The sequence below is a fragment of the Thamnophis sirtalis genome, unplaced genomic scaffold (genome assembly GCF_051295495.1).
Source record: "Thamnophis sirtalis isolate CommonGarterSnake01/CBP01778 unplaced genomic scaffold, rThaSir2_p1.2 scaffold_8, whole genome shotgun sequence".
Classification (NCBI taxonomy): Eukaryota; Metazoa; Chordata; class Lepidosauria; order Squamata; family Natricidae; genus Thamnophis; species Thamnophis sirtalis.
Genome location: NW_028261388.1, coordinates 18,710,874 through 18,828,401, shown reverse-complemented (window position 1 = coordinate 18,828,401; position 117,528 = coordinate 18,710,874). Strand labels below are relative to the sequence as shown.

The window sequence follows — 117,528 nt, the reverse complement described above, 5'->3', positions numbered from 1 at the left end:
TTCGCCCGAGATGTGCTCCGCCCGAATCGATGAGAGTCTGGGCTCCGCCCAATGGAACAACCTTTCCGCTTCCAGCATCAGAGCTCTGGACTGCGTTCCCCCTTGGCGGTTGATGTGAGCCTTGGAGGCCACATTGTCGGTCAAGATTAACACATGGTGATGAGATACAATGTCCCGAAACTCCAGGAGAGCCAGACGGATGGCCCGCAACTCCAGCCAGTTTATGCTGTTCGCCAGCTCCTGATCCGACCATCGACCTTGGGCAACCTTGTCCAGGGCATGGGCCCCCCATCCGAATAAGCTGGCGTCCGTTGTAACTTGAACGCGGTCCGGCTCCTTGAATGGACATCCCCTGAGGAGCCTGGACGACATCCACCAATGCAGGGACCGCCTGGCCTTGCCCGGGAGCTGCACCTTGATGTGGGAATGACTGGTATGCGCTCTTTGGAAGGGCAGCAGGAACCACTGGAGAGGACGCGCATGGAACCTGGCCCAGGGCACCACGCTGATGCAGGAGATCATCTTCCCTAGCAATTTGGACAGCGACAGCAGCGGTACTCGCCGATGGGATAGCGCATGATGCGCCAGGTGGTATATGCTCTGCCTTCTTTCCGGGGACAGGAAAACCTCGCACGACATCGAGTTGATGGTGGTTCCCAGATGAAGGAGGGACGTGGTTGGGCGCAGGTGGCTCTTGGGCAGATTGAGGACAAATCCATGGTCCCGCAATGCGTCCATCGTGACCCGTAGGTCTCGGAGGGCCTGATCTCGAGAGGACGACAGCACCAACACGTCGTCCAAATAACAATTGATGCGTATTGGAATTGAACGAAGGGAGGCTGCCAATACTGCCAGAAGTTTGGTGAACGCGCGCGGGGCCGAGGAGAGGCCGAATGGCAAGGCCCGGTATTGATAATGACGGCCGTTGAAGTGAAACCGCAGGAACTTCCGATGTGCCGGATGAATGGGCACATGGAGGTACGCTTCTTTGATGTCTATGGAAGTCATCATGTCGCCTTGGCGGATGGAAGCCAATATGCTCTTTAGAGAGTGCATTTTGAATTTTTGGTATTTGATATACTGATTGAGCTGTTTCAAATCTAGGATTGCCCTCCATCCCCCGGAGTTCTTTGGTACTAGGAACAAGATGGAATAAAACCCTAGGCCTCCCTGCCCTTTGGGAACTTGCTCTATGGCCCTGATGGTGAGAAGATGAGATATCTCGGTGTCCATAAGGCGCCGCTTCGACGGGCACCTGGGCACAGGGCACCTGATGAACCTTCTCGGGGGGATGGATAGAAATTCTAGCGTGAGACCCAAACTCACTACTTGAAGGGCCCAGGCGTCTGACGTGAGCTCCGCCCACCGGTGGGCGAAGGCCAAGAGACGTCCTCCTATGGGCCCTGCCTCCTGCGAGTCAGCGGTATCTGCGAAAGGAACGGTTGCCCGCTCCTCGGAATGACCGTCTACTCTGCGCCTGACTCTGCTGGCGCCCCCTGTCTCTGGCCCCGGCTCGGTCCTGGCCACGGTCCTGTGCCTGGGAGAACCCCCTGGTATAGTTGGGGACATAGGGGGCAGAGGTAAACCCCGAGTCCCCAGACCGAAAGGGCTGCCGTCTACCATAAGGCTGTGGCCTTCTGGCCACACGGGCACTTGTGGAGGGAAGCACCCTACGTCTGTCCCGAGTCTCAATGAGAATGGGATCCAGCACTGAACCAAACAAGGCCCCGCCCTTAAAGGGCGTGGATGCTAGACGCCACTTGGATTTGATATCAGCTTGCCAGTGGCGGAGCCAGAGCAAACGGCGAGAAGCCACATTGGAAGCCACGGCTCGGGATGCAAACTTTGCCGCGCTAAGGGTGGCATCGGCAGAAAACTCTAGGGCCGCTATCAGTTTGGTGACATCCTGATGGAGGCGCAGTTCCTCCGGATCCAGCCTTTCCTGTAGTTGTCTCAGCCAAACTAAAGAAGTCCTATTAAAGAAGGAAGCTGCAGTGGCTGATCGCAAGGCCCATGCTGCTGCCTGATGAGTCTTGCGAAGGACCGATTCGGCCTTGCGGTCCTCGGCCTTCAATCCTTCCGAAATTTCAGAAGGAATTAACGCCGGTGAAGCAAGAGCAGCGATGGGAGCATCCACTGTGGGAAACTGCAGGAGGGCCTCCAACTCTGGAGAAGATGTGAAAAGCTTCCTATCACCAGACCCAGGGGGCTTAACTGCGGTCGGCTCATCCCACTGCTTTTGGATTAAATCAAGAAAAAGCTTGGGAGATGGAATAAAATCTTGCAGAGCCACCTGCTCAGCAAAGAGCCGCTCGGTGGCATCCAGGCCCACAGCAGCACTTTCTGCAGAAATTGCCTCCCCCATGTGGGTGGTAGTCTTGGCCTTATATAGCAGGGATTTGAAAAGAGTGTGCCTGAAAAGCCCAGGGGGTGGAGGCTGGTCCACAGGAAGGCCCTCGTCACCAGAGAGTTCCCTATCCTGGATTTCACCTTCTTCCACTAAGGGAGATTGTGCGCTAAACACAGAGTGTAAAGGGGAAGGAGGATCAGTTTGCAGAATGGAAGAATCCCCTTGTACTGCTTGGGGAGCCAGGCCTGAGTAGGCCAGAGTAGGCCTGGAGACCTGGGATCTACGCGCTAATTCCGCATCCACCCCTCTGGAAATAGCCTCTGAGATCATGCTGTAGAATTCAGCAGAAAGGCCCAAATCCTGGCCCTCCAGAGGCCTGAGGCCTGCAGCTGTGGGGGTGAACGTGGCAGAGGGCCCAGCGCGTGGAGGTGAACGAAGAGAAGCCCCACTAGCCTCCGAAATAATTGGGGGGGAACGAGGCCCGAAAGCCCCTACCTCAGGAATAGGGCCCTGGGGAAGCTGAATATCAGGAGACCAACCCTGCTCAACGACCCTCACCGGAGACCCAGGTTGCTGAATCAGAACCGGAGGGGAAGAAATAGGAGCCCCAGATGCCTTGGGGGGAACCTTGGCCTTGTCTTTGCGCTTGTGCGACTTATCCCGAACAGTAGATGAGGCTCGAGGCCTGCTAGTAGAGGCCCTGGTCGCGGCCCTACTAGGCCCAGGGCTGGCCCCTCCCTCGCCAGGGGAGCGGGGCTCAGAAACTGGCCGGACAGTACCTTGCAATACCGATTGATCAGCCATGATATGAATTTGAAAGAGCTCAATCAGCGAAACAAAGGAATGCAATTGAAAGCACTCGCCAAGAACGCCACGTGGAAGCAGAGACCAAGAGAAGCGACCTCCTCCCTGAGTCAGCAAACTCGAGTGAGGGAAAAGGGAGGGCAGAAGCAGTGCGCAAACTCAAGCGCGCGGGCAAAATCTGCCTTCTCATCCCAGGCATTACTGCGCATGTGTGAAAAGCGCTACCAAATAAGGTCACCGGCATCAAAGGCGCGAAATTCAAAGGAACCGCAGGGGAAATTCCCAAACAGCCGATTCATGTAATCCTCCGGCAGCCGCTCCAGCGAGGGCACAAAGGAGGGAGGCGGGGAGGGGGGGAGACCCGCTCCGACAAGCCAAAGCCTCGGATCTGACCGCGCTCGCGGGCGGGTGCTATCCGGCGTGGAGAGCAGCGCTGGGAGACTCAGCTTCCTTGCGCGCTGATGTTAAGGGAGGGCAGGCGGAGAACGCCCCACTCCAGCTGTAGCGATCCGATATCCCTTTAAGGGAAACAGCGAGGGAGGAATCGGCTGGCAGCAATCTGCCGCTTTACCTCCAATCCAGCAAGAAATCCACAGTGAAAACCAAGTAAATTCATCCTTAATCTTGAAATATTAGCAATTAATCAAGAGAGCGTTGAAAATAAGTCTCGTAGGCTTGACTGAGTAATAAGAACTGGAGAGGAAACGGAAGTCCAGTCAGAGGAGGCGTAACTTTGATATTTGCATACTCAGTCTCAAGGCTAGAAGGCTAAGTTAACCCATGATTGGATTCCCGGAGCAGCACACAGGAGAACAGACAAAATTCTTCCATTCTTTTTATAGCTCACTATGGCTTTATGCACAAATGAATATGCAAGAGAAATGCATGTTCAAAAGAATTTGGCTTTATTGTATATTTTAAAAGGCACTTTTTAGGACCTCTGCATTTTCAACCATATCAATACACAAACAGCAAAGCAAATAAAAAAATACTTCCACATGAATAGTTTCTCAAGAAAAAAAGCATGTGCTTACAACAGTGTTTACAATATAGTTTAAGTTTCTTCAGTAACTTCCTCCAGGTTCCAAAGTGCACATACAAATTACAACAAAAAAGATTAGCTTATTACTGAACTAAATTGAATCAATAATGAAATGTAAAATAAGTCTATCTTTTCCATGATATAGAACAAGACTACTGTACTATTTGGATATAGGAATTTCTTGCTAGTATAAACTAAAACTGTTACTGGAATTATTCTGTTTGTAAGAAATCTATATTCACATTCACGTGTAAAAAAAGGGGGGGGGTAATTCTCCCCTCCCCTCATTATTATAGCATAAAGTAGGATAGATTATGCCACTTTGTCAAGCCAAAGAACTACACTCTTTAGTAATAATGAAAAGTAGTGCGCTAGGTAGCACTATGCAATTATTTCTGATTGTACGCGTTATTGTGAATTCCTACTTTTTTTGAAATGTCTTCAGAACCACATACATTATATATATTGTATAAACCGTATTTTTTGGAGTATAAGATGCACCTTCCCCCCCCCCCAAGAGTGTGGAAATATTGTGTCTTATACACCGAATATAGCCATTTTTGACCTCCCGAAGCACTGCCTGCATCCCATTTTTGTGAACAATGGGCCATTTTTCGCATAAATTGATGCGTTTTTGCCTTCTTCCAGCCCCTAGCAACACTCTGCAAGCTTCAGCAGGGCTAGGAGAAGGCAAAAATGCTCCTGTTTTTGCGAAAAATGGGCAAAAAATGAGTCATTTTTCAAAAAAAAAAAAAGAGGCGTTTTTGCCTTCCCCCAGCAGCATTCTGCAGGCTTCAGTAGGGCTGAAGGAAGGCAAAAATGCCTCTGTTTTTGGGAAAAGCAGCCCATTTTCTGCCTGATTTTCACAAAAATTGAGGCATTTTTGCTTTACCCCAGCCCTCCTAAAGCCTGCAGAGTACTCCTGGGGTCAGGGAGGACAAAAGCTGTTTTCTCTTACCTCTTCGAAATCTTGATGCATATTATACACCAGTGCATCTTATACTCCGAAAAATACGGTATATACAAATTGTATATAAATACAATTTCCTGTTATCCATTTTTTAGAAAACCTACAACTTTATATATAATATAAATGAGAAATCCCTAAATATTTATATAGCAGGATGCACAGCATCATCTTTAACATGCATGGATGATGCACGTTTTCATCTTGAGTACATTCTCTCGTCGGAGAAAGGAAACTGGCCGTTTTGCAGGCAGGCTTGATGTCAGTTTGATCATTTTAAAAGTAGTAGAAAATAAGAACTACTATGCTCCAGTAACATTCTTAAACCAAACAAGGAGTGGGGCTTATGAAAAATATTTTTCTTTTGTTAAAGCAAATTGTAATATTGTTAATTTCCTGAAATTCTTGTCTGAGGGTGAAGATCAGGAAGACATATTCCTAGTTATACCAATGCAAGCAAAAGACAAATCCTCCTGGGACATCCAGAGGATCTTACTGCTTTCATTTTATCTATCTATCTATCTATCTATCTATCTATCTATCTATCTATCTATCTATCTATCTATCTATCTATCTATCTATCTAACAGGGACAGGGCTTAGAGTGCAACACTAATATTGCTTTCATCACATTGGAATAATTGCAATGGAGTAACGCTTTTCGATTCAACGTTTTCCATGTAATATTTTTAATATAATATTAATTCTACCTTCCTCGGGAACCATTAAAATGTTTGTAACCACTTCTGGAGGTCATGTCTTATTTCCTTATAGTATATATTTATACCCATGATTTCCATCCCGGGAAGAGGCGGCTAAGATTTTTGGGGTCCATGGCTTGCTGTATGAGGAAGTTCACCTGGCCGGCCACGCTGAGCACTGTACCTTCTTCCATTCCTTTAAGTTTCTCCTGAAGTCGGATCAAAACACGCTCTGCCACTTTATTAAATAACTGGTTTTCATTACTGAGAAGAGAACAAGGGTTTTAGGAGGCATACGGATACTAATTCATAAATACAAAAAATACAAAGTAATAATAAAATTTCTCCTTACTTTGCTTTTTTGCTACATCCTTGATTAGCACTACTGAAGTTGGAGCTGACATCAGCTTCATCTTCTGACCTTTGCTGCAGAGATAGAGCTTTCAGAGGATTCATGGTCCAGTCAAAAAGAGGGTCATATAGAAGCACCTAAATATCAAAGGAGACACAATTATGTTTCTAAACAGAGCATTCCACTGCCCATCTCTTATAGCAAAGTATTAGTTTTATCTGCGTAGCGTAATTTTTAAATTAACATTTTAGGGGGAAATTCCGAATTGTTCAACCCATAAATTCAGCTATTGAACTCTGGTTCCATCAAATAACGAAATCAAATAAGTAAATAGAGGTAAGGTTTCCTCAATTTGCAATCCCAAGTGTTATATTTTGTTACTGGCTCTTATTCTCTGTTGACTGAGAGGAAGAATGCTCATTCAAGGATTCTACGGCTGTAAAGTATATGGATTTTTTATTTATTTGGGGAGTATAGCAACTGGAAAGGAGATTGCAGTTCCTTCCCAAACCAACACTTGATAAATGTTACTACACAATATGTAATTCAATTTGAGAAGTTGCTACCATGAAATGTGGTGCTGGCTACCAGCATAGCTGGCTTCAAAAAAGGGTTGGACCAATTTATGAAAGTCATGGTGATTGAGGGCTGTCAGCTTTGATGGCAGTGTGACTGCCTCTGAAGACCATTTCCTGGGTGACTTTGTTGTGCATTTGGATGGCTACAGTTGAGAACAAGCTGTTGGACTAGATGGGCAGAGGTCCGATCTAGCAGGCCATTATTTAGGTTCTTATATCCCTTCAAGAGCCTTCAAATAGCAATTTAGATGGAAAGATTCTCTTAGCACTTAATTCAAAGTTCCAACATGATTCATGGTAAACTATTGTCCGTTTTCTGGAATCTGTGCCTGCTGTTTGCCATATCTTTGTATCATCAGGTCCAAAGCAATACAACACGAAAATCTTTCTGAATGCCTTCCCAGGTTGGCCTACTGCTTTATTTTTTTACTTGGTGTTAAAATGATTGAATGTCAGTCTAATATTTCTTGTACTATAAGTCTGCTTTATTGGAACATGAATTCAGAATGACATTAACAAGTTTCAATTAGGATGCACTATTTGTATTATATTACCTCCATTCCAATATTCACTGAGATAGGAGAGGAATCAGAATTTTAAAGCTAGATACCAACTAAATTGTCTTTTGGGATGCAAAATATTAAATATGGAGTATAGTAGTCCAACACACCAAAGTATATTTAATATAAGTATTACTTTCAATGTTATATTTAAGCCAAAAAACACTTACTTCTACAATAGTTAGCAGGGCTTCTTGAGAATTTCTCATAACATTCATAGTTTTTTCACAGCATCTAAATGATTTCCAAACAGATTTTTAATGTCAAAACCAGTTTCTATTTTAACTTTTATAGAAAATCTTACAATGTATTTTTTCTAGGTAAATAAAAATTTACAATCAGCTCACATGGGCCACATTTTTATAACTGGAAACAGTTCTTACCAACTCAATTTCCCAAACTGTAAAAACTGAAATCCTGGCATACATAATGCTAAAATGCTTTGAAAGGAGTAACATACCTCCTGAAGACCCCCTCAACACCAGCAATGCCCATGCCATCGACTATGTCTCTTGTTAGCCTAAAAGGTACAGTCTCTGGAGTAGGAAGGATTTTGCCCTGCTCGAAGGCAACACCTAATGGAGAAAAGAAAGCAGAAGTCGAAGGCTTTTTTAAAAGCACTTTCCCCAGCCTTCATGTACCAATACAGCATTAAAATATATATTTTAAATGTCAGAAAATGCAATTGGTAATTGCAGCAATGAGGTAACAGTACATATTTTAATGATTATTAAATCACAGGTGGTCCTCCATTTACGACCATTCATTTAGCAAACATTCAAAGTAATGACGTCGCTGGTTATAACTGGGCTTTGCGTTCCAGTGTCCCAGCTTTTCTGTGAACGTGTGATTGAAATATGGGTGCTTGGCAAAAGGCTTGCAATTACAACTGACTGCATTGCCCCATGATCATGTGATCTCTATTGGCGACCTTTCCCACTAGCTTCTCCAGAAAGCCAATGGGGAGGTTGGCAGGGAAGGTCAAGTCATAGGAATAAAGCTCCCATATTCATGCACCATCTCCTAACCACTCTGGATTCACACTCCCAGATCCTTGCTGCACCTCCCTGTTACCTGTGCACCTTCCCCTACCCTCACGGCAACTGCCTGGCCTCTTTGGGTCATTTTGCACCTGGGCAGCCACTTACCTTCCCTGCCATCCTGCTTGTGAGCACCTGGGTCTTGCAACTTTCTGTCAGCTTCCCCATTGATTTGGTTGTGAGAAGCTGGTAGGAAGTTGCCTCACCTAATGACTACGAGATTCAACGGACAACAGCAACCAAGAGTGCAAGGATTGCTGTCACCAAGCAATTGTGCTTTATAACTGCTGCTTAGGGATGGAAATTCTGGCCCCAATTGGCATTATAAATTGAGGTCTACTTGTTGTGTCTTTTCAAAAACAGGGGCAAGAAGAAATATAATCAATCTTGTCAATGTTTTTGGAGTTCATGGTATAACTTCTGCATTTTTTTTACTTCATTCTTTTTTCATGTTACACTGTTCCTTCCTTTATGACTCAACAAATGGTAAAGCCCTATGCTGATGTTTAGAAACTTGAGACGTCCCCTCTTACATCAATATTGTTCGTGGGATAGCTTTATCCTAAGGCAAAAAGCCTTAGCGCAAGCAATGATGCACCATTTCATACCTGTGAGGCTTTTCTTCGTCAGACAACAATGCAATACGCAGGAGAAAGAGCAGAGTTAATTAGAATGGTGAACCTGCTTATTTTTATAATGCTTGAATGGGATTCGCATCAAAATTTAAACACTTGATTCTTTACTTGGTACATACCTAGATCAATATGTACAAGTTCTGCACTTTCTTCATCTAACAGAATATTCTGTACATGCCTGTCTCCGAGACCAAGTATGTAGCCAACTGAAATGGAAAGATCCAAAATTAATCCAGAAGTACTTGTATCCAGTCTTTATTTTTTTAAAGCCTACTGCAAATATGAAGAGTGGATTCTTCCATTTCCCCACTATAATCTAGCAAGACAATCCAATGCACCAATAATGCCCTGATTTCAGAAACATCCTTTCAAGGGGAATAAAAAACTGCAGACAGCCAATAGCTAATATACTGTATGGAGCTCTGGTACAGAGCTAATAGTTTCATATAATTATATTTTTGTATTGATAATACACACAACATATATATTTTAAACTCTAATTAACAAAGTACAACATAGTTTATTTTTCATTAGCTATCCAAATAAAACACCTCAATAAAAATAGAAAGATAATAAAAGTAACTATTTACACAATCTATTAAAATTTAAGTTACCAAAAATGAGTTCATCATTTTAAAAAACACAAAGTGGTTAAAAGTTAAGACTCTGCAAACCCATTTTGGAGTTTCTGGAATCCTATCTGAAAAATCAGCAGTGTAATTTCCTGCCTTTTGAAAGGGAAAGACACAAATAGTACCTCAATAAAGGAAGGATGGAGCTACGTGGAGTGTTGTGCCTTTCTTAGTCTGGCAGCCAGAAACTTTTCCAATCACAACTGTCAATTATTAGTGGAATGATATCCATGATTTTGAGATATAAAAATGACAGTGTATTTCCAAAGTACACTTTATATATGTTAAAAGAGTTTTCTGTTGAGATGGGTGGCTATAGGCATCAATCCACTAATCAAATATATAAGCAAGCCAGCCAGCCCAGATGCAAACAACTGGTGGGGGGTGGGGTGGAACGTGGCTGACAACATCTGTGTGATGCTTCCCTGTGCCCTTTACATTATCCATCCTACAATTGTGGCTCTTGTCCTCCTGATAAATATTGGAGCACTTCTGACCATCTAAAAGATGCCACCTGCTAGTTTAAAATAATACTAACCCTCCCCTTCCATTCCAAAGGACAAAAAGAAACAATTTGCCTTTACCCAGATCTCCAAAGAACCAGCTTACTGTTAGATTTTGCCCATTCCCAAAAGTTAAATCATCAAAAGTTTGTCTCCATTTATAGCTACTATTGCCTCCAGATTGCCCACTCTTTCTCTGCAGCAACTCCGCTGGCAAAGAACTCTTCATAGAAAATTAATAAAATTCCTTCATTTAATAGTAAATATGATAAGAAGCTTCATAAAACAGTTTATTATATTTTATAATACCTATAGATGAAGTGGCAACACTTCGAGTGTATGCCAACCTTTTCTCAAACCATACCGCTGGATCCAAAAATCTTTCCATACAGAAATAGCGAAACACAGGTTGAAAATGCTGGCATATATCCATGAAAAGAGTATATTTTTCTTCAAAATCTTTCTTTTGTGCATCCTTTGAAGGAAACCACAAATAGTTTAGAGATATTTCTTTCTTTTCTCCTGTTTATTCTGAGTGTAGTTTCTTTTGTATATGAATAGAGATGGTATGAAAAATGCTTTCAAATACAACTATCCTTGCAATTACACAAGAAAATAAATCTCTTTCCTACAAAGTATGAATGCATATGAAAATGAGCACAAGATAGTCTGATAACATTGTAAAGAAACACCATAATGTGGTGAATAAAGTACTGAATTTGGTAGGGCTCCCTCATCTGGATAGCAAGAGAACCTTTAAAATAGATAAATAAACAAACAAACAAATAAAAAAATACCCAGATGGATTTAAAGAGAGATTTTCTTTTTTCTGCCATTGATTGATCTTCTAGAGTTCTGCAATTAAAATAGAATAGCCATAGAATCTGGTAATGCTGTCTGGATTATTGCAGAGACTACATGTAGTGCTAACTTTGAAAACTGTACAGAAATTTCACAGCAACTGGAACTAATTAGTAGGATCCTATTGGCACTGCCAGGGAGCCATTTCTGGGTCAACGCAAAATGCTTATTTTAGCTTTAATTGGCAAACACCTTGGGATGAGATACTAAAAGAAATGATCATCTGCCAAAAATGGCTTCCAAATTCATCGGAGCATCATATCACAAAGTGAGGGAAGGCAGACAGCTACAAAAGGAAATATTTTTTTCCAGGGGTGGTATCGCATCTGAAGACATTCTCCTCGCAATTAGGGTTTCAAATATGCTATGTCCTTCTTCTTCTTGATTTCATATTGGTTTCACTGTGCCAATGTGTCATTATGTCAATATACTTGACAGTTTGACCCATCTGTACCATTGCTTAACTAAATTTGATTTGAAGACCAAATTCCTATTACATGATAAAAGTCTCTGAGGTCATATTACTTTTCTTAGTGAATCCTGGACCACTGTTTGACAACATGATTGTCTCTCATGTGGACAACTGTATTTCTGTTACTCCATCTATTTTCTTACGTCCAGTTTCTACAAATGAAGAAGCATTAATTGACTTGATTTAATGTAGCAGACTTACCATCATTTTCTTTTGGCACTCTAAGCTACTGTAGTCTTGTGGTCTATAGCGTTTGTGAGCACTGCTGTCAGTATTGATGAGGAATTCACCCAAAGGAATTGTGCCAGTGCACCACTCTAAGACGCCACTTCTCTGAGAAAGGGGAACAACCTAAAGAGGTAGACAAAGCAGATCCATTCTGAATTATATGATCTCTAGTTAATCAAGAAAGTGCTAGAGAACGCATTACCATTGGAAAGATAGAAGAAAACGCTCAAGATAAAAAGGAAAGAAAGGGGACATGTACAAGTTGATTGTTTTAAAGCTAGTCTGCAACAAGAGGAAAGATTCAGCAGTTGTGAACAAACTGTAATACATTTCAGTAGTGGATTTGCTATTTTAGATAGAAGAAATATATTGCTATATGTTATTTATATTTTCTGGGCTCACCCAGGTAGTCCTTGTCTTACAAGGGCAATTGGGACTGGAATTTTGATCACTAAGAAATGCAGTCATAAAGCATTGCCCCATTACTTAGTGATGTTGTTAACTGAATCCCGTCGTTGTTAAGTGAGGTGAATCTCCTGCTGGCTTCCCATAGCCTAAGCCAGTGGGGAAACAGGAAGAAAGTTGCAAGTCCCAGGTCCATGGGCAGATAAGCAAAGAGCAATGCGGTATGCAAGGTACGGCCTGGGTGTGAGAGAGATTGATGAAGGTGCACAAGGGCGGGAAAGGATGTTCAACATGCACACCACGGAATGTGCACAAGGGTGTGTGTGAAAGGTGCTGTGTAGGTCAGGTAGTGTGTGCAAGAAGCACCACATGTGTGGGTGGGGTTGTGTGAGAAGCATGGCATGAGTCCAGGAGGTGGATGGGGGTTCACAAGGGAGAAGACTTCCCCAGCATCTTGTGATCTTTCCTGATGGCTTCCCTAAAGATTTTCAGAGGAAGCCAGTAGGGAAGGCTAGAAATGGCAATCAAACACCACGGGGCGCTTGGCAACCAGTTAAGTGGGAATGGATTGCCAAGCACTCAAGATTCCAACCTTGTTCAGGGATGAACTTTGTAACCACTATTTGTTCAGCGTCATTGTAACTCTGAACAGTCACTGGACAAAATGGATATCAGTCAAGCACTATATCAATTTAAATTGCATGAATATGATTTAAAATCACTTAAAACATATTATAATCTGTCTAGAGTGTTTTGGTTGTTGCTCCAAAAAGAAATAGAATAAATAAAGAAGGGCCCCAGGCTATATCCTCAGCAGACTCCCAAGCATCAAGTGCTGGGCAAGGTCTGTGTCAGGCTCTGGAAAGTTGCTATTATCCTGCGGAAATCATTCCAAACTAGGCAAACACTTACTCTGTTGGAGGAAAAAGGTTGGCAACCTATTTGACTGGGGGTCAGATTCTGCAATCATCAGTTATTCTAGATGTTATTAATGAGAAACAGCAGATGAACTAATGGTCTTGTACCAGGCAGTTCCTCCTGCATTCAGGGCACCAACATTATATCTACAGCAGGCCATTTTTATGCAAAACTTGCCTTGTATCTGCGGATGGTCAGTTTTCTTTTTCTGGTGTCAGCATCTTGCTGTAGCAGAGTATTGCACATCTGGAAAACCTGTTGCATAACAGCATCCTGTCTCAGATCGTCACGTCCCTTTAAGAGAGTTTAAAAAAAGACAATAGGAATAGCATTGTCCCCAGAATAAATGTAAATGCAGAATTATATAACCTGATCCTATGTACATTCAGAGAAGCAAATAGAAATTACATCCATATAAATGTGTTAGGGACAGCAATGATCACAACAAAAGGTCTCCACACAACTTTTCATTCTAAATGAGAGTGAGACTGAAACTGCAATTTCAGATGAACCTTCTTTTTCTTTGGAATTGCTCAAAAGTGTGGAAAAACTTTGGTTAGCCTTGCAGAAAAAACACAACTCATTACCAATATCATATTCAAATTGTTACTATCCAAATTTTCATACAGTAAAATAAAAATATAAAGAGGCCCCCTTGGTAGGGTCCTGACCCAACAGTGCAAATTCAGAATGGTACCGGAGGAAGAAACAGACGTTTCTATGTATGCACTCCCATACCAAAATGTTCCTGAGAAATAAACTTAATAGTATGTATATTTGTGACTGAATATTTTATACCTTATTCTGATGTGAAGAACTTGGCAGTATACAAAAGTGCCACATCTATAATCCTGTTCATATTTTATAATGAAACAGAGAACTCACCTTCACAAGCTGCCTTCTCTGTTGTCCATCTGATCCAACACAATCTATTATTTTGGGTAGATTGACCCCGCCTGCTAGGCGAAATTCTGGTTTGAATGATCTTATTGTAATCAAATTTTCATATTTGCCACTAGGATCCACCTAAAACCACATAGAATTTTAGATGAAATGTAGATATTTCTTGAATTTTGTCTCTCCCCTAATTGAAATGTTCAACTGAACAATAAAGAATGTTTCATTTCTCTGCTGCTCACAACACAACAGGACTAAAATGTTTACTGAGACTTAAATGTAACTTAAATTGATTTACCTTTATTTCCATGGTAGGTACAGCAACATCCTCTAGATTTTTTAACTTAATTAGAGGTTGATCGGAAGGAATATTTATGGCTCCTGGATAAACAATACAAATCTCATATTAATAAATATTTGCTATTCATTGAGTAATATAACTTTTAAGGCAAGCACCCTTTGTCATAGTATAGTCAATGTTTTGGGAATAGTCACTGAAGAAGTTCAGAATACATTTCTGATATTATCGAAAGTTATTTCAGAGGTTCTACTTAGCCACTATCAATCAATTTATTTTAATTAACAATTATTTTTGGGATTTATACCCTGCCAAATAAATCAACTCTCATCAGCTAGACATAGCAGATTGGAAAAAATATTTACAACATACAGCATTCATATACAATATAGGTAATCCAAGTAAAATACATTGTTGGCAGAATACAGTCCCCTTTACTATGGGGTTCGAACTAAGAATGAATTAATTCAAAGCACCCAATTCCCCCAATACATACTTCTGTGGGTTTTCCAGGGAGTTGCATCCATGTTTGCCAAAGTAATATAAGCATCACAAAGGGCTTCAACCTTTAACACCATATCAGGTCTTTTGCGTTTTACAATGTTAATTATACTGCTAGCAGCCTCCATTCGATCCTGCAAGATAAGGTGTTTTTTTTTTTTAAGGAAGTCAAAAATAAAATTCAAATGTGAAGTTTAAATTAATCAAAGACATAAAATAAATCTGATATGAGGAAATAGAAAACATTGCAGAAGAAAAAATATTGTATCCTCATCTTCAAAGCTGATAACATGCTCTATGATTCCTTTAACAAAGCTTACTATTTTTTACAACCCGAAATAATGCAAAGTCAGTTAAATTAAGTACCATGTCAAGAGAAGATGTTTCTTTTGGCACATTTTTTATTAGTCCACTTCTTCTAGTCACGTCTGGCTTGGTCAGGAGTTCATCTTTGTTGGCATTAGCCAATGCCAAAATTATAAACAAAGTGTGATGTGGATGGTCAAGAGAAATTCTTGCTATAAGCTATTCAAGTAAAATATTTAAAAAGTTGATTATTTAAAATAAAATATGAACTGAACATTAAACAAGCATCAAAGCTTTAACAATAATGTTCAATATGCTTTAACTCAGAAGTACACATGGACCCGGAAAGCCTTACGTATGGCTCTTCCCTAAAGATTTATATTAGCTGTAGTTAATTAATTTACTTTCAGTTTCACTATATTTACATTAAATGAAAGTTAGTTTTTATCCCACTTACAAGTGGTCTGCAGGAGACAACAATGGGGATTGGGATTGCCACTGCCAAGTGATGCAGTCAAAAATTATGACATGACATGACCACATGTCTTAGCAAAGGCAATGTCAGGAGTCCCGGGTGCTGTGTAAATGCAGGATGCATGGGTCATTAAGCAGGAAGAGCTGGGAATCCTAGGCAAAGAATGCAGGAAGTACAGTTGCCACAGTGGGTCTGGGTACCATATATAGTTTTTTGGCGTCAAGGAAGTATCGGAGTGGGGGCGCAAGGCAGCACTGGAAGCTACAGATGAGCTAGCAGAGGCCACAAGGGGAGGGGAGTGCTCCAAACAAGTGTGTACTACAGAGAGCAGGGGGGATGATTGGCAGTACAAGATCTTTGGGATACATCATCACATGGACACAATGACAGAGACAGAACTTCAAGGACCTACTATCTCAAGGACAGTCCATTTCGCTAGTGCCACTGTAACTTTGAACTGTGGACTACTTATTTTTTTTGGAACACCCCATCAAAAACATTTAACTAATATAACATATGTCACAGTGAGTATTTATGGACAAGTTGTTTGACCCTTAAGGCAGGCCCTGCTAAATCCTTTAGCATTTTCAAAATATCTAAAGCAAGCTAGAAAGGATTCTACTAGCTCAACTGTCCACATACTTTCTAAGAAAAAAAAATTGTGCCGCTCTCCTACCATACCTATTTAAAATTCAAACAAAAACTCTATAATATGAGGAAGAAACATGACAATTGAAGATCAATTACATTATTCAAAATCTCATGAAATTTATTCATCCTGGTTCCCATTCGAGCAGCCAGCTGGTACATCAGTGGCAAGAATTTGTAGGATGGGATTTTCTGGGCCTCCTTCTGTTGTGCAGCAGAAGAGCATGTAAAATAGAGACAAAATAGGAAAGTGCATTTAATATTTAAACACTGTCAGACTTCTTTACAGAGTAAGATGCTTATTTAAGTTTTATGAATGCCAGACCGAATGGCTATAATCCATTACTATTAATATGTCTCATCAATTAAATGTGGAAATATCATCTTTTCAGTAAAATGATTATACTAATCTGATCTTGGGATCTAATAACCCTTAACAACCATTCCTTTAGTGACTGTTCAAAGTTACGACAGCACTGAAAACAATTATTTGTGACTTGTGTTCACTTTATAACTATTGCAGTGTCCTGTGCTCATATGACTGCAATTCAGGTGCATGGCAATCCTCATGCATTTATGATGGTTGCAGCATCCTGTGGTCCTGTGATCACTACATTCAACCTTTTCTTTTGAGAAGCAAAGTCAATACTCCTGTACTCACTTAACAATCACAACCAGGACTGCTGGAACTGCTGTCATAAGTTGGTGCAGTCATGAACTGTTTTGCTTAACAACTGCTTCATTGAGCAATGGAATTGGTAATTAAGGTCATTAAGCAAGGACTACTTGTCTTCCCAAGAAAGCCATGCAAACATAATACTGGTTGCTAACTAGACTAGCAGATCTCTTTTATATCTAAACCCCTTTGGATGTTTTCTTCCCCTTTGCTATAGAGGCAACCATAGATTACCAGATTTATAGACCAGACTGAAAAATAAAACAAAGACGCACCAAATAAAGCTACAAAAGATTAAGGTATGCTTCGTATATATGAATCAATGTGGAACACAATTAGGTGTTTATGCAAGGTGGATACTTTCTTATACTAGCCTGAAAAAGTAACAATTGAAAATGCTATTAAGATGGCAAGCTGATGCTAATTAATTCAGATAACCATATCACATATCCCAAGAACAAAGGCTAATGAAGTGAGGCAGGCATAATGAGAGTGAGAGAGAAGAAACGAGGAGTGTGCCAAATGCAATGCTTTAGTTCTAATCATTTCTCTATGTAGGAGAAAAACAAGATAGTATCTTTCAAACTAATCAACTATATTAATCTAGTAAACACCAACAACAATAATGAAATAATACAATGAAAATCTTGTTCTGATTTTTGATAAACTGTAGATGTAGCATAAAGATGCACAAAACATGTAAAATCCAAATAAAGCTGACAACATGCCCAGGTTTTTTGTTGTTTTGCTTTATTTTTTACAAAAACTGGATTTACATGATAAAGGCTTAGGATCCAAATTAAAGATTCACAATATAAAGGCAGCATCCTCAAATGTGTGTTTGTGTGTGTGTGCACCTTTGAGTCAACACTGATTCCTGACAACTGCCTGGATAAGTCTTAACAGGTTTTTGAGCAATGTGTCTCTCTGTCTGTCTATCATCTATCTTATTCTGCACCATCCATCTCACTTAAGTACCATATTTTTCAGATTATAATACACACCGGAGTATAAGACGCACCATGATTTTGAAGAGGTAAATTTAAAAAAATTTGCATAAGGGGGACATACAGAGCTTTGGGAGGCTCCTGGGGCCTGGAGGCGCCAAAAACGAGCAAAAAACAGGCCATTTTTCAGGGTGAGGGAACGGCATGCAAAAGGGTTGAAAGGCTTGTAGAGTGCTCCTGGAGGCTGGTGGGAGGGCAAAAACAGCCCATTTTGTGCTCTTTTTTGCCCTCCCCAGCCCTCAGGAGCACTTTGCAGGCCTCCCAAACCCTCTGCACGTCCAATTTTGCAAAGGGGGTGGAGTTTCAGTAGGCCAAAACTGTTTTATTCAGTGTATAAGATGCATCCAGATTTACACCCCCTTTTCTGAGGGAAAAAGGTGTGTCTTATACTCCAAAAAATAATTCTTTTTGGAAGTAGTTTGCCATTGCTTTCTTCCTAGGATTGAGAGTGAGGGTCTGGCCCAAGGTCAAACAACTGGCTTTGTGCTTAAGGCAGGCCAAGCACTCAGTCTCCTGCTTCCTAGTCACTGTACCAAACTGGCTCTCAATCTGAAGCAGAAAAATAAGACTTCAGCAAGACCAACCTGAATCATTGCATTGACTTCAGAAAGTCCAGCATTCTCAAGCCAGAGAGAACAGAGACGGAAGATCCACATGTCATGCTCTTCTCCACTCAATAAACACATAATGTAGTTCTCAACTGCTTTGCGTAAGAAACGCTTGCGATCTTCTTCCAGGGCGCGAATTGCACATTCATCTAGTTCCAACTCCCTCTGAACTTTCACAGTATATCTAAGTGGTACAAAATGAGAAATAAAAGCTCCATCCAAAAACTACTCTGATTAAATATTAATGATTATGCAAAAGATAATTATACAATTTTCCTGCAAGAAGCTCATTCTTAAACCACTTGTTCCAAGAATATCAGGATAATACAATGAAATTAAAGAGTTCCAAGTTAAAAAGACCAGGGCCACCTTAATTTTCTTTTTATTACAGTAGCGTTGGTTTGCATACCTGCAGCTTTTTAAAGGAATGAACAATATCATGTAAAAACAAAATAGGAACAAATAAGTTGTGCTTAAAAATTTTAAATGGCTAAAATCTCAAGATACCTTGAGAAAATAAATTTAGCTATCATACCAGGTGGCAATTTTATTATATATTATTTAAAAGTTGGGCACGGATGCCATCTTAATGTTTGAAAAATATGATGGTGTCCATGATCACTTACTGAAAACTTCAATCAATTTACTAACATGGCCAGCTTCAGCTAAGAGCCTTACCGATTAGTCTGAACTTTATGCTCCCTTAAAAGGACAACTTCATTCTTGGCTTTCTTCAACAAAGCTTGCTTATTTTCAAACTCTGATGATTTCATACGATCCTCAATTCTTTGATACTCAGTATCCGAAAAGCGAGCCAAAGAGAGAAAAGCCTTCATCTTTCCTCTCTTCAGCTCATCGCTGCTGTCATCGTTGTGATTCCCAGCAATTTTAACTGCCTGGAGTAATGTGAGGAACAAATAATAGAACAATGTAAACCAAATTTAATTTTCAAATGCTTTGTACAGGTTATAGGATTCACTGCAAATACATTACCTTTTCCAAGTAGTTCTGCATAATGATGGTAGGATTTTCTAAAAAGGTCTCTGCTAACCAACTTCCACATAACCTCAAGCATTCTGTGTAAATTAATTTCAGATGTGGGTCTTTCTCAACCTTAGAATAAGAATAATGCAGATCAGGTATTTTACTATGATATTTTTTACTTTGATATTGTTTCTTCATATACTTTGCTCTTCTTATTTAATAGAACCACATCAGTGATGGGATTCAAATTTTTTTTACTACCGGTTCTATGGGTGTGGCTTGGGGGGCATGGCAGGGGAAGGTTACTGCAAAATCCCCATTCTTTCTTGATCAGACTAGATGGGGGCGGGGCCAGTCAGAGGTGGTATTTACCAGTACCTCCGAACTATTCAAAATTTCCGCTACTGGTTCTCCAGAACTGGTCAGAATCTGCTGAATACCACCTCTGAACCACATAGTTCTCAAAACAAAACAAGGCATGCATTTAAAAAATGTTATTACTACCAAACCCATCAGTGAAATAAATGATACTACCTCAATCCAATTTTCATCCAATTTCTTGATCATGTCTTTTAGAATACTCAGTGCTAAGCTTTCTTCCTTTTTAGCCCAGAACACCTGAGCTTCTTCCAATTTCCATTCTGATACTCCATGTTTGGTTAGACTGTACTGTTTAACTTCATATATTGCTCTTTCTGGAAGCTGAAAACGAACACAAAAAACTCTTTACTTTACTTTCATTTGGGTGGTGTAATACCTTCCTTAATTCTTCTGGAATCGAGATAGACAAAGCCAGTTATAACATTCTATTTCAGAAACATAGCTCACAATACACCATGCACGATTTACTACCACTCTTTAAATTATAGGTAGTCCTCGATTTATAACAACATTTAATCCCAAAATTCTAAGCTAGGCAATGGTTAAGTAAATTTTGTCCCATTATATGACCTTTCTTGTCACGGTTGTTAAGTGAATCACTACAGTTGTTAAGGTACTAATATGGTTGTTAAATGAATCTGGTTTTTGTTTAACAGGAGGTTACAGAAGATGGAATTCATGATCCTGGGACATTGCAACTGTCTACTTCGTGATGAAAGGATATTCATGGGTATTACTAATGAACAAACATCAAAATAGAATCGTATGGTTACTTTAACAATGTATTTCAGATACAATGCTTCTTTTTTAGCATAAAAATACATTCATGATTACGTTTTGTGGAATGAAAAATCCTGAAAGTGTGCTAGTGACTGTAAGAGTAAAGGTTTCCCCTGTCCAGTTGTTCTGACTCTAGGGGATGCTGCTCATCTAATTTCTTAGCTGAGGGAGCCAGAGTTGCCCGAAGACATTTCCATGGTCATGTGGTCAGCATCGAAGTGGTACCTATTTATCTATTTGCATTTGCATGCTTTCAAACTGCTAGGTAGGCAGAAGCTGTGGCAAGTAATAGGAGCTCACCCTGTCACACAGCACTCAGATCTTGAACCCGGGCTATTAACTTTCCAGATGACAAGCTAAGTTTCTATGAAGAATCCTTGACTAAATATAAAATCCTTTATCCACTCAATATTTGCATGTTAATAAAAGCATAGGCTTATATTTTAGGGAATAGTTAAGGCAGATTTTCAGTTGATTCTTACCTGTGAATTATTTGCCATTCGAGCCAATTTGGATAGTTCCACAAGATGTTCAGTGAGAATGTTTTTAATGCAATCCCTTTGGTCATTCTCATTTTCTTTCTCCAGAAGAAGCTTGAAAATTACTGTACGCAAAGCCATAATAGGCTCTTGGAAAGCAAAGTCACTATCCTGAAGAAGTTGGGACTGCTTCTGCCACTTCAGATGCAAATTATGCAACTGGTTATTAGTTTCCAACCTGAAAGCAAAGAATAAAGCTAAGAAACTTTGACTAAACATTAATAAAGTGTTAGTTATAAATAGTCCTTAGTCTGAAACCTAGGAGCAAGCTGTAAATGGCAAGTGAGAAATTAAAATCTCTATATCAGGGATGTCAAACTCGCAGCCTGTGGGCCGGATGCCTCCTGTGCTGGCCACGCCCACCCATTTTAGCGAAGGGGGGAAAGTCACGATATGTCATGTGATGAAAACTTGACAATGCACGTTTGACACTCCTGCTCTATATTAAATTTTTAGTAAACAGATGAAAAACTACCTGGACTGAGAGAATTATTCTTTTACAGGAATTTGTTTGAAGAATGCAGTGTCAGTGAGAGAGGGTGCAAACACCACTCCTTTCCTACACATATCGTAATATTGCACATATTCCTAAAAGGATTGGTGCTTGCAGTGCTGCTTTTATTCCAATGAAAGAAATGATAGCCTGGGGATGCTTGGAAAGTGTTGCTATATTGCAATAACAATATTCCAAATAAAATATAGCATTTTTAAATTGTAATGTTTACATTTAGCCAGTCATACCTAACAATAATACTGTATATAAGACCCTCCATATGTTTACATGTGGGGACTTTATTTATTTATAGATCTAATATATAAGTAAAATGCAAGAAACTAATTATACCTTTCACATTCAAATTCATGTTTTGCTCAGAAATCTGATTTAGGCACACTTTTGTTTTGAAGTGTATATAATAGCAATAGCAATAGCAGTAGACTTATATACCGCTTCATAGGGCTTTCAGCCCTCTCTAAGCGGTTTACAGAGAGTCAGCATATTGCCCCCAACAATCTGGGTCCTCATTTTACCCACCTCGGAAGGATGGAAGGCTGAGTCAACCCTGAGCCGGTGAGATTTGAACCGCTGAACTGCTGATCTAGCAGTAGCCTGCAGTGCTGCATTTAACCACTGCGCCACCTCGGCTCTAAGTAATATAAGTACCAAATCAAAGCTGGAATAAAGAAGTAAGTGTTTTAGTTCTTAATGTCTTAAGATTTGAGCGAAATCACTTAGGCATTTGAAGGTAAATCAATGAAGAATAAGCCTCCAAGGCTTTACTAATTTGCAACAGATAGTACACATTTTTAAAAAAGTAGTTTTTGTTTATCTCATTTCTACACTGCCTATCTCATCTAAGTTACTCTAATAAAGTGTCAGGTTTAGAAAAAGTTAGAAAGACTGTATTTATCCTTATTGGCTGGATCCAGGTTTAATTATGCTTATAGCACTCTCTGAAATCAATAGACATCTAGTTATATTATCGTGCTAAATATTTCACGTTAAGCATGACTGTCTTTGAGACCAGCCCAATGGCAAAAAAATGCTACTTAATGAACTCATTAAATTACTTTTTAAAAAGTATAATATGCCATTTATATTTTTAAATTTTTACTTAAGCTTACAAGCATCAGATATATAAGAGCTTTTGATTTTACACAGGAAAAGCATCAAAACTATCCACAGGACTAATATAATGTATAAAGAAATAGTAAAATACCCAGAGAAAAGTTGTCCTACATATTCCAGCTCTCCAATTGTCTGCAGCCTACAGAGTGTAGGCAGTAATGAATATACAGACTCAAGGCTGCCTTTCAGTAGTTCTTCTACTTCTTTGATTCTACAAATAAAAGAAATAATTATAATCCACTGTTTATAGGCAAACCAACTCAAAAGCCATTAAGCAGAAATTATTTCATTTAACCGTAAAACAACTTTAAAAATAACAGATATCAAACTGCATCTTATTCAATAAAACACATGCAAAGCTGATGTTGATGTTACATACAAAAAATGACTAATACTTTTGTCTAGAGTGGAAAACCTTCTTTTAAAGTGACAGATTACATCTCCATAAGGATTTATGTCTTACTGCTGATTTTCCAAATGTATTGTATGTCAAGATTTCCATTGTTGTATGATTTCATCTGTAAGCAAAATGTTTAACTTTTAAAAAATGCTGCAGAAGTTTTCTGAAAGAACATCCCAAAAGAACATGATGATGCACATCTATCAGCTAATTAAAACTGCAACACATTAGCAAATGTGACATTCACAAAATACTTTAACAACATAAACATGATTTAAAGCTGGCTTTTTACCTGGCACACTTCAATCTTCCATAAAAGGTAGAGAAATCTCTGTCCCGTAGACATTGTAGAGCATCATACAGTGATTCATGATAGCCTCGTTGCTCTATTTCATCTCTTAAAGTAAAATCACCAGTATAGTTATTGACTTAAATTTTACAATAAGCATTTTCATAAAGCCTAAAAACTCCTATAGTGGTTAACATGATCTGCAAAGCTTCCCATATCAGAACTACGCTTTCAATCATAGACCACAGACAGAATTTACACAGCCAAATATCGTTCTTAGATCAGACCTCCACAGACATTTCCCAGATACACTTTGATTAGGTAAGAATCTTTACTGCAAACAAGCAAAGTGAATGAAACAGTTAATTGTCCAATGCCAGTATGAGTGTTACTACTGTATCTGTTATAGCCATGATAGTTCAGAACTACAGCCGTGTCTTAAGAAATTAACAAATTTCCTACAAATTAAGAAATTATTTCCATAATCCCTTGAAAATAAACAATTGTTGATCGTTGAGAATCATGGTCTAAAAACCATTAACTTTCTGTTTCTCATATATCTCTCTCTATCTATATACGTACGTACATACGTACGTAGAGATATGTATATACATATCTATATATCTATATATCTATATATCTATCTCTATCTCTATCTCTATATCTATCTATCTATGATACATATGATGTATGTATGTGTGTGTGTATGTAAATATATAAATAAATAAAACAAATTCAGGATAACTTGCATTACTTGACTGAGGAGATCTGATCCCACTGCATATTTCTCCAAGCTGCCTGGTAACGAATCTCCTGTAATTCTATGGAACTTTCTTCATTCTGCTGTTCCAATCCTTTTAAGTAGATGGAGAGTGTATTACATAGCCCATAATTCTGCAAAGCCTATTAATCAATGAAACGTAATGTTAATATAGTATACATCAACTCCAATTTATGAAAACACTTCCAATCTAGATTAGAAACAACATATATTTACTGCTTGCAAGTATCTTATTTTTACCATTAATCTATATTAAGATTACACTTAATTATTGCTTAATTGATTTCTTTTCAATGAAACAGGTCATAGAATTTACAACAACTGTTTTAGGTTAATGGAATTGCATTATTAATAAAGTGCTAACTTGCTTTTTTTGTGTGTACGTTTATTCATTTAAATAATTCAATACAGGAATCCATCTTACAGAAATGAGTCTAAGCAGCATAAAAGGCTAAACCAAAATGCAACACATTTTATACAACACACAAAAGTACACACCCGTAGCAGTATTTAACAACAACTTTGCATTTTTATTACCTCTACCAATCCAGCCTGTCGAATTGAAGGTGGAAGGCTGGTTTGAAGGTCATAGGTTACCAGAGCTTTCCCCCACATCCCTTCATGTTCATACGTTCTTATCCTGTTAAAATAACATGACACAACAACATTCATTTAAGTTCTTATTTTTTTCACAATAAAGTTAATTTTCTAATATAATTAATACCTGGCCAATGGCTGCAGCATTTTTCCTCCACCACAGCCATAGAGACTATCTGGCTCTCCTATGCTTCTGTATATATCCATAAGAAGGTCCTAAGGGGAGGAAAGTAAGTCTTGAATACAGGTAGCCCTTGACTTACAACTACAATTGAGCCCAAAATTTATGTTGCTAAGTGAGACATCTGTTAAGTGAATTTTGCCCCATTTTACGACCTTTCTTGTGACAGTTGTTAAGTGCACTATTGCAGTTGCTAAGTTAGTAACCCGGTTGTTAAGTGAATCTGGCTTTCCCATTGGCTTTGCTTGTCAGAAAGTCACAAAAGATGATCACATGACCTTGGGACACATGACGTTGGGACAGTAATGGTCATAAACATGAACCAGTTGCCAAGCATCTGAATTTTGATCACATGATCATGGGGATGCTTCAAAGGTTGAAACTGTGAAAAATGGTCATAAGTCACATTTTTCAGTGCCATTGTAACTTCGAACTTTGGGGTCACTAAACAAGCTGTTGTAATCAAGGACTACCTGTACTTTAAGACATGAATTTAAAAACATTGTGGCAGTCAACTAAACATAGAAGGTACAATTAATACTGACATTGACCATTTTATAAACTATTAGCACATGGACAAGTGAATGACTTGTTAAACAGATAAGAGTCTGAAAAGTTTGTGCTATTGCATGGAGCTTGCTGTTCAGAGAAACACTGTGTAATATTACTGTGTAATATTTATCTGCATGTATAAAACATCTCTTTGAGATACATATTAGAGAAACCTACAAGTGATACCTTAAATAAAATAATTGCAGATAACATCTTACCAAATTCTAATATCATGTTTGTTGAAAATTGAATTAGGTTTTGGAATACAGGTGATAGTAATAGCTTGAAATTGGAATTAACTATTATATATCTGGGGAAGGTTGCTAATTCATGGAAGTGATCATCCACCATTAAAAGATGACAAAAACTATTTGTCTCCAAGTGCCATCACAATGTAGTACTGCTAATTATATGCATTACTTTTATTAAATCACATTGAAACATAACCTTTCTAAGTGACGCCAATAACTACTTTTAAGTACATTATAATAAATTCTATACCTGCAAACTTATTCCTGTTTCTTCTTTACTCTTCTCACTTAAACAAGTAAGTGTTGAATCCTGACTTCCTTCTTCAAATGTTAGTTTCTTAGCTGCTTTGGAAACAGACCTGCAGAAAAAGAATTCAAAACTGATGTCCAAGTGGAATTGATACCATGTTTGGGCATTCAGAAAATAAAAATCACAACCAATAATCATGCCCATTTGCTTGATGTATTAGATGAGGTCTACATAGTCACCCAAAAAGCTTGAAATGGACTGCTGTATTTAATGCATTTTACACTTGTTGATTGATTGATTGATTAAATTTATAAAATCAATCAATCAATCACCCAAAAAGCTTGAAATGAACTGCTGTATTTAATGTATTTTACACTTGTTAGAATTTCAACAAATAAAGCAATACTATACTTCTCTTTTAATTGTGAAATCTCAGTGAAATGAAAAAATTGTGACATCTATGAACTAAAATAATTGTTTTCTTGGCAAAAGCTCATTTTAACTAATAATGATTCTAATATTATGAGAGGAACAGCTGAGGAATCTTGGTTCTGATGAGATTCATGGTTTTCCTGATCATATTTAATGGAAGAACCAAATTGGAATATTTGACATTCTTGCTTCTTGACAATATTTTCCATAGGCTGAAACTATCAATGATTCAAACCAATAGCACAAGAAATTACTGTGGGCTGTGCAATTCTTTGGATTCAAAGAAAGAAGCAGAGCAGCTTTAGAATATGCATGACACCCGCAAAGCACCTATTCAATTTCTTCAAGCAACTCTGTCTTTTCTCAGGATCACGTGATTGCCCTACTCAGCTTCAGTGTGATACAGGAAAAGATCCATTTGGTTAAAGAACTACCAATAAGTGCTCCAAAGACGTTTTCTCTCTTCAAATCTGAAGCATTGCACATCAGTTTAACTAGAAAAAAACAGGGTGGTTAACTCTTTTCAAGGTGAGAGAGGTCTGTAAGCCACACACTTTTGTGTAAGTTGTATCACAGATTTATCATAAACGTGAACGGACTGCAATTAACACTACCTTTCCTGTTGTCTGCCTATCTTGTCTGCATAGATTTCTGCATAGAGCAAAGCTGTGAAGTGAGCAGAACAAGACTGGGCTACCATGGCAACCTGCAGATAGCTTAACTCCAGCCAGAAGCTGTCATCAAAGATGGTACTGGAAGGATTCCTAGATAAAAACAATTAACAAACCCAATTGTCTCATTTTACCACACTCTTCCCAAATGAAGCAGGCACATATATGAGTTACATTAGTCTTGTCATGATTTGCCATACAAATTGATTAATGTAATCTATAGAAAAAATTCAGATAGAATAATTTTCAACTTTAGAGTTAACAATTACTGTATACTTCCTATTTTTTTAAAAAAATCGGTCTTATTTTTCTGAATAAAAGAATAATAGATTAAAATAAAGACAACAAAAGAACTCAACCTACTTTTTTTGATGTCTTAAGTAGTCAACCACAGCAAGCATTGTTCTTCGAGATATTTTATCCAAATGAACTAGAGTTTCTGAATCTATATTAAACAACATCTTCACAGTAATTCAACTCATTAATGAAAGATAGATTTACATAAGTTTAAAAATAACTCCTACATTACAATATACAGAATCTGAAAAAGAAATCCCAAGGAATACCACTTTTAAATTTCAAAGTGGTTTTGAATTTCTTTTATTCGTTTTATTAAATGTATTTATTTTAAAAAGAGATATGGCTGCCCATCTTAAATCTAACTCTCTGGATGGAGAGATCTAATCAATAAGACAAAAGCAGTAACACACAAACACCCCTCAGCCCCAAAATACCTGTCACTACTATTAAACTTTCTGAAGCCCTTCACAACACACTCTTCCCCATGCCTCTGCCAGTGCTTGTGGGTAAAAACAGATCTTAAGTGTTTTTTAGAACATTAATCGATAGTGGCCTGCAAGAACTCAAGGGAAGGCTGTTCCACAGGGCATGGGAGAGGGTTCTTTGAATGCTTCATAGGCCTCTTAAGATAGCACAGTTTAAGGAAAGGCACCTGGAACATGACTATCCTATCCAATCTTGGGGGATAGGCAGTCACCTAAACAACCTGGCCCATAGTTCACAAAATAAGAGTATAATGTGGGTGAACCTAGGAATGCTGAATACTGGAAACATTGTAGTTTCCGGATAGTCTTCAAGGGCAACTCAATTTGGAGTCAGTTTTAAAGACTCCGTCTAAAGTTCAAGTATTAATAAGAGAATAGGTATTACAACTACCAATAATTAGATCGTTAACGATATATATGAATATGTTAACAATTCCTACCTTCTAGTATAATCTCCTGCCAGAGTTGTGTGTGCTGCCACTTTTACATTGTTTAGAGATAAAGGTTTCCCCTGCCCAATCATGACTCTAGGGGGTGGTGCGCATCTGTTTCCTAGCCAAGGGAGCGAGCGCTGTCCAAAAACACTTCTGTGGTCATGTGACCGGCATGATTATATGCCAAGGGGGCACAGAATACTGTTACTTTCCCACTGAAGTGGTACTTATTTATGTACTTGCGTTTTCATGCTAGGTTGGCAGGAGCTATTTCTTGGCTGGCATAGCCACTACTGCACCACAGAAACAAAACATTTCACAGTTTATCCCAGATTCTAGCATAAGAGAAGCCTCGGTCTCATACCTGAATCTGAATTTGCAGGTGTAGATGATCTACTGGATGACGAGTGTTTGCAACAGGTCATGAAAAACGTTTGAAGTTGTGCAGACAGAAGATTGTGTCCAGATTCATTTGAGTCATGTAGTAAGATGTCATGAATTAAATAAGGAAGGACAGTTTGACAGAAATCAGCATGAACCTACAAGAAATGCAAAATAAGGTTTTGAACATCAAATTATGTCCTCATATTGGCTCTTGGTCATTTTCATTTTTGAAAATCACAGTATCTAAGAAATGCATATTTCCTTATTAAAATAAAATGAAGAGAGACACAGCCAAGCGAATGGTCACATAAGATACAGCATAACCCACACCAGAATAGAGGGCAGGGCAAGAGGTACAGAAGACATCCTCCCTATTTCTTTGGACTGTAAGAGAGTGTGGGGGGGGGGGCAGGGATTATATTTTCAGACTTGCAAAGTTGGTCAACGTAGCTTTAATAAATTAGTATTACTGTGTTCCCCGAAAATAAGACAGGGTTTTTATTTTGACACACGAAATATGGCCTTGGTCTTATTATCGGGGGGGGGGTGTCCTTATTATTTTGGGGGTGCAAGAGGCAGCAAGCATGGGACTGCATGTCCTGTCACCCCTATCACCTCCCCTCCCTGTTCTTTGCGCCGGCCGAGCGGCTGGCCAGCACTGCTCTAACGTGTCCTGTCACCGCCCTGCGTTGGGTTGGGCTTTCTTTGTGAGGGGGACAATCTGGGGAGTGAGAGATTTAGGAAGCCTGGGTTGGCGTGGGGCAGTCTCTCCAGTGAAGCGTCTGATTTATCCCCAGGGATGAACATTTTGCCTCATCTCTGCCCTGGCTTGGAAGCTGCAGAGGAAGCCTGCCATGCACGGTGAGTGGGGGAAGGACAGCAAGAGGAGCCACGTCTCGTTCCACACCTCTCACTTCTCCCCCACCCCACCTGCCACCCCTCTCGGTAAAGAGACAGTGGGGAAGGGAAGCAGCCTGAATTCTGTTAGCATTGGGGCGGGGTGGGAGGAATTTGGCTGCAAGACACACGTCCTACCCAAGACTTGCAGCTCCGTTGTGTTTCTCGCTGTTTTGTCCAGGGAAGCACGCTGTAAAAAAAAATCTTGCAAGTTCAACTTCCCTGGACAAAATAGTGAGGAACACGACGAAGCTGCAAGTCTCAGGTAGGACGCATGTCTCGCAATTCCTCTCACCCCACCCCAATGCTAACAGAATCCAGGCTGCTTCCCTTCCCCACTGTCTCTTTAGCAAGACGGGTGGCAGGTGGGGTGGGGAAAAAGTGAGAGGTGTGGAACGAGACGTGGCTCCTCTTGCTGTCCTCCCCCCACTCACCGTGCATGGCAGGCTTCCTCTGCAGCTTCCAAGCCAGGGCAGATGACGAAGGGTGAAACATTCATCCCTGGGGTTGAATCAGATGCTTCACTGGAGAAACGGACCCACGCCAGCTCAGGCTTCCTAAATCTCTTGCTCCCCTGACGCAAATGCTGCCTCCAGCCACCTCTTCATCCTGGAGAAACTACGTTTTGAAAGGATGATCTGTGGGGGGGGGGGGGATTTCCTGCACATTGGCAGCAGCGTTTCCTCACAGGGCTTCTCCCAATGTCCCAGGTGCGAAGCAACATCCCGCAAAGGAAGGCATGGAAATCCATACAATTGGGGATGTCGAAAGAAGCCTTGTGAGAAGACGCCGCTGCCGATTTCTCCCCCCTCCACTTTCAGATAGTCTTGTGGGCTGGCTGGAGAGGTATTCAATGAACTTCGCTCTGCCTGTATCTCTGCAGGCAGCAGTGTAGGCACCTTCTCCTCGCAGGGCTCATTCTTCCTTCTCTCTGGCTGATTCTCAAATACTTTCAAGCAAAACACTGCCAAGAGAGGGAAGTATCTCTTCTCCCTCCCTTGTCAAAGCTCCTTAATCTGTGGCTGTTGGCTCCCTCGCTTTGTGTTTTTTATACACATACCGACATACCCACCCTTCCTGGGAATGCCGTTTCCCACTCCCAAGATTCCGTTTCCAAGGAAAGAAGAGCGCTGGGGCCACACTGGACATTCCCCCCTGCCCTGACTCCTGTCAGCCTCAACTTTGTTCCTGAAACCCTGCGGGCCACTTCTCTGCTTGAGCCCAGCCGAAGGGGGGGCTGAGAGCAAGGGTGAGATGAAGCTGATTGCTTCCCCTTTACCTCCTCTCCCAAAAGAGTCTCGGACAGAGCCACTTCTGCAGCAGGAAACTCAAGCCAGCCTTCCGGTAAGGGTATTGTAGCAGCAGCTATCCACATTTTTTTTACCCTTATTTTGTCCTGATCCACGTGGCTCACTGGGCCACGTGGGTCGGGATGAAATAAGATTAAAAAATTGTGGATAACTGCTGCTACAGTACCCTTTGGAAGGCCGGTGCAAGGTGCGTGGGGTGCCTCACTTGGCCTACTGCTGCGTTTGTGGCTGTAATCGATGGCAAAAGCAGCCGCACTTGCTGGAGGCCATGGCCTGAGCAACACCTGCAAATCAGCTGTTTTTTGAATGGCAGTCAGATCAGCTCAACTGATCCGATTAAGGAGCCGAGAAGTGCTGAGGTGACTGGGGAAGGGAAGGGCTTCCTCCTGTACTTGCCATGGCACCCTTTCACTGGGGCTTATTTTTGGGGGAGGGCGTATATTTACACCCACCTCAAAAAACCAGATCTGAGCTTATTAGCAGGACATGTCGTATTTTCGGGGAAACACGGTAGCTCATCTGGTTGTGATTCCTATTTGGTTTACTCTGCAAGGTTGACATCTGGTCATTGAACAAGCACTATAGAAAGAACTATTTTAATTTATTTAATTCAAGTGTTTATATAGTACCCCTATCAAGATAACTCTTAAAAACAATGCAAACAAAACCTTTACTATAGCATGTAGTCCTGCCAATCTAATTTACCTGACACAAAGGCTTCAGCAACAGGAGGATTTCACTTGTTATCATTCCACTATCCAATAATGCACAAGTCAAGGTCTTAATCCAAATTTCATGACTTTCACTGCAAGGAATCCACAAGGTTGTACGATCGAGATCTTCTGGAGGAGTTTCTCTTACCTTTCCAGGCACCTCCAAGAGCTAAATATCATTATTGTTTAGAAATAAATGTGAGAAAAAATTTAAATTAGTTAATGCCTCTTTAATTATTTATCTCTTCCATTTGCCCAATATCACATATGCTACCGTGAGAACACAAAAAGTTGCATAAAACATTATTTACTGTGTGTGTTTGGATTTGAGTAATTTTTGAGGTTTATGGGTGTTCTATTTGCTCTGTAGGATCAATAATTACATCTTGAATTCCCACTTTCTACCTTGATATCCATTTTATAAATAGCTGTACAGAAAATACTTTTTCCTAGTGTTCATAAAATTTTCCTCAGATTTCAAAATTGAAATATGCTCAAATAGAAGTTGTACAACCAACTATCAAGAATGCTTTAATTTGGAATACTGCTCTGGAGTTGGATTTGAGGACCCCTTTTCAATCCTATAATTCTAAAATAATCTTCATTCATTGCCCATACATTTCTCCTCTCCATCTACATCCAACTTGTATGATTGCCACAAAGAACACAAGGCAAATAGCAGCTGCTTAACTTTCTTTCTCTTTTTACTGATTGGAAGACAGTTGAAAAAGGAGCAACAAAAAGGCAAGAATAGCCTGGGGTCAAGAATCTACTTTATAAACACTGGGCCTTAAGAAAAACACAGTAAATCCTACTCTGGATGTTGGATACAACTGGCCATCTGGTTTGCTGAAGGAGTCATAGCTTATTCTTATTGGAGGACAGAATGACTGCTATGTCCTAAAGTTTGTATATGGAGCAAACAGTTTACAAGTTTCAGAGGAGGAGCTGATTCCTACCTTCCTACCCTAAATTAACTAGAAAATATAGGGAAGATTGGAGCCATTTGAAAAATTGCTGCACAGAGATCCTGCTTTCCCAATAGAGAAGTTTGCAACTGGATATTTAGAGACCTGTGTTGAAAATGGGTAAAATTAGCCCCCTAATTTATGTTCTCTCTAACCGAGGAAAAAAATTTAGGATTCTTCATTTAATTTTGTATGGCGTAAAATACAGTACCTTTTTTTTAGATGTTCTGAAAGGATGCAAGTATTTCAGCATTGTATCCGTTTGGGTTTTGTACATTTCCGAAAATGTATGTCCTATTTTGGTCGCTAAGATGTTTTTCAAACAAACAGCAGCAGCTGACCGAACTTCAATACTGAAAGTAATAAAAGCCTTTTTTTTTGCAATTTAACTACTACCCTCATACAAAAACACCCCCAAACCAGCAATACATTCACATTGTGTTGAATGTTCACTATACACTTACCTTTGATCTATTAAAGAATTATTTATGAGAGTTAATATTACAAACACCCACTGAAGTTCTCTGTCTTCAAATAGATCACATGTATTGGAACTAGGTCCATTTTTACTGGGCTGCAATGCTATGGTAGAAAAATTTATAGGACCAATTTCTCCCAAACAACTTCCAACGGCCTCTGTAAATATAAACATTAACATTATTTAGGTGGCTTTTGAATACTTGAATCCAAAGAGAAGTCAATATGCAAGGAGGACAACTTTCTGCAGGGAAGAAGCTGCATAGTGCTTACAATATATGCATGTATCATAAATTTATATAAGTGCATTTTCTTTTTATATGTACTTTATTGGGTAGCTTCCTGTTCAGTGAACTAAGAAACATCATAACCGAAAATCTGGGGATTTGGCAACAGCTATATTCTCAGCAGGTATTGAATGAACTTGAACTAATTAAATGTAGAACAAGAAATATATATATATATATATATATATATATATATATATATATATATATATATATATATATATATATATACACACACATACATACACACATACACACACACACACACACACATATACATATACATATACATACACATACATACATACATACATACATACATACATTCTATACAGATAGTCCTTGTTTAGCAACTGTTCAGAGTTATGATTATCATAAAAAAGTAACTATGAACAATCCTCACATTTACCACCTTCACAGGTCTATAAAACAAAGGAAAGTTGAAGTAAGTCCATAAGCATTGCTGTGGTTTCACTTAGTAACCACTTCACTTAATGACCATATTGTTGGTTCCAACTGCAGTTGGTAAATGTGGACCACCTAGAATCTTGATCCAGTACAGTAATTTAATATCCTTCATTTTGTAAATATTACTCAGCATTCTATAGATGGTAGGCAAACTATAGGGATGCAGTGCTTTTGACAAATATAGAAATGGATATTTATGGCCAGCATATGTAATCGTACACAAGCCTAGATTATTCACTTTCCTTTCACAGTGTCATCATTTACTTTTTCAGTATCTAGTTTGAATCAGATTTTACATTACTTTCAAACTGAACTGTATGGACCAGTAACAGCTGGTGTCCATGGGAGAAAATGCAATAGGCAGAGAAATAACAGTAGGCAGAATCAAGGATGCAAACCAGACACCCCTGCTTTGCTTATCAATGGACAACAAACTTTGTACACCAATTTTTAAAAATCCAAGCACATATAATAGTGAGGACAATTAAACTGTGGAACAGCTTGCCATTAGAAGTTGTGGATGCTTCATCACTGGAAGTTTTTAAGAAGAGATATAGTATACTTTGTATAGTCACTTGTCTAAAATGGTATAAGGTCTCCTGTTTGAGCACGGGATTGGGCTAGAAGACCTCAAAGGTACTTTCCAGCTCTATTTTGATTGATATATAGTATATTCCTCCAAGCTTTTACTTTTTTTGCAAGTAGGAAAAAACATATTTCCCAATTTGAGGAGATAATTAATTCCCAAAGCTTAATACCTCCACCAATCAAGTAATTTTAAAGAAATACAAAGATACAATATCAATATTAAATTAACAGTATTAAACATGTACTGCTTTGCAACTGCTTTTTTCAGATTTCTTTAATTATGTAATGCTATAGCAAGCCATGAAATTACCCAAAGCAAGCTGTTAAAAACCATCACTCATTTAAACAAGTGATGACTTACCCAAGATAGCATCAGTAGAATGTACAGTTGTTTTTGAGAGTTGTAACAGATATGCCATCAGCTTCACTATAATGCAGTCCCTTGGATTTTCTAACATTTAAAAGAAATGTATATTAGAAGCATCTGTAATATCATAGGTATCAATTATATATTAGCACTCAAGAGCTTTGTTTTCTCTGATATTGTTTTCTAAAGAGGAGAGAAGCAAATGAAAAAAGACAGCACATTTATTAGCAAACCTGTTAAAAATGTGCTCAGGGGATGTTGGTCCCGGCATTTTCTTCAACATCCTTTAAAAGGCAGGTAACAACACATTCCCTACTCCTTTTGAAAACACAGTCTTTACTAGAGATGGTTTATTTTAGATTAAAAAGGTGGATATATTCTATTTTGCTTCAATAACAATCTATTAAAAAGCATTTGTCAGCATTCATATATGATGATAGCTTGATGGAACATTTGGAGAAGCCCCCCCCCCCCCACCCTTCCCAGTAACCTACATTCAATGTCTTGCATTGCTAGAAGTATAAATTAAGTCAGTTTATATTAAAAAGCAAAGCATACAAATTTATTCTTTCTCTATCGGCAATGTTCCCTCTAATTTTTTTTCAGTGTGTCTGGAAAAGTATAGTGTTTGAGCGGCACATTTTCATGCCTGAGCACCTGAATTTTTTTTTTAGCCATAATAGCCATCAGAGCAGATGTTGGGGAGGGGGGCAAGGAGGAAAAGGGTCCCCCCTCTTCCTCAGACCCCCACGAGGAAGGGAAGGGGGGGAGGGAAAGGAAATGGGAAAGAAGAAAAGGAAAGGAAAAAGGAAATGGAAAAGAAGGAAAGGAAAGGAAAAAGAAAAGGAAATGGGAAAGAAGAAAGGAAAAGAGAAAGGAAAGGAAATGGAAAAGGAAAGGGAAGGAAAAGAGAAAGGAAATTGAAAAGAAGGAAAGGAAAGGAGAAGAAAAAGGAAAGGAGAAAGGAAAGGAAAAGAGAAGGAAAGGAAATGGAAAGGAAATGGAAAAGAAGGAAAGGAAAAGGAAAGGAAGATAGAAGAAGGACAGAAAGGGAAAGTAAAGAGTGGAATGGATTGGTACTGCTCAAAAATCAAGTCTCAAGATCCTGTGGACCCCCTTGGCTCAGGCAGTCCAACTCCACGCTGCTTCCCAGAAAAACTGCCAAGCCCAGAATGGGGCTTCAGTCTGAGAAACCTTGGATGTGCAGAGAAACACAGGCTACAACCAGCGAATCCCATTTTCCAAGGAACCGACAAAGCCCCAAAGGACCAATGGGAATTCTCCCTTCTGCAGTGTCATTGGTCTCCGGGCAGTCTTCCTTGATTTCACCAATCACCAGATGGAGGAGAGAGTTCAGTGCAGAGAGAGAAGGGAGGGAGGGGGGATATTTTCAGTCACATTTAAAGACATTAAGAAACAACTGCGCTGCAGTTTGAAACTTGTGCGCGGTGTTTTCTCGTTACCTGCGCGGTTGCGCAGGCGCACAGCTTAGAGGGAACATTGTCTACCAGAAGTTCATATTGGCATTTCCCCTCCTTTTCTGCTGCAAAACAGCAAAAACCATAGGAAATCATTATCATGTGATCATTAGATGCTGCAACCCCGTTGCAAAGTATCCGAAATGTGATTACATGACAGAGGGCATAGCAATCGTACCTTTGAGGTCATAAGGTGTTTTTTCTTTTAAAACCCACTGTAAATTCGTACAGTTATTAAGCGATCAATTAAGTTGAGGACTAGCAGTAACACCTAAGCAGACTTGCTTTATAAGAACAAATCCTTTACTGATAAAACAGAAATTGGGTGGATTAAAGCAGAGTTCCCCAACATTTTCAGCTTTGGGCACTGATGGAGGAGAGAGGATGGTTTGTCCAAGCATGCATGCGGCAACTTCATATGCATAAGCCATGTGCACAAGTGCCTGCTGCTTACGCAAATGGAGTCCATGCATGCCCTCACCTACTGCTTGAGCAACTGAGGATGCGTATGCCAGCCGTTTCCACGGCCCTGTTGCAAACATCCCACACTGGGCCACGGCCAACAGGTTGGGGACCCCTGGATTAAAGGGGTCTTCTCCATTATGAAAAGAAAGAGAAAGAAAGATTCTTTTCCAAAAATTCATTAGGAACTACTGATATTAATTTCCAGTGTTACATAAGAAATAGTATAAATGTTTCAATTACTTCTTAGATCTCTGAAAATAAAAAAGAATGAAAGAATCAAAATACAAAGATAAATCAGAATTAGAAAATCCATACCCTGAAATTTTTTCATAAGTTCCATTATTTGTTCTTTACGAACTTCTAGTTGTTTATGCAGTTCATTTAGACCTTCAAGTCTTGTTAAAAACAGTGAATCAGATATATTTATCGATAAGAAATGGTTAATTTCCTGCAAACATAAATTTGACAAGGAAGATATAATTCATAAATTTAACTCCCCAAAATCTGAGACACAAATCTAATTTTAATACATGATGCAATTGTAATAACTTCATGATGTAAGAGCTTTGACATAAATAACCAAACAGTAAAAATATATTAGTTCAAATAGGATAAAGAGATTCCATTAGCAATATGAAACATTGCCTTGGATTCCATTTTTTAAATCTGAAATTACCTGCAAAAGAGAAAATTTTCCAGTGCTGTATTTAATTTTTTGTTGAGTGGCCCGCAGTTCTTTAAAATGGGGATGATCAGGAAATGGATCTAATAATTTGATTGCTTGGTACAAATATTCATGGTTCTGATTATCTATCACTAGATACTTCAATAAGCCCAAGACCTAAAAATAAAGTAACAGTACAGCAACAATTACGGCAATTATAGCAACCACCACTTCTTCATTTTTTTAAAACAGAATTAACACACAATTTAACTATGGCTATATTAGCAGTCCATATTTTATTTCTACCAAAACCAAGCTTTATGGCAATGATAGATAAGGAAACAGACAGATTTTTGTATCTTTTTCTCTCATCGTCCAGGAACCCAGGCTAAGCAAGGATGTTCTTAGGCCTGAACTTTTTAGGCTTCAATTTTGAATAGTTTTCTGGAATAAATTATTAAATATTTATTTCTGAATAAAAATACCATTTCTCATAACAGTTCTGGAACTAAACAGATACTTTTTTTCTATTTTTACTTCAATTTTATATAGCAAAAAAAAAAAGGTTTTATAAAGACAAAGCTTGTTCCTCATATTATTGTGCAAACAAAGAAAGAACATCCAAAGCTCCTCATTGTCTGTTTGAAAACAAAAGTTACAGCTGCAATTTTTCAACAATGCAATATGATTCAGTGTGGCAACTCATCTGGGGGCTCTCCCTTTATTTTATCCAAACAAACATGTTAGTGCAGATAAATAAGAACTCCATGTAGGAGAGGAGATGCTACCATAATTTTTGATAATGATTAAGGCAAACATAAATTTATAGCCTTCCAAAAATTATAATTACCAAATATGATTCCAACATTCATAACTGCAATGCAATTCATATGATTCTTTAATTAGTCCCTGACACTATTTGTTTCATAAATCATGGTTTAATTTTATAATTCTGATGACACACATGGGTTTTTCTTTCAAAGGAAAAAAGACGATCAAGCATACTTCTGTATCATTCAAAAGGTGAGCTACAAACTTAAAACATTCACACTTTTTGGATGAAAAGTTAATAATGTTGCATTCCAAAAATTCAATTAACAAAATGCCTAGCAAGTAGTTCCTCTAGAAATATACCTTTTCTTCAGTTTCAGGTTGTTCTCCAACAACTGGTATTAGTGTACCCACGACAACATGGAGGTGACTTGCTAGGGCATCCCCACAATACTGTACTGCTGTGTGACAAACATGATTGAGAAGGTCACAACAGAGCAAGAAGCTCCGGAGCGATACTCCTGTCAGAGGATTTGGCCTAAGAGGAATATAGGAAAAATAGCTAATAACACACATGAATGATTTTGCTTCTATTATAGAATAGGTCATAATAAGGACAATATAGAAATATTTTTACAAAAGGCAAAGATCTTACCTATACATTTTCAAATAAAAAAATAATGGAATACAATGGAATACACTATGGGCTAAACATTGAAGCAAAGATTTGGGATCATACAACCTTATTTTCCTTTATATTTCTATATACAAACATAGCTTTAATCAATTGCTTTAATCAGGCTTTAATCAATTGCTAATTGGGTCAACAGCAACAAGCAACAAACAAACCATACTAGATTATTTAACAACTAGTGTTTCTTTAAGCCATAATTCCTGGTTCATGTCAAGAATTGGGAAAATTAACTTTGACAAGGAGAATAGCTAGTCTAAGCTCAAACATAATATGAAAACTTGTTTAATATGCTCTCCAAATCAAAAGCCAGACAAATTAAAAAGTTCTGCACTAGAGGACTGACCAGGATAAGAACAAATGAATGAAATAGAACTGAACAGAATCTATGTAAAGACAGAATAGCATAGAATGGTCTTACCTGTTGCTGATGTGGTGAATCATAGAATAAATCACATCCCGCAGTACAAAAGCCCATGCACCACCTAGGCCACCCTTTATTTCTTTCAACAGCAGATTTACAAAAAAATGATATATCATAAGCATTCTATGTTTTTTATAATTGTTTTTTGTTCCAGACACCTGCTTCCATACAGCAAATAAAATTTTGTGGAATGACTCCTACACAAAAAGAAAATATTACATGATCAATGTTTAAATACAACTTACTTCAAGTATTTATTCTTAAATAAACATGCCTTATTAGATCACTGTTCATATGAATATGCTTCAAGCATCTCTTTTCAGAATTATTGAAATCACAAGAAGTCTGACATATGTGAGCTATTGCTTATACAATTAAATCATTATCCCTATTGACTTAATTTGTACATCAAACCAAACCAAAGCACTATTAATTCTGTTTGTCCAAACAAGCAACATGCAAATAATTTACTAGAATTTCTTAGCTTCTTTAATTTTAATTTGCTTAACACTAATTTACTGATTACATTCAAGACCATAAATAAAAGAACTCTGAAAGAAAAGCTACAGTCATCACTGTTTTATTATTCTATTAAATAGTGTAATGACATTAGATTTAAAAGGTTACATAACCTTTTTTGTAGACATATATTTTTTCTGCCTATGTTGCACATTTATAGCAAGTTCCATGCTCAAAGGAATGTCCAGTATTAAAATATATAATGTATATAGTCACACTAATTTAAAATGCCAAAACTACTATGCAGAAATACTGTGACCATAACACAAAACTGAGCATCAGTTACTTACAGGGTTCTTAGAAAGGATTGCTATAATACCATTAGACTTCGTTTTAAAACATCTATTAATGTAATCCAGTGTAGCTTGGATGATAAATGATGGAAAATAAGGAGGATTTGGAGCAGGATCCAGGTCTCTGAAAGAATAGAAAAGGTCACAAATATTTAAAATGTTTGAAGAAGAGGATATAGTCTAAATGACACTAAATAGAATTCAATGAGAATGGTATACTTCATAGGCGAAAACAGATTAAATCTATATTAGAATAACTTCAGCATACATTTTTAATTTACAAATAGGATTTCCTCTGCTATAGTTCATCTAATCAGGACCTGAAGATCATTATTTTCAAATAATTATATGGATTTATGATAGATGAAAGAGTCAGTTTGGTGTAGCAGTTAAGGTATCAAGCTAGAAACTGGGAAATAATGTGGCATCTCCTTATCATTAATTAGGCACAAAGTCAACTAGATGACCTTTGGCAATTATTCTCTCTCAGCCCTAAGAAGGAGGCAATGACAAATCACTTCTGAAAATCCATGCCCCCAAAACTGCAGGGAAACATTGAAGCACTCTATCTCAGGCAAATAAACAGATGTTTTAAAACATGTTTGGTTATCTAACAGTCACAATAAAGACACTCCTGAATATAGATATCATCAGCTGAAATATCACTAAAGAGATAAATTTGAAATGCACTGAAGCATGACTCGGTGGGGGGGGGGGGAAGAGAGAAATCACATTTTTGTATATATGGTAAAAAGTAATCTTTGTTGTCCAAAATGAAATTGTTATGATCTGCAGTAATATTTTACAAAACAGATCTCCAGTTTCTAAATGTATCTCTTTCCCAAATGATCTTAGACACAAGAGGAAACAGTTCCACAAAACTTCAAATTGCCATTCCTTTTTTAAAGATAGTCCTTGCTTCTCTCTCAGCCCTAAGAAGGAGGCAATGACAAATCACTTCTGAAAATCCATGCCCCAAAAACTTCAAATTGCCATTCCTTTTTTAAAGATAGTCCTTGCTTAACAACCCTAAATAGGACTGAAATTAATAAGGCCTTGGCAAGCACTCAGGAAAGCCTTGTATGGCCAGCCGCTACCTCGTGAAAGGCCAGGCATGCCTTGTCAGCAGCAGGAGGCAGAAGACGAAAAAGGGACAGGTGTGTGTGTTTGTGTGTGTGTGTGTATGTCCGTGTGCAGGGAGGCAAGGGGCAGTAAGAGCAGTGGAACACAGGGCAGCCAAAAGGGCAGAGATAAGAGGTAGATAGGTGGGTGGGAGAAGTTGAAGCACACTGTACTAAATGCAAGTGACCTGCCAAATGTCCCTGGATCACATGGGGGCTCTGCAGTGTATAAGGACTTGGTGTAAGTAGCCTTCATTCATCACTATGATAACTTCAAACAGTTGCTGAACAAATGGTTGGTAAAAGAGGACTACCCGTATTTTACTTTTGCTTGACATGGAATCCTCATGACAGTAAAGAAAACTTCGCTTAAAATTATAGTACACAACACATTAACAGAGAAAGGAAAACTGTACCCTGTAAACTTAAATAAGTCAGAATTCTCTTCTGATTTGATATTGATTGGTTCATGTAGTGTCATCAACACCTCTACCACAATTTCTGGTAAGCTGCTTTGAAATAAACTGTCTGTCAGCTGTAAAAACAAAATACAGGTTTAATAGCCTTAAAAGATGAAAGACAATTAATGTGGACGCTATCTCACTTATCAATCTTCTGGTTTTATATTTAATAAAATATGCAAATAGTTTAGTTTGCTTTTTGTTTGCTATGTTTTCCCACCAAGCAGAAAAAAAATGTTCTTTGAAAAAACATTTTTCCCGAGGCACAAACTAATAAAAAAAAATCTCTGAAACAAAGTGGAAAAATAAGTGCTTGGTGTCTAGATTAAGGAATTACTCCACTCAAAATACATCTTAAAAAGGGAAAATAGGGGGAGAGCACAACCCAATTCCAATAGAAATACGTTCTCTTTCTACCTATTATTCTTCATTATTCCAGCACTGGAAAGTATCAAAATGAAGCCTGCGCTAAATAGCAGAGCAATATATGAAAACAGAATTCCAAGACTTAATGAAGTACTGCCTATCACTAGCTAAATGAAAAACAAATTGAAACTTCAATAAAAGCTTAAGAAACCAGGCAGTTCTTGACATTTTCTGTCACAGCAATTACCAAGGATAATGAGAGTCTTTCAAGTAGATGTCTTCTGAAAACTGGGTTTATCTATGAATAGGAGATTTTCTATAAATTTGTTTTAAAATAGAAATAGAGCGGACAACCGTATTTCTAGCTGCTTAGATTGGGGAGAAATCAACAGTATAAAATCCAGTCTCATTTTAAACTGATACTAATTTTAAGAATGAAAAAAGTAAACTGAAAAAATAAGCCCAAAGCTGCTGATGACACTACACTAATAGCAAAGGTTCTGCTTAGCTTAAAAATGAGACAAAAATTAAATATATTAACAAATTTACTTTAAACATGAATGCTATGAATTTTAGTGATTTTTCTGAAATGGAAATTATTTACTTCTGCCCAGGAATTGAAGTAATATTTAGAAATAAATGTGTGTTTTTTTAACTTAGGATCTTGCAGCATTCAAATTCTTTGCATTTAAGACTACAGGATATTAAAATCAAACTTTATTTTTTTAAAGATACCTGCTTTCCTAAGTAATTTTCATCTCTCAGCATGTCATAGATTCTAGAAGCTGTATTGCTCTTTTGTGTGAATTCAATATCTTCGTGGTTTTGGTAGGCAAAATAAGGAAGAATGTTGACAAGGATTTTGGGGAAGCACTGCGCCAGAAGAGGACGCTCTTCCATTTCAATGTGGCTGGCAATGGATTTTATCTCTTTAAACTGATCTCTAATTATTAGTTGTGGAATCAAGATTTTATAACAGGACCTGCAATTAAAATATCTCTATGAATTATGATGAAATTACATAAAAATCCTGTTGATATGTAACAATTGAATCCTCAAAGTATTATTTTAAACAGCCAGTTTAAATTAAATAAGGGCCAACTGTCTTTTCCATCCTTGGAAAAGGATACTTAACCTTGTTTCAAATGCATTAGATCACACTTTCAAAATTAATTAATACATTTTGCCTGCACTAAAATAAAGTAAAATTTAAGCTTATTTCAGAATATAACCAATCAATTAATAAACGCTGCAGCAATCAATCTACAAAGAGAATGTATGATTTAGAAGCATACCTGTAAAACTCTTCCAAAGTAGAGCAATTTAGCAAAACATATGGGAAATCAGACAAGCTGTAATCAAGGTTTAACCACTCAAATACAAGATAATCTAAATGGGTGCTCATTAAATCTTCTGTATTTTTATAGCCAAAAGAGCCAGAAATATTTTCTAAAACCTGTGTTTGAAAAATAAATAAGATTGTCAATAGTCAAATATAATGCCATTAATATTTACAGCAATAAGATAAGGAACATGTGCCTTGTGATTTGTCACTGAACGTATTTCTATTCCCATTTTGGGTAAGTATTCAATAACTGTCGTCAGTACTAGCCACCTATCTATCTTATGTGTCCATCCATCCATATGTGCATTTATTGCATATTTATATATCTGCATGCACACATGCTCACCCTCACCCACACAGGTATACAAAAATTCTTTGTCTGCAAAAAAGTAACCCCTCACCCTCAGAGGTAATTATAAATTGGATCTTTACTGTAAAGACAGAAGCAGAATCTGCCCACCTTCAAACAACTCATCAATAAAATTCAGCTAGTATAAAATGTTCCTATTTTTGTGAGGCCCTCGAACTCCTGCATTGCCTTCTTCCCCATGGCAACAATTGCCACCATGTACAGATTCTGGAAAAAGTTATGTTAATCTGGTACAGATCATGCCATATTTCTGATCATGTGGCAACTGTAAGTAGCTATTTATGTTTAGATTCCTTACTGGAATCATGAACAGAAAAAGAAAGATAATAGGAGTTGGCGAGGTGGGGGTTGTTTTCATTTTGCTTTATTAAGCCAGTTCAGGCCATGTAATCCCTGACTATCCTGGCCTGGAAAAAATATAATTTATGCTTATATTCCTCCTTATAAAAAGTGCTTTCATTTATTTATAATCTGAATAACAATATTTACTGCAGGCACCTGAACATATCCCTTTTAATTCAGTAATTACCTTCCTTACGAGCTGAGGATCTAATCCATTCTCTTTAATACACTGGAAAATAGCAAATAATGCTTGTTTCTCACACACAGGACTGCTGTACAAAATCATAGTTATTAACATGAGTAGGACTGTTTTTCTGTTATGCTCGTCATCAGGATGGCTTTCTTGATTCCCTGTACCATGTGCCTTCATCTGACAAAGCACAAAGTGAAAGGAATTTTTTTTTTAGTTATAACATAATTTTATTATGGTGTTTTGTAAAAATAAAAATAGTATCCCAACACAGGTGTAACAAATGATCAAAGAGATAATACAAAGATGGATCAAATTTTGATAAACCTAAAATAACCAGTCTAAAATATTCAAAGTATTTTTAAAATGTTTATGTGTTGTAAAGTCTGACATGGCACAAGTGTCCAGGGTAATGTCATGTCAAGTGTCTTTTATTCCCATGCATCTCCTTCTCTTGTTACCAAGCATTTAGTTTGTCCTTTAAATCTGAATTATCTGCCAGTGCCTTAAAAATGTCATTTTCTGAAGATATTTTCTAAGAAAAAAAGAATGACAAGCCAGGAGGTCTCATGGGAAGGCTAGGATGGCACAAATAGTGGAAAATACCATTGAGGGTGAGTAGGGCAACAACCGATTGGAAAGTAGAATGGGAAGAGATTGGGGCTAGTGGGAGTGTGTTTGAGGGGAACAAAAACATGTACATCTGTGGGTAAAGACATGTGGGTGGAAAAAGTAGGATAAGAGTTTGTGGGGGGGGGGAATAGAAGCAAGAAGAAAGGTGGTAAGCTATCAGGAAAAGCGCAGGAAGAAATGAGAGCAGAAGGGCAGTAAGAAGAAAGAGAAGGGGACGATTGGACAGGGAACATTGGCATAAAACTACAGAACAAGCAGAGAAAACCAACAAAGAAATGCCAGATGGAAAATCAGATGGAAGTCATGGATAAAGTTTTCACAAACTCTTTTCAAATAGACACTCTTGGATCAATAAGTGAAGGAAATGCTTACACTTGAAATCTTCATGCATGCTTAGTAATAATTATTACCAATGTTTTTGCTCCTTCTTGAACTTTGATGTACAAATTCTCAAAAGCTCTTTGTTGGAACTTCAAAGGAAGACCTTTCACTAAACCAGTTGTCTCTCTCAGTTTCACATCTTGGAACAAACTTATGATCAAGCAGAGAGAAAGGCATTTTAGAATTAAAGTGTATATTCTTTCTTTTCTAAAATAAAATAAGATTTGTGTTGTTTCCATTTTGTTCCTATGGGTTTTTTTCTCCTTCTGGAATAATTTTTAACAAAGTAAAACTTTGTTAAATTTATTTTCATGTCATATATTTCTGAAAGATAAACTGTTAAGTAATTTTAATAAACTAGCAATAGAATGTTAATCTTGTTGATTTTAATAAACTAGAGACAAACTGCAGCTCTAAAACTGTGTACATGTATACCTGATTGCTGACTTAGCTGCAATTGTGCAAACTTGAAAGTTGTTATCTGCAAGGAATTGAGGAAAGGCATCTCTGACAGGTAGATTTTCACCTTTAACTGTAAGCACAGCCCACTTTAAACCAGGGTCAGCCTGGGAAAAAATGGAAAAAAGGAAATATCCTCATTATATTTTTATAGGTTTGGAAATCTAAATAAGTAGTAGTATTAAGAGCAGCAATAGTACCTCTTAAATGCTTCTGGAGTTTTACTTACATGAAGGAAGGCTGTCATACAATTCACTAAAGCAATTCTTAAAGGAACTGAACATTTTCCTTCATTTGCTAAATGCCTGAAATAGAAAGCAGTTTAATAATAAAATATAACCCCTTTTTTAAAAAAGTCAAAACTTAAAATCCAATTTGTTTTTAGGATTTTTGAAATATACTGTATAAGTTTTTATTAAAAATTTCAAAAACTTTTTGTTAGTTTTTAAATTTCAGAAAAGTTAAACTAAACTGTACATTGGCATTTCTAAGGACCATTTGTTCAATTACTATTTCTTAAATTTTATTGAAAGATATATATTGCTGCCACTGGAGTATTACAGCTTGAATTGCATTAAATAAATTACTTTTGTGTTTTAAAATAATCAAGTCCTTGGAGCGAAGCAGTATAAAACTGAATGAATGAATACACTTAAGTTACAAATCCCAGCTATTTCAGAATAACTGCCAGTAAAATTAGTGGAAATTTCTTGTAGAAACTCAATTTAAGACTCATACTATTAAGAAACATTTAACTAAATTGGTTTCACTGTCTTTAAATACTGAAGATTGAATGAATACATTTAGGACTAAATTTGATTGAAATAAATATGCTTATACTTAAGCATATTTATGATTAATTTTACTTAAACAAATGAAAGAAAACCCCAGACAATAAAAATAATTAGTTCTGCACTTACTTCACTGCTATTAAAAATGCTTCATGCTCTATAATTGTCAAATTACCCCCTTGTGTAACATTTCCCCCCATAAAAGGGAGTTGTAGACCAAGAGAAAATTATCTGACATTGTTGAATTGTAAAATGTTTATGAAACATGTCATAGTGAGCCTTGAGGAAGAACTTCCCTTCAATCCTTCCCTAATTTGGAGTTGAGCTTGCACTTAACCTACCAAAATGCTCCAACAACAGTTAAGACTTGACACCGGGCTTCTTTCAGATCTTCAGAATTTCTACTGAAAGTTCCCAAAATATTAACCATTGGAAGAAGATTATGTAATATTGCTACGCAAACATCTTGATCCCGGCGATAAAAGGAACATATATCCCTAAAAGAAATAACTACATATTTGTATCTCAAAATATATATAGCAAATTAATTTTATTAAGCAAGATTATTTTCTTACGGTAGAAGCTTGACTAATGAGACAACATAATCTTCAGGTAAGGGATTTTCTCCTCTGGGAAGTTCCTTCAACAAGACTAAATACTAGAAGAAACCACAATTAAAGATATAGTATCAGAAAGGAATAATCCAATGTTTATGTACAATTGCATGAATGTAACAAAATTATACTCTTTTTATATTTAGCATGCGAGCAAATATATATTGAAGATATAATTCTTTTATAACAAAACAACAGAATTGGAAGGGCCTTTGGAGGTCTTCTAATCCAACCCCCTGCTCAAGCAAGAAACCCTATACCCATGATGGCAAACCTATGGCACACGTGCCAGAGGTGGCATGCAGAGCCCTCTCTGTGGGCATGCACGTCACAAGCTGCTCGTCTGGTTTCCGGCGTGCCAGCTGGTCTTCGTGAGCACCATTTTTCAGGCCGCTTTTGGGGGCCATTTTCAGGACATTTTTCAGGCTTTTTTGCCCTGAAAAAAACCCAAAAATAGGCATGTGCATAGCAGCCAGTTGGTTTTCAAGTGTCCAGTCCTCTGGCATGTGCAAAGACCAGCTGGTCAGTGTACATGCAAATGCCAGAAACCCGAAGACCAGCAGGCCAGCGCACTGGTCAGCTGGTTTGGGGGTTTCCAGCGCTCTGGTGCGCGCCCATGCATCTGCATGCACACACATTCCAGTTTAGGCACTTGGTGCAAAAAAGGTTCGCCATTTCTGCCCTATACTATTTCAGACAAATGGTTATCCAATCTCTTAAAATCTACTTACACTGTTATATAAGTACATATAAGTATGCTATTCAAAAATATATGATACAAAAATATGATTTATAATATACCAAAAAGAATCCTTCAGTTGTCAACATTTGTTTTTTAAAGCAGATCTACAGCAGATCTGTATGTTCAGATTTGGCAGTATACAACTATAAACCCTGCACAATGATCCATATCCCAATAACTTCTTGACTAGATAATTACAATGCACTCTACACTCGTACCTCTCCACCAGGTCTGGAAGCTGCATCTAGAGTGGAAGAGAGCTGTTTGATTTTCAAGAGAAACAGGTCCTGAAATTGCTGCTATCATCACCCATGAGCTACTAGCCCTAATATAAGCTGCTTAAATTAGTATATAAAATCCTGAACAGCTAATAACCCAGATATTTACAAGGTAGTCCCAGCTAATTTAATTTTGATGGTTTTATTTAAGACTGGGTTATTGTTTGAGGATTTTTGTCACTCTGAATTTCTCTGAAAGAAAGGCTGGTATAGAAATAAAATAAGTTAATAGTTAACACTCCAACAGCATTAAAAACAGAAGGCTAAACAGAATAATGTTATACTCACCACATGTAAATGTAGAGGTTTAATAAAATCAAATGAATCTCCATCTATTAGCACTAAGAGTTTCCTCCAAATTTCGGAACATCTAAAGGGAACTGTTTGTTTTGTGGTTGCTGTGGAAGCTATACACAAGAACTTCAAAATATCAAGAAGAAGCAAATCCTGTTTAGATAGATGTTCTTCTGATAATGGACTTGTGGCACCTGTTCAATATGATGAAGCTATGAAAAGACAGCTCTCAAAACTTACAATCAATTATCTGTCAGGAAGCCATAAGCAACTGCATTTCATCAGAATGCATATTCCTTTCTGCTTATCTTCTATGAATCAGTACATTGGCTGCCACATATACAATGAAATAAAGTAAAAATATAACAATACTACAAAAAATGTACTAACATAACATTGGCATGGGGGAAATATAATGGGAATGGTCAGCCTGTAGAAATTTAAAACAGCCACAGAATTGGTATTTATACCTTGTTTATTTAGATAGGCAGCATTGCCCTGCTTTGAGGGTTATTTTAACTGAACTCATCACCTCAGTCTTTTCAAAACCTGTCATAAGGCAATTTTTCTAAGCATCTCCAAAACAATACATGGGATGAAATATACAAAGTCTTCAACCATTGGATGACAGTACAAGTCTTCGGTCTACACCATGGATGTCAAACTCGCGGTGTCACTTTGCCATCCTGTGATCTTTTGCAATGTTTTTCCCTTCATGGGGCTGGGGTGGGCATGGCCTGCATCCAGCCCATAGGACGCCAGTTTGACACTCCTGGTCTACATGTTCTAATTACACTTATGTGTCTATATACTCTAAACGTAGATGCATGCCTTGATGTAGACTTCTCACTGCCACTAAGGAAATTTTTTATTATACTCTATATTATAATTCAATGAATGAGAAGTTATATGTTCCTATAAACAAAGAAACATCTTGAGAATCTCCAACACAAAAAAATAGAAAACTCTGAACAGATTCCGAAATGGTGATAATCTACTCTTGCTTAGAAATAAATTCTTGTAAAGAAATGTCAGTTGATAAAAGACACACAAAACTGAGTTCTGAAAGAGACAATAATCACAAATACAGGTATTCTTCTCATAGTAATCACAATTGGGACCAACAACTCAATCACTAAGCAGAAAATCACGTGAGTGCAATTGGACTTACTATATTACTTACTTCCTCTTTGGTCCTTAAGGGAGTAACATGATCCAAGAAGAAGCTGTCAATCTTGTGAATGCTATATGGCAGGGGTGTCAAACTGGTGGCCCGCAAGCTGGATGCATCACGTGCAGGCCATGTCCCCCCACAGCTCCGCAAATGGGAAAAGTATCACGAAATATCATGTGACGGCGAGTTTGACACCCATGCTATGTGGCATCACAAAAGCCTTTATTTTATAAATTCTCATACAAATCGTAGTATCACATCTGGTGTATTTTTTGAAGTTGCTTCAAGTACCTGAATTATAATTCCTTACTACTCAAACATATTTTTTTCTAAAAGCATTCAATTGCACAAAAATATACATAAAACAGATTGAATATACCTGTTAAGGTGTGCACATCTCCAACTTCATTCACTTCACCAACTTCAGTACACTCATCATCAAATAGATCAAAGACTATTTGGGTTCCCTCTTCCATTCTACTTTCATCAGGAAAATCTTCCATTAAGTCAATTTCTCCAGTTTCACTTGACTTTCCAGTAGAAAACATCTAATAGAAGACATTTATGCATACCATCTCTTATAATGAGAACAATACATTATAATAAATATGTAATAAATTTATATAAATATAGTTTTATGAATAACATCCATTTGCCCTTTCTGTACAAATACCTCTAGATAAAAATTAGCCATCTATCCTTTTGCCAAAATATTTCTTCGGTATAGAAGCTTCACTTCCACTTGTTCATTAATGTTTAAATATTGGTTGGCTACTTTGTATAATAAGGTTTCCATAAAATGGGGTGTTTGCTAAGAAAGTAATTTTAGAATTCAGTAATTACTATTATAATTTAACCAATTTAAGCAAAGCAATAGAGCTAAGTTTTTCATATTGACTTCACTTGGCTGGGCAATTTACTTATCTCTGATCAGTTTTTCTGCTTTTAATACCTAAAACCAATAAAACCAATATGACTACAGCTTAATAATTATATGAAAATTACTGAAATTTTTCATTGTGCTTTATATAAAACTAGAATAAGCTATTTACAAGGATTTAAATTATTAACCCTTATGTGCTACACACTTTGCAAGCAATTACTTGATTACTTACTTGGCAGTGTTACTGTAATTGGGAAAATAGTAGTAGGCAAGATTAAATGTAGTTAGCTAATCCACCACTTGCCAGAGGTAAGTTAAAAAAAATTTATTTTGAGAAGTAAAGAGTGGTAGAGGAAAAACTGTTGTACAGTTCCTAAGAGGAATATAGACACTAGATATTTCCATTCAAATTTTCCACAGCACTTACTCTTCTGCATTAAGTATTGTTCTCTCAAGTAGAATGAACTTTAAAATCTGTGCCTGCTCACCTGATGCTTATCTAACTGAAAGAGATTAATTATAGCAATGAAATACCTCTGATCCCTGCCACTGATAAAGGTGTATCAATGTACAAATAGAGTGATATAAGAGAAAGATGTGGAAAAGCACAGAGATAGCATTTTCCATTTGTTTAAGGAAAACCAAACCCCCGAAATGCAATGCCCGCCCTTCCTGTACGCACAGTCCCTCACACGTGCCTCCCCCCTCCCCCATATATGCACAACAGACACCCAAACACCATCTGGCCAGCGGGAGGCACGCATGCATGTGCGACAGAGCTGAACTCATAGGTTTGCTATGCTGGGTATATACAGTCTCTGGAAGGGAAACAAACATCACATCATATCTACTCACCATAAGTTTGCAGATACTTGTAAGATCATCCATCAACTTGGATGTTAACAAATGCAAGAAAATAGTAGACAAACTCTTTTTGGGATTTTTCTGTTGAAACAAAGAATAAGAAGAGATAAATATCGCCATCTCTCCTAGATTTCCAGAAAGCTTTGAAAACCTGGCTTTAGTCCAAGGCCTAGGGTTGATATTTATTATTTGTTCAGTGGCCCCTGTTTTCTTGTGTTTGTTATGTATTAGTTTATTATAGCCTGGATTGCCTTTTTGATTTAATGCTTTTAGCTGTTTTTGTCTTTTTTAGTTTTGTATATTGCTTTGCATCTACTAGAGTTGGACAGCCACTAAATTTAAATACACAAACAAATAAAAGCAGAAGAAACAAAAATTGTAAAAGATTATAATGAAGTATTTGGCTTTTTGTACTATAAAATAATCTGTAGTAAACTGTAATCAGTTCCCCATGCATCTTGTAATTCAGACCCCCAAGGTCTGAATGCTGATAATACTTAAGATTGGAGAACTTGATTAAGCTGCTTTTAATGAGCAGCAAATAGCTCAGGTAAAATGCAAATAACCCAAGTAAAATTACACTAGATAAAAAGGCATCAAGCATTATTAAAAACAAATTTTCAAGCTGTATGATAAAACCTGAAATAAACTGCTATTGAAAAGCAAGGATCAGTTTCAGAATCAAACTTCTTTCTTCAAAGCAGTGCTGCCTAAATTTCACTGAAGTCAATCTGACTGATTCAGCCTCACAAGAAATAAAAACCTCTCTAGCGATTTTAGGTCTTATACAGTAATTGAAAGAACAACTTGGAAAAATCTCATTGCACATACTAAAATAATAAAGCAGTTTCAATATTATATCAAACAATACCTCCATATTTTTCTGCAAAATAACTGGGAATATATATGTACCGTATTTATATAAGACGCACCTTTTTTCCTCAAAAAAGAGGCTGAAAATCTGAGTGCATCTTATACATCGAATACAGCATTATTTGCCTCCCGAAGCTCCGCCCCTTCACCAAAATGGCCTTGCATAGCCTTATGAAGGCTTCCAGAGAGCTCCTGGGGGCTGGGGAGGGCAGAAATGAGCAAAAAATAGGCCGTTTTTGCCCCCCCCCCCAGGCCCCAGCAGCACTCTATAAGCCTATAAGGCTATGCATGCAATTCTTTTGATGAAAAATGAGCTGTTTTTGCACTTTTTTGCCCCCCCCCCTCTCAGGAGCACTCTGCAAGCCCCCCCCCTGGCTATTCATGCCTTTTATTTGAAAAAATGGGCCCGTTTTTGCAAAAAATGAGCCATTTTTTGGAGGTTTGCAGAGTTCAAAAACTTTTTTTCCCTTTTGGAAAGCTCTTTAACTGATGAGAATTACATTGATCGAGTGCTGTGCCAGCAGAAACAAAATCTTAAGGTTTGTCAGCGATTTCCTTCTCCAACATATGGATAAATACACCTGGAAACATCTACCTACCTACCTATTCTCTTTCTCTCCCTACCTATCCACTGTATTTCTCTTTCTATCCCTCTATCTACCTACCTACCTACTCTCTCCCCCTACCTATCTACTGTATTTCTCTATCTATCTCTTTCTCTTTCTCTCTCTATCCCTCTACCTACCTACCTACCTACACACACTCTCCCCCTCCCTCCCGACTGTATTTTTCTATCTCTATTTCTCTCTCTCCTCTCCCTTTATCTACCTACCTACCTAACTACACTCTCTACCTATCTTCCTACTGTATTTCTCTTTCTTTCTCTCCCTCTCTATCCCTCTATCTACCTTCCTACTTATTTTAAAAAATTGCCTCTTCAAAACCTTGGTGCGTCTTATACTCTAGTGCATCTTATACTCCTAAAATACAGTATATATGGACATTCATATATAATAAAAATGAACAAATTGGTCTTATAAATAAATTACATAAGTTAGTAATAGGCATAAATACATAGATTTCAACTTTGCTCATACTCAAATTGCCCTACAATCAACAAATGTCTTACCTGGGTACAGTTGCATAAGCAACTTGTGCATTGCAATATTAAATTCCTCAATGAAACAATTCTAGAATCTTCATTTAGCTTGTTTTTAGACTGAGAAATGCTTTCCTCCACATAATTAAAACATAACTGTAAAGAAATAAAATGAAATTATTTTTATAGAAATAAAATGAAATTATTTAAGACGTTTCATTGTGTGTGTGTATATGTATATACATATATACATAAATACACATACATACGCACACATACATACATATATGGATATACTGTACATTGCCCTTATTCACTTTGTCCATCACCAAGTTTAAAACTGCTAAATGGAACCAACTATGTTAATAAATTAACTGCATTAATATACGGCATGTTTTGTAATTTATCAAGATATCTTAATTTTTCAAAAAAAATCCCTAAAAAGAGATTGAAAAGGTCCAACCTTCAAACTGCATTTATCTACAATTAGTGAATATTTTGATAATGAAATACTACCAGACTGCTAGCAAACCTCCTTGGACTTACAACCTCCTGCCGGCTTCCCCATTGAATGTTGGTATACCTACCTAGCCAGTATTCACATTTGTGTGCTGAGTCCAATTATTATGACAAAATTAAAAGTTAAAGTCTACCAGGATAAAATTTATGTAAGCCAAAAAATTATTTGCTTAGGCCATATTCATTAGATAGATCGAGAAACTGAATCTCCACACCCAACCGGGAAAATGCAACCAAGCATCATTACTACCTATATAAGTAATGAGAACTGATACTTCGGGACAAGTATATAAATTGTAGACAACTTTTTTCCACATATATATGTGAAGTTGAAGCCCAGAAATAATGCTAAAGAAGATTTAATTTCAATCTTCTCATTAACAAAGGCTTAGAAATAATAATAAATCTACTAATTCTTGTTCTTCTGATATATTAAAGATATAGCACTACTTAAATACTATGCTGTTAAGATAAATTAATGTTTTCTCTGGAAGCTGTGAGTTACAGATAAAGATCCATAAATGTGAAGTGGATTTGTCAAGGGAAGAACAAAGAAACAAGTGCAATGTATCCAATATTTCAAAATGCTTAGCTTTTTCAGATAGGCTTTACTCATGTGTCAATTCTTTGCATGTGAAATCACAAGGCTAAACTACAATGTCTCAGTGAAGACCCTGCATTTTCAATTTGCGCTCAATAGGCTTTTTAAGAACAGTAAGTTGAATTAATTTATATTTTACCTCCTAAAATACTGGCTCTTAAATATTATAACAGATTGAATACTTTGAAAAAGCAGTGCAAGAATCAGGTTTTTATTCACTGCTAATTTAATTGATTATGTGCCATCAAGTCAATGTCAACTCTTCAGCAATCATGTGGATGGGTTTTCTCCATGATGATCACCACTATAACTGAATCTATCTACCTTGTAACTAGTCTTCCTCTTTTTCCTTTTTCAACATTAGAGTCTTCTCCAGAGAACTAGATTTTTGCATAATTACTCAATGCCTCTACATTCCTAGAGTGCTGAATATATTATTTTGATTAGGAGTTCAGATTTCCGGTAATGAGGATGCATGGGGAGATCTGTTTACCCAATCACACGTTCTTTAAGGTATTTAAAATCTATTTTTTCTTCTTCACGCCATTGCTTCATAACACTTTCACATAAGTGGTTAGAACTTTTATAAGAGGATGAAATTTCATTCATGGACTACTGGAGACAATTTAGTTCTCAAGACTCCGGGGACTGTATTTCATATGGGAATTTTATTCATGTTTATATTTTGCAGTAAATATTTATTCTTGAATAATTTTAGTAAGTATGCACATACAACAACATGCATTCTTGAGTAATTTTGATACAACATAAATCAAATTGTTTTACTACTGTAGCTATTAAGGAATTAGGTGGATTTTTGCTTGGTTACTATTACTAAACATTTTGCAAAGTAATACAATGAATGAATAACTGTCAGTTAACAGCTACTCATTCATTGACTGTTTGAAGTTATAATGGCAATGAATGAATGAATGAATGAATGAATGAATGAATGAATGAATGAATGAATGAATGATACTTACAAATGATCCTCAAAATTCTTACCATCCCCAAACCCCTATGTTCATTTGGGTACTTGGCAACTTGGCTCGTATTTGCAGCATTCCATGGTCATACAAATGTGTTTTGCAACCTTGCTGGCTTCCCACAAGTAGTCAATGCAGGGAAATCGTCAAGTTGCACTGGTTAAGTTTCCCAGACCTGGCAGCAGTTGCCCCAGTTCTGTCATACTGACCACCTATGCATCTGCCTGAGAGTGGCTATTTTCCTCTTACCAGATAAACCTCCTGGGACTTACAACTTCCTGCTTCCACGCTGAATGTGCTTTGGAAATTCGCAGGATGTTGCAAGGAGGTCCTCACTTAACAACTCATGATTCTCACTTAATAAATGAAAACAGGGACTCCCAGGATAGTTGTCATTAAGCAGTATAATCATGTGACATTGCACTTTCGACTGCATTGCTTAGTAATGGAAATTCTACTCCCAATTATCTTTGTTAAGCAAGGACTGTCAATAATAAAAACACAGGCACTCTCTTAATGCTTCTCCAAAGGTCACAGAATTCCTTGATCTCATTTGCAAATTCTTTGCTTCCTAGAGCAAACTTGTCTTCTTCTTTTCCTATCATTACCCCATCTGGAGATTTAAAATAAGCAGATAAACAGAAGTCTATAAAGGACTGAGGAGAAAAATTATCCAAGATGAAGGCAGAAAATGAATTGAAAAGAGGATGAAGCCTGAAGTAGCTCATACACTATAGATATCTTCATGTAATTCTTAAAATTATATCACAGAGATTAATAATCATATGAATGCTTTTTCATATCTACTAGGAACAATTACTTGAGCTTAAGTCAAAAAGTTCTACCTTAGCTTTCTGAAACAAATCCAATTTACATGCTTCTTCTTCTGTAAGAATGCCAGCATAACAATAGCAGCCAAGGACACCAGTCAGGATACTGGTCCAACGCATTCGCATTTCCACAGGTATAGTCTGAAAAATAAACAAACCCATCAAAAAACATGTTCAATTCACTTGGAGGTTAATTTGGATTTTTGTTAAACTAATATTTTCCAACTGGTCAAGGATATCCACATTTGTGGACAAATCAAACCCCTATGGTGAGATTGGTTTGTCCATGAACTTTTTGATTTGAGAGCAACTGGTAAGTGGATTTGCTCTCAAATTGCCACATGCAATCCCAGTCTAAAAAGCAGTCTACCTGTAATCTATTTTATTAATTTTACCAACACCTTAGTCTACTCATAAGTATACGGGGAACAAGTCAGACTTTAATAAACCCTCAACAATGAACAAAGAACACAATTTTCTTTCTGGCTTACCTCAGCAGAAACGTTGCAAAGTAGTTGGTCTGACATCATCATAAGATTGTGTTTTAAGGTTTCTTCCAGCTTCTGACTGACAATGAGGCAAGAACTACGTTTGTTTTCTGATACATTTGCCATATTTGTAAAAATATTGGCTTCATTGAAGGTTGTCTGCAAGTAAAAAGCTTCAATTTCTGAAAGACTGGTTTCTTCTTTCTCTTGGTTATGTTCCATGCTTAATAAAATAAAGTGTATTTTCATTTATTTATCACTTGTTAATAATCCAATAATGGTTAAACTACCCTCCCACCCAGAAAGGCAAATTCCTATGATTTAAGAGATCGGTACATGAAATTTGTGCAATTTACTGCTAAATATACCTATTCAGGCCCAAACTGGTTAGAAAATGGATGACTCAATCATTAAACCAGATGCATTATTATCATCAATGTTCAATAATTCATTTTAAACTATGTTTGTGGAGGTTCAGGTAGTCTATGACTTACAACCATTCACTTAGTAACAGTTTGAAGTTACAACAGCACTGAAAAAGATGACTTATAACCATTTATCACACGTATGTTTCAGAAACTCCATAGTCACATGATCAAAATTCAGACCTTTAGCAACTGGCATGTATTTATGATGGTTGCAGTGTCCTTGGGTCATGCGAACACCTATTGTGATCCTTTGACAAGTTAACAACTGTGTTACTAACTTTAAAACTGCAGTGTTTCACTTCACAACTGTGGCAAGAAAGGTCGTAAAATGGGGGGGGGGCAATCCACTTAATAACTGTCTTGCTTAGCAATGGAAAATTTGGGTTTAACTGTGGTCAAAAGTCAAGGACTGCCTGTACTGTGTATTAAAAGGCGTGCAAAGTATATGCAAAGAAGGTGACCAAGGCAAAAGTACAAAGAATACTAATGACTCAGAAGACAAAGACACTTATTCATAATGGGGCTCGCTGGCTTTTAATTTTACATCTAAAATAGCTTTTATGGTCCAAAGTTTGATCCCTATGGCTTGTATGACACATCATACAGTATTTAAACATCGTATTTTAGAGCAATGTATCTAGAACAGAGACGAGCTAAATAGCAGACAACTGGTGTGAGGTAGTGCCTAAAGCAGACATCTCCAACCTACAGAGATAGAAAAATGCCTTCATTAATTTTTAAAAAACTTACCATTCTGGTGCATTGTTGAAAAATGCCATTGCTGCTCTACAACTTTTCATAGTCAGACTTACAAGGATTTTCTGTAATTCTAGATTAGGAAAGTCACTGAAAAAAACAAAAAAAAAAAACAACAAAAACGGAATTATTTCATGTTTGAATACTGGAGTGTTAATAGATTCAACAGAAGATGCACATGAAAGTCTAATTTTTCACTGTGCATCAAGTATTTGTAGGAAGTACTTGTTTGTTTGACTTATTTGCCCACCTCGTCTAGTACTTCCATCATCCCCAGCAAAATCTTTCATAGAACAATCTTTTATAGAACAACCCATTTGCTATTGGAAGGAACAGATTTTAACTTCACAATTAGTGAAGTTAAAATATTTTTATACATTATATTAGGGGTCCCCAACCTCTGGGCTGAGGCACACTACCAGGCCATGGTCTATTCAGAACAAGGCTGGCGTGCATGCATGTGCAGCTCCACCGCTCGCGTGGCCCAATTCCCCTTCTCCCCCCCCCCCAAGCCAGCCAAGCTGCAAAAGTTGGAGACTGCTGCATTATATGAAGACAAGAGAAATTCAAGAGTTCCATGATGTTTGGAAAAATTCATCAGAGGCCAAAAGAAGACAAGGTGGTTAAATGACAGGTGACACAAATAGGAGTTTACAAGAACTCAAGGAAGCAGTTATTGAAAAAAAAATCCTGAAGTGATGTCCATCATATTATGAAAAGCTGAAAATAACTGAATAAGGACCAAGGGGCAAGATTTAGTTCCACTAGACAAATATTTATCTAGATATGAGATGCTATTAGGTTACAATGAGTTAAAAATATCCTTTCTTTTTTGCTGGATAATCAGGAAAGGGTTACACTCAACAAATGTGGGCATCAAGTTTCTAAACATACTTGATTTTTTTTGCATGAGTAATAAATGTCCCAGTGACCATTTCAATAGACTATTGTCAGCCTCCTACACTTGAAACACATTATATCCTTTTATCTGTGTAGACTGTGATACAATACAATGTGCTTTTCAGTTACGCAGAAGAAAAGAAAAAGGATACCAATTGCTAAAAGTTTACAAAATACTAAACCAAATGAAAATGAAAAAGTAAAAGTAAAAACAGTGGTAGGAGGTGGAAGTCGCCCACTATTTCCTGTTTAGGGTAGGGTGGAACTGAAGTGACATTTTCCAGGACAAGAGCTAAAGAAGAAATCTAAATCCTGGGACCTGTCTTTTGCAGTTATAGACATTTTCCTCAATATGATTGGATATTTTGTTACAAGTGGAAAATATTATATAATCTTCCTAAAACACTATGTATTTGCATGCCATTTAACTACATAATAATATAGAAATCAAACTGTTGTGAGATAAGTTTGCTCTGCTAAAAGTTCTCATTAAAATGTGATTTGTTATTACTGTACTTTTGTAAACTTGACTTCAAACCAATTATTTGTTACAAGTTCTTAAAACTAAGAACATTTTAAGGCAAGGTGATTTAAATTCTAACCCACTATGAAATTTCAGCAAAGTAATGCTCTTAACTCACTTACCAAAGTGAAATTAAAAACAAACATAGAAAATTTTGATTTCCTCCAATGAACAACTAATTCTTTTAGGTGACTTGATTTCCTGTCCATACCTGCACAAAACTGGAGGGAGTTCCATGCTGTCTTCCATAACTTCTTCCACAAGGAGAAGCCATTTTACAATTCGTTCTTTCAGTGTACAAGTTGCATTTCCTTCCCAATCATTCTGAAATGGTCCAGTTTTCAAAGTTTCTGGTATTTCCAAAGCTGTCATTGCTGATGCTAAACACTGTACAGCAAAACTATCAAATAATAACAGTAAGTACAAGCACTTGATTTACAGCTCTAATATTCATATAACGTCACCAGTGTGGGGAATTTAGTCTCCAATATTTTTCTCCCCATGACCAAAACTACATCACGTTTAATCAAGATTTCACCAGTCAAAATTGGAATGGTAAGTAGAATTTTAAAGTCTAATTAAAAACATATTTGATAAATAAATAAAGTATGGTTAGATACCCAAATTATTCAGAACACCAGATGAGAACACACTTATTATTCAAAGATGGCTGGTAGAAGTTACAACAATGCTAAAATCATTCTCCTCCATTTGTACCACTACTTATGCTAAACAGGACTTATGATTGAAAATAATTTACTAAATATAAAATGTAGACATTTTAATTAAATTTTTAGTGTTTGTAGTGCAAGGGCAGACCATTTAATCATGTTACATGTTTGTAACAACTGACATAATGTTTCATCATTGGCCAGAACTAAAAGAGTCGAAATCGCTGGAGGACATGAGTTACTAATGCTAGATTACTCCTTTACAATTAACATACAATTAATCATAGAGTATCAAAAAGTTTCATTTTACCTTGATGGCTTGCATACAGAACCTGCAAATATCCTCCAAATTTCCTTGTCCATTGTTATTAAATTTCTTTGGAATAGGACTCCAAGCAATTCAAAGCTTTCCATTTCAGTTTGTCGAAGGTTTAGACTTCGATCTACCAAAGACCAAATTCTGGACCATGTTCGCTGCAGTTCAAACTTCTGTGTGATACTGAGGTCTGTTTTTTGGCTTTGACACAGAGCAACCTCTTTAAGACATCTTAATACATAAGGGGTCCGTTCTCCTCGACGTTGCTGAAGTAATAATTGGTAAAGTATATTAAGTAAATTAGTCAGCTCATTGTCAGGAAGGCTCCTTGGGTACTTGGATACTAATCTGGTGGTAATCTGCAGCCTTGAAAACAGAACACCAAAGATTATTAAGAGGACACTAATAATAGACACGTTTCAGAAATAAACCACACTGTTTTTCTTTCATTTTCATTTACCAGGGTATGACATCAAAATTATTCTGCGATTTTTGCAAGTGTTCTTGAATCACTTCCCATCCTAATTCAATTCTTCTACGTTTGGATGGCCCTTCTCCACTTCCATCTTCTTGCTGAGTAACTCCATATGACTGGGTTACCTCTAAGACTTTGGTGCCTTCAGTAAACACCTTATTTTAAAAAAAAGATATTTAAAGAATTAAAGAGAAATACTGCTACATATTTTACAACTGATGTGTAGTACAAAAAATATATATTAAGACCATGAAATAGTCAATCCATTGCCACAAGGTAAACCCCATCTCCAAAACAAAAACTAGAATAATTTCAGATCATACTGGCAAATTTAAATTCTTATGGTTTGCTATAAGTTTGCAGTAAATTAAAGAAAGAATGTGTATTATTAAGTTTCCATGAGGCTTAACAAATCAATTTTGCTCCTTAAAACCTTCCAGTTTTTTTTAAAAAAGCTGATAATGTCAGCTCTTGTTAACAACGGAATATCATCAGCCACATCCCCTGGAACTCTGGAAGAATTTTCTTTTTAATCAGTTAAGAAAACTGACTATGAAGATCAAGCAGACAGGTCTCCTTTGCACTGCCCTGGGGTGGTACTCTGTTAGGTTACACAACAACCCAACTTAGAACAACCATATGACAGTATAGTGGCAACTTACCTGGTGACAAGAATCAGCCATTAACTCAACCAGGTTGTCCTTTAGAACAATACTGTGAGAGCCTGAAGAATATTTTCCTCGGTTGCTAATAAGAGTTATCTCATTAGCTAACAGATCATACAGGTTGTATAAAGTATGTTGCCATTTTGTTGAGCTGTATGCTCCTGTTTGTACAAGAGTTAGAAAAAAATAATTTTGTAAAAGAAAAGATATGAATTTAAGAGTTCATTATTAATTAGCAACACATATGTCTGTTAAAATGATTAAACAAAAACTTAAATACTTAAGCAAGCAATACTATAAAAAATTATGACATATGCAAATAGATACACAATCCCAGATCAATTCTGGATCATGCTGGATTACTGGTAATTAAATGTAGAGAGAGCCCTTTCGGTGTAACGGTTAAAGCATCAAGCTAAAGAATGGGAGATCATGAATTTTAGTTGTGCCTTAGACATGAAGCCAGCTAGGTGGCCTTGGGCCAGTCACTGTCTCTCATTCCTAGGAAGTAGGCAATGGCAAGCCACTTCCAAAATCTTGCTATAGGGACTTAGAAAGAGAGAAAGACAGATCACTGCATAGATGGTTTGCATTATCTTTTTCCAGAATAATTTCCATTTTAATCTGATGATTTCCTGATTATCTCTTTTACAAAACATTGATCAGGCCCACCAAACAAATTGAATAGGTTGACCCAGAATCTTCTGAAACATTTTCAGTGACAAAATACAAAAATTACATAAAGCCCTTTGTTATTTCAAAGCTTTCCATGTACCTTCTTCCTGAGTTTTAGCTCCATTTGGATGATGAACACAAATCTGAAACTGAACAAATTGAATGATCTGCTTCTTCAAAGCATCTTTTGGTTTGTACTGAGCCCATATAAAAAGCACAGTTGATAGAATTTCCTCTCCTGTTTTGCAAACATGCATGCGGTAATTCATTGCATAAATGGGGAGAAACACATTAATGGCTGCAAACATGTGTTCGAGGCCTGCAAGGTTTCTTTCTTGCCTATAATAGAAATAAAGCATATTTTTATCAGACGCTAAGCAATCCAATCTTAGGATCTATGATTAAGCTTAGAACTACAATTTATTTTATTTGTTTGTTTTCCTTTCTCTATAGTAGCATACGCCTTGACAATTATTACTATAAAAGCAGCATTATCAAGATCCAAAGGTGTCATGCACACCATAAAACTTTAGAAAATATTAGTTATTGAAAACTGCTACTGATAGATCAGCAATTTCAAATAATTCCACATCTGTCTAGTCACTTTTTATTGTCAGGAAAAGAAAGGTGTCTATAGATTATGACTACAGAACTCACTAACTGTAATACATTCTACCTTTCAGAAAAGATCAAACAGAAATTATAATACATCCTGAATTCAGAAGCAGCCTTTTATAAACTACTTCACTGGACCAAGCAGGTATCAAAGCTACAATTCTTCATGAGTAGAAGCAAACTTTAAAGACATTTTATTTCATAAAGAGTTCCAATTTTTTAATTTTAAATTTAGCCACAATAAAAATAGGAGAGAAAAAACTAGTTACAAAAACTGGAAACATTTGTCCTATCAGAATGATACAGAAAATATTTAAATGTTAAAATGAGCTCAGTAGTTATCAGATTAATGGAAAATTAAGTTCAAAAGATGTTTAGTCAGTTATCATTTTATATTCAAATTTAATTCAGCAAAGAAAATGCTATTTACCTTGCACGATGTACAGCTTTTGAGAAGACGTTCAAAATATCTGAATTGAACTTGTTAGTTTGGAAACAGAGGCCTCTAGTTAATGTATAGATTATTCTAGCCACCAAAACTTTGTTAACATCTCCAGAAGGATTGAGAAATAATTTAAAGTACAGATTTTGAAGATCTAGAGGAGCAATCAAATTCATTAAAGAGATTATAAATAATTGACACATAAACATTTTGCATGCTTTCAGCTATTCATTCTTGTATTGCAGAGTTGGATTTCTTTTAAATGAGTTGCATTTTATTTATATTTAGAACTCTAGGAGTTACAGGAACAGATCTAGTGACACCGCAATGGTACTATAATTCGGGACCATACATATTTTGGTTGTTTGAAAGGAATTTTAGGAAGTAGCACACCCAGCAACCTTTATTTGAGCAAAGGAATACTTTTCTGAGTTATAATAAAGTCAGTTCAATTAATAAAACCAGATTAAAATCTGATTAACAAGAAAAGTTTGTTAACAAGAAAACACAGTTGCTTTGGATGTGAAATTCTTTGGATCCAAAACAAAAAAAAGTATATACAACTTTCAAGAGCCTCTGAAGGCATAGAGACTCTGTCCTTGATACTACCAAAGCACTTTTCCTACTTTGAATAGGAATAGTTGCACTTACCCAAGTATCATATTAAATGTAACTTTAGGTGTAACTTATAAATTAATAACATCTGAGCAATATTTATTAATTTAATAAATCAAATTAAGCTGAACTCTCAGAAAGTATAAAAATATGAGCTGGAAAAGAATGTCATTCAGTGACAGAGACAATTAACAGACGATAGGTATTCTGTTTTTGGATTTGGATTTGGATTTGATTAACATTTATAGACCGCCCTTTTCCCTGAGGGGACTCAGGGCGGCTTACATAAAATAGGGAGGGGGGGTACAAAACAATAAACATAAAACAATACATGAGAGTAAAATAGTACACAACATTCATTCATCATCCGGGTGGGGACAGATTGTGGTTTTGATTGGTAGAAAATTCATCTCCCCCAAACAATAAGTTATGCAGTCATAATATACAAACTTTGTCCTCTATATGTTAGTGATAACTCAATAGTACTTTATGGAAGTCAAAATCATATTGCCTCAAATGGGATAAGAGATCAGCCCAGCGCCAGTGGTGGATTGCAGGTGGTATGCCCCGGTACGGGCATACCGGAGCCTGCCCAGAGCACCGGGTATCGTTCCGTTCCGATACTCCGGAGGGCCCACCTGCTCGCCCGAGTTCCTTACCTGTCCTTTAAAGCCTTTGGTGCTTCCGTGCAAGCGCATGGCGCATACTGCACCTGTGCGATGCTCCACCAAGCAGCTGGAGCGTTGCGGAGGCTTGCGGAAGTCACTGGCAGCTACAACACATGCGCGCGCTGCACGCGTCCATGTAGGTGACGCCAGGCCTATTCCAACCGTAGCGGTTGGAATGGGATCCGGAACCCACCACTGCCCAACCCTTGGATTCGTTTCTTCAGCCTTGGACTTTGAGGACTCCATCTTTTCCTACCCTTATGACATCTATGACCACTAACATACACTAATAAATGAGAAATTTGCAAAAATTGCAGAAAAGGCATTACTAGAAGTCCAAGCATTGTCAACCATCTGATAACCTTTGAGACAACTGTTTATTTCCTGAGAAGGCTCCAGGTGTTATCTCCCACTGAATGCTATTTAAGATCTTGACAGTAATCCTGACTAGTTTCAATTGAAGCAGTCCTGTTTTATTTGATAGGACACAGAACTATATTTTTTTCTGGGCTACTAAGGAAGAATTATATAAGTTCAGGAGCACTTGTTCCTAAGTATTTGCACAAGTCCAGTCAACATTAAACAAGAGCCACATCTACAAACCTGACCACTGTTGTGGAGATATTTCACACCAATATTTCCTCACTTTGAGAACGTCCTTAAGTAATATGCTATTACAATCGGCCCCATAAATAGCATATCTTGATGACTCATTTATTGTTTCAATTACATAATCCAGAAGCTCTTGACATTTTATTCTGGGGGCTCCTGTGTAGAAACAAAAGATATAGTTGAGCTTTTAGCAAAACAGAAATAGTATATTTGCAAGTTGGGTCAGAAAAGATTCACTATATCTGCAAAGCTTTAAAGAATAATGTTCTTTAGATGTATAATTATAAATTATATAATTACAAATTATAGGTGTATAATTTAGGTGCATAATATTTCATGGAATTGAAATATGAAATCATGTCCAAAATCTATTCCTATTCCCCAAACAAAATAAAACAATAATTTTTGCAACCTGTGTATCTTTTGAACCTTTGCAACAGTACAGTATAATTCTTGATTTCCTAATTTAATTGTATTAATATTTTTAAAATGGTTAATATTTTATCTTAAAAACAAATAAAGGGCAATCTAGATATTCCAATTCTCCAAACTGAGAATACAGAATGCAAAATCAATTTGAATTTTATTTTAATAACAATTACAAATTATATTCCTGCCAATTATTGCCACCAATCCTCCTGCAAAACTATATTTTACCAAGGTTAAAAAAGTGGAGCAGCTCCCAATTGCCAAAAAGCCAAGCATTTTTCATTTATTACACCAACTTTTTATCCACAGGATTTTCATTATAACATCTTACTACCAACATGATGCTCAATGCAATTAACAGTCTGAAGTAAAATATAAACAAGTGTAAATCATTACAACTGACGCAATCTCCATTATTTATTATTGGACAGATATTGTTTCAACAACTCTTTAAAGCCTTAAGTATTTTTACAAGATACTCACTTTTATTGGCACACATGATGAAATACTTAACCAAACTACTGATCTGTTTCATCTTTTTCTCTCTTGTTGCTTGGGTTGATGCAGAGGTAGTTGGTTTTGCTAGTTTGATACTCTCAGCCTCTTTTTGAATATATTTCTGCAAAAGCCTTGAAAAACAATAAAAAGATACTGTCAATAATTGCACAAACTATTTAGACAAAAAGCAATCACATATTTCAGTATACATTATTGTCCAATACTGTCAGCTCCTTTACTATCAAAGTGCCATGTAATTCTCCACTGCCTGCACTTTGGCAAAATAACAAATCCACCTGGATAACTAATTACACATGAAATAAGTGTCTTACTCACATTGCACCACATTTTTCAGGGTGAAGTATAGTTTAATACATAGCATTGGCAAAAAAAAGTATTGGCAATAAAGATCTAGGCAACTAGGGAATGAGACTAAGAAAACTGAGGGATCAAGATAGGTTATAAAACTATTGTTGTCAATAACCTTTGAATTCTGGCCAAAGTGGTCTAAATGATTGCTTCCAACTCTATTATTTTATTATTTATTTATAAGAGCCGGAGAGAGGGGCTGTTTGTTTTGATATACAATAAATATCTTACCTGAATACAGCATCCCAGTTCATCTGTTTTCCAAGTTTGGAATCAGAATTACGATCCAGCTGCTGAACTGTTTCCGGATCACAGATAAGACGCTTGAACTTCTCAATTTCTTTCTGCATTTGTACAGAAACACAAAAAATATATAATACTCCATTACCACAATGTCATATTTTTAAAAAGGAATTAAGCTTACCTTTCTTTCCATAGCTTTGTCACTTCCAAGCTGATGACAGCAAGTCAGCAGTTCATGAATTGCAAGACTCATGGTTCAACCAAGATGTTGTGAATGTACATCCAATATGAACCTAAGTTTATAAAATCAAAATTTGTAGGTTAACAACAAAACGTAAGAACTTAACTGAATTAATCCATTTAAAATCTTTGAGCTAGTAAAACATCTTTTCACTAAGTTGACTGTTCTTCAAACAGGAAAGTATTTTCACCCATATCATAACCCATTTCATATAAATTAAATCATTAAAATAAAATTTAAAAAATACATATTTAAAAAATTTACCTACTACACAGTTTCTAAGGGATTATTATTTCTGGTTATTTGATAAGATTCTAGAGAACAGACAACCCTAGATTTTTACCTCAATTGTTAAGAACCTTTTTTATATATATAATGATACAATTTGTATAAATGTGAGCATCTTTGAGGTTGTAATTAGCAATCCAACTCTTTAAAGGATCCTGTTAAAGTTCTGTTGGTTGATGGAAGGCTTGTTGGGCAGAAATCCAATCTACAAAGGAAGTGTAGTATCAGATTGATTTTTCTCTCAGAGAAACACGAGAATTTAAGATAGCAAGGTAAGCTCTGGTTTGGCTGCCCCTCTCTGCAGGTCCTCTGGTAATTTTAGTAAGAGAATAGCTTTTTTAAAGGATTTCTGTTCTAAGACAGAAGTTCTACAAATCCAAAACAAAATGGGGAAGCAAAGACATGGTCATAATGATAGTTGAGATCAAAAGGGTCAGAAGAAGCCAAATAAATGAGAAAAGTATGGACCAAGTGACCTGAACAAAAAGACTGCAAAAGTGATGGCACTGAAAAGCATATACTTATTGTTTTGATTAATAAAAAGAATGTTTTCTGGGCTAAGTACTTAGGCATAAAAGTAGATAAATAAATCCCAAGTGCTATGTATTAATATGAAACTTTCATTCAAATGGTCAGTATGTTGTATTTGTATATTTGGCAGAATAAGAGACAAGAGACATCACTTGCCTAAAGCTCAGATAATCTGAGATTGGGTTTGCAAAGCACACTTAATCTTAAAACAGGTTATCTAATTTTGATTTAGCATACTATGTGAAGTTAGTGAGTTTGATTTGTATGGTTATTCAATTCCAGGGATTATGAAAATCTATAAATTGTAGTTTGCTGAATAAATCCTGACATACATATGATTCCATGAGAAGATGTGAATTCAATCTAAAATTCAATCAAGGCAGATTATGGAACAGAGGGGGGAGACAAAGCAGAATTGATAAAGCAAGTAAAATCTAGTTATCAGAGTAGGAGGAGAATGGGAGGAAAATAAAGCATGGGATGAGGAAAGTAAAGCATGCTTACTGTGGAAAATGTATGGATTGCTTCAAACATTTCTGAATGAGTTACTTCAATACAATCTACTTATTTCTCAAGAAAATTTCATAAACACATATTTTGAGTGAGGGATCCTTGCTGCTCTTTGAGCTTGCTTGTTTTCTTGCAGATATTTCATTACTCAACTACCGTGTTTCCCCGAAAATACAACATGTCCTGATAATAAGGCCATGCCACATTTTTCGGGTGGGCAAAAATGTAAACCCTCCCCTGAAAATAAGCCCCCTGGACAACCCCCCTTCTGGCCAGGCAGAGCACCACTCACCGATCAAGCAGTATCCCGAAGGCGCCAAGCCACAGGAACGGGTGGGGTGGGGCAAAGGCTCGCATTGCTTGCCGCCTTTGGGATACTGCTAGGTCAGTGAGCGGTGCTGTGCCCGTTGCCGGGTGGTTGCTCTCTTGCGAGTGGACTCCCGAAGATTCGGGCACAGCCTCAGGGTCGAATGGCTATGTTGCGCTGTTGCAGCAGCTGAGCAGCCGCCCAGCAAACCCCCTTTCCAGCCAGGCACAGCACCATTCACTGACTGAGGGGTATTGCCAAGCCACGAGAGCACCTGTTCACCACCCTCCAGCTCCCGCGGCTTGGCGCCTTTGGAATGCCCCTAGGTCAGTGAATGGGGCTCTGCATGGCTGGAGAGGGGGATTGCACAAGCAGTCTTTCAGCTCCCCGCTCGAGCGCTTCCCAGCCTCACCATGCCCTTGCCTAACTCTCCCTGCAGAGCCAGGGAATCTCCGCTGCTGCTGCCACCTGCTGCCACTGCATGGCTTTTTCTGTGGCTTCCAAAGCACGGAGGTAGGATGCCAAGCCTTCCAGAAGTTGCCACTCTGGGAATATACTCTATGGTTGTACACTCTGGGAGTACGCTCTACCGGCAGCCAGTCCACAACCATAGAGTGTACTCCCAGAGCGGCCGCAAGACTCGGCTGCGAATCTCTGGAGTTTGGAAGCCAGAGAATAGGTTATGCTCGGAGCGCCGCAGCCATTGCCTGGCCCTGCAGGAAGAGCTGGGCCACAGCATGGTGAGGCTGGGAGACACACGAGCTGGGGATGGAACAGGCCCTTGTGCAACCTCCCTTGCCAGGCGGGCAGAGCACCATGCACTGACCTAAGGATATCCCGAATGCACCAAGCTGCGGGAGGTGGGGAGAGGGCAGAGAACCATGCGGTTTAGCGCCTTTGGGATATCACTGGGTCAGTGAGGGGCGCTCTGCCTGGCTGGAAAGGGGGGTTGCCGGGTGGCTGCTGATTCAGTTCCACAGAGGAATTATTGAGTCTGCCATCTGCACCTCCATATCTGTCTGGTTTGGCTGTGCAATCAAACAAGACAAACATAGACTTCAATGGATAATTAGAACTGCAGAAAAAACAATTGCTACCAACCTGCCTTCCATTGAGGATCTGTATACTGCACAAGTCTTATGTGAAAATATCTACAGACCTCTCACATTCTTAACCTAAGTTGTTTCAACTTCTATCCTCAAACCGACGCTATAGAGCACTACACCCAGAACAACTGGACACAAGGACAGTTTTTCCCAAATGCTAAGAATGTATTACTATTCTTCTTCTCTTCCCTCCTAGTATCTATCTCTCCACACTTATAACTATAACCATGTTGCTTGTATCTTTCAACTTATGTTTTTATTTGTTTCCTAGTACGATTTAATAGCTTATTAGTAACCTTGACTATCACTAAGTGTTGTATCTTTTTATTCTTGATGAATATTTTTATTATCTTATGTACACTGAGAGCATATGCACCAAAGACAAATTCCTTGTGTGCCCAATCACACTTGGCCAATATAGAATTCTATTGTATTCTATATGCCTTAACCACTACACCAAGTCACCCTCAACTACAATTCCAAGTCCTCCTTTTATGACTGTCCCTGTTGGGCCAGGATGATCTGAGTTGTTGCACTCCCATGAGCTGCGGGAGAAAGCTAGGTCAGGGGAAAGAGATTGAACCGATGTTTTCACCGGAGAAAGAGAAAGTGAAACAAACAAAAAAGAGCAACAGGGTGGTCAATGCCTGGAACGCACTACCTGACTCTGTTGTTACATCCTCAAACCCGCATAACTTTAACCTTAAACTATCTACTGTTGACCTCTCCCCATTCCTAATAGGGGGGCGTGCATAAGCGCCCCAGCGTGCCTAACGTCCCTGTCCAATTGTCCCCATTTATTTGTACCCATTTCCTGTTTTATTATTCATGTTTATTCTTATTCCTGTTATATTGTACATGTGTGATCAACTAAATAAGTAAATAAATAAAAAAGTAGGGGGCGTGCATAAGTGCACCAGCATGCCTATGGTCCCTGTTCTACTCCACCCATTTATTTGTACCCATTTCCTGTGTTCTTATTCATGTATATTCTTATTCCCGTTATCTTGTACATGAGCGACAAACTAAACAAACAAATAGAAATAAATACATAAATAAAATAAAAGTAAAAAAACACGAAGCTGAATAGGCGGCCAAGCCCCCCTTCCCTCGCCCACAGAAACGCGAGAACGCCTCACGGGGAGGCTCGCGCGGGAAAGCAAAGAGCGGACCTGAATGACACCCGCTCGGGGTCTCGTGAGGGCCAGCTCCGGCCAACGTTCCCTCCGGGGATGGGGTGGGGGGCCCTCAGGCGCGCGCTCAGGCAGCTCCGAGCCCTTCCATCGCCCACGTGGCCTCAGGGAGATTGAAGAGCGGGCAAAACAACGAACAGCCGCCGGGGGAGCTGAGAAGCGGGAAACGTTTTCATGCCCGTCCCCACCCGGAAGCGGAAAAGCGTTTGTTGTGGCTGTCGGATCGGAAGCCTCGAAGCGAAGACAGCAGAGGCGGGTCGGGGCTTCCGCGCTCGCTCTCTGAGGGAAAGTTTTGGGCGCCTTTCCCGAGTTGAGAAACCGGGGGAGGGTGGGGTGGGGGGAATCCGTATCGCCGTGCTGGAAGTGGGGGTGAAGGGTCGTTCTCGCCCCGCCGGCGTTGGGTGAGGAGACGGAGTCCTGTCGTTTCCCCCTCACCATGTTACTGCCGTCTGACGTGGCCCGTCTGGTGCTAGGTAAGCGCGAAGGGCGACGGGGGTCCGAAGGAAGAAGGCGCGGCCCGCTTCGCTTTTCTTTCATCCGGTTGATTCAGTTGACCCGCTTTTATGGATCATTCGCACGACTCACTCAGGACGAAATGCTGAGCCCCGCGGCCTGGGTTCATTCGGGCAACGGGCTATAGAGTGAAAGGATTCGGGGGTTCAGGGCGTCGTAGGAAGACGGGCAGCGCTGGTGTGGGACTGGCAGGTTTGTAAGGGAGACACACACACACCCGCCGTTTCTTCAAAGGAAAGACGGGGAAACTTTCCGAGGCGGCCATGCCCTTCCGTTCAGAATCGCACCCAAGGGTCGTTGACGTTTCGCGCCCTTCTCCCTCCTGAGCTTCTTCCCCGGAGCCCGCCCTCCGTGTGGCTGTTGTTGATCTGCTTTCCTTGCCAAACTTGACTGGTCCTTAAAATACGACAAGGTTTTGCATCGTTTGGTGCCTCACCAGATTGAGTTTGAGGAGTTGGTTCTTTTTTATACACAACCACACACACACAACCACACACACAACCACACACACCTCGATTTACAACAGTTCATTTAGTGACTGTACGGAGTTCGAATAGAATAACAGTTGGAAGGGACCTTGGAGGTCTTCTAGTCCAACCCCCTATTCAGGCAGGAAACCCTACAGACAAATGGTTATCCAGCATCATTTTAAAAACTTCCAGTGTTGGAACATTCACAACTTCCAGAGGCAAGTTGTTCCACTAATTAATTATTCTGTCAGGAAATTTCTCCTTAGTTGCTTCTCTCCTTGATTAGTTAGAATGGCACTGAAAAAAGCGACCATTTTTCACATTTGTATCGGTTGCGGTCCATGGTCGCATCATCAAAATACGGATGCTTGACAACTGGTTCATATTAATGATGGTTGCAGTGTCCCAGGATCAAGTGCTCCCCTTTTGCCACCTTCTGACAAGCAAAGTCAATGGGAAAGCAAGACCCACTTAACAACTGTGTTACTAACTTAACAATTGCACCAGAGATGGGTTCCTACCAGTTTGGCTGAACCGGTAGTGGCATCCCAGCCTGGGGCACGAAACTGGCAGCGAACATTTAAAGGGAGAGTATTTCTGAAAACAGACCACAAGTTATTAAATATATTGACTCACTTCCTATACAAAGGCATTTAAAATTATTTACAAAATATAAAATACAGTGATAGTAGATTAAAAACTACGTAAACATAAACATTGTAGAAAGAACAGGGAGGGAGACAAAGGCAAAACTAATAAAAACTGATAGTCATACACAATCATACACAGAAAGTGTTGTTTGAAGTAACATGGGGAATATTATGTGTACATCTTTATTTACAACTCCAGGTAGATAAATGCCTCTAAAACAAGAACATATACCTTGATATTAACAAATGTTAAAGTTTTTTTCTTTTCATAATGATGCATAGATTAGAAAAAAAATGCTTGTCTTTTCAGGTTATTTACAACAAGAAAAGCTTTTAGTCACATGCAGAGCATTTATACTGGAAAGTTCAGATTTAAAAGAATATGCAGAGCATTGTACAGGGGAAGGCTTTGTACCAGCCTGTTTACTAGTAAGTAGCATTTATTTTCAGAAAAAAGTATTTCTCTTTATAATGTCTTAAATCTTGCTACATTTATTCAAGCGTGTCTGGAATAATTAATGTATAATCTAATTTATTTATTAATTACCTTGGCTTCCCAACTCCAGAATGACACAAAGAAGTCAATATTTGTCTGAGAGAACAAAGCAACTTTGTTCCATATCATTGCCAATTTAAAGGAGCGCATTCAAACACTATAAACCAAGGAGAAGAGTCATGTTTTTAGGGATCTCTTGCAGACGAGCAAGGTGGGAGCTGTAGAGATCTCTAGGGGGATGCTCTTCCTGGGTGTTCCAAGAAGTATTTTGACAGTGAAGACCCAATGACATCAGGGATGGATGCTGAGGTCTGGCAAACAAGAGCAATCTTGCCATTGAATCGGCCAAACCTGAAAGTGGCCTCCCTCAGATTCCTACCTTATCACATGTAGAGAGTAAAGGAGATGACCTTGTGACAAATATGCAAGAACCAATATTAGGCAGAGGAATGAAGCATTTTAACCCCTGGGAAGCACATAATATTTAGAAGCAATTCACAATGCCCCTCTGATTCATTGGAGTATAGGAAGGAGAATAGGGCTAGCACAATCAGATTTCCAAGATTCTGTTATAATAGGGTATAGCTATAGTTTTCATATGAAGCTGATCTTCTACTCTGCTTCATGTAGTTGATATCTTCTGCCTGTCACTACTTGACGCTTTTGCAGTGACATTTTGCAGTGTTTTATGATATAGTTTAATATTGTTTTTTCTCTTCTCAGTCTCTCTTTGGAAAAAACTTGATTACCATATTGAATGAGTACATAACCATGAAATCCAAAGGTAGGTGTGAGTAAATAGTGGGAAATACATGCCACATTTTATTGCTAGCATTGGTTTGCTTTGACTATATTGAAAGATTATTGATCTTATACAATTAAATTATATATTTATTGAATCATAGGAAGCATTGAAATCATGCTCTTTAAATAAATTTAATATGACTTAAAGACATAAGCTCTTAACTTTGGACCACAGTTGGGATCAGAATTTCCATTGCTAAGCAAGGCAGTTATTAAATGAAGTCAAGGACTATCTGTAGTTATGAAATAGGAAAAAGCATATCAATTAGAAAAATAAAATTAAATGACATTGATCATTAAGCAGCAGAAAGGAAAAGCGCCTCAATAGCAATCACATTAAGTGAAAAATAATGAAATAAATAGAGATCAAATATCAAATAAATTAGATATTAGAAATATAGTTTATTGGTTGAATAACTTGATTTACAGATTTTCCACTTGTAATATTTTTAAATTTTTTACAAAAGTATATATAATTTTTTTCAAGAAACAACAAATGATGTTCCAGCAATGATGTCATCTTTATGGAAGAAGCTAGATTATACACTTTCTCAAATCAGGTAATTTGAATTTAGTGCAAATCGTCTGTAAATCTGACTCTGCTTATATTCTTTTAATTGAGAATTCAGTTTCACATGCTTTCTTGATACTGCAGTTTTTTCATATTGATGTCCCCATGGACAACCCTAACTTGATGAATGAAACCAGTGTGGTTCTCGTTAAGGGTGCAGTGGTGAGGAACAGGCGAAATTGTCCCTTCTTGAGCACTACTGACAAATGTTGCTTCATTAGCATAAAAAAAATTAATTGGATGCTATCCATTATATTTTATAAAATCTTCATCTTATTAAACAATATCCAAATGCTAAAATAACACTATTGGGATTCAGAGAAATTATTAAAACATGACTATTTCAACAGGACTTTGAGGTGATTCAAGAGGAATTTTACTTGTATAAGAATATATGTTTATTCAAGAGTATAATTGTTCAGTATATGAATATTTTTAATATTGTTTATTGATTATTATATTTGTTATTTCCATCATATTCATATACAGTAGGAATGCTAGCTACTCAGTTGACAACTGGAATGGTGTATAAAGCTACTAAATTAAATTAATAAACATTGTCATTTAAGTAAATTATTATGGTCTTAGTTAAAATAATTCAACTGCTTTTAAAAAAAAAGTGTCATTTTTTAAAAATCCATGAGATAAATGTGTATATAATATGTCAAATGAAAACAGATATTGATAACTGCAGAACACCCATAGTCCTCAGTCAATTGTTTGATACCAACAAGATTGTAATTCCTATAGCCCTTAAAAAAATAAATGTCCCATTTTAAATGTTTGTACTGTAATTTTGTGAGATCACACTTTATGAGAGTTCATGCTCTTCACTGAAATCACTCAAAATTTCAATTTTTATGTAGTTGCTAAAGTATTATGTAGCCTCCCCCTACATTGGTGAGATTGCCCTAAAGTTTGCACAATTTCAGCATTTTCCCATCTCAGTATAGTTCAAGATCACAGGATAGTACTTGCTGCCAGGAACTGATTCCTATGCTATATGATATTGAAATAAAACAAATAAGAAATCTATCAACCAAAACTTTTTTTGCAAGTATCTCTCTACATGTGGTTGTCACATAAATATTCTAAATATAATTTTTATGTACTTATATGTTACATTTTAACAAACTAAACATTCAATTTTTGCAGGAGCATGCAGAATTCAGTTGGATTTTCTGTTAATCAACGGAGTATGTATTTTAAACTATTTTATGTGGCTTGAGTTTACTATTAAAAGCCTTTCATACAGTTAAATCATAATTACTTAGAAATCAATTTCATTAATTTCACTGAGACATTGTTCTAACAAAGAATGCTAGTGTAGCTGCTTTATATTGGACTATATAATATAAATATTGGATACAAGACCCAGATGTTAGATATTTATTTACCAGCACAGTCTCCCTAGATTTTCTTCTATCATCTCTGTGAAGTATTTTTCCATTTTTCTGGAAAAGGCTTTCTAGTTTTCTATATATGAGTTGAGGAATGCTAAGGCCTGAAGATGCTCCCCCCCACTGCAATAATAGCAATTAGACGCTCCCTTTGGCAGTTAGAGAAGGCCCCCCGCTTATAGCTTTCCAAAAGTTGATTAAAACAGCTTTTCCCAAAAGGATTTGGGGATAATTGATATGATCTAAGCTATTTAAATGACATGATAAAGGTATCTAAGATCTTTATGGCTCCATATTGTTGTGTATTATTAAATTCTTACTGTGGATATTTTAATATTGTATATTTAGATATTTTACTGCTGTTTACTACCGACAATCCTTGTAGATTGTGTTGACATACGAATTTAATAAATAAGCAAGCAAACATATTTTCTCCACTTCTTTCCACAAAAATAATCAGAAGGTATAGCAGGAGATACACCTATGACGCCAATCTAGAAATGATTCAAAAAAATGCCATGTATTAAGTCAGTAAATTTCCATTCATTTTAGATTATATAATCCTAAAATGTGGCATACATTCCTGAACTGGAATATGTATCAGGACAGCATTCATTAATGCCTTGCCAACAGATGAATAAATGCTTTCTGGATCAAAATTAGTGATGAGTGAAGGAACAAAAAACAATCACCTTTATTTCAATGCCAAAGCTTACTCTAAAACTTAGTTGGCTGCTGAAATTATCAAACATTTAATTTAGTTGCATCTAATTATGTTTGTTTAATAATTTATGCATTTTTAGACACTGTACTTTGCTCATAGTCATATACATAAGATGGGTAGTCATATAAATTTACTAAATAAATAATGTAAGTTTCTGTGTTTCTTTTTTAATATTTACTTAAAGGTCGCACTAGAAGTGCAATTGCAGATATGAAAAAACAGAAGTGCCTTCAACAGTCAGCCTCTTCTAACTTAGGATCATCACCTGCAGTTTTTCAGCCAGGACAACTAACTTCCACTACAATGACAGCCACACAGGTTGTTCTTAAACCAGCTTCAAGTGTCATTCAGACAACATTGAATCCTTCTGCACACCAGGCCCAAATTCAGGAAAGGCAAATTAATAGTAAGTTTACTGAACATTTTCCTGAATAGTGGATACAAACTATAAGGAAACTGTTGAGAAAGTCATGTGACTATAACCGTATAGGATGTCCTTTTTGCCACGAAATATAGGGAATATAAAAACACTGTTTCCATTGAAAATAAAATACTATTTTCACCCTTACCTTACTGTATGTGATCCCCTCTGTTTCTAAATACTCTAATCATTGCTATATAAAATTAAGGAAGAGCCTCCTTACATCTTCTCTGGTCCTTTAAGTCCCACCTACATCAGGGGTGTCATACTCAAGGCCCAGGAACTGGATCCGGCCTGTGGGGTACTTAGAACTGGCCCACAGGCCCGGCCTGGAAACAGTGAAGGACTAGCCCATGGTGCCTCTGCTAGTGAAAACGGAGCTCAGGAGGGCTACATGCGGCTCTCTTGAGTTCTGCAGGAGTCCGTCACAGCCGAAAACGGAGCTTGGGAGCCTGTTTTCACTGGCAGAATGTTCGGACTACCACAGGCACCCTCAACACGAGTGATGTCAAGCTGACCATTCCCAACCTGGCCACACCCACCAGTCCCCTCCAAGGTCAAACACAATCCTGATGTGGCCCTCAGTGTAATCAAGTTTGACACCCCTGCCTTACATTCTCCAATGGAAAATTAAACTGTGCTGTGTTCTCAACTAGCACAAAATAGTTGTTTTCTTCTTATTTAGGTGTTTATACATCTCACGTTTAAATTAAATTCAAAAAGAGAGTGCTGTTTTTTCCAATCAGTATTACACTCATTTTCTTAGTACTGACAATGATGATTCATTATTGATACCATTAACATCTTAAACAAATCAATGCTTAATATAATTTTGTTCTTAAATGCTTTTTTTTTAAAAGCGAGTGATTCCCTCACTTTGGTTTCTGCACTCCAAGAGCGAAAGCTTAACTCAAGTGTATTGTCTCCAGGAAAAAGAAAAAGGTAACAATTTCCAGCTTAAGTATTTATAGTGTAACATATGTTGCCTATTCAGAATGTACATCTTGTGCATAAGGAAAGGTGTGAAAAATGAGAAGAGGTACGTGGTCCTTGGTTCATATTAATCTCCTTTCCACTGACATGTTTATGAATTTGGGTCAAATTATTACATCTCACATTTGCTTTCTATCATTGTCCACCTGGACTGCAAATTATGTATCCAATTCCATTTGCTTTCTATCAATGTCCACCTGGACTGCAAATTATGCATCCAATTCCATTACAATTCCACTGGATTCATTGGATTTATCTGAAACATATTAATGTAATGTTGAACAAAACATGAAGCATGAATAAATAAGGTAATGCAGAAGCACATGAAGTTGTAGCCTTAATAACATGTTCTTCCCATCCAATAATTAAAATATTTCAGTGACTCCCAGAAGAAAAGGAGTAACGCATCAGGACCACATTTGTCTAATTGTAGCTTACGAGAGTCTCCTCTAGTGGAAAAAGAAAGCTCGCCCATGGAAGAAGTAAGTGAGCAACTAGAACGTATTGATGGTGACCTTCCCGTAAGTCATATTTTTTTAAAACAAACTTCATATTTCCCTTTTTTTTTTAACCCTCCTCCTTTTTTGGTTTAATTATCCCAGTTTGATATATGACTTGATGTACAGAGATTTTTCTCTTTTAAAACTTTCCATGTTAGCATGAAATACTATTCCTTTCTTTCGGGGTGGGGATTCTAATAGCATTTTGGGCAAATATTTTTAGTCCTTAAGAGTTTCAATGCAAGGCTGTGGTCAAATTGAATAAGCTCTTATTAGCTGTATGGCAAGAATATTATGGTTGGGAGTTTACAGGATGACTTTCATAATCCAAATTGTTGCGTAGGTATAGGTAGTCCTTGACTTACAACCACAATTGAACCCAAAATTTCAATTGTTAAGTGAGACATTTATTAAGTGATTTTTTTTACCATTTCACAGTATTTTTTGCCACAGTTAAGTGAATCACTGCAGTTGATAATTTAGTAGCTTGGTTGTTAAGTAAATCTGGCTTCCTCGGTGACTGCTTGAGGGAATATGACAAAAGAGGATCACATGACTCTAAGATGCTGCAATGGTCATAAGTATGAACCAGTTGCCAAGCATCTGAATTTTGATCACATGATAATGGGGAATGGCTGAAAAGGTTGTAACTGAAAATTGGTCATAAGTCACTTTTTCCAGTGCCATTGTAACTTTGAACAGTCACTAAATGAACAGTTGTAAGTTGAGGACTACCTGTATCATATGCGTGCTACAAATACAGCCTTAGGTCTTCTCCTTTTTAAGGAACTGCATCTACAGTTTAGAGGTATGTAGAAAAATCTGTATCTGTCCGCCCCGTGCCAACTCAATGAAGCGATGGACATGATGTGCCAGGGCCTCGAGGCTGTTAGGGACTGGATGGGGGTTAACAAGCTTGTACTCAATCCAGATAAGACCGAGTGGCTGCTGTGCTTCCCTCCTACTAATTGGCCAAGTGTTCCACCTCTCAGGCTGGGGGGTCAAATAGTACGCCCCTCAGATAGGGTCCGCAACTTGGGAGTCCTCCTGGACCCACAGCTGACTCTTGAACACCATTTGTCAGCTGTGACCAGGGGGGCATTTGCCCAGGTTCGCCTGGTGCACCAGTTGCGTCCCTACCTGAACCAGGAGGCTCTCACAACAGTCACTCGTGCCCTTGTGACCTCCAGACTGGAATACTGCAACGTGCTCTACATGGGGCTGCCCTTGAAGAGTATTCGGCGACTTCAGCTTGTCCAGAATGCAGCCGCACGAGCGATCGTGGGTGCGCCTCGGTTCACCCACGTAACACCTATCCTCCGCGAGCTGCACTGGCTGCCTGTTGATCTCCGGGTACGCTTCAAGGTGCTAGTTGTCACCTACAAAGCCCTTCATGGTATTGGACCTGGGTACTTGAGAGACCGCCTACTGCCAATTACCTCCACTAGACCAATTAGATCCCACAGACTAGGCCTCCTCCGAATTCCATCAGCCGGCCAGTGTCGACTGGCGACTACCCGGAGGAGGGCCTTCTCTGTGGCTGCTCCGACCCTCTGGAACGAACTCCCCGTGGAGATTCATACCCTCACCACCCTCCAGGCCTTCCGCATAGCCCTTAAAACCTGGCTGTTCCGACAGGCCTGGGGCTAAAGACTCGCTGCCCCACTCGAATGGTATGATTGTTGTGTTGTTTTTTTTTTTTAACTATGTATGGTTTCTATGTTTTTTTGTAACTTTTTTTTCCCCCTCCCTTTGAGTTGTGAGCCGCCCTGAGTCCCTTCAGGGAAAAGGGTGGCATACAAATAAAATTAAAATCAAAATCAAATCAAATCAAAAAATTAATGACATTGGGAACAATTTCTTACTTTTTAAGATTTAGCTGATCAATACACATGTCATATTTGATGTGCCAGTTAAGAAATTATACAGTATATGGGAGAGTATACCTACCGGAGGTGAGAGATTATTAGGATGCTGATAGGATTAATTTTTCTTTTGTAAACATTATAAAAACATAAATTTGGACTACTTTGAATTTATTTCCTAGCAAATGATTATTGAAAATGCCAGAGAGAAAATTCTAAGCAGCAAATGTCTTCAGGAGAAGCTAGCTGAAAATATTAATAAGTTCTTGGGCAGGTAATAGATTTAATTTTTTAAAAAACTATTCAAGATCCTTATTGTCACAGTATTTCTGAAATATACTAAATATTTACTCATTTTTCTCAGCGATGGCAATATGTCTCATACAGCAAAACAGGTGGAAAGTGGTCCAACAATACAAGAGTCTTCGATTGATGAATTACTTGGTCTTCAGGTAACTATCTGATTTTAATTCATACAGTATTTGGGTCTTATAAGTAGCAAATAAATTAGGGTTTTGCTCAAAGAGCTACATAAATTGCTAAGCTGCAGGGTGTACATTTGTCTGCCTACTTTTTCCTCCTTTTCTCAGTTCTGATTAAGACAGGCCCACAAAGAACAGTACTTCTGTGAATCTTTGAATTTGATAGATAGCCTATTGTGCACCAGCTTTCAGAATATCGTTTTGCTCACATAGAGAAAACTAATATGTTTTAACTGATATTTGATTATTTTTACACCCTAGCAAGGTGAAATTCACATGACAGAAGAAGCCATCCAGGAGATTCTGGAACAAACAGAATCAGATCCAGCATTTCAAGGACTCTTTGATATATTTGATTTTGGTATGGATTATTCTTCACTTTAAATATCATGGGTTTTTACAATGGTGAGATATTTCCAGTCATCTGCATTGAACTCAGTGGGACCAAGAAGAAAACTATTTGAGTGTATGAAAGACTTGCACTTTGACTAAATCAACCCTTTGGGTCCATATACTGTATTTTAACCGAAAATATAAACTGATATCTCAAGAACTTTAGTTACTAGTCTGATTGAACTCTTTCATTAAAATGATAGTATAGTTTTCCTGTCATATAATTTCACAGTTCCAATGCAGATTCTCATACTTTTTCAGTTTTTCCCATCCTGCATTTTTCAAAAGTGTTTTCACTGCAATTCTAGAATTCCAAAATATGTTATTAGAAATTACATAACTAGGGGAGATTTGAAAAGCTATTCTTTATTGTTTGTCATTTAGATATTTCTGTCATACAAACAAGTAGTTTTTGCATTGCCTTCCATCAAAATAATTCTATTAAGATTTCAGTGCAAATTTACTTAGAGTTTTAGATTATCAAATAGATTAGATTGCGCCCTCTACAAATATTGTTCATTTTGGGCCAAACATAATTTCTAAATAATGGTTTCAAGTGTGAAGTTGATGACAAAAAATGTACCCTTAAGGAATTGATTTGGATTCTTCTACCTTATGTTGAAGTTAGGACTTTTTTCTTATTTTAAACAGGTAAAACGAAGAATTGTAGAAATGTTTCTCAGGGTATTCCTACACAGAATGGAACAGATAATTCAATGTTGGTGGATGAAGAAAACCTAAAAGCACTTGAAAGCTATATTGGCACTAAGGAACTTGGTAAGCATTTCCAAAATACTTCCGGTATCTGGTTTCTTTGACATACAAGACTATTATTGATTTAAAGACATACAATCATGGATATTTGGGGTAATAGTATGCCTATTATAAAATTGAATACCATCTGTGGGTCCAGAAGATTTCATAATGATTATAATATGCTAAATATGTCTTTATTGTGCAAAGAATAGTAATTCCTTTTGAAATACATGGAATTAGCTTTTTGCAAATTCATATAAGGTCAGGCTGCAAGTTGATGAATTGAAATTTGAGTTACAATTAAGTTTCTATCTTCCTTTTAAAAACTTAAGGATTGTTTTATATAGCCTGACGTCTGTCTAATACCGTTTTTCCTTCTCCATAAATCAGCTTAGAATACCTGCCATTGCTAAAATGTTGACTTTAGTGATTATATATCACTTTTTTCATAATAGTGAAAGAAAGAAATCCATTTCTGATTTGCCTTGAGGCAAAAGAGAATTCTTGTTTGCTTCAAATGTATAGTTTTGTATGCATTATATCTAGTTACTATATTTATTTATTTATTCATATGTAACCACGATTATTTGTTACCAATTCTTTGACTTTCTTGCAGAAAGGACCTTCTTCAGTTCCACTATATCCTTTTTTAAGAGGCAATGACACAACTGCATACAATATTCCAAATGCATTCAGTGAATGAGTAATGCAGATTTATACTGTGCTCTAAAATATGTCCTTTGCAAAAGGTAGACAGGGATATTTTTTATCCTGATATTATTGAGCTCATCCTTTAGAGATTCTAGTTCAGTCTGTCATTAAAAATTAGAACCCAAAAGGCTAAAAATAACTGTCAAGAAACATTGTCCTGACAAAAATATACAGAAGATTAATAATTCAATTTAAAATCTGTTTTTTTTTACTAAATTCATTTTATTTTTATATTGCAGATGATAATTCCCATGAGAGTCTATCATATACAGATAATCATTCAAAAGAAGCATGTGTCCTAAAGACTAGTTGCAGTGAACATGATTTGACTTTAGAACAACATATAAAGATACAAACTATAGTATCTGGAGAATTTTCTTCAGGCTCTGAAATGAGAAATCAAAGTGAATCAGTTGAAATGGAGACACCCGACCAAAGAATTAAGCCAAAACCTACCTTTGAATCTGAGCAAAATCAGTTTCCTGGTACTGAGCACAATCTAGATTCTTACAGCAAACAAGGAACAGCTACAAGGAATTATAGAATTGAAAAGGATGTATTATGTCAAAGTGTTCAGAACTTACCTGATTTGCCATATAATCAGCTGGATACTTCACAAACAGCTTTATCCGATAGAACTGAGAGTTGTTCTTTGCCAAATCATATGCTATGTGAAAAAACAGATGCAGAAGTGCTTGCTTCCTTGAAAGCTGATGAAAGTGAAACAGTGAACAAACTTAGTGTGAATTGCAGCCATTCAAAAGAAATTGCTGAAAATTTACAGCAGGTCACAGACCAATTTGTGTTTCCTGTATCTGCCCAGCACAACCGAAACAGTCCAAGTTCTTCTGATTGTCAAGGCTCAAATAAGTTGGAATCAGAACCTTGTGCAACACTTGTGGTTGAAGCGTCCAGTCCAAATGTAGTAGAGCTCCAGCTTGAAGTTGTTGGTACTTCCAATAGTCTTAATTTGGATGCTCCAACTACAGACCCAGAGCCTTGCTTAAAATATGGAAAACAGAAATTGGAGGATACTGAAATAACACAGGTAGAAATGCAGGAACCATCATCATCTACAAAAGCAGATGCCGAGAGCTTACTTTTAACTTCTGATAATGAAAGACCTACACAAACAACTGTTGAGGCCAATCCCACTACATCCAGTGAATGTCATTCTCCACGTCCAGATCCAGCAGATGAAACAAGCCCAGGAAACAAAGTTACTGGGGGTGTTTCATCTAGTAATCAAGGCACTGGTGCAGAGCCTTCTAATATTGTTTCTTTAAATATTATTATAAGTGATGATCCATTCATTTCATCAGACACTGAACTAAACAATGCTGTTTCCAGCATTACAGGGGAAAACGTACCAACTATAATATTGTCTTCTCCAGCTAAATCGCCATCCAAGATGACAAGGACATCTAAATCTGTAACAGCTGAAGAGTCTGAAAGGCCTGGAGATTCAGCTCTGATAGAACAGAATCTTTTGGTTCTCAGATCTCAAGATTCTGTTGTGAGTTCCCTCAACATACAAAATGAAGATTGTACAGTATTTTCAGTTGCTGGCACAAGTAATGTTTCCAAGGATGGAGAATTTATCCAACTGATGCCAGCCACAAGCACATCTTTTGGAAGCTCCAATAGTGTTTATATTGCCTCCTGTATATCTGAGCCGACAGCATTGAGTACTAATGTTACTCCATCAAATTTAGTTATGTTTCCGGGCAATTCAACTTCTCTTGCATCACAAGTCCCAATGCCACCACAGTTACGGACACCTCCTAGGACAAACGGTTTGTTTGCCATGAACCCACCAATGTCTCCAAACTTTTCACAGGGTAATTATTTATGGACAACTAAATGTTTGCTTGGATTTTAAAACAGTTGGATTTCAATGTTCTGTTGGTTGAAGGTAATTTAAAATCGTCAAATAAAATTATAGAGACTGATACTAAAAAAAAATGACATGGACAAAATTTACATGATGGTGATTGAATCATGATTTGTAACCAATTGCTGTAAGTGAATTGGCTTTTATTGGCAATTCTTGAACCCTTGATTCCATATCATTTAGCATTGTGACACCAGTGTCCATTGGATTTTTAATAAAAAAACCAAACCAAAGTTGGGTCATGGAAATTAACTTTCTGACTTGATCAAAATCAAGGACCATAAAAGATTCAATAAAATATTCACACAGAAAGGCTCACATAGAAGCCTTTTTTGGTTTTTGCAGCGACTAAACTTAAGCTGGAAGTCATATCCTGATTTCATAGAATAAAGTACAATAACAATATGTAAAGGTTTGCCTAATCCTTTAATCTCTACTATTTCTTGATAGCTAATGCTCAATTGTTTACAAATTGAGAGTTTTCTTCAGCATTCTTCCAATATTTTAAAAAATTCTAATAGTAGATTTTATATTTAAAAGTGTGAGTTACACAGTATTTTTGACTGAAGCATATACAATATAATATGTCTGGTATAAATACTGCAATGCTTAAAGTTTGTGAGCTTCTTTGAAGTTTAATATTTCTACATAAATATGACCTAAAACATGATTTCAATATAAGTCCTAAAACTAGATAAAGAGAATTCAATTTAGTGAATTAAAAGCATACTTGTTCATTTATGTATTGAAAAAATAAATGTTGATTTATGGATAAAATCTCCATAGAGATTTTCTCCACTTGTGTGGAGAACAGATCACATTTTAGGTAATATTTATGCAGAAACTTAGCAAATTCAACACGATTCACAAACTTTTAAGCATTACTGGAAGTGATAAATGGTGGATTTGCAAAAATTGAGATGGGAACTATATTAGAAATCTATATATCTATCCTTCAGATCATGTAATTTTTTAGATGGAAGTTCAATAAATAGTCTGAACTAGAAGTGGTTTTAAGGTGGTTTGATCCCAAAAGATCCCATCTGCCATATTACATATCTAAAACATCTTGAAGCAATTAGTTTGGAGAAACTCCCCCTTTGGAACATGACAATCCCAAAGGAAGCAGATTGTCCTAGAATTCTCTAGAACAAACCGTTCCTGGATTGTCCAATTCTCTGCATGCCTATAATAATTGTAGTTATGATTATGTAAGACCTTGGAGAGGCTTTGGGGAGGTAAAACCTGTGCAGTCTAGTTTATATTTCAGAAATTAGTAAAAGGCACTTGATGAGAATAGAAGAACAAAATGAAAGGAAGTCTAGAACCTCACAAGGAATAAAAATGATACCAGCCCTGCTTTTCTCAAAGAGGCAATACAGATGGACCTCATTCATTTGTTCATGTCCATTTACACCTCCATTTTTACTTCTTGTTTATACTCAGCTTTGCCATGTTTTTCATATTTGAAATAAATGGCTAATAAAAAATTTGACTGCATCAGCGGGGGTGATACTTCCTCTGAAAGACTGCAAAGCTGAGGTAGACTTACTCCAGGTGGGAAAAAACTATGTGAACCTGCTTTTAGAAAGTGTTGTAATTTGCTGTTGGTTTTTCTTTAGAGCTGTAACCTTTCATTGTACCATCATCAAACTAAAGTCAGTTTATTTAGTTGGCACTACATTTTTTGCTGTTCATAGCTTGTCCTTTCTCTGGACTGCTTAAAGTTATTTAAATATAGCTTCTAAGGTTACTAGGTTAAATTTACATAGCTTCAGTTATCAAAATTTGTCTTCAGTATTTTCACTGACTTTTAGGAGAGTGAAAAAGATGAATATAAAATTATATAGTTCACATGGATACCTTAATTTTTTAGGGTCTGCAATTATAATTGCTTCTCCGATACAGCCTGTATTGCAAGGAATGGTAGGAATGATTCCTGTATCTATAATGGGGCAAAATGGAAATGCACTGTCAGATCCTTCCCGTCAGGTAAATGCTGTGTTTGAAAAATAACACTTGTTTTCATTTTTTTTAAGTTAAAAATACTTTTAGAAAACTTGATTGCTATTCCTTTCACTTTTTAAAGATTCTGCGTATGCCAGTGCACACTTCATTGAGCAGCGGAGGTATTCCTAAGCTTCCTCTTCCTCCAAAATCTCACAGGATGCCAAGAAGTAAATCAAATGGAGGAGGTAAGCAGAGGGCATAACAGCACAAGGTTGTATTAGTTCCATTTGCTGAAGATGAGATCTCAGATAGTAGTTCTGGGCAGCTTGTGTTCCATCCTGTAGTCATTGAGCCATTTATGAAATTTCCATCTTGTCTCCTTGGGCTTTTCAGGCTCTTTACTATTACTGAAAAGGTTTGGGTTAAAGAATCCTCAGCCTGCAGTCAATGCTTTGTTAACTGATCCAAGGGAGTCTTGAATCAATGTTTTAGGGCAGTTTGGGATTGATAAGATCAAAAGCAAAGAATTGTGCTGCATATCTGGAAATTAACAACTTTCAGTGTAGATTTGCAGCTAGACATAGATGGAGAAGCTTTTCTTTTGCTGGACCAAATGCTGGGCTTACAAGTTCTTCTGGACTGAGCATTGTATTGCTCAAGGGCTTGAAATGTTTAGCTCTATATGCAGCTGCAGTCTTGGCTGAAGAAATCCAACTCTGTTTCAATTATGCAGTTAGCTGTGTTCATCCTCTTTCATGTATTTTCCATTTCTGCACCCAGAAAGCATTCAAGGCAGCCAGTGATGACCAGCTATGCCACATCTTTTGGGGAAATTTTCTGGGTGCTGAAATATGACTGCCCAAATGTTGAGAATTATATGATTGACTTATAGAATATTTATACCATGCCGCATGGATTATTTGCAACTATATTCCAAGTAGTTATTTTACTTCGGCGTTAGCTTATTTGAAACCCACGCAGTTTCATCCACATCTTCAAATCTGCAAGAGGCTCTTGTCTCTCACTACCTCAGAGCAGTCAGGTTAGAGAGTAGGAAAAAGTCATTAAGGAAGACTGTAAAGACTCATACCCTCGTGAATTTTTTTATATGCACTTCAATTTTTTAAAAGTGTCTTGAGAAATAAAATGTGGGTTCTGTACTCAAAATGAAACCCTAAAATATTTTGTGACTTAGTTTAAAACAATGCTTCTTGAATGCTATTATAGTAAAAAATATTTCTTTTGCCTTAATCATTTAGGAAAGCCAGTGTTCAGTGGATCAGAACCTGTTTCTCGAGTTCAGAGGTCAGTTATGCAGTGTGGTATTTCTTAGCTTGTATTATTGCTGGACATGGAGAAGTGTATAAACTGGCTGATCTTCATTATAACCAGCAGCCATTGTTTCGGTTTACAAAATTGCAGAATATAATCTTGGGAGTTACCGACAAACATCAATTCATACATATTTCTTCATTTGAGTGATCTGGAATTGAGAAAGCATTGCTGGGGTGGGAGCAATTTATGACTTTCCCTGTGGGCTTTCCCATTTATTTTTCTCATGGGAAGCGGTCAGAGAAGATCACAAATCTTGATCACAGGATGTTGTAATTGTGAGCTGGGATCCTGAGTGCCCAGACCACAATCACATGATTTATTACTTCAATGGCCAGAATTTCAAGGGTTCGTTTGTGTCCATTTTTTCAGCACCATTGTAACTGAAAAGTCCCTGAACGAATTGGCCATAAGCCAAGGTATTACCTGAAATCACTTCAGGCTAGTGTTCTGATCTTCATGCTAATCATTTTCAATGACTCAGAGTAGTGTTGTCACATACTCTGAGGAGACAGTTCTAACTGGTTTTTTGTATATGCTACAAATACATATAGGTAAAAGTTAAAAGGAAAAATAAATAAAAATAATATTCTTAAACAAAATAACCCAAAGATGCTTTTCAAAAGGCAACTGGACTTTGGATTTTTTTTTCTCTGAAAACGGTTCACTTCAGAACTGAAGAAGCTTCTTGGATGAGAAACAAAACGTTTTCAAAGGCGGGGAAAACAGTTCAGTTGCCTTTTAGAAAAAACAACTTTGGGACAACCATGACCTTGGGTGATTGAGAATCTCCATAGACATCTAAACAACATAAGTTTTTATGCATTCTTCTCTTCATCTCAATAAAGTAAAACAATTTTAAAAAGTTAATATCATTTTATATCATCCTTAAATCTATTTATTAGAGGTGATTGAGTTCCGACCAATTTCAGGACTGAGCAGTGGTTTTGGATAGCAAAAATAATAAAAATAGAAATTTCATGCAAAGTTGCCAAATACTTTTTTCCCCCCAGAATTGGAAACTCAGACAAGAATATTTGTGTGGACTTGAAAAAGAAGCCAGAAACTGTGGCAGCTGATACTACAAGCCCAGGTTCCAAACAAAATGGCAGTCACAGAAGAGTGCTTTGCTTTGATACCACCCAAGCATCACAAAAAGAAAAGAATGAGAATTCTAAGTTCTGTCAAAGCTCTTCTAATACTCTGCTTTCATCAACAAAAACTCAACCTAGCAAGAGGGAACGTGAAAGAACTCTGCCAAGAATTTTATGTAAGCCAGATATTACTAGCAAAAATTTAGCTGTAAAGGAAAGCCAACTGGAGAAAAAATGTCCAGGTCCAGGACTAGCATCGGATATTTTAAGAAAGCAGACAGCAAACAAAGAGAATGAATTAGAAAAGAATCTTGTCTCACAAACTCAGGAGGTGGCATCCTTATCCAACAGCCAACAAGGTCTTCATCATGAGAAGAATTGTTCCTTGGCTCAGGAAGTAACTAAAAAACAGGGGCTTCAACCAAATGCCAACAATAAAAACACAGTCGTTTTACCCTCAAAGGAGTTTAAAAAAGAGCAAACAAAGTCTCCCAGTCAAGTCAATAGCTTGACCGGTCCTTTAACTAAGCAAGCTGTGGAAATGCTGTATGATATTCAAAGGCATAGTCCTGCTAGTAAGCTACCTGAAAATGGGGAACTGCCACTACCCCGTACACCTTCAGGCACTAGTGATAGACATTCAGACGATACCTTTGATATAAGGACCCCAACCTGTAAAAGGTATAATGAAGATAGTGCAACACCAAGGATCATGGTTCCTCCAGCTACTCCTGATCTGCCGGCTTGTAGCCCAGCAAGTGAAACAGGTAGTGAAAACAGTGTTAGCATGGCTGCCCACACTTTGATGATACTTTCACGTGCCGCTATTGCAAGGACTAGTACAACTACTCCACTGAAGGACAATTCTCAACAGTTTAAGTCTATAAGAAGTGCATCGAAAAAAAGAAAGCAGGAAGACTCCGTGGATTGTGAAAAGAATTCCCGGACTACAAGTAAAAAGGATGTTCAGAATTTTGCACTGCCCATAAAGAAAAAGAAGATAAAGGTAAGCTGTTTTTTTTTTTAATTTAACAGCATGACTTTATTTCTAGACTGGCAGAGAACTACGAATAGAAGAATAGCAGTTAATCCCCCATTTTGTCCTCCTGTGTCTTTTAATCATATTTTAGAAGTGGTTTGTCCTTGCTTTCTTCCTAGGGTAAGACGGTAGGACTGGACCAAGGTCATTCAATTGGCTTCATGCCTAAGGCAGGTTTAGAATTCATGATCTTCTTGTTTTTAGCCCAGTTTCTTAACCATTGCACCAAATTGGCTCAATTAATCCCTTAACAGCAAATTATGGGAAATATTCCAGTGTATTCTACATGTGGACAAGGAACAGCTTCCCTACAATTCCTACTTCTTTCCTATAATTTGGGGAAGAAAAGACTCCTCTTGTCTTTGTAACGGTTTATGGCATACAGCCTTTCTCTTTTCTATCTATTAAGTTCAGCCATTTTCAGGATACGAATTTGATTAAGATAGGACTAAAAGTAACTTCTTCCTAAAAGATGTAAAATTAGAAAATATCAATAATTTTGATATGGAATAAGTTCTTACTTATAGTGATAATATATCATCACCTATTGGTATGAAACAGCTGTTAAATAAACTGGCTTAGTGCTTATGATACTGACAACAGTGCTTAAGGCTGAAGCTTAATTCTTAAAACTGCAATTACTTTAGAATCCGTAAGGCAAGGGTGTCGAAGTGGCGGTCCACAGCTGGATACATCACACCCAGACCACACCCACCCCAGCTCCTTGAATGGGAAAAACATCGCGTGACGGCAATGTAACACGGCGAGTTTGACACCCGTGGCATAAGGGATCCTGCAGTTAGGTCCTACGAAGAATAGTTCCTTGTGCTACCTAGCATACATCTTACAAAAGTTAAAAAATGGAGCATGAGGCAGTCTTACTATCAGAAGAAAAAAGTTTGATGCTTTTGAACATAGGCATTGCTGAAGATGAGAGCTTAAATGATCTGTTCTATGGAGATTTTAGCCATAAATAAATATTTATATATATATTATTTTCTTTTTCAGCAGAAGAAATTACCAATTGCCTTTCCTGCAGGAATGGATGTGGATAAATTTTTATTATCATTGCATTATGATGAATAAATGCCAGCTGTATTCAAGCACAGATATTCTTCAACTTGATGAAGAGGAGAACAAATTTAGGATTATATTGCGTAATCCATCAAAATTCAACTTCTGAAACAAAAATCATCCTGGATCTAAAGAACTTAATGGAAGTTTTCTAAGTGAGCTTTTGAAGGTTCTATGTTAAATTTGTAGTTTATTTTGTCATGTAATTATTGTACAGATTTTCAAGTTGTAAAAGAACAAAATGCTACTTTTATTAACACCAGGTGTTGACTATGTTCTTCTAGAATTGTTTTAGCAGGGTTTCATGGTGTCAGACACCTTATCATAAAGATGCCTAGAACCAAGACCTCTGAATTGTGGGCTGTTTTTAGATTGTGTGCCTAGGATTGGACCCCATGGTTTAATCAAAGCAAATTTCATAGAGTTGGATATGGATGAATAGATTTACTGTGTATACTTGCAGATGATCTGAGAATTTACAATAGGCACCAAAAAAGCATCCCCTCAAAAATTGGGTTCAACTTATCCATAGCGGGTTTATCTGTGAGTATATACTGTAATGCTTGGTCTGTAGCAGAAAACCTCAGCTGATTTTGTATTGAGAACTTTCCTGTTTCCTTTTCTGTTTTTTTCCCTTTAGCAGTAATCTATCATAATAAATACTTTTCAACTCTCTTACTATACATAGATATTTTAACAGACTTCTCATTTACACAATAGAATTTACTTAGGGATGTGGTTTTTGCCTTTAGGGGTACAGAGTTAATTTTGTTAAACTCTTGCTTGTTTAAGCAAGTGAAAATTGAAATATATATCCTGAGGATGTGGCATCATTTGCAGTAGCGGGTATCTCACACAATTAAAACAGCATGAGTGGAAAAGCAGAACTGCTCAATCAGTATAGTTCTTGGTGCATGCTGCACCTGTGTCCTTGCAGAAGAAATCTGAGGAGAATCTGAACAATCTTTTTACTTGGCAACTCTCTTATATAATGTAAAATCCTCATTTCCCTGGTTGTAAATTGTCAGGCATGTATATACAAGACTCTCTTTTAGCCTTGAATGTATGAAGAGGGTAACAGCAGTAATGACTGCATTCAATTAAAACTACAAAGATATTTAAATATAGATCAGGTTCACTTTGTTTAAGGTTGGATATTTATAATCAACATCTACCAGATATTTAAAAATAACTCTATGAAGAATTCAAAAATAGCATTTCAGCTGTTTAACAATTCAATCTATGTACTTCCAACACATGAAAGCATTTTTCAAGAGGTTTTAGCAATTTAAAAAGATCCTGTTTTCCTGTACACTGCTTGGAGAGTCCAAGCATGGGTTAAATTCTGTCTGACTGCCCTGGACTGAATTGAAAGATTTTTAGGCACGCTTCCTCTTCCGGCTCCCCAGATTTTTCAATTCAGTTCTAGTCCAATGGACATGTTTTAAGTGATTCCAGAATATCAACAGAAATTTAACTTTTAACTTCCTCACTCTGGAAACGGTTCTTCTCATAGAACCATTTTGGCCCAGACAGACCTGGTTTGCCGACCTCGTGAGCCTCTCCATCACCAAGCCGTGGAGGATTCCTCCAGAGGAGGCCTTTATTATCCAGGGGGGCCTATCACATCTGGAGCCTCAATGGTTGCAATTAGCCGTTTGGCACTTGAGAGGGACCTCCTAGACAGGGACAGACTCTCCTCAAAGGTCATCCAAACCATCCAGGCAGCACGTCAACCATCAACTACCAGAACTTATGAGGCCACCTGGCCAGCCTTCGCAAAATGGTACGTACCTAAGCAGATAAACCCCGCTTCAGCCTCTATACCAGTGATCCCCAACCCCCGGTCCGCGGACCGGTGCCGGGCCGTGGAGTACCTGGCACCGGGCCGCGCAGCGGCCGGGGGCCATGATCGCTGCAGCAGCCGGGGGCCATAGTTTCTTTCTGTATGCAAATTAGGGCTAACTGGCACAAGGGGTGTTACTGGACCGCTGGTGGCACTCTGACGTCACCAGTGGCCCACAGCCCCCCTGTGTCCAGCGCCGCCCTTCTCATTCCTTTTCAGCACTTCAGCGCTGGCCGATTCCTGAAAAAAACCTAAGAGCGCCTGCGCAGCTACGTAGGGCTAGCGTAGACAGCGCTAGTAGCGTAGCCTTACACTTTATATTTATGTAATTGTATTTTATTTTGTAAGGCATGTTTAAATACAATAAAATAAAAGTTGTTTAATCAAAACAATCTGATATATAAACAATCAATGTGTCGTCGCGAACAACGCCCGCCCACCCCTGCGCGCGCTCAGCGGGCCACGGTAAAATTATCAAAGGCTGACTGGTCCGCGGCGATAAAAAGGTTGGGGACCACTGCTCTATACCACAAGTTTTGGATTTTTTGCAAGAAGGATTGGACCAGGGATTGGCGGCCAACACATTACGTCGCCAAGTTGCGGCACTGTCCACCGTCCTCACTCCCAGCGACCACCTATCCCTAATACATCATTCCAAGGTCCGCAGTTTCCTGAAAGGAGCTTCCAACTTGCAGCCCCCAGTCGTTCATCGATACCCAACCTGGGAGTTGAATGTTGTGCTTTGGGCTCTAGTCAAGGCTCCGTTTGAGCCGATTCGTACTTGTGACCTGTAGCACCTAACCTTCAAGACAGTATTCCTGACCGCTATCACCTCTGCACATAGGATTTCGGAGATGGCAGCCTTGTCAGTCAGGGAGGACCTGTGTGTCATACATCCAGACGGGGTCGTTCTCTGCTTTGATTCTTCATTTCTTACGAAGGTCAGCTCTTGGTTTCATTGGAACCAGGAAGTCATTCTTCCGGACTTTTGTCCTCACCCAAGACGGAATGCAGATGGCACAAGCTGGATGTGAACCATTCTCAAATACATCAAGCGCATGGTGGCGTTCAGGCAATTGGAATCGCTTTTCATTTCCTTTCAACCTGCTACCATGGGGTACAAAGTCACCTCCGCCACCATCAGCCAATGGTTGCGTGCTTGCATCGCCCTTGCCTATCAGCTCCAGTCTAAACAGGTACCACGCCATATCAGAGCCCACTCTATGAGGAGCGCCGCGTCCACAGTAGCCTGGGGGACTCAAGCGCCCATAGAAGAGATCTGCAGAGCGGCTATGTGGGCTTCACCATCCCAGTTTGTTCGAGCTTACAAATTGAATAAGTTCGCGTCAGCGGAAGCAGCCTTTGGGAGACAAGTCCTTCAGGGTATTCATACCACTGGAGAGACCATTAATTCAGGTTCTTCCTGCCTTAGTAACATTTAGCTTGGATATGTCCCATGCTTGGACTCTCCAAGCAGTGTACAGGAAAATGACTATTGGATTACCTGAAGGGTCCTTTTCTGTACGCTGCAAGGAGAGTCCAACCCCGCCTAGGGTCTCTCTCTCACACAGCTCCATGTGTACATGCATTGCATTTCTTGTTGTGGAATTGTGTCTTTATTACCGGACTTGACTTATGCAACTATGTTGACTTGAACTAAGAACAAGATTCAATGGAACCACATTTGAACAGTGTTACAGATCCACGCCTTCATCGAAAAATCTGAGGAGCCGGAAGAGGAGACGTGGCTAAAGATCTTTCAATTCAGTCCAGGGCAGTCAGACAGAATTTAACCCATGCTTGGACTCTCATCGCAGCATACAGAAAAGGACCCTTCAGGTAATCCAATGGTCATTTTATTTCTCACAGTGGACAGCATGCTGTCTTCAACCTCATTCGAATCTTTCATTGAAAAATTCTTATCAAGCTTTGCATAAGCAAAAGAATATTGCTGTACTTATTAAAAATCGAATCCCTGCTTCCGCTTTCTTTTGCTATACTGAAATATATGAGGCTGAATGAGCAAAGTAGTTACAAAACAACTCATCACTGCGTGTGTTTTTTTTAAAATGGGTAATAGTATGTAAATTAGAATGAAGCTGTATCGTGCAGAAACCATCTATAGATATCAGACCTTAATTGCTATTTTAACTTGTTTATAGTTCAATTGCCATCTTAACTATCTGGAATGGTTTTTCTAGAATGTGATTTGCTATTACAAGTTGAAAGTTTTCCTTTATACTTTCCTCAGTTACAAGTATAAGCGAGTACATACAGGTAAGCTTTCAGAAGAGCTACAATGCTCAGTGGCAAAGATTGCTTTTCAATTTTCCAGTTATAACTTCAAAATGCTAATTTAAAAAAAGCTTGACACTCAAATAACACAAGTTGTGATTGGCCTAAATCCCTGAGCTAGAATAAGAAACCAACTCATTATTGTTGAATGGTAAATATTTATTCAATAGCCTTTCTTGTTTATTTCTACCAATTGTGGAAACATAATCCAGTGTTACTTCTATACTATCTTCCTCCAACCAAGCAGTTGTTTTCTGGGCAAAATTACGCATGGCACAACCACTGTCCTCATTCTAGGAGGCTGAGGGAGAAGAGCAAAAGAATGTCTAAAATTCGGTGACGAGAGCAGGACAAATGATAAGTTTCTAAAATAGTTATGATAGCTGCAGCACTGGGTGATAATTAACATGTTTTAGAGTCCAAGATATAAAAAAACATTTTGCATGAAAACATGCTATAATAAGACATAATTTTGTTGAACAATGGCCATTAATTACAATTAACAATTAACCCTCTATATTGCAATTCCAATCACGGTTGTAACAGCTATTTGTAAGTTGGGCCTTAGAGCATGAGATCAGAAGCTATAACTTTTGGATCAATATTGCAGAGGCCCCACCACCACCGTTGCAAATCCCAGCAAGGCCATGTTCTCCCTGTTTCAAGGCATGAGTCATGTGAACAACTATTCTTGCCCCAGACATCCTGAAATAGAGAAGAAGAAGAAAAGAGTTTTAAGTCAGATTCTTTGCTTAGCCTTTTCAGCTTATGCTGTGTAAACAAGTGTTGTTAGTCAGTTTAAGCATGTAGTTCCTATAATGAGTTTAATTCAGATAGTTTCACTTCCTTTCTCACAAAGGTTTAACAGTGTGTGTTGAGCACCAGGAGGAGAAGATGAGATATGGATTAGGTCAAAAGGAAAGAGAGAGCGAGAAATAAAGATTACCATGTGAAAGACGTTAAGTCAGAGTTGTAGAATGACAGGGCGTAGGGACCCTAAAATAAAATTGTACTGGGTAAGATCACTGCTTTATCTAATGCAGAACAGAAAAAACAATGATTTTCAGATGACTCGTGTATACTGCACTGTGTTCCAAGCAGAGACACATGAGCAGGGAGTGAAGACCCTACAGTCACTTGATTCCTATTATCATCTCAAGCGGCAAGTTCAAAGACTTTAAGATCTAAGATGCAGTCTAAAAATTTCTAGAAAGTCATAGCTTTCCTACTCCTACAAAGATCATTCAATTGTTTTTGAGTTCGAAGACAAAGTCTAGCAAGTAATGTTTAGTGTTCCTAATATTCTAGGTTTCTCAAGTAAGTACTATTTAGATGAATTGTCATTCCAGCACAACTGGGAACTTTAAATAGGGCATATGCAATCTTCTATTGTCCAATCTTTCTGGATTACATCTCCCATAATTCGTGTTACTGGATACTGGGCAAATGCAAATTAATATTAGAAATATTTGGAGGCACCTAGTTGCTTAATCTCTAAAAAATCTCTTAAGAGATTTTTAAATCTGAGTAATAGTTTGTGAGTATTTTCTATGTAGCATTTTACAATGTGTTAAGAACAAGTATTCAATGAGTTGTACTTCAAATATTACTCGGAAATAAAATCAGTATAAGATATGCTAATTGTCAGTGATTTAAATACATTGCAAGGATCTCACTAAAAACCCAGTATTGGGTTATATTAAATAGTTGCAGAAACAGATAGCTTTTGAGAGTTAGGGGACTTCAGGAAGATGTGAAATAAATAAATTGTGATAATATTTTGGGCACTCAACCACAATTTATGATATTTTTTGTTGGAAACTGGCATTTACTTCCAGTTTTTGTCAAAAAGCACTCATTGGCTAAACAGCTTCCACAATAAAGGTCATAAAATTAGATGCATTCACGCGATTAACCATTTAATGACTAGCATGCCTTATGACTGGGGATCAATTAGTCGTAAATTGAGGACTATCTCTACAAGATTGATTATTTCCCACTACCAGATAATGGTTTTTTTTTTTACTTACCCAATTGGGTGTCCCAAAGAGACTGCTCCTCCATGAATATTTACCTTTTGTGGGTCAATATCTAGCATTTTAATGTTAGCTAGGACAACAACACTGAATGCTTCATTGATTTCCCACATTTTAACATCTTCCTTTTTGAGTCCTGTCTGAGCAAGTAACTAAAAGGAAAAATACCATTATTTAAAACTTGGTATGTATCTACAGATAATATTTATATTGTTTGCTGTACTATCAGAATTTTATGAGCAGATCCTGACACACCCACAAATAATTCAAGTAAAAAGCAGAAAATAAATAAAATAAATGAAAACTCTCAACCTTGAAGCTAAAAACACAGATTCTGAAACTTAATTACAATTAGAAAAATAGAATCACATTTTTAAAAATACTGAAAACCACACAAACATAGCCGTAAATTACAGATAACAATTCAATCTATCTTAAGCTGAAATCCATTAGCAAAATTGTAAAGCCAATAATGGCCTAAATCTACGGTGATACGGTTCAATTGCGGTAAGGGAATGACTGCTCATTCAGCAACCAGTCAAACTTACAATGGCAGTGAACAAGTGTTATTTATGACCAATCCTCAAAATTCTGGCTATCACAGTGATCCATTGGTCACATGATCACAATCAAGGGGCCAATAATTAGCTTGCAATTACAACTTTGCAGCATCCCACAGTCCCATGATCTCTCCATTTGTGACCTTCACAGCTAACTTCCAATAAGCAAAGTGAACGGGGAAGTCAGCAGGTAAAAATGGATGACCACATAATGCCATGCATAACATGGGATTCACTTAGCAGTGAGAACTAGAAATGCTGGAACTATAATCACTAAGTAGCGTGGTCACATGATGTCACACTTTACAACTGTGTCACTTAGTGACAAATTCCAGTCCCAATTGTCCTTTTATTTTAATTATTGAATTCTAAAAAGGAGGATATAATTGATTTTCAATAAGTGGTCTTGCATCATTGCAGAACACAGAACATAAATATTGTCAAAGCCGCAACAAGAGCAAATACTTTGCAAAGACAGCAGTTAATCCAAACAGCCAAATTCATTGAAATACCAAAGCTTACATATTGGTAAATTAAAATATCACATAATATAATAGTATTTATAAGACAAAGGAAGTTTTTGAATTCTCTAAAATTCTTCATTAGACCAGATGCTAAATGGATCCATTTGGTCACAGTCTTAAAGTAGAATGTGAGCAGAAAACATTACATTATGTTAAATTAAATATTATGTCTAGTATGGCAGTGTCACTTAGTCACTTGATTATTTTATTTCAGTTGTTCGGATACAAACTGACATTAGTTTCTCCAAAACTAATCAGAACTAAAATGCAAACCACAAACACAAAGTAGTTAATTTTTATAACTGTTTAGATTTGTTTTTAAACCTAAAGCAGATAATCTACTTTAGAAATTAATTTTAAACTCCGTTATATTACATTTCCACTGAAGACTAAATGCAGAATTAAATGAGCAACTAAATGGGGAACAATGATTGAGGAGATGGTCACCTTAGGAACCGCATGTGCTGGTGCAATGGGAAAATCAATAGGATCAACAGCAGCATCTGCAAAACCTTCAGAAGAACAGAAATACGAATTAGAAAAGAAATCTGTTGTTAAATGTGCTTCCTTGTAATATTGAATTTTATTCTGGCAATGATTCCTCTATCAGGAATACAATTTCAGAGTTCATTCCTTAAAACATTCCATGATTTCACTGAGGGCTGCATCCGGGTTGTGTTTGATCTCGGGGATTTGGGGTAGGTATGGCCAGGGTGGCGTGGCCAGCTTGACCTCACTCATGTTGGGGGCGCCTATGGTGGCCCAAGCGCTCTGCCAGTGAAAAAGGGCTCCTCAGATCCATTTTCAGCTGTGCCAGCCTCCTGCAACCCTCTGCCAGTGAAAACAGAGCTCGGGAGGGATGCGTGCGGCTCTCCCAAGTTCCATTTTTGCTGGCAGAGGCACCGCAGGGTGGTCCTTCGGTGTTTCCAGGGCAGCCCCGTGGGCCAGATCTAAGCACCCTGCAGGACGGATACAGGCGATGGGCCTTAGGTATCTGTCTTAAAAGATACTTTAAAAAATCCATACAAGAGAAGTGCACCGAAAGGTTGCAAAGCCTCGGATTTTTTTAAAATGTTGGCTTTTGGCAAAATTGCAATTGGCTGAAACTACTTGTTCAAAAATCTGTCCTTCCTGCCTAATCCACAGATAAAACAAAATAAAAAGAAGACATCCACCACCAATCTTACTCAGGGAAATCTAAATACAGATAGCCCTCAACTTACAACCACTATGGAGCCCAAAATTTATGTTGTTAAGTGAGACATTTGTTAAGTGAATTTTGCCCCATTTTATGGCCTTTCTTGCCACAGCTGTTAAGTGAATCACTTCAGTTGTTACATTAGTAAATGTAACTGTAAATCACGGTTGTTAAATGAATCTGACTTGCCCGTTGACTTTGCTTGTCTGAAGGTCGCAAAAGGGGATCACATGACCCCGGGACACTGCAACCGTCATAAATTTGAGTCAGATGTCAAACATCTGGATTTTGACCATGTGAATGCTGCAATGACTGTGAAAAATAGTCATGCCACATTTTTCAGTTCTGTTGTAACTGAGTGGTTACTAAATGAACTGTTATAAGTTGAGAACTACTTGTATATAATGATTTCACCAAAGGGTAGGATGATTCTCACCTACTATTCTAGCCAATGGCTTCACATTCAGTCTTTTGGCTGCTTCTGAAGTCATCAGTACCAAAGCAGCTGCTCCATCGTTCAGCGTACTAGCATTGGCAGCAGTGACTGTTCCTGGAAAAAAATTAATTAAGGGAAAACAATTTACTAGGAAGAACAATTAAAGCATAATGCATTCTCCGACAATGGCGTTACCTAAATCTGGGTAAACTAACCAAAATTGAATAAAAGTTTTTTTCCTTTGGGTAATGACACACAAACCAATTAACCAATCATAGCAGGGACATATAAATAAGGGCTTTCTAATAAATGGCTTAGAACAGTGGTGTCAAACTCAAGGCCTGTGGGCCAGATCTAGCCCATGGGGTGCTTAGATCTGGCCTGCGGGGCTGCCCTGGAAACAGCGAAGGACCAGCCGACGGTGCCTCTGCCAGCGAAAACCCACAAGGCACGCCTGAGCTCCGTTTTCACCGGCAGAAGGCTGCAGGAGGCCGTCGCAGCCGAAAACGGAGCTTGGGAGCCCATTTTCACTGGCAGAGCACTCCGGTCACAACAGGCACCCCTGACACGAATGATGTCGACCTGGCCATGCTCACCCTAGCCACACCCACTCCAGCCCCCCAAGGTCAAACACAACCCTGATGCGGCCATCAGTGAAATTGAGTTTGACACCCCTGGCTTAGAGCAATGAAGGAAAAAATTGAGAAGCACTATCCTATGGTGTCATCAATTCCTACTTCACTTGCTGTCAAATGATGGTCATAAAGTGTACAGCAGTCCAAATCCAACATAGCTGGGATAATCTTAAACAAGCGATCAATCAAGAAATAGGTTGCAAACTAGCCCTCTGTAGAACAGTCATGCAAAAGGCATTCAAATATTGGAATGTGTGACATTCTATGGAAGCTTTGAAGACGCAAGATAGGAAGAGTATTGATACCACTGAAATTTGTTATTGTTATCTTTAAAAAAACCATAGACAGCCAAGATCTGAAATAAATTCTAGCATGTTAAAAATGGATATCAAATCTTACCATTTTCTTTTTGGAACACTGTCTTCAATTTTGGAACTTTACTAAAGTCAACACGCTTGTATTCCTCATCTTCTTTAACCTCTGTGTCTGGTTTCCCTAAAGTAAAGATTTGAGTAAAAATAAAAAAAAAAGATTTGAAACTTTGACCAAAGTCAAAGTCCAACCCAGCAAACAAGTTTTATCAGTGACCTGCTGGATGTTAAAATTTTCTTATTTTTTAAAGGACAGCTGAACACATAAGAATCTTTTGCATCATCTTATTTCTTGCCCTGTCCACCTCATATTCCATTGGTCTAGTACAGTGATAGCTAACCTTTTCTGAACCGAGTGCCCAAAGTGCACATGAAGCCCCAAAATGCAATCCGCTCTGCCCCTCCCACTCATACGCCCACCCCCAATCCTGCGCATGCACACACAGCGCCCCGCACGCACCCCCCGTATGCACGCACGGCCCCCGTGCATGCATAACAGACCCAAAGACCAGATGGCCGGCGGGAGGCACACGGGCATGCATGGCAGAACTGAACTGGGGCGATGGCTCGCGTGCCATCAGAGAGGGCACTGCATGCCACCTCTGGAACACCTGCCATAGGTTCCCCATCACGGCTCTAGTATATGAGCGGACTGATTTAAGTTAAGGCATTGAAATCATCAAAATCAGAAAATTCTGATTTAAATTATGTCTTACTTATAATTCTTCAAATATGTATTAATGGAGATTATTTAACTAGAGATCAGTCAAATAACAGTTAAGAAAAACAAAGTCCTCTTATCCATGCTACTGTTATTATATTGGAGTTCACATTCGGAAAATGAAGCATGCCATGTATCAAAACAATTTAAAATGGAGAAGGTTTTGTATATTAATCCATATTACCTTTTTGAGAAATAGTAACAGGCACAATTTCCTTTGCAAATATTCCAGATTCCCAACCTTCCTTGCTTTTGGTATACGATTTTATAGCGTAAGTATCTTGATCTTCCCGTGATATAGAAAATTTCTTAGCGGTATTCTCAGCACAATTACCCTGGGGGAAATCGGGGGGAAAGGGACATATGAGGCTTTGTAAAGGGTAGAGATCATTTCCGTACCTCTTGCTGCATATAATTTACTTATAGTGCCTGTGGTTTGAATTAATCTTAAATTCCTAATGAAATTTAAGATTAACTCAAATCACATGCATTATAAGGTAATGGGTAGCAGCTTTGAACTAAAACTTTTTCAGCAATTGATAATTTAACTGAACAAATGAACTTCTGCGTAGTATATGTATAGTACCTGTACTATTTTAAACTTTCTTTGCTCATGTTCACTGGAACTTTAAAATAGTATAGACAGTCCTTGACTTATGATTGGTCACTTAACAGCCATTCAACAGGCCTCCCTGGGTTGTACATATGACCCAGATTCGAAATTCCGACGGTCACCCCTCTTGTGGTCACATGATCAGACTTTGGGCGCTAGGCAATCAGACCACATTTCTGGCCATTTACAATGTCCCATGGACACATAGCCACATTTTATGTATATATTTGCCCAAAACTGGCACTTACTTCCAGTTTTTGGCAAAACTGCACGATAGCGAACCGTCTGTGTGCTTAATAACCCCCAGTGGATAATAACCACCAATTCACTTAATGAGAATGATTCACTTAACAACCAGGGCAAAAAAAGTCATACAAATCATGTGACCACTTAGTTCACAACTATCATGAGTTACAACTGTGATGAGTTACAATTGATCACACTCGAGATGACTTTTATTAATTATGCCCCAATAGGAAAAGGAATAAAAAGGATTTGAATAGAAAGAAGGTTTTTAAATTACTGCAGCAAAAAGGCCTTAGCCTTTCAGGTAATTTTAGAAGATTGTAAACCATCAACTCCATGGGTGTTCATGATAGCAGAGTGTTTGTCTATAGCAGGGTTGTCAAACTGAAGGCCCGGGGGCCGGATTCGGCCCACGGGGTACTTAGAACTGGCCTGCGGGGCCGCCCTGGAAACAATGAATGTTCAGCCCACGGTGCTTCTGCCAGCAAATAGGGGCTCCTGAACTCTGTTTTCACCTGCCAAAGCCTTCTGCAACCCTCTGCCAATGAAAATGGAGCTGGGGAGGGCCACATGTGGCCCTCCCCGGCTCCATTTTCAGTGGCAGAGGGTTGCAAGAGGCTGTGGCAACCGAAAACGGAACTCAGGAGCCCGTTTTCGCTGGCAGAGCACTTGGGCCCCCACAGGTGCCCCCAACATGAATGATGTAGAGCTGGCTGCAGCCACCCTGGCCATCTCTCCCCCCTCCCCACCAAGATCAAACACAACCCTGATGCAGCCCTCAATGAAATCAAGTTTGACATCTCGGGTTCATAGAGTCTCTTAAGTGATAACAGCTTGTAACTAACCAAAATAAGTTTTTACCTGTTTGTTCCTACTAATAAGCTAACTTGGGGGGAAAACTTTTTTTAAAATGTTAAAACAGAAAAACAATACGCACAGCGCTTTTTAAAAGTCTCTTGTATTGTGAAGAGATAACCAATATTTGAATATTAGAGTCTAGCTAAACAACTTGCATAGCCATGTCCCAGTAGCAAATGATAGTGTCCAAATAAAAGATACAACAACTGTGGCTGTGACAATGGAATACCAGGCACCTAACTCTGTGAACTTTGTGGAAACAATTCCAAAAGAGGCTGGCACTCAAATTATATTTTATTCTATTTTATGATTAAAATTGATATGTTGCTCAATTCCCAAAACCTCCGGGAGGTTTACAAAACATTCGGTTGCCGAGTTCTCCCATTCCTAGTAATAGTCATTTGTCTGAACACTTTGAGCAATTGTTTTTCAGCCCTGCTTCATATAAATGGCCAGCAATGATAAAATAATAACAATAGGATATGTGATTAAAACAGGAAAAGAAAAACCCAATTACTCTTGCTTTCTGGGCCAGGCACCATTCTATAAGATGAAGTTCTGCCCAAGACTTTGAAGAAGAGATTGGACTGCCATCTGTCAGAAATTGTGTAGGGCAGTGACGGCAAACCTTTTTTGCCTCGAGTGCCAAAAGCACGCATGCGCGCGCAGTCGCGCATGCTCGCATGCCCACCCACCCCACGATTTAGTGCCCCAATAATTCAGTGCCCCCCTATGCCGTGCCCCATGCACATGAACTCATGACACCCCCCAACACACACACACACACTGCCCCGCACATGCGCACACGGCTTTCTTGGGAGACTGGGGAGGGCGAAAACAGCCTCCCCCACCCCCCTAGAGGCCAGAAACGGCCCGTTTTCCAATTCCCGGTGGGCCCGGTAGGTCCATTTTTCGCTCTCCCCAAGCTCCAGAGGCTTTCTAGGAGCCTGGGGAGGGTGAAAAACTGCTAAACACGCAAATTGGAAGTCCGTCCCCAAACTTCCGGCTTCTGCATTGGGCAGTTTTTCACCCTCCAGAGGCTTCAGCAAACCCTCCGGAGGGTGAAAAACGGCCAAAAATCAAGGCCGAAAATCAGCTGGCCAGCACACGCATGCATGCTGGAACTGACAAGGCAATGCCTTGCGTGCTCTCAGAAATGGCTCCGCGTGCCACCTGTTCACCATCACGGGTGTAGGGTCTCTTGCTTGAGTAGGGGGTTGGACCAGATGACCTATAAGGTCCCTTCCAATTCTGTGCCATCAGGATTGGGAAAAGGTATGTGTTAAATGAATTGTAGCAATTTGTTTTTATTCAAAAATGATTTAAAAGTTTAAAAATGAAATATAACCGCAAGACATTAGCATTTACCATGTGGATCTTGTTGTAGACATCTGTCAAGCCATCTTTGACAATCAAATCTTCAAGCTTTACTCCTCCATAAGGCGTTGTTCCCCTGGTCATGGTGTAAGGGACATTTGACATGCTTTCCATCCCTCCAGCCACCATCACATCCTGTTCAGTAGATTTTACAGCTATTTAGCACATATACATACATACATACATACATACATACATACATACATACATACACACACACACACACACACACACACACACACACACACACACACGTATGCATGTAACAACATGAAAAGGGATACTTGGAATTGAATGGAGTGGTGCAGTGACCTAGAGGCGGAACTCTGGCCTTACAATCAGGAGGCTGTAAGTTCGATCCTAGGTAGAGGCAGTTATTTCTCTCTCTGAGTGGACACACTGAGAATATATCTCCTGAACAAAACTCTGCATTGGCGACAGGGACGGCATCCGGCCATTAAAACACTCTGCTAGCTCCATTCAGTTGCCCAGATTCCACCCCGCAAGAGGTTAAAAGATGATACTTGGAATTGAATCCAGTTGTACATTTCCACCACCAGAAATGTATCCATGATAGAGCAGAAAGAGAGAATACGTCACTTCCAAATAACTCCAGAGGTCCCTCAAACTTATGTAGAAAATTCTGAGGGCACTGAAATTAAAAAGGACCTAAATAAAGAGCTAGCAGAAGTCTACTAGTGCAAGGAAGGATTTAAGCTTTGTATCTTCTTGCAGACAAAAACTGAAAGACCTATATTAAAATTTTCCACGTGTGTATGCATGTAAAAAAAACCCACTGACATATTTCATTTTACTGCAATATTTTGTTTTTAAAAAATCCATTAAAACAATACAAAAAAGCAATGTACCAAAACCAAAAAATAAAAAACCAAATAAAAAGAAAAAAAAATCTAAAAGTCACCTAAACATATAACATGCTCATTTATTGTTCAACAAAGTATCAAATTGTGCATAATTCTTGTAAATTAGGAAATACTGAAATAAATTTGGTTAGTAGTAAAAATAGCCTTTCCAAAAAAGGATACATTACACATTTTTTTAAAAAATTCAGTCACCAGCAACTGGGATAGAAATATTTTTCTAATCTTTCCGTTGATATTTTTCATTTGATGTTCAGAGTATCAGTTCAATAATTCAATCACTTTTTTAACCAACAACGGTCATTTGTAGACTAAGAACTGTAGCTTTCTTTACCTCGAAATAAAGTTCAAAGTATGTATGTATGTATGTATGTATTATTTAGCAGCACAAATGCAACATATATATACATACATACATACATACACACACACGCACATACACATATATATATATACACACACACACCACACACACAAATTGTGAAAGTACAAAATATCCTACCTGACTCCCACACATCAAGCTCTGGGCTGCCATCATAATAGATTTCATTCCAGAAGCACAAACTTTGTTGACGGTTGTGCAAGGAGTAGAAACTGGTAAGCCTGTGCCAAATAAAGATAAACTAATTAGACAATAATGAAAAGAACTGCAAGCAAAATGTAAATATGACGTATCACAAAAACATCTCCTATTTAATACAATACAATAGCAGAGTTGGAAGGGACCTTGGAGGTCTTCTAGTCCAACCCCCTGCCTAAGCAGGAAACCCTACACCATTTCAGACAAATGGCTATCTAACATCTTCTTAAAGACTTCCAGTGTTGGGGCATTCACAACTTCTGGAGGCAAGCTGTTCCACTGATTAATTGTTCTAAGTGTCAGGAAATTTCTCCTCAGTTCTAAGTTGCTTCTCTCCTTGATTAGTTTCCACCCGTTGCTTCTTGTCCTGCCTTCAGGTGCCTGGAGTTGACTCCCTCTTCTTTGTGACAACCCCTGAGATATTGGAACACTGCTATTATGTCACCCCTAGTCCTTCTTTTCATTAAACTAGACATACCCAGTTCCTGCAACTGTTCTTCATATGTTTTAGCCTCCAGTCCCCTAATCCTCTTGGTTGCTCTTCTCTGCACTCTTTCTAGAGTCTCCATATCTTTTTTACATTGTGGTGACCAAAACTAAATGCAGTATTCCAAGTGTGGCCTTACCAAGGCATTATAAAGTGGTATTAACACTTCACCTGACCTTGATTCTATCCCTCTGTTTATATAGCCTAGAACTGTGTTGGCTTTTTTGGCAGCTGCTGCACACGGCTGGCTCATTTTAGCATATTACAAACAGACATTGAGAGACTACCTAACTCAGGAGTGTCAAACTGGATCAGCATTCTAATTCTCCCCCATGGGCCGGCGGGGGAGGGGGGCAGGTGGGTGGCCTCCTGCTGCACCTTGCTGGCCAAAATGGGGCGTGGGGGATCTGTGTGCATCCCCCCTGTGCCTCATTTTCTCCCTCCATGGCCGCCTGCAGCACTCTGCTGGCTGTTTTTGGCCCTGTTTTTGGTCCTTTTGGTGGGCCGTTTCTGGCGCACGCAGCCAATTTTAGCTGCCAGAGGCACTTCAGGTTGGTCCTTTGATATTTCCAGGTCAGCCCCGTGGGCTAGATTTAAGCCCCCATAGGCCAGATCTGGCCCATGGACCTTGAGTTTGACACCCCTGATCTAAATGCATCTAATACATTTTTATTTACTGAAATCAATCTCAGATATATGTCAAATAATGGAAAGAATCTTCGTACCGGCACCAAGGGTTGCTTGTCGTGCAGGAGCCTGTCCTTCTCCAGCTTGGATAACATTTCCCATGTATACTTCTTTCACTTCTTGAGAAGGGATACCTAAGAAGAGGAATATGTATGATAATTATGGAAGGGATAGCTTTGTAACTTAAGTCCAATAAAGATTCAAAAATAATACATCTGTAACCCGTGTCTCCTCAGAAAACAGAATGTGCAAAATTCAGCAAACCAAAAATGGAATCTCCCAGAAAACTCCCTCTGTACTGTACATAATGGCATCCAGCCGAATGCAGCTAGAGACGTCTTCTGCTATTAAAGCTCTGATAAGCAAAAATTGGTTCAAAACTATAAAATTCAGTGCACTGATGTTCATATTTCTTACCTTTCAGATAAATACAAGAAGGTTAAGATGGATTGACTATTTTATATAATCCAGAAAAAAAGAGTGAGAAAGAAAGAAAGGAATCTTAGGAGCACATACTGAAGAATATACTGTTACAACAGGTATCTTTGGCGTTACTCTGTGGCTGCCCCGATCTTTGGAACGAACTACCCCCAGAAATCCAGGCGTCACCCACTCTCATGGCCTTCAGAAAAGCTGTCAAGACTTGGCTATTCCGGCAGGCCTGGGGCTGTTGACCTCATTGTTGAGGTCCAGCCCTGACTGAAATGAATGTATCTGTGTTGTTTTTTAACATGTCTATTTTATTTTTCTTTTCTTTTCTTTCCCCTCTCTGTAAGCCGCCCGGACTCCTCCGGGATTGGGCGGCCTATAAATAAAATTAAACTTGAAACTTGAATTTCACCATCTCAATTCACTCCATTATCTTCACTGGTAAAATCAATAAGATTAAATAATAGGACTAAAGCAAAACCAGACCTTCTTTACGTACCTGCTTTTTCTATTGCTCCTTTAATTGCAATGGAACCAAGGTTAGTGGCTGGCAGTGAGAAAAGGGAACTTTGGAAAGATCCTATTGGTGTCCGGACAGCACTCACAATAACTACCTCCTGAAAAGGAAAAGCATTACATCCATTTAATGTAAGTGAAAGTGTTTTCAGAATTATGCTTTAGATCAGGGGTGTCAAACTCAAGGCCTGGAGGCCGGATCTGGCCAATGGGGTGCTTAGATCTGGCCCACGGGGCCGTCCTGGGAATAGCAAAAGACCAGCCCAAGGTGCCTCTGCCAGTGAAAATGAAGCTCGGGGAGCTCGCTGGTGGCCCTCCCGAGCTCCATTTTCGCTGTTAGAGGGTTGCAGGAAGCTGTTGCAGCCAAAAACAGAGCTCAGGAGCCTGTTTTCACTGGCAGAGCGCAGGTGCCACCACAGGTGCTCCCGACACGAGTGATGTTGAGCTGGTCACACCCACATTGGTCAGGCCCACTCTGGCCCCTCAAGGTCAAACACAACCCTAATGCAGCCCTCAAGGAAATCAAGTTTGACACCTCTCTTTTAGATTTTAAGAATATTCAATGCCTACTGTTGATTATTGAAGCGATACAAATCTACCTTATTTTTCGGAGTATAAGACGCACCTTTTTTCCTCAAAAAAGAGGCTGAAAATCTGCGTGCGTCTTATACACTGAATACAGCATTTTTGCCTCCGGAAACCCCGCCCCCTTCACCAAAATGGCCATGCATACGCTTATGGAGGCTTTCAGAAAGCTCCTGGGGGCTGGGGAGGGCAGAAATGAGAAAAAATGGCCTGTTTCCCCCCCCCCCCCAGTCCCCAGCAGCACTCTATAAGCCTCCACAAGGCTATGCATGCCATTCTTTTGACAAAAAACGGGCCTGTTTTTGCAAAAAATGGGCCGTTTTTTTGCTTGTTTTGGGGGGACCTCAACCCCCCAGGAGCACCCTGCAAACCGAAAAACATGATATTTATTTAAATGCAGTACACTAACTTCTCAGCAAAATTAAGTTGCTAATTAAACAACCTAAACCATTCCTAAACCTTCTGTTCTTTCAAGAGAGGGTCAAAAAGCATGATAATTTAAATATATTAATAGTTTCAAGGATTAAGGAAAATAGTAAAGGTTTTATGACAATATATAACTAGTCTATAGCAAAAGCATCTGTGGCATTCTGGGCACCATTTGGCTTATTTTGGTATGAAAGGTCTGAGAAAGCCACGCAATTTTAGAAATGCACTAAAACTAATAATTTAGTGTTGCTTACTATATTTCTGCGGTGTATTTAGAACAAAACTACATGCAACAATATATTGTTCTTTCCCGTGCTTTTCTAATTACATCTAGTAGATAAACACTAAATCTTTATTGAATAAGCATAGTTTGGAGCCACTATTCTATGATATTGTTTTAGCAACACTCACATTTAAGCCACGTTGTGATGAGTAGCCTCGGCTTGAAAATCTTAATGCCTGCAAAACAGATTACAGCATTTATTGTAATATGGCATAAACTTTTAACCTGCAGAACAGAAAGATCAAGTCTACACTACTGTCACATTTTTTTGGACTAGAGATCATCAAGAAGGATAATGGTTTACTGAATCATACCAGTGATACCTAATAGTTAAAATTTAAGTATGTTCATTGTTAAAGGTATATTATGCTCTATATGCTTATGGAGATTCTCAGTCATTCGGGTCATGATTGTCCCAAAGGTGATTTTTTAAAGAGGTAACTGGATTTTCTGGGATATTTTTTTCTTTGAAGAGATTTTGCTTCTCATCCAAGAAGCTTCTTCAGCTCTGACTGGATGATGGGAATGGAAGGATTGGAATGGAATAGACAAGCCTTCCATTCCCCACCACCCAGTCACAACTGAAAAAGCTTCTTGGATGAGATGTGAAACCTCTTCAAAGAAAAGAAAAAAACTCAGAAAGCCCAGTTACCTCTTGAAAAAAGCACCTTTGGGACATGATGCTCCATAATACAAACTGCATAGAGATCCATAAGTAGACATGAAAGAGGCGGAGGATATAGAGTAGGAAACATGAGCAAAGTTATTACAATAAAAGTCATTCATTAATTTCATTCACATTTTCTATACCTGGATAAGTAGCCCAAAGTGAGTGTAAAGCAAGGGATGATGAATGTGTACAGCTACTGATACTCATTTTCCTCTCCTTCACCCCCTGTAAGGTTAGAACTTTTATTGACTTCTGCCTTGCCATCTCCTAGGGATGTATCTACTTCTAGGTATATTGAACTATGTCCCCTCTTGGTTCTTTTGGCCTGCCTGTGAGTTAAGCAGTCAATTGCCAGGAATCTAATGTGTTTCAATAGACCTTGTTATAGCCGCTTGATTTCTCAACCTGACTTTAATGGAACTGTAGGAAGTTATCACGCAGCCCTCTCCCAGAAAAATGAAATATCCTAGGAAATATTGAAAAGGCAGAATATTTCTCTGGATGTGAAAAGAAAGAAACATGTTTTAAAAGACAGAATAGCTGCCTGTAGCTTCCTGCCCATCCCCACTTTGTCAATGGGCCATTAAGAAGGCCAAGCTAGTCCCGTTACATAATAAAGACTTCTCCCCTTCAGCTCCAGGGGAATGGGATTAAGGCATGATAATATTGGCCCTTTACCCAATTCGCCACATGGCATCTGAGAACTCAACCAAACCTGGATTCAAAATGCAGCCTATAGAGAGTTGCCCCTGCATGGCCCCATGGGAGTCTGACAACCAATCAGAATACAAGCTCAAGATCAAAGGCCAGAGAGGGCATAAAACCAGGGACTCAGCATCTCAGTCCTTCCTTCTCTTCTTCTCCATCAACATTGAAGCATGTGATCACCTTTTCTGTTCAGGGTTCAAGCCATGTGGTCCTGTCCACCAATAAACCATCTTTCCAAGCAGCCTCCACGTCTCCAGTGTCTTTATCCCCACTTGGAGCTGAACCCAGAAGGACATTTCTTTCATCAGAACAATGCTGTTTTTGTTATTTTCCTTACAATATCCTGATACACAATCTCTTCTTTTTGACCTTTCACCCATTTCTTCCAACTTGATACCCTTTGCCTGGACTTAGCACTTATTTTGTACTTGTCCATTGATCAAATCTTGTTATTTACAGGTTTTGTGTGGCTTTCCTAACCTCACACATTCCAAACATTTTCATCCATTTTTCCTATTCACATATTACATATTTTCACATATTTTCCTATTCACATGGATACTATATTTTCCTATTCACATGGATACCAGTAGTTCAGGATAGCGTTCTACCACATAAATAGAAATATTTTAACTCTTAGATTCTTAACAGTTAAGCAACAGTTGCTGTAAAATGGCAAAAATGTCCTTGGGTGCAGTAGCCTAGATGGATGAGTGCTGCTTATTTTACTCTCTGATTCGGTGGTTGGTTGCTAACCAGTTTACTATCAGTTTGCTCATGCGCGTGCACAGAAGCTTCTGCACATGCACAGAAGCGGATGGGCGGAGCCTCCCGCCGCCACAACTACTGGTTCGGCAGAACCGGGCCAAACCAGCAACAACCCACCTCTGCTCTGATTCTATTGGTATTGTCTAATTGTTATTTAAAGCTTAAAGTTGGGTTCTGTATCTAAGTTTATTTGAACTGTTTTGCCATAGCAAACATTTCGGCATCGAGGGTTTACTGATTAATTCTTCTTTTTATCTGTTTGCATACAAATGATAAACACAAGAGTCCTATTCATAAATGATTCCAGTTATAGAAACAATATCACACTCAAAGCAGCAAATTTGAGAACTACCAAGAAAAAAAATAGAGAACATCTATTGCCAAAAAGGGGAGGTGTCACATCTCATTAATACCCCTTGCACATGAGACCACCATATGAGATCACTGCCTTTTTTTACTATTACTAGAAAGAGTGGAAGCAATGGACACTATATACCTTTCCTTTAACAAAGCACTTCAAACCAATCTAATTTTACTTTAAAGAGCTGAATCGGAAGCTAAGAATCCAGTTAGTCTTCTCCTAGCACAGAGAAATATTACATGCTGCACACAGTTTCCTCACACAACTGTTTCACTGGAAAAAAATTAAAGCGTGCTAAATCTCCACTAACATCCCAGCTAATCCAAACACACTGTGGAAGAAGCAAAAGATTGACTCCTTTGATCTTTTCCTTTCCTCCTTATTTCCACCAGTCACTTTGTGGAACATTTATATTTTTCCAAAAATAGATCACCCGTGTTGGAGGGAGAGGGAGAGGTGGAGATGGAGGGAGGGAGGGAGATAGAGAGAATAAAGTTTATAAAGTTTATGAATCACTTCCACAAGAGTATTGATGCATTTTAATTTCTGTGTTGGAGACAACTTCTGAGAATACTGTGGACAGCCCAAAAAAAATAAATCAATCAAAAATAAATCAATCATTCAACAAATTAACCCAAAGTTTTTGTCTGAAGCCCAAAGGTTCAGTTTTAAATTATCTTAATTTGGACCCATTAGGCAAAACCCAGCTCTCTGGAACAGCTGGGAAAGGTGGAAGAAAAGAGAAAAGGATGACCACAGCAAGGTGGCAAAATTCAGGGAGGACCCCTTTGATCACTGGGAGACCCCAAATCTATCTATGTAGTTGCTAGGTGTTGAAAACATTTGATGGCACATAATCAATCAACCAGTCAACCAGTTCAGCAGAGACACCAAATTTGGAGACTTGCCTTGTACCAACCACTTGTCCAAAGAATTTACAGGTGGTCCTCTACTTACGACCACAATTGAGCCCAAAATTTATGTTGTTAAGTGAGAAATTTGTTAAGTGAATTTGCTCCATTTTACGATGGGTCTCACCACATTTGTTAAGTGAAACGCTGCACTTCTTAAATTAGTAGCCCGGTTGTTAAGTGAATCTGATTTCCCCATTGACTTTGCTTGTCAGAAGGTCGCAAAAGGGGATCACACGACTCCAGGACACTGCAACTCGTCATAAACGTGAGCCGATGGCCAAGCATCTGTAGGTAAACCATGTGACCACGGGGATGCTGCAAGGGTGGTAAGCTTGAAAAACGGTCATAAATCACATTTTTCAGCGGTGTAACTTTGAACGGTCACTAAATGAATCGTTGTAAATCGAGGACTACCTGTATTTCATTGTTAAACAAGTCACACCTCCCATCAACGTGAAAGCTGGCGGATTGCTCCCTAAATGCAGGGGATCCTCTTCCACCCGCGACCTTCTGGCAAACAAACGTGCAGTTTGCATACCTTGCACACCTTACACACACACACACACACACACACACACACCCCTCTTCCTTTAGAGGAAGGATGTCGTGGCGGTCAACGACGAGGGGCCTCCCCCAAAACTACCCCGACCAAACATGTATCTCCGGGGTCTCCCGGCTCCGACACGGGCCGCTACTCACCCGAAGGGGCTTCGCTACCTGCCGTCCGCACTGCATCCCTGCCGTCCGCACTTCGACCGCCTCAACGACTGGAAACAGCAAGGAGCACCTCCGCCGTCACCTTCACCAGTACGAGCGCCACGCCCCCTAGCCCGGCCAATGGGGAGGCAAGGAAGGGCAGCAGTCTTCGTCCAATCGCCTCCCTTCGAATCCAGGCGCCTGGGAGGGAAAAGTGGGCGGGCCCACCGAGGAGCGTCTCCATTGGAGGCACGAGAGAGAGAGAGAGAGAGAAGAGAAGAGGGCGGGCCAGTAGAAGAGAGGCGAGCCCGTTGCAAGAGGCGGGGAGTAGGTGACGTCAGAGAACCCTAGAAGTAGGAAATGAAAGAAACGCCTGCAAGGAAGAAAAAAAGACTACAGTTGTTTTGATTGCAAGAGGGACTATGTCTGAGCAACGTGGATATAACTCCGCGCCTTTCAAACTTGCTGACTTTTTAAGGTGTATAGTCATCCACTCCCAGAATTCCCCAGACGTTATGGCCAAATTTGAAAAACCACCAGTCTAACAGATTCCGAAGGATCCAGGTGGAGAATAGCTGGTGTAGATCAAGGCAGGATGAGATGGGAGTGATCTCCCCAGCCCACTCCTTGTCTGAGTAAAAGCGCTGCCTCTAGCCCTGCTTTAGGCATAAATCCAGCGGGTATGACCTTGAGCTTGTTATTACTTTATTGTCATTGCACCTCGTACAACGAAATTAAATGCCATCTTCGGTGTACATCATACATAATAAAACTATAAAAATAATAAAAACACAAACACACACCCTTCCCATTCTGTACAATTGAATTAAAACCCCTGATATTGCATTAATATTGCACTATACAGTAGAATTCAGCATAGTTACTGCTCTGGGATAGAAGCTGTTTTTCAGTCTATTTGTCCTTGTCTACCATCTGCCAGATGGTAATAGTTCAAAAAAAGGGTGCCCAGGATGAGATGGATTTTTTGAACTTTCTTAAGGCAGCAGGAGCTATAAAGCTCTTCCAAAAAGAGGGGAGAGGGCAGCCAATGAATCTTAACCCTAGAGCGCTGAGTTCCTCTCTTGATTCCTGGGAAGCAGTCAGTGACATATCACTTCCAAAAAAAAAAAACCACCTTGCCATAGAAACTGCAGAGACTTGTCCAAGCAGCCAGCAGGAGTCAACACTGATTTAAAAGCACAGGCCCACACACACAAGTAAAAGTGTTCTCCACCTCTCCCTGGATTAGCACAAGCCTGTCAGGGTAACCTATCAATTCCGATCGCCAATGTGGAGTCTGGTGCATTGGTTTCAGTCCTCGCTGTGCAGCAAGCCAAAGGGGTCACTTTGAAGGAGTCCTACAGCAACAGATGTAAAAACATGTTTTAAGCTTGGGAAGTAAAACATTAGGAAGAAATCCTTAATAGCTTTGCCTTAACTTCCTGGAGTATAAAAAGGAAGAAAGGGAAAACTGAGTCAGACTTCCAAGATTCTGCAACTGTAGCCTAAATAAATGTTTTTCAGACTTGGCAAACTTTAAGATCTCTGTAACTCCCTGAATTTTTGAGCCCAGGGCTAGGAATTGAATTCTGGGAATTGAAATCTGCAGTCTTAAAATTGCCAAGTTTGAAAAACATTGCTCTATATCTTGAGGAGTCTGTTTCTTTACTAGTCTGTCTTGAAGAGCTGACAAGCTGAATGGTGTTGTCCAGATTTGTGACTGTGAGTTTATTAAAGGCAAAGTGTTTCTCCTGCGACTTTGCACCCAGCAGAATAAGCATCAACCAGAGATAGTGGTGGATGTACAGCTTGTTTTCTCTGGATGGTTTAGTTGTCCTCCTCCCTCCAAATGTGACATCTTTCAAGTCAAAAGGAAATACAGAAACCCAGTGGATGTCAGGTGTAGAAACAGCACCCCTGAAGTTTGCATCACATGAGTAATAGCCACATATGGGCTATTAAATCATGCAGATGTAATAAATGAGGAAACCTGGTCAATGTGCTGCGCAACAGTATGATGTAATCTCCAGCACAATTTTGAATTCTCAATTTAATACATATACATACACCCTCACACACATATATACAGAGAAATATACTCTCTTACATGCACACACACAGACACACACACACACACTTTATATTTTATAACAAATCACATAATCTGAAATTAGTAGAGGATTTCTATTATGTTCCCTTCAGTGGTGGGATTCAAAAAACATTACCACCAGTTCTGTGGGCATGACTTTGTGTTGGCATGGCATGGCTTTGTGGGCGTGGCATGGCTTTGTGGGCGTGGCAGGGGAAGGATACTGCAAAATCCCCATTCCCTCCAGACCTCATTAACCTGCTTTCCAGCTGGTCTCCTGTTCAGGGCAACAAAAGAAAATCACCTGGGAGGCAACGGGGACGAGGCCAACCTATTTACCGGTTCTCTGGACTACTCAAAATTTCTGCTACTGGTTCTCCAGAACTTGTCAGAACTGGCTAAATGCCACCTCTGGTTCCTTTTCACTTAAAATAATGGGATCCATCTTTAATCATTGGCTTATGATCGCTTCACCAAATATATTTACTGTAGCCTGGATACCACAGCAGATTTTAGAAACAAAGAATAATGAGATAACAGGAAAACTTCCTAGGCTTCATTCTTTTTCTACAAGTTTTTATCACATTACACTCTAGTATATAATTCACCAGAGTTTTAAATTTGATTGCGCACTGATAGCAGAGGAGTATATTACAAGTTATAAAAAGAGGATTGGGTAATAAAAGCACAATTCTTCCTGTAAGAATTGCTTACAAAGTGCTTGAACATGCATAAATATTATTTTAGCCAAGTGAGAAAAAGACAATAAAAACTATAAAAAACAAAGACTGTTTAAATCATGAACAAACATAAATCAGTTGAATACAGCATAGTACAATTCACTCACTTAAGTCCAAGAATCTGAGAAAACAGTTCAATCTGTTTGTTTAGTCTCTGGTAGAATAACACAATTGGAAGGGACCTTGGAGGTCTTCTAGTTTAACCTTTTGTTCAAGCAGGAGACCCTATCACATTCTGGACAAATGGCTGTCCAATCTTTTCTTTAAAATCTCCAATGATGGAGCACAACTTCTGAAAGGAAGCTATTCCACTGATCACTGTCAGTAAATTTTGGAAAAACAAAGAAAAAAATGAAATTAAATACTAGAACATTATTTTAAGGGATTAAAGACCAAGATTGTTAAAGTAAAGGGAAGGATTATAAAGTCAGTTTATTTGATCCAGGTTAAAATATATATGTTCCTATCTCTGGTAACCCTTAATGGGATTTTGCTGACCATCCACACATGCTCTTTTTGTTGTTGTTGGCTATAATGTTAAAGTGATTTGCAACTTTCTTTCAGTATATTAATTTCCCATATTACTTGGGGCCCACCAACTAATTATATGGGCACCAAATTACAAATTACCCTGAAAATTATCTTCCATTTTATAAGTAGTTTACTATTAGCTTGGGGAGAAGCTGATGCTTGAATTCTCCCAAAGAGTTGTATATTGTAGCACATCTGAAAAGGCACATTTAAAAAAAGTCTGAGGGTATAGTCCCCTTTCTGGGATTCAAAATCTACATTTTATATTCCACCTACTTCTAGTAAACTCAGTTATTCTATATGTTGAAGAACTGTTGAAGCAAAAATGCAGTAACAATACTGTAAAGTGCTTTACCAATCCAGCACACCTGCTTAATTTATGATT

General features: G+C 38.3%; 3 protein-coding genes across 4 annotated transcripts; 1 reads left to right on the top strand and 2 right to left on the bottom strand.

Moving 5' to 3' along the window:
- Positions 1-4,036: 4,036 nt before the first annotated feature.
- On the bottom strand, positions 4,037-71,036 carry ATM (ATM serine/threonine kinase). Its single transcript, XM_087721184.1, has 63 exons — positions 70,921-71,036; positions 66,947-67,058; positions 66,754-66,866; positions 66,139-66,284; positions 65,218-65,382; positions 63,320-63,485; positions 62,375-62,613; positions 61,597-61,760; positions 60,920-61,089; positions 60,454-60,825; positions 59,684-59,872; positions 58,044-58,139; positions 56,869-57,088; positions 56,393-56,518; positions 53,472-53,597; positions 51,461-51,550; positions 50,102-50,270; positions 48,543-48,742; positions 47,196-47,278; positions 46,962-47,117; positions 46,059-46,134; positions 45,806-45,936; positions 45,400-45,520; positions 44,354-44,536; positions 43,405-43,565; positions 42,845-43,091; positions 41,699-41,817; positions 40,159-40,285; positions 39,347-39,546; positions 38,598-38,772; positions 37,476-37,640; positions 37,115-37,247; positions 34,851-34,940; positions 33,134-33,305; positions 32,881-33,022; positions 31,694-31,870; positions 28,762-28,936; positions 27,542-27,623; positions 27,122-27,271; positions 26,076-26,184; positions 24,969-25,057; positions 24,782-24,884; positions 24,218-24,366; positions 23,467-23,571; positions 22,866-22,985; positions 21,091-21,325; positions 19,982-20,149; positions 19,457-19,576; positions 19,142-19,359; positions 18,440-18,647; positions 16,272-16,376; positions 15,110-15,268; positions 14,739-14,877; positions 14,243-14,325; positions 13,933-14,073; positions 13,225-13,341; positions 11,698-11,847; positions 10,473-10,638; positions 9,148-9,234; positions 7,814-7,928; positions 7,524-7,587; positions 6,216-6,352; positions 4,037-6,127 (listed from the first exon to the last, which is right to left on the bottom strand). Exons 2-63 carry the CDS (start codon positions 67,016-67,018, stop codon positions 5,944-5,946), a joined length of 9,159 nt encoding a protein of 3,052 aa, XP_087577310.1. The 5' UTR covers positions 67,019-67,058; positions 70,921-71,036; the 3' UTR covers positions 4,037-5,943.
- A 224-nt stretch (positions 71,037-71,260) lies between these two features.
- Positions 71,261-91,756, top strand: NPAT (nuclear protein, coactivator of histone transcription). Of its 2 annotated transcripts, none has more exons than XM_087721183.1 (18): positions 71,261-71,414; positions 72,885-73,003; positions 73,794-73,854; positions 74,362-74,434; positions 75,601-75,641; positions 76,754-76,975; positions 77,851-77,932; positions 78,363-78,465; positions 80,531-80,622; positions 80,713-80,800; positions 81,092-81,191; positions 81,875-82,000; positions 82,930-84,531; positions 86,461-86,576; positions 86,674-86,779; positions 87,794-87,839; positions 88,880-89,966; positions 91,011-91,756. In XM_087721183.1, exons 1-18 carry the CDS (start codon positions 71,378-71,380, stop codon positions 91,083-91,085), a joined length of 4,176 nt encoding a protein of 1,391 aa, XP_087577309.1. In that variant the 5' UTR covers positions 71,261-71,377; the 3' UTR covers positions 91,086-91,756. The 2 variants fall into 2 exon arrangements, with proteins under 2 accessions (XP_087577309.1, XP_013915878.2); XM_014060403.2 differs by having other exon boundaries at positions 91,008-91,756.
- Positions 91,757-95,352: 3,596 nt separating this feature from the next.
- ACAT1 (acetyl-CoA acetyltransferase 1) lies at positions 95,353-113,914 on the bottom strand. Its single transcript, XM_087721181.1, has 12 exons — positions 113,787-113,914; positions 109,795-109,842; positions 108,353-108,470; positions 107,463-107,558; positions 106,173-106,273; positions 104,781-104,924; positions 101,880-102,030; positions 101,003-101,098; positions 99,969-100,082; positions 98,782-98,846; positions 97,245-97,402; positions 95,353-95,919 (listed from the first exon to the last, which is right to left on the bottom strand). The coding sequence occupies exons 1-12, from the start codon at positions 113,820-113,822 to the stop codon at positions 95,799-95,801; spliced, it is 1,248 nt and encodes a 415-aa protein (XP_087577307.1). The 5' UTR covers positions 113,823-113,914; the 3' UTR covers positions 95,353-95,798.
- Between the last annotated feature and the right edge of the window lie 3,614 nt (positions 113,915-117,528).

What these genes read in the sequence shown, in the direction of transcription:
- ATM (XM_087721184.1), bottom strand. Translation starts at nt 67,018, where the DNA reads ATGAGTCTTGCAATTCATGAACTGCTGACTTGCTGTCATCAGCTTGGA. An exon ending in GTAGGACAACTTTTCTCTGG is followed by an intron (nt 21,326 to 22,865) that starts GTATTTTACTAT and finishes CTTTGCTTTCAG; the next exon opens with GTTGGAAACTAATAACCAGT. An exon ending in AGTGCCAAAAGAAAATGATG is followed by an intron (nt 10,639 to 11,697) that starts GTAAGTCTGCTA and finishes TTTCCTTCAAAG; the next exon opens with GATGCACAAAAGAAAGATTT.
- NPAT (XM_014060403.2), top strand. Translation starts at nt 71,378, where the DNA reads ATGTTACTGCCGTCTGACGTGGCCCGTCTGGTGCTAG. An exon ending in TCTCCAGGAAAAAGAAAAAG is followed by an intron (nt 77,933 to 78,362) that starts GTAACAATTTCC and finishes AAAATATTTCAG; the next exon opens with TGACTCCCAGAAGAAAAGGA. An exon ending in TAAAGAAAAAGAAGATAAAG is followed by an intron (nt 89,967 to 91,007) that starts GTAAGCTGTTTT and finishes TTTCTTTTTCAG; the next exon opens with CAGAAGAAATTACCAATTGC.
- ACAT1 (XM_087721181.1), bottom strand. Translation starts at nt 113,822, where the DNA reads ATGCAGTGCGGACGGCAGGTAGCGAAGCCCCTTCGG. An exon ending in AGGTAGCGAAGCCCCTTCGG is followed by an intron (nt 109,843 to 113,786) that starts GTGAGTAGCGGC and finishes TCTGTTTTGCAG; the next exon opens with GCATTAAGATTTTCAAGCCG. An exon ending in TCTTTGGGACACCCAATTGG is followed by an intron (nt 95,920 to 97,244) that starts GTAAGTAAAAAA and finishes TCTCTATTTCAG; the next exon opens with GATGTCTGGGGCAAGAATAG.